This window comes from Medicago truncatula, chromosome 8 (genome assembly GCF_003473485.1).
Source record: "Medicago truncatula cultivar Jemalong A17 chromosome 8, MtrunA17r5.0-ANR, whole genome shotgun sequence".
Classification (NCBI taxonomy): domain Eukaryota; kingdom Viridiplantae; phylum Streptophyta; class Magnoliopsida; order Fabales; family Fabaceae; genus Medicago; species Medicago truncatula.
Window position 1 is genome coordinate 23473476 of NC_053049.1, and position 144179 is coordinate 23617654.

Sequence of the window (144179 nt, forward strand, 5' to 3'; positions counted from 1 at the left end):
ATGTTAAAGCGGTGAATTTAGATAAGGAATTAGGGTTACATAAGATTAAGGTTTAAAGCTTGGTTTGATTAGGATTATGTCATTAGACTTATCCAACAATCCCAAGACAAGAGAAGTCTACTCACTAACGTTCATTGTAGACAAGGAGAAGAAGAGAGAAAGCATAAAAGTAAATAACAAGAAAGTAAAATGAACTTTTACTAGAAAGACAATTGTCACATATTGCATTCCAAGAAAAGATAAATATTTGTGATGGCTAGCTACTCTATTTATAGCATACATTCGACTTAAAATCTAAGCAATTACATTACTAGAATGTTCCACAAGAAACTGCGGGCTAAAATAGAGTAGCTTAAAATCTAAGCAAAAGCAACTCTGGAGGGTGGCACGGCCGTGCCAATTCTAGCACGGGCCGTGCCAAGCTTCTGACTTTAGGGGAGACATATTTTGTCTTCCAATCTTTGTATTTTCGTACCGAATCAGCTCCAAGTCCCTTTCTTTTGCTCCAAGACTCAATCCATCCAATATTCATTCCTGAAATATAATAAAATGCAATTTGTAGTAAACTATCTTAAAAAGAAAATAATACTAATATAAAATAAACTAAAATCTAATTAAAATTAAACTAAATAATATCTAGAAATGGATAGTAAATGACTCATCACATATAAAGTTCCAAACAACATCCTACACATCTTTTGTTTGAGACGCTAGATCTAAACAACATATTTCTTATTTTTGTTTGAGACATTCGATCCAAACATTCACCTTACAAAGAGATAACTAGATCTCAAGTCTATTGGGCTTAATAGTTTGAGATAGGAAGAGTTCCAACCTTTCTTGTGCGAAAGCAAAGAATTGTAGAAGCCTGCTGAGGTTGATAATACAGGGGTTACGGACTGATCTGGTGTGATCAAGACCTTATAGTGTTGGTTAGAAGTTTCTACCAACTGTATACTATCGTGGATAATCTCACACGAAGTGTGGGGACTGGATGTAGCCGGGTTTGGTGAACCAGGATAACTCTCATGTGTTATTCTTCTTTCTCTCCCTCTCTCTCTATCTTTTATTTTTACACGATATTCACACACTATCACTGTAACGCCCTCTTTGAATTATTTGTTTTATTTAATTGTTTAATTGAGTCTAGAATTTATTAAGAAGAGTTTAGAATATATTATATGATTATATGATTTATTAGGTAGCTTATTATATTAGTTAATAGAATAAGATTTGAAAATAAAATAATATTGAGTTTAAGGGTTGTTATGAGATTTGCGAGAGTTTTGGGGAGAAAGAGAAATAAAATAAAATAGAATAAAGGGTTATAAATAGGAGAAACCTAGTTTAGAAAAAAACATAACGTACGATCAATTTTGGAGAAAAGGGAGAAAAAGCCAAGAGAAGGGAGAAAGACTTAGAAAGCGGCGATTTTGAATTATAAGGTAAGGGTGGGACTAACATTCAATAATCTTAAGTCATTGATTCTGAAAATTGGATTTAACATGTTGTAGGTTTTAGTTTTTGAAAATTTGGGAATTAGGGTTAAAAGTGATTATTTGATGATTTTCTAAAATAATATTTTGGGTCAAGTTTTATATGGTTTTGAGTCTCTTTTGATGTATATAAATGTTTAGACAAACTTTGGGATCAAATTTGGGCATAGGGAAGTTAAAATTGGGATTTTGGGGTGAAAAGTGTGTTTTTCCTGAGTTGCTCTCTGACAGCATGTCCTGTTTCATGTTCTTTCGTCTTTTTCACACGTTTATGTTTTGAATTAGCCTTTGGTCTAAACATGAAAGTTGTAGATAATTGTGTTAGCTTTCCAGTGGCGTCGGTTTGACTTGAAAATGATTTTTGGTTTATGAGTTATGGTCAAATTACTGCACGTAGGTCACAGTGAATTTTTATGAATTTCAGCACAACTTTGTCCGAATTTGAAATAAAAACTGGTATTGATTGGTACAGAATTGGTCTTAGGTGTAAACACGAAAGTTGTAGGTATAAATGTTAGATTTCTAATGCCGTTGGTTTCACTTCAAAAGGATTTATAGAACTTGAGTTATAGTCAAATTACTGCATGTAGGTCATAGTGAATAATTGAATATGATTGATGAATGAGTATATGAATGTATATGTTGTGAATACGATATTTTCCATGATTGATGAAGTGTTATATGTATATATGATGTTTTAAGATGTTGATTATTATTTGATGTTGTTATATTGTGATATAATTGTATATGCATTACTTGAATTATATGTAAATAATTGAGACGTTGTTGACTTGCATTTGATATTATTATGTCATGTTGTTTTTGTATACTGTTGTGTTGCTGTTGTTATTTAACTAAGCTGCATGAGTCGGTCTAAGTTGATTAAGATGATGAAGTTCCAAATTATTGGATTATATAAGAGGTTGTCGATTTAAGATATTAAGAGGTCGAGTCCATGCATTAGCATTTCATTGTTGGGGGCTTGATGCCCTGGAGCCTTTGCTCAATTAAGTTGAGGGCTTGATGCCCTGGGAGCCTATTTACGCTCAAAGATTGGTACCACATGCATGATTAGAAGATTAAGTTGCATAGTCAAGTTGTCAAGTTGTCGAGTTGTCAAGATTGTCAAGTTGTCGAGTTGATAAGTTGTAGAAATTGCGTTGTCGTTGTCGTTGAGTTGTCATTTGTCAATGAGTTGTCAATAAAGAACTAAGTGAAGTATTAATATTTATTAATCATTGTTGTTTATGTTGTTGTTATATCAATATAAGATGATGAATATGTTGTTTGTTTACATGATTATGATTAAGATGAATATGTTGTTTGTTTATATGATTATTATCATTAAGTGATGATTATGTCATGTTGTATATGATTATTATTATTAACTGATGATTAAGTTGTGTTGTTATGTTATTATGAAATGATGATTAGAAGTTGGTTGAACTATTAAGAATTATTACATGAAGAATTATTATTACTAATAGATGAAGTTATTTATGTTGTTAAATATAATTAATGAATTATATGCTTGATATTATTGTTTTGTGAAATCTCACCCCTTCTGCTTGGAAATGTTGCTCTTCGTATGAGTAACTTGCAGGTAACCAAGAATAGTTGATGTCGTGTGAGCTTTCTCTCTCGTGTGTCTTAGGTGCTCTGATACGTAACGGGATGGGATCTTTTGTTATTGCTTTTCTATTCCTTACGTATTGTTTTTGAAGATTTATGATTATGTTTTTAGATTAGATTTTTATGAGACATTTATGAAGAGGCCTTCGTGCCAAAGACTGTTTAGTTATTGAATAAATTCCGCTGCGAAGTATTAAAGATTTTGTTATTAAATTTTAAATGATAAATAGTTATTTATTCAGTTTATAATTTTAAGAAAAGAATGTGACATTCCGTTTTATGTGAATACTCTGATTATTTTTATGAAATTTTTATGTTGGAAAAACGGGGTGTTACAATCACAAGCATTAATATTTATTTATCTCCAGAATGTTATGTTCCTAATTAATCACAAACAAATTAATCCAGAGTTCTCTGGTCCTTAATTAACCATAATATTATTTTATCATTCAGTTTAAATAATTAATCTTATAACTGTTATCCAGAACATTCTGGTCCAAATATAACTTCTTAATATTCATATTCTTCTAGAGTTCTCTAGTCATTGGTAATCATTAATATTGTTTTATTATTTCAGTCTCCTTATTAATTATATAATTGTTATCCAGAACATTTTGGTCCTTGATAAAACAACTGTTTAAATATCCAAATATTTCATAATTTTCTTTTATCTAACATTTACCAAGAATTTTCTTGAGTATATAAAGTTGTTAAGTTTCAGGATTAAATTTAAAAAGGGTCACAATTCAAACCCTCATTTCTTGTGACTATTTCTTCCACTTCACTTGCTTGTTTTCCATGTGTTACGTATTTCTATGATTTTATGTTGATGAAGCACCTAGAATGGAGTTTAATAAGTTGTTTATGTTGAGGTCGTTGTGCCATTATGTTGTTTAATTAATGTTTTCCGCTACAATAAGATTTGAATTGATGACATGAGATGTTTTAAATAAATGGTAATTCTACTCTATTTATCTTTTAAAGTAGTGTGACATCATGTTAAGTTGATTACTCTGATTTTTATGCAAAAAAATTCAAGTTGGGAAAACGAGGTGTTACAATAAACATTAGAAATTACCTGAGTAGCACCATTCACTTGCATACGAACACAACCTTTTCCCATAACATCCATTCTATTGTCTTTTCCAAGTTTTACGGTATGTCTGAAGCCTTCATCTAAATTTGAGAACCACTCCTTGTTTCCACTCATATTATTGTAGCAATCGGAGTCAAGAAACCACACTTCTTCTTTCTCCCCATGTTTGTTTTCAACATAGGACAACAGTAATACCTTTTCTTCTTCTTTCACTTCAAATTCAGCATAGTTAGCCTTTTGCTCCCAATCAGGACACTCATATTGATATTGTCCTAATCAATGACACCGAAAATACTCCATAACAACTTTGTTGTAGGGTTGTCGCCTCCATTCTCTTCTTCTCCATTGCTTTTTATCCTTTGTTCATGAACAAGACTACTTTGCAACTCATCAATAGTCATAGTGTCCAAGTTGTTGGATTCTTCAATTGAGCATACCACATAATCAATTTTTGAGACCATTGATCTCAAAATCTTCTCAGTGATGATTGTTTGACTCATAATTTCACTATGAGCTTTCATTTTGTTAGCAATGGTTAGAGTGCGGGAGAAATAAGTATTAATTGTTTCTCCTTCTTTCATATGAAGAATCTCAAAATCCCTCCGTAAAGCTTGTAGTTGTGCCCTTATGACTCGGTTTGAACCCTAAAAAAATGTCTTCATTGAATCCCATATATTTTTGTATGTGTCCTTGTTGAGGATTGTTTCAAGCACATCATGAGAAATTGCTTGAAAAAGGTAATTTTTGGTCTTCAAGTTCATCAACTTCTGCTCTTTAATCAATTTACGTTGCGCCTCAGTTTGCTCTACTCCTGCTTCCACAACCAAAATCTCATTTTCAATGAGATCCCAATATTCTTTCGAACGAAGAAAATTTTCCATAAACATTGCCCAATGATCATAATGACCATCAAACTTGGGAATAATAGAATGTACAAAATTACTACTATCATTTTCCGCCATTCTTCCAAACTCCTTGTTACACACTTATTTCTCTCACCCCAATTGTTTCCCTCACACTCACTCATGGTGGATCAGGTCCCAATAATGGAGCTCTGATACCAATTGTTAATACCAATAACTTCATACTGGTTCTATGAGAGAATGTCTTATTTTATTGAGAACAAGAGTTTGGCTTTATATAGCCTTACACATGATTCAAAAATAGAAAGCGTGAAAATAGATGCAACCACATTACAAGCCTTATAATGTGCAGACTATGTCCCAAGAGAAAAACTAAGTCATACTTCCTAATAATAGAAATAAATTAAACATAACAATCATTTAACGGTTACTTCTTCAACAACGACTCTCTCTCATTCTCTCCTATATAATGATCTGACCGGTTGAAGAAAATTAACAAGACTTCTATCATTTTACAAGTGCCCTTACCCTATCAAGTTATATAGCGCACAAACACTTAGAGAAATTCTTACAAGCTTTCAATCATAGAATTTCTTAAGTATTATGAAGTCACTTGCACTTTAGCTTTCTTACACCTCTGATTGTATAAGTGTAAACATAATCTTATTTATTTGTTAAACTCTGATTGTAGAAGTCTCTTACTTGTGCGTTTGAACAATGTAAGTCTCTTACTTGTGTGTTTGAGCAAATTGTAATATTGTGAGATTATAGTGAAAAATTCCTTGGTAGTGCAAAGGGGATTAAAAATCCGAAAATAATTGCTTGTGTTGACTCTGTGTGTTTAATCTGATTTCGTTGTATAACTCTGTTTGAGACTCTGATAAGAACTTTGTTTCTAATCAGACTTTAAACTGTTTTTATACACTTAAAAAAATGCATAAAAGTGATTATAAGTCAAAAATGACTCAAAAATTGTTTTCACACAAATATTTTAAGTGTAATTATTAAAATTTTGATATGATAAAAACTAGGCTTTTATGTGTTTAGTCCCAGGAAATAGGGGTCATTTAAAAATTGGTCCATGTATTCCTTAATTCTGGCATTTTGCCCTGCCAAAATTTAATCACTTAAAATTTCGTCCCTCTCCCTCCACACTTAATCACAGCCACGTCATTAATTACAGGGGTATTTTTATAATTTCACATTTGTGATTACAGTGACGTGGCAATAATTAACTGTGCAAATTTTGGCAAGGACCAAATGCAAGGATTAAGGAATACATATATCATTTTTTAAATGACCCTTATTTGCGGAGATTAAAAATGTATAAAGGCCTAAAAATTATTATCAACGAGTATATACTACATGCGCGGATGCATACAGTAGCTCTTTGAAATACAGAGATCAACTTAAAGGTTTATATTTCATATTACCCTAGAATCCACCTGTTTCCATATCTCGTACAATTATTTTCCTTTCTTCATTAAAGTTTTTTTTTTTATAACTCAAACTCCCCTTTTTATTATATTATAAATAAATAAAAAGCTTCACTCTTTTTTCCTTTAATAAATTAACACAAATAATCCTAGTATCCAACCAATAACACAATTAATCCTAGTATCCTACTTTAGCACACATCAAATCTTGTTTTCTTTGTTTCGGTACTGTGTTGTTGTGTCTGAAAGGCAAATATATGGTATACGATGTCAGGTTCGAAATTGGTGAATTATATTATCTTGTGTTCATTTCTGGCTTTGAATTTCTTTCTTCAAGAGTTTGGATCCAAAGCTCAACTCATACCACAAGATGAAGGTACACTTAATTTCACGTTTTTTTTTCTTTTTTTGTTATGATGATGATCAATGCTTTGTTAACACTTTCAAAAGGAAACCGCCTTTGAGCCTTTAATTTAACCACCCTTCTAACCGTTCGTAATTCCCACTTCTACCCTATAAACCATAGAAATTAAGAAATCTAACATTGAAATAATATTGATAATCTTATATAATTGCTTTCTTTGGATTTACAGTAGTAGTTATGAAGTTTAGAAATTAAGAAACCATAGAAATTTAGTTTATGAAGTTTCAATATTTTTTATTTATTTTTTACGAGATTTTCAATACTTTTTGGCTAACTTGTTTTTTTTACTATTTTCTTTCTGTACATTTGAGTTTTGGCTTTAAGTTTCCATTTATGATACTCAACAGAACTTTGTTTTTAAAAAGAATTAAGAAAGGAAAACTTTTATCCACACTTGTATGATACACATGACAATCTCATTTTAAAATAAAATAGAAAAGCAAAAAAAAACATTGTGAAAGATAGAGAAAAGAAAATAAAAAAGTCACGTATTACATTCTGATTAGACAATGTTATATGATATTTCGGCTGCTGCAGTGTCATACAAGAGAAATACTCCCTCCGTTCTATAATGTAAGCAAAAAAAAAACACATTTTCTTTGTACCAAAATATAAGAAAAACGACAAATTTTTATCTTTTCCAAGATTTTTTATTTTCTGAAATCATTTTACTTTGGGACTTCTCATTATTGATTCAATTGTCAACTTTGGAGTATGCTTGTGATAAAAAAAATCAAGTTGGTAATCCAGTAAAATGAGTTATGATAAGCTTATTATTGTTTGTTGTCGTCATCCCATGTGAGATGGTCTCCTAGCATAACTTCTACACTTATTTATTTACTCATTCCACTTTGGGCCAGACCAATGTGTTTTTTTTTTTTATTTTATTTTATCAAGTAGTCAAATTATTAGAGTTTATACCATTTAATTGTGGAGAAGTGGAGTGTTCGGAGTTCAATTGATAGGGATATTGCGTTTTATATGCAAGTTCTGGGAACCAATGTGTTTATTATTTATTTATATATAGATATAAGGGTTAAACATGTTTTTGGTCCCTATAAATATGGCAACTTTTCATTTTAGTCCCTCTAAAAATTTTCTTCAACCTTTAGTCCCTATAAAATTTTCAATCTTCACTTTTGATTTCTCTTTTAAAGTAAACTCATATGTAGAATTCATATTTCTTAATATAATTTTCCATAAAAATTCAAAATATTATAAGTATTACTCTAAAAAAATTAGAATCTTTTAACAAAACATGAATTTAATATGAATTTTTATATTTTTTACGGTTAAAAATTCATATTTAATTTGTGTTTTGTTAAAAAATTCTAATTGTTTTTAGAAAATTCTTTTAGAATATTTTATACATTTTTGTACAATTTCATTAAAAAATATAAAAATTAAATTTAAAATAGAAACCAAAAGTAGTGATTGAAAATTTTATAGAAACTAAAAATTACATATTTAACCCTAGATATAATTAGTCAAATCGAGGCATGGGCATGTGATGTGATATTATGATAATTTTGTAGAAAATGCCAAATGGGACCATTTAGTTATAATCAAGATAAACTAGTGTATAATTATTGAAAGTTGAAAAAAATGTTTCATAAATGATGGCTAATTGGGAGAATTTTCTTTATTAATTAACGCTTACAAGTCAAATTTCCAGAGGTTGGAGAGTGCATGGCAATGTCAAATCTGCCGTGACCATTATCAATTTTTTTTATGGGGTTTGACCATTATTATCATCTCTCTTGAAAACTAAGATGATACGCTTAGGTGGCAAATTGAAAAAGTAGATTCATTTGTATTTATTATTATTGACAAAAACAACTTGGAAATGGACACTTCAACTAACCTGGTGGAAGCTACTTTGAGGTCTTCTCCACACGGTAGAAAAAACTATCAATCTTACGATAAATGATATTTGTACAACCATTTTATTATAATTTTTTGATAATTTCTTTTTAATATTTACATTATATTTTTATTCTCTCTTCTTTTTTCTCTCTCTATTATTTTGAATCAATGAAAAGAGAGAAAATGAAAGTTGTCATCAAATAATTGTACATATATCACTACTCTAGATTTAAATATCGATCCGATCTTAAATTTAGTTGAAGTTTGCATCCAATAAAAACAAGACAATATCATGATAAAACCGGATTAATCTCAAGATAAATCATCAATACATAACTTTTTCTTAAAAAAGAATTAATCAACAAACATTTCTAATCATATGACAATTTCAATATTAATTTCATAAGGAGATAACTAAACGAGTGCTAAGTATCAAGTGTGAAATGATATTTATGAAAAGTTTTTTTTTTTAATGAAAAGGTTTGTTAGCCTGTGCATTATTGTATTGGTTAAGCTATCTAAAAATGATTAAAAAAAATTAAGGAAAAAATGATAATTTTTATCGAAAACAACTATTATTTATTATAAAATTGTATATTTAATATAAAAGTGTACAAGTTTTAAGATAAAGTTACAAAAAAAATCTAAGATAAACTTACTATTTTTATTTTTCATAGTATTAAAAAAATTCCATAATAGAAAAGCCCTAATTTATTTTTTTATATTTACAATAATATTAAAATTAAATTTCAACGAAAAATATTATGGACCACACCTTTTTACTCTATCTATTTTCATCACCTTTTTTTTGGTACATTCATCACGTTTTTTTTATCTCCGTCTTCTTTTATCTTTGCCCACCACCAATGACTTTGACCAACCGAAAGTAAATAAAAGGATAGCAACATAAAGAAATGGACAGAATAGATTAGATTAGAGAGAATAGAAATGAAGTGTAAAGTTAAAATTAGAATTCAATAACCATGTATCGACTGTTACAAAAATAGTTGTTGCTAGAGTAAAAAAGTTATACTTGTACGATCAGTTATATTTTATGATTATATTGTGTCATATATATTTTTTTAATCGGCTAAATTTTATTGAAACATTTGGTCCATAACATAAATAGTGTCCATTACTACAGCAAACGTATGATATAGAATATGTGACATTATTGTATATTTATACATAAAGACTATAGTAATAGACATTGTTATTTATTTTTAAAAATGTAGAGACTTTAGAATGTGTCTCTTTTTAGATGGTATTTTGAGTAAGAATGTATAATATATACTAGGATCTGGTTTAAACTTTGGCCACCACCAAAAAGTTGGTGCTTGAGCCGGCTTAATTGTTTGCCTTGTGTTTTTGGAAATTGGAATGGGGTGTTATTCTACTTTTTTTTCTCTCTGTCTCGGGTTGGGGATACCAATATCCTCGTTAAACAATGTCTTTGGGGCACTTGTTAGCAAGATATATATATATATAGGGATAGGATCAAATGACACCATGGTGTCAAAATTAGTTTGACACCAACTTTTATCCATTTATTTCATTTAATCCAAAGGCTTAAAACTATCACCAAATTAATTAACATACATCAAATACTCTCTATCACCTAATTAAGAAACATATTTATCATCATTAATTCATAATCAAACAATATCTTCTTGTTTTTGGTAAATTCAAACCCTTTTTATTTTCCCCTAATTTTTTTCTTTTGGTCATAAGCACAAACTCAAAACTTTATAATTTTTATAAATCATGATAAATCTTAATTCAGTTAAACATGAGACGCAACGAGTCCTCTAAAAAAACATTAAACCTATGAGTGACAAAATAATCTAATTAGCATGAACAATTCAAGAATCATTTGTCGAGCTTGTTGGTTTTTTTTTTAATATAATTTAATTAATTATTAAAAAAATATGAGTATATGAGATAAAGACAAAGAAATATCATTGATGGTGATGATGACTCAAACAACCATAGGTATATGAGTTCAACCATTCATTTTATAAAAAAGTTTAGAAAAAAAGTTTGAGTATGATTATAGAAATCTGGGAAAATTTATAAATTTGGGAAAATAAAAAAGAGGAACAAATAAATTTGGGGAAATAAAAATTAGGTGATAGATAGTATTTGGTGTATGTTAATTAATTTGGTGATAGTTTTAAACTTTTGGATTAAATGAAATGAATGGATGAGATTCGCTGTAAAACTAATTTTGACACCATGGTGTCATTTGATCATATCCCATATATATATATATTTAAAAATTAAAATTTTGGTGCCCTTAAAAATAGAGTGTCTTGGGCTAGCGGCCCTTGGGCACATTCTTCAATCGATTTATTGTTTTACTTAATTATGTAGCAAAACTTTGAAGAATTCACAGATGAAATGCATGTAGTGGTGTAAGCGTAACTAGAGCAATTGATATTTGTGTATGTTGCAGTGAAATCTCTACAAGCAATATCGGATAAACTAAAGAACGTGAATTGGAAAGTCACAGAACGTTCCTGCATTGATGATGGAGGTTTTAATAATGATTATATTGCAGATGATGACATTGTGAGGAAAGTCACATGCGATTGCACTTTCCAAAATAACACCATTTGCCATATTACTAGCATGTACGTTACGTTCTTTCTTTCTATATTTTGAACTGTTTCAATTATGCAACTTGATCCGTCCGGTGAGAACAGTTGAGTCGCAACGGTGGCAGAGAATGCTCCGATGAATCAGTAACGGCTTCCGGTACGGCGGCGATGAATCTTCGCGGTGGAACGAAGGGTGTCTGCAGGCACGTTAGTACTCCGACGCCTGAAAGAGATAGTATGTGAGAAGTGTTGTGAAAAGTGATGTGTACCTTAGGGTGAAGCAAGTTCATCCTTATATAGGCGCGCCTTGAGCATAACCATCTCCGTGAGATGCGGGGTATGATTAGGGCGGTTATGGGACACGTGTAATGTGATCCCGGCAAGGAGATGTGCTACTTTGTGGCACGGTGCACGCAAGCTGGCGTGCTCCTTTGAGTGTGTAGCCTTAAGGCGGTGTACTTCAGGCCACGTGTGGCCGTGTGAGTGGTTTTGTGGCCGGCCCAGAACACAACTTTCACCAAATATATTTGTTAAAATCAAAAGGGTATTGTAAACTTTCTTTAGAAACAACCAATGAGTTGTGTTCGGGTAATGAGTTTAAGTTAAGCTAGGATCGTTCGAGATCTACGAGTACGTTAGTTTGATCCTTGATGAAAGCAATGTTTACTCGGACTTTACTTGTCTCTCGGGACTTGAAGAACTCTAGATTACCAAGACCCTTTTTGTCGGAAACCAGAGGGATACGATACTGACAGAAAAAAATTAATTAAAACCATTACTTATACTTATAGCTCAAAGTTTCTTAACATTTCACATTGTCTCTAGTTAACTGAATTCATCTAAAGCTTATATTTGTAATTTTATTGTTTAGTTTTTATGGGACATTAATACAAGTTTGGCTATGACAGCATGCTAAAAGGTCAAAATATAGCTGGAGTTATGCCTAGTGAATTTGGAAATCTTACTCAGTTGAAAGTACTGTAAGTGGTTGTATATTCTGTTTCCTCCGTCTTACTCGGTGAATATAAATGGCTTAATTGCACTTTTGGACCCTTATCTTTTTAATAGTTGCGGTTATGGACCCCTAACTAATTTAAATACAAAACAGTCCCTTATGTTTTGATTCTTTGGCAGTTTTGGCCTCCCAAGGTAAAATAAAGATAAAAAATTGGCTTAATTACACCACGGGTCCTTTATGTTTGACGTTTGTAACAGATAGGTCCTTTAAGTTTGTTTTGTAACAGATAGGTCCTTTAACTTTGTAACAGTATACAACTAAGTCCTTCCGTTAACTCACCGTCAAAAAAACGCTGACGTGGCTGTGAAGTCTGTGATGTGGCATGCAAAAGGCAAAAACATGTTATTAATTGGAAAATGTTATGATTATTTTTGAAGATTGCTAATGTAACTTGCATGTTGTTGGCTTTAACTTATGTTATTGCAACAATAAGCTTGATATTTAATCAAGTAAAGTGAATAATCCTTGTAACATGTTGTTTTTTTTAGTTTAATTTAAGCGTGCAATCATGTTAGACGATGAAACATTGTTGAGTGTAACATTAATGTAATGTGTTAAGTGTTTTGTTTTAAGAAAATAAATATTTTGTTAACGGAAGGACTTAGTTGCACAGTGTTACAAAGTTAAAGGACTTATCTGTTACAAAACAAACTTAAAGGACCTATCTGTTACAAACGTCAAACTTAAAGGACATGTGGTGTAATTAAGCCTAAAAAATTTGACACGTGGCACCTCACTTAGGGTGCCACGTCAGCGTTGACCGAGTCAACATTGGACTGGTGGTTCAAAACTGCCAAAGAATCAAAATATAGGGGGCTGTTTTGTATTTAAATTAGTTAGGGGTCCAAAATGCAATTAAACCGATATAAATGGTTCTCTTTAGTTTCTATTGCCAAATCAAGTGTGATTAACTTCATAAAACTGAAATAAAATCTGCAAAAGAGTGATTGAAGCTTATATTCTGTGTGCAGTGATCTCACTCGCAACTATCTCAATGGCACAATTCCAACGAGTTTTCCTAGCAATTCGCTAGTTGTTTTGTAAGTCATCATTACCTTTTTGCTCTGTGTATTGTGTAATTCTTTATGCATGAGTCATGCAATTTTTTTTTTGTTAATGGTAAACCAGTTGAATTGTTTTATAATAAAAATTTCTTAACTTGGTAACTTTCTTTGCCTAAGTGGCTTCCATTACTGACTTTGTTTTTTTGGTATTTCAAATTATCAATATGTACTACTTTTATCGTGATTCAGGTCGCTTTTGGGAAACCGATTAAGTGGTCCAATTCCCACAGAAATTGGTGATATTTCTAGCTTGGAGGAACTGTAAGTGTTGGAGAAGATTAATTTCGATGTTATGTTAAAAAATGTTATATATAGAAGGTTTAATACTTAACTGACAATTTTGTTTTGCATGTTCATAGGGTCTTAGAAAGTAATCAACTAGGCGGACCGCTTCCTCGTAGTCTCGGAAATTTGATCAAGTTGAAGAGACTGTAAGACTGTTTCTTTCTTCTACTCATTATCATTTTGTTATAAATGACCAATTTTAATATTTTAAATGAATTTGCAGGCTCCTTTCTTCGAATAACTTTACTGGGATAATACCAGATTCATTTAGCAAACTAAACAATCTCACTGATTTGTGAGTGATTTCAACTGATACAAATGCTTTTTATACATTTATATGTATGTCTCTATTGAATTCTGAAATCAGTGTTTGCATTTTCTGCAGTAGGATAGATGGAAGCAATTTATCTGGACAGATACCTAGTTTTATCGGGAACTGGACCAAACTTGAGAGATTGTTAGTATACACTTAAATCTATCAGTGACCTTTTTCTTGACATCTTTTCTAGTTTCTGACAGAAATTTTATGATTTTTATAGGAATATGCAGGGTACATCTATGGATGGTCCAATTCCTCCCACCATATCGGAGTTGGAACTTTTGACTGAGTTGTGAGTACTTGCACCATTTCAAAATATGATTTAATTCATGAATACCGTTAATGTAAAGACTTTTCACACTGTCAATCAATCGTAATCGTCAAATCGTTAAAACAAAAAAAAAATGGAAGCTCGGTATGCGGGTCAAGGAGTGACTAGTCATGGGGACCAATCCAACTACCGTCCACTAGAGGTGGACCCAATTGAAGTCAGAGTAAAATCTATGGACTGAACCAACACAGGAATTGTTGGCACTTGGAGGAATCGAACCTGATACCATGAGAGGAGCATGTTCTAAGGTCAAAAGCCTACACCACCAGGTCAACCCATGGTGGGGGTTAATCGTTAAAATATTTGATTTTAATCATAACAAATTTAAAGTCACACGTCGCGTTTTGTGCACAGCAAAAACTTCTTATACAGACAATGTATCGAAAGTAAACTCTTCTGAAGATTCCTAAATTTTTGTATTTAATATGCATATATTGTACAATTGTTGTGGAATAAAATCTTCAAAGGTGGAACATTTCCTTCTCACGGATGAAAATTTTCTCTGTATCAGGAGAATAAGTGATTTGAATGGACCAACCATGACATTTCCTAATCTGAAGGGTTTGAAAAACTTGCAACTACTGTGAGTTGAGTCATTTTCAGATATTTTGTGAAGAACTAAATGATTCATTTCGTTTCTTTATTGTAATGTTATATTTCTGTGATTCAGGGAGTTGAGAAATTGCTTAATCACAGGTCCTATTCCTGATTACATTGGTGAAATGACAGACTTAATTACTTTGTGAGTCAAATTGATATTCAGATCAAAATTATTTCTCTTCTTTTTGCCAAACATTTAACATTCCAAAAATTGAAGTACATGGTATGTGTAATGATTCATAAGACTATTAATTAACATTATAGTAAATCTACTTTCATGCAGAGATCTAAGCTTCAATATGTTGAATGGTTCAATCCCAAATTCAATTCAAGGATTGAAAAGGCTAGATTACATGTAAGTGAACATTCGACTTACTGACCAAAGGCTATCTTCAATGTATTTTAATTCTTCTAGTAATTTGATATCTGGAAAATATGCTGCTTTTTCTTTATTGATTTAACTTTTTTTGTATGGATGCAGGTTTCTGACTAATAATTCTTTGAATGGACCGATTCAAGACTGGATACTGAACTTCAAAATTAACATGTTAGCATATTTCACTTACCATGCTTTCTCCAATTGCATATTTAGCATTGCACAATTGAGTTATGAAGAAACTTAATTTTGTCTAACTATATGGTCTCTTTCAGAGATTTATCTGACAACAATTTTACAAAGTCTTCTGCAACTAGCTGCCAGCAGTTGAATCTGTAAGGTTCTCTTTGTTTAGCGATATATACACATTTCATTTGTGTCAAAGCTAGTTTTTGCTAATAACTTCTGTTTCTAAAAAGGAACATGGCTTCGAGCCATTCGTCTTCAGCGGTCACTTCACCTTCGTAAGTTCTATGCTTATTTTCCACGTGGCTTGTCAACGTTGAATTAGATGATCCATTGAAACTAACTACATTCATCTTGTAGAACGTTTTGTTTGAAGAGGAACCTTCCTTGTACAAGAAAACCCCAGTGTAAGTGTTGAGCATATTTAGTAAATCGGTTGTACATGATCCATAATCCATAAAACTGAACAAGTTAAAGTTAATCAAATGAAAACGTATGATGAGTTTTTTTTTTTTTTTTTTGTACTGAATTTTGATTAGATTTTTCCTGTCTTTTCAGATAATTCATTGTTCATAAATTGTGGAGGACCTCAAGGGGATTACGATGGAAATAACTATTTCGGCGATCTGCAGAGAGATGGAATTTCAAATTTTGTTCTTAGAAATGAAGGACATTGGGCTTATAGCAGTACAGGAGTGTATATGGGAAATGTCCATGCAGATTATACTGCATTAAATACATTACCTTTGAATATTACTGGCCCAGAATACTATGAAACCGCGCGGCTTGCTCCTCTGTCACTTAAATACTATGGCCTATGTATGCAGAAGGGAAATTATAAAGTGAAACTCCATTTTGCTGAGATAATGTTTTCTGCTGACCAGACTTTTCAAAGTCTTGGAAAGCGCATATTTGATGTTTCAATTCAAGTGCGTACTTAAACAAAATATCTCTTTACATTATTTTGATTGATTCTTATATTTTCATCATAGTCTGAAGTATAAGTAAAAATGTAATGTATCTGGTATTTGAAGAAAGTAGGTGCCCTAAATTGAAGTTATGAACTTAAAATGCTACATCTTCACAGGGTTTTAAATATTTGAAAGATTTTAACATCATGGAAGAAGCCGGTGGAGTTGGAAAGGGCATTACTAAGGAATTTGATGTCGAAGTGAATGACACGACCTTGGAAATTCACTTATACTGGGCAGGGAAAGGAACCACTGCCATTCCTGACAGAGGTGTTTATGGACCTCTTATATCTGCTATCACAATAACACCTAGTAAGGTTTTTTTTTATCATTTTTAATTCAACTACCATGCTATGTCATATTCTATAAGCATCACAACTTTGTTGTAGACTTTAAAAATCACTCAGAAGGGCTGTCTGCTGGAGTTATCGTTGGAATTGTGGCTGCAGCATGTGTGCTTCTCATGCTTATATTGGTTACCCTTTGGAAGATGGGTATCCTTGGTGAAAAAGATACAAGAGACCAAGGTAAGATTCTAGTTCAATAGAACATGAGTTTAATTTACAATATATATATATATATATATATATATATATATATATATATGGTACAAACATGTTTACTATGCATCCATATTCTTTGGAGGCATAAAATTACTGTATGGATACAGAATGAGGACAAATTTAAAAGAATATGCTGATTTGGAATCAATATTATGGCAACACAACTTTTTTCTCCTATAAAGTTGTAGGATTCGTTATATTTTCCTTTTTAAATTGCCTCTTCTTATTCTCTTACTTACCAATTTTAAAAAATATGATTGGCGACTTACTTGTAAATCTTCCATGTTGTAGAGCTTCTTGATCTGAAAACAGGTTATTTCAGCTTAAGACAAATTAAAGCAGCCACTAATGACTTTGATCCTGCAAATAAGATTGGTGAAGGGGGATTTGGGCCAGTATACAAGGTAACTACGGATAGACCGTGCCATTTATCCCGCAAAACTTCTATCTATTTTAAGAGAAGTCTCTGCTAATGACACATGCCAGCACTTTATACCTCTAGTATCCGCCCTTTTTTCCCACATCCATGCAAATTAATGCATGGATGTGTTGTCAAATGGTGATGTCATTGCTGTTAAGCAGCTCTCCGTACAAAATTTTGTTAATGGTCGAACCTTTGGTGACAAAAACCATAGCTAACTTGTTTAGCAAGTAATGTCTTACTATAGTTCATTTGATTAGTCTAACTGTGATAAAAAAAGCACTTCATGTAGTCCACTCCCTCCGGTGCTTATAAATGTGACCGAAGGGTTTTAACTATGATTTAAAGTTTTACTAACTTGTATATAAAAAGCATGATATTCAAGCCATGGTTTAATTAATGCAGGGTGTGTTATCAAATGGCGATGTCATTGCTATTAAGCAGCTCTCCTCAAAATCAAACCAAGGGAATCGCGAATTTGTTAACGAAATCGGAATGATATCTGCTTTGCAGCATCCAAATCTTGTTAAGCTCTATGGCTGTTGCATTGAAGGAAAGCAGTTGCTGCTGATATATGAATACATGGAGAACAATTGTCTTGGCCGTGCACTTTTTGGTGAATACCTCGTTAACAATATTACCTTGTTGATTTGTTGTTGTGTGTGTAACTGAAATATCTTTTTCGTTCCCCCGTATTTCAAATAGGTCATCGACAACAGAAGCTGCACTTGGACTGGCCTACAAGAATGAAGATCTGTCTTGGTATAGCAAAGGGGTTAGCTTATCTTCATGAGGAATCAACATTGAAAATAGTACACAGGGATATTAAGCCAACTAACGTATTACTTGACAAGGATCTTAATGCCAAGATCTCTGACTTTGGTTTAGCTAAGCTTAATGAAGACGGGAATACCCATATCAGTACACGAATAGCTGGAACAATGTTAGTACTTGCCACAACTATTTAGCTTGACCCAAAGTCTTTGTTCAAAATTAGTTGATATTTTGTTATTAGCATTAACAACCAAGACTTTGTTCATTATCGCTCTAAGTTATACAGCATCTTTCGTAACCACTCATGTTTCACTGCTTCTTAATAGTGGCTACATGGCTCCAGAATATGCCATGCGGGGGTACTTGACTGATAAAGCAGATGTATATAGCTTTGGAGTTGTAGCTTTAGAGATTGTTGCCGGAAAAAGCAACACAAATTTCCAACCAATGGAGGAGTTTGTATATCTTCTTGATTGGGTATGTATGAACTTCCTTTTTGATTTGTATGGACAGAGAGTATAGATTCCGTCTATTTTCAAATTGAATTGAGACCTTCATTACTATAATATTTTGTCACAAAGTCTAGAAATATGTGTCTTTATACGTACTATGGAGCTCTTCATTTCTTCTGAGAAGATTGCTACCCTGGTCTTATAATGCCAAACTTATCCTCTTTCTTGTTTTTGCTATATTTATGGTTTGGTACTTTGGTTAATTTTCTACTCTCTTAATTTGTGCACGTGTCGTTGAAGGCCTATGATCTCAAAGATCAAGGAAACCTCCTGGAGTTGGTGGATCCAAGTCTTGGTTCAAGGTACTCGAAAAAGGAAGCCATGAGAATGCTGAACTTAGCATTGTTATGCACCAACACATCTCCCGGTCCTAGACCATCCATGTCATTGGTAGTAAGCATGCTTGAAGGAAAAACTCCAATTCAAGCACCAGTAATCAACCGCGGTGAGAGCGGACAACACGTAAGATTCAAAGCCTCCGGATTGCAGTCACAAAACAGCCAACCTCTTGATTCTTCTACATTCTCACATGGAAGCAAAAGACAAGTATCAGTTCACTCCTCCACATCTCTTCAATGTGAAGATGATTTTTCATCAAGCAGTAAAAGTCCTTGAGTTTCACATCGTGTTTAGAGCATGCTAAATTACAAGTTTTTTTAAGGTGGTAGATATAGTGTATAAACTGCAGATTGACAGCATATCAAGAAGATAAGCAAGAATAGAAGTTTGGTTCCATCAGGCTTACAAATGCATAGCACATTTACATGTATTTGCTGCTAAATTGTGTGATTAAAAGGCATTTCTCGTGTGTTTTCTTATCAAGATTATATTGATTTTTCAGTTTTGAATCTCCAGCTGGCTTGCATTTAAGTATTGAATATGATCGAAAGATTGATAACGAAATACAAGTTTAGTATGAACAGCTTTCTCAATGATTTATATAGTTTGTCAACAAACCTTTATATTAATATAGAAGTTAATACTGAGTTAGTTATTTAGAGTTTGTTAGTAGGTTGTTAGTTAGTTCCTTACAAACTCTATATAGAGCAAACCTTGTACTCATTGCTCATCTTTTCATCAAATCATTCAATAAGAATAATAAAGATGTTTCCTTTGTATCAAGTTCTCAAGTCTACTTCCCCTATGAACTTCATTTTCAACTCTTTAATCACAAGGTTATCAAGACTTTTCAATTTCTTTTTTTTATGAAAATCGATATTTGGACCAAGGACGGGAGACCACACGCACCGTCCACTATCGTAGGGCCTAATTGAAGTCAAAACAAAGTTCTGTATGGACTAGACCAACAGAAGAATTGTTGGCATTTAGAACATGGGACCTAAACAAGAGCACACTCCCAAGTCTCAAGCCTTCACCACTCAGCTAACCTTTGGGGTTTCCTTTTGAATTTCTCTTAATAAAGCAAAAATATATGCTATAATATTACAGTATCGTAAAGGTTTCGGACATAATTTATCTAGTAAAAATTAAACTTGTGCTTACCTGCACATTTTTCAAAACCCACCTTTGTTTGTAAAATAAGTATTCGCCGCGTACAACGGTAAAGACTAATCTCTCATGTGAGTTAGGACCACAACGCGCAAAACAACATGCATAGCCATAAGTTGTAAAGAAGTATGGGAACTTAATGACCAAATTTCTCTATTTTATAGAGTTATGAAAACTTGATACTCTTCAAAAAAGGGTTATTCAATGCTCTGACTTGGGTCACCTAAGTTTCACATGGCGGAGTACATAAAGGTCTTAATCTTTGACCCAAGTTTCACAATAGACCTTTTTATTGTAGTCTTTTACAACTAGTCTTGCATTGTGTCCTTCAATTTTTCCTTTGACATTATTCTTTGTCTTGTACATTTATTTTTCCTTACGATCTTTTGGAATTAAGACGTGGTCTCACACATTATCCTTCTTAATAGTTTGAACTTCTTCGTCTGCTAGACCTTCCCGTCTTTTATCTTGCACAACTTCTTCAAAATTCACTAGTTTATAACTTGCAGAAGGACATAATAGTGTGAGACTATCCATTCCTTCAGTTTCCATTGAAGAAACCCTTCAAGGGTTGTTACTCGTCTCCAAGTGACATAAGTTATATACAGATAGAAAATCACATTCTTGTGAGTAAAAATTCTGTCGAAATCTAAATCGTTTCTTTTTTTATCTAGTGCATAAGTGTAGTTAAGAAAACTTTATTTTGTAAACTATCGTTGATCGATTTTCTGATGTGATTGTGCAACTCTTGTCAATAATTCCAAGGTATCATGAAGAGAATTGTAAGTATACTTATTTGCATCTGATTGAGATAAAATGGTCGAGACAAATCAAATCTAAAGCTTAGTATATACACACGGTTTGAAATTATTTATGCAATCATTGTCATTCATTTTCATCTTAACAATACTAATGACTAGGGGTGTTTAAAACCGAACCAACCCAAATCAAAATTCGCAAACAACCATGTTTGGTTTGGATTTACTTGGGGCACTCTTTGACACACGCTTGTGGTTTCTTTTTGCCACATGAAAAAACCAAACCAAACCTCAAACTTAGAGAAGCACTCACTACGCCGAAACACTTACTCAACCCAAAATAGCCCTTTTAATTATATTTTCTTTGGACCTTTTTTCTTCTTCTTATTCTTTAAATTAATAAAAAAAAAATATTGTGCAAATCATATAAAATAAACACCAACCTTATCTATAAAATATTTCACCAAAACCTCCAAAATAAAGAATAAACTTTAAAAATAATATCAACGAAGAGGTAATTGTAAATACCAATGATTTTGGGTATATTTTCATGATATTTATACAATAATTTTGTGATAATTTTTTGACAATTTTCTCTCTCATACTTACTTGATATTTTTATTCTTTCTCTTCCTTTTTATCTCTCTTTTGCTTCTAACCAATAAGAGAGAGAAAACATGGTTGTCGCCAAAGTAAATAAATGTACAAATATCATTGCTCTATTTTCACTCAACCTTTTTTTTCCTTCATTGTGTATATTGAATCGATTTTTTATTGTTGCACCTTTTGTTTATCTACCTTAATCATATTTGAAATTAATTATTAATTGCTATAAATTTGTTTAATTGTTACGGCTACAATAATTAAAATTATTGTCAAATTTTTTAAATCATTTCAAACCACGTTGATTCAATTTGATTTGTTTAAAAAATCAATCGAAACAAATCAAATTGTATATTTTTTTATCTTATATTTTAAATACTCCTTTCATTTTATTTTAAGGCTTAATTGAACTCCCGGTCCTTTAATTTAATTCTTTTTTTTAAATTGGTCCTATAACTTTTAAACGTTTCAATTTGGTCTTTTATATGTGTCTAAGTCTGTCAATTTGGTCCTATTTCCTTAATTTTAACTCCTTAAAAAAAGAGACCGTTGGATAAAAGAGATCCATCAGATTTAACAGTGTATCACCAACACCTAATTTATTCTACTTTTCTTCATCTTCTTCCCACATCTTCATCTTCATCTTCATACAACATTCATCAATCTTCATCATCTTCATAAAAAAGCCTAATTTTTTCTTTTAAAAATTATCATTTTTGAAATCACATAATAAAACTCTTAAATCTAGAATTAACACCACCATCTTCATCTAACTCACAATCAAAATTAACACTCATTTATCAAATCAATCGCCTTCAACTATAAATCCAATTTATCTTCAACCATAAACTCAATTCAAAACTAACACCCAATTTTTTTCACCTTCAACCTTCTCTCTCACAACCGGAAGAAGTTCTGTCATAAGCGTTCCTGGACTGAGCTCAATTAGATTTACACCTTTGAGGTGCTTGATGAGTTCAGAATTGGAAGTGGGTTGGCAAGAATGTTCTGCCAAAAGGAATACAAATGAGAGATTGAAGAAGAAAAGAAATGGAGAATGAAGAGAGTAGTGTTACGGTAATACTGTTACCATTACTAGGTGGGTTGCAAAGGGAAGATCGGTCGATGGAGATTGTAAAAGAAGACGAATGGCATTGTGCGACTGTGATCTATTTGTTATTTGTTTTCTTTGTTCATAAAAGAATTGACGCCATTGAAGGTAAAAAAAAAAAAAAAAAAAGGTGTTAGTTTTGAATTGAGTTTGTGGTTGAAGATGATGGATTTGATAAATAGGTGTTAATTTTGATTGTGAGTTAGTTGATGGTGGTTGTGTTAATTTTAGATTTAACTATTTAATTATGTCGTTTTTTTTTTTAGTTTTAATGATAATTTTTTAAAGAAAAAAATTGGGTTTTTTATGAAGATTGATGAATGTTGTATGAAAATGAAGATGTGGGAAGTAGATGAAGAAAAGTAGAATAAATTAGGTGTTGATGATACATCGTTAAATCTGATGGACTTCCTTTATTTAACGGTCTCCTTTTTTAGGGAGTTAAAATTAATGAAATAGGAATAAATTGACCGACTTAAACACATAATAAAGGATCAAATTGAAACTTTTAAAAGTTATATGACCAATTTAAAAAATTTAAAAATAAGTTAAAGGACCGGTAGTTCAATTAAACCTTATTTTAATTATCCAGTCTCAATATAATTATAATTTTAGAATTGTTTCAAAATCGAGTCAAAGTGGATCTAGAACACTCCAAGGAGTGAATAGAATCATTTTGGCGGGAGTTTTGTACAGTCTTTCTCCCTCTCATGACAAAAAAAAAACTTTCCATCGATAGAATGAACCAATAAACACGAAGAAGACGATTCAGTGAATAAAAACACCACCGTCTCATTCCCTCTTTCATCAACAATGAGTTCAAACTCAGATCCAATGATACGTTACTCCCACACAAACCGCATCGTTCTTCTCATAGATCTAGACCCACTCCTCCTCCTCCTTCACAACACCACCACCACCACCAACTACATCAAAAACATTCTCTCCACCTCTAAAACCCTATTTTCTTTCCCTCCACTTTCCACCTCTCTTTTCGCCTTCAAATTCTTCTTCTCTTCTCTCCCACCTCATCTCTCTTTCTCTAAACTCCATCCTTTTCTCCCTAAACACTCTTTCTCCTTCGATCACCCTTTCTCCACTTTCAATCTCCTCTCCAAAACCCTATCCACTTTCCCGAATTTCCCTCTAACTTATAACCCGAAAGCCGCAAATCTCATTGATTCCCTCACTCAGCTTCTTCATGATTACCCCTGGGAACCTAATTCCGACGCCGACACCGACACCACAACTCCTCTTGTTTCTCCTAATTTAATTCTATTGTTTACTCCTTTTTTCAATTCATTTAATTCACTTGCAGGATTTTTCGATTCTGATGAGGATTCGTTGCGAATTGAGAATTCTTTCTGTGATAGGTTTTTAGGGTTTTTTGGGAATGTCAGTCGTAGGTTTAGGTCTAAGGGTGTTCATTGTAGTTGGATTGGTGTTAATAGTGATGATAAGGAGGATGAGGTTGGTATGATTCGTGGTTTGTTTGAGATTGGGACTGGGAAATTGGGTTGGGGTTTTTGTTCTTTGGATTCAATTTTGCTTGGTTCTGCTCTTGTTCCTTTTGGTTTGATATATCCCAAAATTGGGGTTTCGTGGATTTCTGTTCGTTGTTGTTCTAGGGAAGTTAAGGTTCAATTGACTCTTGAGATTTTGGATGTGAATGGGAGTCCTATTGAGTACAATTGCTGTGATCTTGAAGTTTTGGATTTTAGGGTTTTCGGTAGAGGGGAGGATGTGAATTTACAAGGTGGTGGAAGGAAGGAGAGGCTGTGGAATGTGTGTTCGGATGGAATGGCGAAATTGAAAGTTACGGTTGTGCGCAAGTGTGATGCATTTGTGAAGTTTAGGTCATGTCTCTCTGATTCGGTTCTGGTGCGTGAAGTTTTAGGGGAATGTATGAAGGGAGATTCGGGTGGGTTTTTCGCTGATAGGGTTCTTGAGTTGCTAGCAACTGAATTTGGCTGTCAGGGGCGGCGAAAATCTGTTCCCGTTTGGGAGATGTTGTTGAGTTATCTTTATAAAGAAGATTGTTGGGCTTTGGTGTCGGTTGACAGTGGTAAAGGTGGTGGTTCTTGTGTTGGTATTCTTAGGCCTTTTACCGTTTCTTCGGCTCTTTTATCTGTTTTGGAGGATCCACAATCAGCTTCTGATTTTGGTGCAGCAAATATGAATTCTTTTATTAGGACAGGTATTTTAAAATCAGATCGCATATTTCACAAGAACAGGGATTTGGTGGATTCTCAGGTCAAAGATGTTGTGGGAATTAAGGGTGAGCAGAAAAAGAAAATGACAGATTTAAGTGCACTTCGAAACCTCACATGGAGCTCCTTTTATGATTTGGTATATGATCAATTTGAGATGGATCTGCATGAGGTTTACTATGCGATGGAATGTAACAAGTCAAAGAAGTTGAAATTTTTAAAATGCTGGATGAAGCAGGTGAAGAAATCTAGCTGCCATGATCTGAATTTGTCAGAATATCCCAAGCCAAATCAGATATTTGCAGAAGGGACTGACAGTAAATTGAACGAGTTACCTCAAAATGGTGAACAGCCAATCCCGCAGGTGGTTATGTCAGCTGGAATTAATGCTGAGGTTGATACGAAAAAGGATGATGCGGTGCTTGATTGTGGGTTAGAAACATCTGAAGCATTTTTTAGAAATCTTTCAAACAGGATTCAACAGGGAATTGAATCTGATGTCATAGACCTCGTAGCTTTGGCTGAGCGACTTGTTAATTCATCTATTTACTGGCTATGTCAGAAGGTTGATAGGGAAACAATTCCTCTGATCCAGGTCCATTCTCCTCTGAAAGATAATAATGCTTGTGGTAGCATGGTTGTATCTGAATTAGTAAAACAGTTGTTGAAGGATCCCAAGGACATAGCTGCAAAGCATAAAAGTAGAGATTCGTCCTCTCAGGCATTTGATGCAGCAGGACCAACTACTATAATCACAGAACATGTTGTTAGAGAGTATCCTTTTATCACATTTTCCGTAATTTATGTTTATGATTATGATGCATATTTTGTTTTCTAAATTTACGGTTATAAAATTTGTGAAATTTTGTTTCATGTTTTTCCTTAAGTAAGAATTAGATATGAACTGCAAATTTTATTTCGATTGGAAATTTTACAATCAGAGGTTGGACGCGGAATTGAAGATTCCAGTAAACAGAAGTTTGTCAAACAAATATGCCTACTCTTAGAGAACATTCAGTGCCACATGGAAGGGGGGTTCTTTGGTGATTGGAACCTTGAAAATTATGTAGCAAAGATCATAAAAAGCAGGTACATGCTTATATTAACTCGATTGAGATGTCCCATATGTTCGCTGTTAATTGTTCTGAAAAGTTATATTATGCTTTAGCATGAACTATGGAGATTTAAGGATTTCTTAGTTTCTGTTTGGAGATCAGTCAATAACTCAGTTTATTCTCATTTTGCTGCAATTATGCCAATATATATGACATTTTTTGGTGCTTGCTTCTTGTTTTGCTATGTACTAGAGTTTTTATGAGTTTCTTTTAGTTTGATTCTCTTTTTTCATGGAAACAATGAACTTTAGTTAATAACTGCCTAAAGTAAAGAAAGCACACACACTTATGATTGTGAAACCTGCGAAATTTCAGATATTCTCACACCCTTGAAGACATTGTTCATAAAATCTACAACAAAATGGATCTGCTTCTGTTTGTAAATGAGGATGAAGCCCCGGATTGTTCATTTAACAGTGAGGACAGCAGCAAATCATTGGATAGAAAATTTTACGGAGATGAGATGGGTGAAAATGATGTCGGTAATGGACCTTTTTCAGCAGAAAACAAGCCTTTTCATTTGCAGAAGAATGTAAGAGGAAAATTGCAAAGGAATATAGAAGGGGGTCATAATAAAACGCTAATTGAAGCTCTCAAAATTCGAATGCCTGCTTTGCGAGTTTGGGCCCCAAAACAAAAGGGTATGAAATCCAAGAAAGATCACCTTTCGAAGATTCCAAAAAGGAAAGACCGAACAAGTGCATGTTATGACACAGTATGTGAGACGCCAATGACAAGAAACACACGGTCAATGACAAGAAACACTGTATGTGAAACGCCAATGACAAGAAGCACACGGTCAAGCCCGCAGTCAATAGGTTCAGATGACCACAATTACATGGCTGATGGGAATCAAGTATGTGGTTCAGTTGCTAAGGCATTGTTTCAGGTATGATCTTTGATTTGATTAAACAATACCTCACTCAGACTGACAGAAAAATTGTATATGCCAACTACAAGAGCAAATTGAGGCAAATTCTGAATACTAGATATAATCTAACTTGACATAGCTCTTTCAGTTTAGATTGTCAGTATTCGACCACTAATGGTGGAATGTTATTGTTTGGACTCTGGATTCAGATTGGTTTCCCAGTATTTACATACATGTCAGCTGATTCATTACATTATAATAGTAAATAAATCATATGCTCAATTCGATGCATTTGTATAATCAGTTTCTATTTTAATAGCTACTAAACTCCCTTTTTCTATTAGATATTGCTTTCTGTTGTAGATACTAATATCTACTACCAAGTGTAATACTGGTGTGGTCCGAATATTCAGTGATGTCAGTTTGTTGGTTAAGTTTGTAAAACTTAAATAAGAATTTCCAAAGATAAGCTTAGGTATTGTCTCCGAAAACTTCTCTTCTTCTGTTTGATGTGTCAGACTCACATTATATATGCTTTGAGGACGAAATTCCTCCTTAAATCATCATATCCACACAAGACGGATGAATGTGTAAGATAGCCGTAATGATCAATGTCTTTGCACTCCAATTGTTTGATAACTTTTTTGGCTAAGTATCTGCTTGGTCTTTTCCTCTAATCATTATAAATAAATATTGTGATTCTCAGACGTAAGATCTTGCAACAAATTTATTTTTCAGTTTTTATGATTGTTGTTGATTCATAGTTTATACTTGTTTGAGTGTATCTATGGCTTGTACAGTTGTACTTGTGTGCTTGTTATTTATGGTTGGTTATTATGAGCAAGTGGGGATTCAAGAATAGTTTGTTAGATTTTCTTTATCTATTCGGTAGTTTATATCATTCTTGTTGGAGGACTGAATATCATAACTGTTGGCATACAATTGCGAAGTTTGATTGCAAAAAGATGCTCCAACCATATATCCAGTGATGACCGCCTTGGAATGGGTTTGAGGAAAGATTTGAACTTGTGATTTTTTATGTGATGTATATGTGTTCGAACCATAGTTAAAAAAAGTTCAAAAATATTTCCAGTCATCGAAGAGATTACTGGGATAAGTTGCAGATTAGGTCGCTCTCTTTAAGACATTTCGTGACATTTCCTAAAATTGTGCAAGTAGATTATCAACCACGACGTCTCCAGATAAAACAGCCCAACTATATTTGTATTTGGAGTCCTGCACTGAAGGGTCTGTTCTTGAAATACACCTTCATTATGGTATTAAGATCACTCGAATACAAAACACTCAAATGTGGTACAAAGACTACTCTGCTATGATAACCACTCAAATGTGGTACTAAGACTACTTTGATATGATAACCACTCAAATGTTATCACCATTCTAACCTCTAACTTCTCCAAGGGTAGAGAATATTGAAAGGGATTATAAGACCATTCTTAATTTTGTATGGACAATATATCTCAAAAGAAACTATGGTCTTAAGAATACTCTTAATTATGAAGGGGCATAAATTGTCAAAGGGACTATGCTCTTAAGACTATTTTTAATTTCGAAGAGACATTATATCTCGAAAGAAACTATGGTCTTAAGAACACACTTAATTTCGAAGGGACGGAAAAGAGAGGGGAGAAGTGACTTGGAAATGCATCAAGCAGAAAGAGGGAGTTGTCTATTACTCAATAGAACTCTTTGGTAATTGAAGTGAGGGAGAATTTGATAAGGTCTGATTAGGACCGTCTTGAAAACAGGTAAGGAACTTGACCCTAACCCCGATATGTCGGTAGAATCTACACTATAAAAGTTATTGACTCAAGAACAAAGGAAAAGTTCTCACAATATAGAAAAAATTAATTAATCTTCAAATTATGAGTTGAGAAGTACATGAGTTTCTTATTTACCTAAACTTGAAATACTAAAAATAATTTTAAGATTAATTATACTCGCAAAAATTGAAACAAATTTTAAAAATTGAGACGGAAAATATACTCGCAAAATTTTATTATATAGGATAACACGTTTTACTTTGGCATATGACAAAGAGAATGCTTATGCAACCATTACGAGCAGAAAGTCAGATGTATATAGTTATGGAACAGTTTTGCTAGAGCTAATAATTAGAAAAAAGGTGTTAGATGATTCTTCATTGATGGAAAAAAAAAAAAAGTCACATTGTGTAGTGGGTTAAATCTGTGTTGGAAGAAATAAGAGACAAAAATAGCATTGTTGATTCAAACCTTGTAAAGGAGCTTTGGGATGATAAACAAGAGACAAAAATAGCATTGATGATTCTTCATTGATGGAAGAAAATCATATTTTAAACTCCTTGCGATTCCAGTTATAAGCCCCTGTTTCTTCTGGGTGTTCAACCGTGGAGAATAATTTTTCTGGTTTAATTGTTTATGTTAATTAGGATGATATCACTACCATGGACAACTATGACTTCACATGAATAAACTTTTCAAGTTTGATCAGCAAAAATTAAAGAATTAAAAAATCAAATGTTTAATCGTTGATTTTCGATGTGAAATTATGTCATGCACCATTCTCAAATTTCAAACACAGCACCATTTTCCCAAAGCCCACATATGGGTTTCACAGATCGAAAGAGAGGGGAAGGCTGGGCAAAAGTACATGGCAGAGAGTGGCTGAGGAAAAAATACATAATGAGTGGCGATGCAGTGGGGTGCGGCGGTGGCACAGTGGGTCAGTCAGGACAGAAGCTGTGATGGAGAGAAGGGTTGAATGTGATTTGATACAGGCATGTGTAGTGTAAGCTCGGGAAAAACACTGTGAATGTACTCCCTCAAATGAAATATAAGCGAAAAAAATGTAGTTGAAAAGTTGTTTGTGGAGTATATTTTTAAGCAGATACATCAATTTTTTAACTATCATTTTTGCTTATATTTCATTACAGATTAATACCGTATGCGACATGTTAGACTCGCACACCCTAGTCTTGGCCCTTCAGGATATATAATTACATTTTCACAGAACAATCAAGTTTTGCAGCCCAAGTTCTAAAAATCAGTTTTGGAGACTGAAACTGGTATTCTGAACCAAATAACCAGTTCAGTTTGGGTTGTATGAAAACCTGTTCAGCTTGGTCTGGCTTACTGAACTGAACCAAACCTTTGATAATCAGAATAATTCCAAAATACTCTAATCTTTGGCATTCCACATACCTCCCTCTAGTTTAGAGCTCAACTGCTCAACTTTTAACTTCATTTCATTGAATATTGCTATCTAAATAATTGGCTCCGCATTGGACATATGATATCTAGTTTGCCTATTTTACATATTAGATGTAATGTAAAGGACAACAGGATACAAGTGAACATCAAAAAATGAAAAATCTGTTAATGAGGATTGAATCGAGAAGTATCCTCAGGCACATACTTAGGCCTCATCATATTATAATTGTATTGGTCATACTTTGTATTAGAATAACCAGCGGCCCTCATTTCAAGTGGCTTTTGCTCGGTTCCAACAGCGCCCGAAACTTCTTCACTCTTTTCCCGTCGCCGGTGTCTTGACCTTTGTTTCTGGATCTTGGATTTAGTGGGAGCTGGAATCTCACTTGATCCATAAAACTCAGCATATTCCTGTCTCTTTGATGAATGGTGCTTGCTCGGCAAAGAAGGATCCTTGGGAGTGCTTGATTTTACCTTAGCAATCTTTGTTTCTGAATATTTTTCGGCTGCACTTTTAAGATGGATCTTCCTGGTTTCAGTAAGAGGAGGAGCAAGAGCACTCTGCCTTTTGACCAACAGTGGCTCTAATTCATCTTCAGGCATCAGAAGACGATCTTTCAGTGGTGTGAGGCCTCTCCTAGTGCTATCAGGTCTGAAATGCGAGGGTATAAATTTAGGAAAATGTTACATAGACACATTTTATTCTCATACACCTCATGAACTAGGAAGAGAGAAGAGAAGAGGAAAGAGAAAGTGTGCTTGTGCAGGGTCCACGTGTCACATTTTTATGTGGGTGTCAAAGAGTGTATTGCCACCTAAGGATGTCTATGTATCATTACTCATAAATTTAAGGATCGAACTAGTAAATTCTTCCAGAGAGAGCTTCAAAAGATCAACAACTTGTCTAAAGGATGGCCATCCCGTCTCCTCTTTAGTTCTCTCTAGAGTAGACTTAGATTTATCACTGCTTGCTTCGCCTTTAAAATCTCTTTCTGATGGTTGCTGCAGCATGTATGCAATGTAAACACCAAGAATAAAATATAGCTCTTAAGTTATTTTATCATTACAAATTTTTTTGAGGAAAAATAGGCATACCATTTTTTAAAAGAAAGAGGATCCCAATCCCTGCTGAAGCATGGATGCAGCATATCCTACTATCACAGCACCAACAATTGTAAGGATATCTGCAGAAAACCAGCAAGAGTAATGCAATTTAATATAAAAATCTAAGTTAATTGGTAGTAGAGAGCCTATAGGGGACTAAATAGTAAGATGAAGCCACTAAAATAATAAAATTAAAAGTCACTTAACGGCGACTATATTCCCACAGATGATTATTAATGGTGCCTTCTCTTCCGGTTGATGATCATCTTGATGGTGACTTTTGTTTTGTTGTAACAAGCTGTGTGCATATGTCATGTATGCTCCAGCTTGAGGGGGGTATTAAAATTAAGATGGGTTTACAATAAATGCATTGGATGCTTAATGAGTAAGCAGTAGCCTAGGAAGTTGTATACTATATAGGATTAATAAGAATCAATCTAGGAAGTTGTATACACTAGGAGTAAGAAGAATCAATCTAAAGATTCTTAATTTTAACAGTCTCGATGAGTTAACTAGAAAGCTAAAACTTTGTTTTCAAGTTTGTTGAAGCACAATAACACAACAGAGATGGAAGCAGCATTGATAAGAGATCAACGACAGGAGGAACACAGTGGTCTTCAATTGCTTGCACCACAAGTTACAGAAGCCAAGCACTAGTGAAGAGTTAGTTAGAGATAATAACTAACTTCCTTGAATATAGGAAAGTTAGGCAGTGATGTAGTGTAGCTAGTACATGTTAGTCTTATAGTGCAGTAGCAATAACCAACTATAAAAGACAATTCTATAACTAACTTCATTTCAATGAGAATTCTACACTTTCTCTTTCACTTTTTCTCTGTTTTCTCTCCTTTTCATTTCAACATTCTTGAGATTTACATGCCTGTTCCCAATTGTGTATGTAGAGTACGTTGTTCATGTGAATTCATGTGTAATGCAAGACGCAATCATACTCTGCTTTATGCCATTAGGTTCTTAATTGGTTTGAATGAAAATTTTGCTATGGTTAAGTCTCAGATCTTGTTGATGGATCCTCTACCCCTGTACCCCCCTGTAAAATTTACAGGGGGGTAAATCAAAAAAATTATTTTACAGGGGGGAAAACCAAAAATGACCTATATTACAGGGGGATAAAGTACCATTAACCCTATTTTTTAACTGTTGTTGATGATTTTAGTAGATATACTTGGATAACTTTAATGAAATCAAAGAGTGAAACAAGGCAACATGTCATTGATTTTATCACATTAATTGAAAACCAACATGATTGTCATGTGAAAATTGTTAGAAGTGATAATGGCCCTTTGTTCATTATTCCTCAATTTTATGCTTCAAAAGGAATTTTGCATCAAACTAGTTGTGTTGAAACACCTCAACAAAATGCAAGGGTGAAAAGAAAACATCAACACATTTTAAACATCACCAGAGCTTTGCTTTTTCAATCACATTTACCCAAGAATTTTTGGTCATATGTTGCTATTCATGTTGTTTTCATCATGAACAGAGTTCCCAGTCCCATTTTGAACAATCAAACACCTTATTTCTTATTGCACAATCAAACTCCTGATTTGCATCATTAAAAAGTTTTTGGCTCTTTAGCTTATGCATCAACTCTTCAGGCAAATAGAATTAAACTTGATCCTAGAGCAAGAAAGTGTGTTTTTCTTGGTTACAAAGAGTGGAATGAAAAGGGTCATCCTTCTTGATATTCATTCTAAACAAATATTTGCCTCTATAAATGTCACTCATCATGAGTGCATTTTTCCTTATAAACAAAGTTCTTCAAATGTTTCTTGGGATTATCATACCCATATAGCACAAGACTATGAAGTCAGTTCTGTCACCAATATCTCTCCATCTACTGAAACTGTGTCTGACATTTCTCAACCCCCCATTTCAACTTCCACTAATAATCAAATCCCTTCCACCTCTGATACTGCTCCACCTCCTTCTTTACCTGTTGTGCACAAATCTACTAGAGTTAGATCTGCTCCAAGTTATTTGAAAGATTACATATGCAATAACTCTTCTACTACTTCATCATCAAAATCAGTCAACCCAGGTATTTCTTATCTCATCACTCATTTTCATTCTTTTGATCATCTTTCTCCATTACATAAAGTGTTTTCCATTTCTATCACACAAAGTACTGAGCCTAAAACCTACAAAGAAGCATGTCAGTCTGAACATTGGTTGAAAGCTATGAATGATGAATTAAAGGCTTTAACTGATAATGGTACCTAGTCCATTGTGAATTTACCACCCAATGTGAAGCCAATTGGAAGCAAATGGGTGTATAGAGTGAAACATAAGGCAGATGGCTCTATTGAAAGGTACAAAGCCAGACTGGTAGCAAAAGGTTACAATCAAATTGAGGGCTTGGATTTTTTTGACACCTTTTCTCCTGTTGCCAAACTCACAACAGTTAGAACTCTTCTAGCTATTGCTTCCCTCAAACACTGGCATTTACATCAGTTAGATGTAAACAATGCATTTCTTCATGAAGATTTGCAGGAAGATGTTTTCATGAATATACCAAAAGGATTTTTCAGTTTGCTTGGCAAAGTTTTCAAGTTACGGAAAAGTCTCTATGGCTTAAAACAAGCTAGTAGAAAATGGTATGAGAAGTTGACTGCATTGTTACTTCATGAAGGATATTGCCAGTCCTCCCCTGATTACTCCTTATTCACTCTTCAACATAATAATGATTTCACAGCAATCTTAGTTTATGTTGATGACATTATATTAGCTCGTACTTCTCTCACTGAATTTCAAAGAATCAAATCTATTCTAGATGCTCATTTCAAGATTAAAGATTTAGGCATTCTCAAATACTTCTTAGGATTGGAAGTTGCTCACTCTAAAGAAGGCATTTCAATTTCCCAAAGGAAGTATTGTTTGGATTTACTTGAATCTTTTGGTCTCTTGGGCTCTAAGCTTGCATCCACACCTTTAGATACTTCAATAAAATTGCATCAAGACACAAGTCAACCTTTTGAAGATGTGTCTTGCTACAGGAGGTTGATTGGAAGATTGTTGTATCTAAATACCACAAGACCAGATATTTCTTTGGCTACTCAACAGTTGAGTCAATTCTTAAATGCTCCAACTATTACACACTATAAAGCTGCCAGAAGAATATTGAGATATCTTAAAAATGATCCTGGTCTTGGTCTCTTCTTTTCTAGAGCTTCAGAAACCCAAATTCTTAGATATGTGGATGCAGATTGGGCAGGTTGTGTGGATTCCAGAAGATCCACAACTGGATTTTGTTTCTTTTTAGGTTCTTCACTCATGTCTTGGAGAGCTAAAAAGCAAGCAACTGTTTCTAAAAAGCAAGCAACTGCCACCTGTGAACTTCAGTGGTTATTATACCTACCGAAGGACTTCAGAATTCACTGCAGCAAGCAACCAGTTTTATATTATGATAGTCAGAGTGCAATACATATTGCTTCCAATCCAGTTTTTCATGAGAGAACAAAGCATTTGGAAATAGATTGTCATCTGGTCAGAGAGAAGATTCAAAAAGGAATACCCAGACTTCTTCCTATCTCAACACATGAACAATTAGCAGACTTTTTGACAAAGCCTTTAGCACCTCCAAAGTTCAATCAATTTATTTGCAAGCTTGGACTGATAAATATTTATCATGGTCAAGCTTGTGGGAGGATGTTGAAGCACAATAACACAATAGAGATGGAAGCAGCATTGATAAGAGATCAACAATAGGACGAACACAGTGGTCTTCAATTGCTTGCACCACAAGTTACAGAAGCCAAGCACTAGTGAAGAGTTAGTTAGAGATAATAAGTAACTTCCTTGAATATAGGAAAGTTAGGCAGTGATGCAGTGTAGCTAGTACATGTTAGTCTTATAGTGCAGTAGCAATAACCAACTATAAAAGACAATTCTGTAACTAACTTCATTTTAATGAGAATTCTACACTTTCTCTTTCACTTTTTCTCTCTTTTCTCTCCTTTTCATTTCAACATTCTTGTTACTCAATAAAGTTTTCATATGCCCCGTTTCTTAGTTCAATTCTCAAAAATTCAGTAAATTCACATCAGCAACATTTTTTTTTCATCAAAATATGTGTTAAAGAAGGGGACCATTGGTGCAATGTTGGTTTTATTGCTCTATAACTAAAAGGCCATGGGTTCAAGGCATAGATTTAGCCTCTTGTTGTAGAAATGCAAGGTATGGTATGGCTACCTGCAATATATTCATAATGGGTTTGACTCTCCGTAGATCTTGTCAAGGCAAAATGTTCATATAATCACTTTTTTCAAAGCATAAACAAACAGACCCTTTATGTATTTGCCAAACAAGTCTAGGTTACAACTGCTCCTTTAAATTTGACAATTTGACAACAGAATCGAATCAAGAAACCTACCATTGCATAAAAAATAAAAAAACAACTAATAAAATGTGTGTTTGGTATACCGGTGGCGAGAATTGATAAAACAATGTTTACACTCTTGTTTCTGTCGCTTTGCCTTTTTCTTTTCTCCATAACCTTCTTTCATCTATCAACACCGATTCTTTTTCCTACATCTCAATAATTTCATTCATCCTTTCAAACGGAGTGAAATTCAGAGGGAAATTAAAATCCCTTCTTTAATGGTTTCATGATTTATCTGTTTATGCCTTGCAGAGGGATAGTCAGATCTGTGTGTGGTTGTGAGTTTCAGAGGTAAAAAGTGCAAGATCTGGGTGGGGTGAAGAAGAAAGTTATGGGTAATTTGGTAAAATGTTTCAATCACCAAAATTTAAAATCCAAACTCGATTTTGCTTTGCTGTAGAAGCTAGGATTTTCAGCTTCATCTCTACTGGCGTTTTGGACCCAAAACCACGTGAATCACTTTTTCTTCATCCAAACAACACAAAAAATGGGGAAACTGCGTTTTGTAAAGTAAACGTGGGTTTGGCTTCTGAAAACGTGTTGCCAAACACACACACTGTTAGATGAAAAAAAATGCCATCAGAGATATGCAAGGAAACTATCGCAGAAGCATTTGTCCAACAACTGATGTTTGCATTAGTCTCTGTTCTTTCTTCACTGATGCCAAACAATCAACACACAAACTATTTTTCTCTGTTCTTTCTTCACAACTGATATTGATATGACCTTATTCTTCTTTCTTTTCTTTTAGTTTGTGTAAATTGTAATCGGTTGGTGATATCCAAAATTCAGAACCTGTTTTGTACTTACATGTTTGTAAGGTCAAATAAAAGCACCAGACTGTTATCATATAATATATCAAGAGAGATGATGATTAACCAAACATACCAAACAAAGATTTAGAATTTAAACCTGTCAAAGAAATTGAACTAGATTGATAATTACAATCCTCCTGGTTGAGAAAAATTTGCCGAAGAGCGGCATTTCCTCTATCAATAACCAACAAGGAACAAGTTGGCCGAATGTACACCACGTCAAAATCATTTGAGAGCTTAGCATCCTCACCAGGCCCGTCCCTGTAGCCTGCGACATTTGACTTTCCTCCAGCAATGGTTGTCACACCTAAAAAAAATAAAAAGATCAGCTACAATGAGTCATCATTTGTTTTCACAGTTCACATAGTAACAGAACACTTATCTATTGAATTTGAATAAGAAAATTTATTTTCAAACTCAACTTTGATGTTGTCAGATACTAGTAGACCATATTATTCCTCACTAGATCCTGAAAACATGTATTCTTTTAACTTGGTTAACACGTACCAGCATCTCCAATTTTTCTGATGGCCATATTCTGAGTATCAGCAACATAAACATTCCCTTTATCATCCAGGGCTATGCCTTTCGGATAATGAAAACGAGCATCACTTAGCTTTCCGTCCACATGACCTGTTCGGCCCAGAAATGACCCAGCCACTAATCTTTCTCTACTATCTGCAATAATATAACGAAATAAAAGTGGGAATTAATTGCTAAGTCCAAATATCTGTTTCGTTAACTGCAACTGATGCTGCTCGCATGCTGCTATTTGCATACATAAATAAATAAAGTACAATGAAGCTTATGAGTTCCTCCTCTTTTTTTTTTCTCTTCATTTTCTTCTTCCTTTTTCATCTTTGTGTTTGGAGAACTAAGAGCTCATTTACTTCTTGAGTTTTCTATTTCCATTTCTACTGATGCATTATGGAAGTTTTTAAAAATTCGTTGTTTTCGGAAATGCATTCTCTCTAGTTAGCTTCTATATTCTGTCTATCACAATTAGAAAGAAAAATTCATAAACAAATGGCATTCCAGCCACCTACATTCAAAGAAAAAATTGAAAATGTTGTTAGAAAGTTAACAGACCCTAAGCAACCAACCATACATACATTGGGACAACGGCGGGGTGATTCGAACAATGTTGCTATTAATTGCATCAACAGCAAAGAGTTCATTTCATCCTCGTCTCAACTACATAACCATTCTCAAATTGAACAACATTCCCATCTGATAACGTCACAATACAATTAACAAATTAGTCCTCAAACTCTATGAACATAGACACCGGACACTGATACGTCGACACCAATAATAATTTAAAAAACATAATCACATAGATGAAACCTGATTTTGAGGTCTTGGTGTTAGACAATTTCCGTATGAGAAGTGAAGATAGATGGTTGATCAATGTTCCTCCTGATAAATCTATCACACCCAATAAGGAATGAAGTTTGAAGAAAAGGGAAAATGAAAAGTTAGTTAGTTAGTTAACCTAAAGGAGTAGCGTGAGCTGAAAAATGAAGAGAGAGGAGAGCAAGAGCATAAAACAGTACGAAGTTTCTCATTTTAGTATGTTTGTGAGCCAAATTCAACATCAAGTACTTGTACTTTTACTTCATTGTTCCCTTCACCGACCCAATCTCTTTCACACATACAAACAAACACTAGCACATCAGGAAAATATGTTGATGTAAATGTTATAAGAAATACTTTTTTTAGGGAACTTTATAAGAAAATCTTGTGGGTTTAACTTTGCAAGAACAATAGATACTGCACCCTCCTGTCACTATTTATTTATTTTTTTTAAGAATTCTGTAGAGACATGAGTATTCCAAATATTTGAATATAGTCACATTTGTATTCATATGTTTACTCTATCATTTTATGCGATTAATATGGATGTTGTGTGTTTGTTCACAGCTTTATCTTTTTTTATTTTAGCAAATTTGTATTGTATCGACAAAATAATATATCAAATTGAATGAATGAATGAATATCGTTTATTTTTGTCAAAAAAAATATTTAACTTTTTTCCGTATGTATGTTAAAAACAATTGTTAAACCATCAATTGATTGATTCAAGTGGTAAATGATTTTCATCAATTAAATATGTGGTTGGAGGTTTGATTATTTGTCTCATGCGAAAGGAAAAAATGAGGGGACAAAAAACACAATAAATATTTCAATCCATTATCATTCATTTTCTCTCATCTCTTAAAAAAAAAATAAAGAATAAGATAAATCTATTTTTTGAAATCTTATTTTTTAACAGCTTCTCATTTGAATGTTTTTTTAATTCTTTTTATATTCTAACTTTTTTAAAAAGTCATAAGGAAAGGATGTAATGCTCTTATCAGTGATTTTTTTTTTTTTTTTAAAGTGTTTTTTTCTTAAAAAACCTAGAACAATCAACCTCTTAGTTTTTGGATCCAATCATATAAAAGGGGTTTTTGGTACAGAATATAGGTGAGGAAAACACAAAAAGGGGGGTTGAATTGTGTTGCCTTTTTCAAACTTACACAAACACTATAACGCCCTATTTTATTATTTATTTATTTTAATTGAGTTTAGATGTCTTTTTATAATTTAGTCGATTTATTTTGATGAGTGATATTTTGTTATGTTATATGTTGGTATATATTAGTAAAATATATTATGTTATTTGGTGTTGAAATATTATGTTATTTGGTGTAGAAATATATATGTTATGTGATGTAGAAAAATATTTGTTATTTGGTGTAGAAATATATTTGTTATTTGGTGTAGAAATATATATGTTATCTGGTGTAAAAATATATATTGTTATTTGGTGTAGAAATATATATTTTATCTGGTGTAGAAATATATATATGTTATAGAAATATATTTGTTATTTGTTATAAAAATATTATATATATATATATATATATATATATATATATATATATATATATTAATATTGAGACTTGGAGGGCAGATTTGGAAATAACAGAAAATAAGTAGGTTAAGGATTTATATAAAAGGGGAGAGTTAGAATTAGAAAATAAGGATTACGTAAAACCTGTTTTTGGAGAAAAATGGAGAAAATCAAGAGAAGAGAAGAGTCAGATGAGAGAAAGCGGTAGAGTCCTTCGTCGATCAGTGTAAGGTAAGGGTGAGACTAACTTTCTCTAATTCTAAGTTGTATAATTCTGAAATTGAGTTTAGCATGTTGTAGGTTGTAGTTATGAGAATTTGGGAATTAGGTTTTGAAGTTGTAATTGGTTGTTAATAGAGTAGAAAATTCGTTGAATTTGTGTAGAATTGATGTTCATATCATGGGTTATTCTTAGTGCAATGTTTTATATAGTTTTGAGTGCCTTAACATGTATAGAAATAGTTAGACAAGTTTTTGGATCAAATTTGGGCATAGGGAAGTTAAAATTGGGATTTTGGGGTGAAAAGTGAGTTTTTCCCGAGTTGCTCTCTGACAGCACGTCCTGTTTCATGTTCTTGCGTCTTTTTCACACGTTTCTGTATTGAATTGACCTTTGGTGTAAACATGAAAGTTTTAGATAATTATGTTAGCTTTCCAGTGGCTTTGGTTTGACTTGAAAATGATTTTTGGTTTTTGAGTTATAATGAAAATACTCCAAAGAGGTCTTAGTGAAATTTTATGAAAATTCAGCATAACCGTTTCTAAGTCAGTCCAAAACTTAGAGAATAATTCCAAACCTCAAACTAGAAGTACTAGGAGTTTAATTAAGGGGGCTTAAGATTATTTAACCTATGTTGTGATGGATCTAATTGGTTTGACGTGAATATCTTTGTTGAATAATTTGAAATACATATACTATATGAATGTTCTTGTTGAATAATTTGAGGTACATATATTATGTGAATATTGTATGATATAAAAATAATGTTGTTATACCATCAAGTGGTTATTATTAATGTTGTTATGATTCAAGTTGTTGTATGTTGTTGTCTCTGCTGTTATTGATTATTAAATTATTAAGTTGCATATGTTGGTCAAAGTTGTCAAGTTGTAAGTTGTTGTTCCAAGATATTGGAGTCATATGAGTTGTTGAAGTTGTCTAAGTTGTAAGTTGCTGAGTCCATGCATATTCATTTAAAGTTGAGGGCTTGATGCTCTGTGAGTGTATTTATGCTCTTTATGTTGAGGGCTTGATGCCCTGGTTGGTACCACATGCATGATTAAGTTGTTGTAGTTGCATTGTCGAGTTGACGTCGTTGTTGTCGCATTGTCGTTGTTGTTAAGTTGTCATTTATCAATGAGTTGTTAATGAAGAATTATGGGAGAGAGAGACTTTTAGTCCCCTTGCACATCTAAGAGAGTTTTACTATAATCTCAAATATTACAATTGTTCAATCACACAAGCAAGAGACTTTCAAATGCTCAAACACACAAGCAAGAGACTTCTTATTGTCTAACTTAATCAAATAAAAGGTTGTTTGATTTTTACACTTGATATACAACAAAGGTGTGAACAAAATACAAAACACAGTTAGACTCCTAAGACTTTATAATTTCTAAGATATAAACTTGGTAAGAAATTCTTAAATGTTTATGCTTTTTTGAATTTGACATATTAATGGCACTTGTAAAAACTACAGAGTCTTATTGATTTTTTCAAGTCTTCGACTCCTTGTATAGGGAAAAAAAATGAGAGACGTTACAGAGTTGTCAGAGCATTAAGAGTCCTTAAGAAGCTTCCAAATCAAGACATTGAGAAGAGCTTCATTGGTTGTCGGTTGATATTATGGCTTCGTCTAAATTATTCACAATTATGCAGTTGCAAAAATCTCAAATAAACTGGTTGGGGGGGGGGGGGTGATAACTCTAAATTTTTCCATGGGGTTATGTCCTCTATGAGACACTCGAATATTATTATTTCTTTTTTAGTGAATGGGGCGCAAATAGAGGGGGTCAAAGGTGTGAGAAGTGTTGTTTTCAATCATTTCAATAACCATTTCAAAAAGGTGGAGATAAATAGACTAGGTTTGGGGGATTTATTGTTTAAGACTACTGATGATGTTGAGGGGTTAATCTTATTAAACCTTTTTTGATGGGGGAAACAAACGAAGCGATGTGGAAGTGTGTTAACTCTAAATTTTTCCATGGGGTTATGTCCTCTATGAGACACTCGAATATTATTATTTCTTTTTTAGTGAATGGGGCGCCAATAGAGGGGGTCAAAGGTGTGAGAAGTGTTGTTTTCAATCATTTCAATAACCATTTCAAAAAGGTGGAGATAAATAGACTAGGTTTGGGGGATTTATTGTTTAAGACTACTGATGATGTTGAGGGGTTAATCTTATTAAACCTTTTTTGATGGGGGAAACAAACGAAGCGATGTGGAAGTGTGTTATTTTTAAGAGTTCATGGCATGATATAAACCTCGATTAAAGACTTTTGGGATATGTTGAAGGTGGATTTGATATTATTTTTTTTTGTGGAATTTTACTGTAATGGCAGGTTGACAAAAGGTTTGAATAATACTTTCATTGCTTTAAATTTAAAAGTGGAGAACCCGCAAAGACTGGCAAATTTTAAGCCCATCTCTTTGGTTAGTAACTTGTTTAAAACTGTGTATAAGTTATGAATTGTAAGCACATCTCTTTTGAAATTCATGTGGTGGGTTCTTGGCTGCATGAGGCAACATAAGTTATGAATTGTAAGCATGGTAGTATTCCTTTTGTGTATTTGAGGCTGCCTATCGGTGGTGATCCGAGAAAGCTTCAGTTTTGGTATCCTTTGGTTGATCATATTAGAGGTAGACTGTCTGGTTGGAAGAGTAAAAAAGTTTTCTTGCATGGTTGGCTGATTCTCCTGAAATTTGTATTGTCGTCCATTCTGATCTATTTTCTTTCCTTATTTAGTTGATAGTGGAAAACACAAACATAAAAGTTGGGAATGAAATGGTAAAGAACAATTACAGTTTATGGGTGTTTTAATTTTATTTACAGAGTGCATAATGTGAAGAAAGGAATTCAGCGGTAGTTAACTACCGCTGGAGGCATTTAAGTATTTTATTTGTGTCGTCAGGAAACTTTTGATGTCAAAAAAACTACTTTCTAACTTTTAACATAATTTGGATTTCAGTTCTTTTTATTATTTGAAAGGATCTCAATAAGAGACATTTTAATAATAAGACGGAACAATTTTCCTCTTTATTGAAAAATGTTAAACTTCAAGTTTATTGGTGGCTATTATGCCCTTTTCAATTTTTAGTACACGATTTAAAGATTGAGTAATTTGTTATGCTTTCAGGTTGTAAGATAATTCTTTATTTTCCTTCGACTACTGTGTAGTAACTTATCTGTGCTTTTGTATCATCTAAACATTTTAACTTTCTTTGATACACCTTGTACTAGAGGAACTTTAGTTGATTTTTAATTTATTTGTTTAACTTTTTCAAAAAATAAAATAAAGACAAATGTAATCAAAAATTTATTTTCATAAATTTTTATTTTATTTATTTATATATTTTGAATTTATCTAACGAAAGAATAAACATTGTTCGAGTCACGACAAATCATTTCTTACATAGAAAAAGAAAAAATCTCCTCTCCTCTACGAATAGGAATTTATATATATATATATATATATATATATATATATATATATATATATATATATATATATATATATATATATATATATATATATATATATATATATATATAATAATTAAAAATGAAAAAGCCATAAATATAGCGTCATAGGAGCGAAAATCCATCGCTGATTGGACATTTTGTGGCTTTTCCCACCTTTACCTACTCTCGTAGTATTTTTATTTAATTTTCAGAAAAATATTTCTAGTTATGAAAAAAAGTGACGCGTAAAAAACAAAAAAACAAGAAAGAGGTCAAAATTGAAAACTTTCGCCACATCAGAATAAAAAGGCACGTGTCTGAATATCATTGGCTAGCCCACGTAAACCTCTCCTCCACCCTTTCTTCTATTTGAATCGGAAGCTCTAATTCTCAGATCCACTTCTTACCCACCGGAACCAAATTTCTCAATCTCTCTCTCTCTCTCTCTCTCTCTCAATCGATCTTTCACAAATAGGTAAATCTCTTTCTCTCTCATTCTCAGATTTGTATCAATTCATCGGATTCGTTCGATCTTCGTTGTATGCATGTGCGTTAACGATGTATAATTTGTCTGGATCAACATTGTGTGAGAAAATTGTTGATCTGTTGCGTGTAATTAGGGTTTTGAATTCGTGTATGTTCGGATTTATGTTTTGTTTGTGCTTGTGTTTCGGATTTATGTTTTGTTTGTGCTTGTGTTTCGGATTTATGTTTTGAATGTATTCATACGGATCTAGCTGGATCGAGGTGGATTTTTGGTTTTACGATGATTTTGTCGTGTTAACCTAGTTTATTTGTTTGTATTATTATTTAATGCATGTACCAAAATATTGAATTATTTGATTAATATATGGATAATTGAATTCGTAAGTTCTTTGAATTCATGAATCTTAACTGAGTAATTTGCTTTGTAATGTAATGTAATGTCGTTGAATTGGATATTGTCTTTGTTTTTGTTTTCCTGTGTGTTTGTTTCAATGCTCAAAATCATTATATCTGCATGTTTCTTGGTTATTTCTCTTGCAACATGCAAAACATCATGTCTTATTTATATGTTGAAATTCAATTCAATTCAATTCATATCTATTTGATTTGATTTTGATGCCGAGGTGTTCTTAGTTATAATTGCGGTGTAAATTTTGTGGTGCAGGTTAAATAAGATGGGAGGTGGGTTTAGGGTACTTCACTTAGTAAGGCCATTTCTATCATTCCTTCCTGAAGTTCAGACCGCGGACAGGAAAGTGCCGTTTAGAGAGAAGGTCATCTATACGGTGATCTCCCTCTTCATTTTTCTTGTTTGTAGTCAGCTTCCTCTGTATGGAATACACTCGACAACAGGTGCAGATCCATTCTATTGGATGCGTGTTATCCTTGCTTCAAACCGTGGAACTGTTATGGAGCTTGGAATCACCCCCATTGTCACTTCTGGACTTGTAATGCAGCTTTTGGCTGGTTCTAAGATCATTGAAGTCGACAACAATGTCCGCGAGGATCGTGCTCTCTTGTAAGTAATTTATTTCTGCATATTTCTTGTTGAGTTTTGGGTGCAATATGGTGGAAAATTTTGTTTGATCTAATATGCAAAAGTAGATTGGCTAATGAGATAAATTACTCTTTGCTCGCAGAAACGGTGCACAGAAGCTACTTGGCATCTTGATAGCTGTTGGAGAGGCTGTTGCCTATGTTCTTTCTGGAATGTATGGTAGTGTAGGCCAGCTTGGAGTGGGAAATGCCATCCTTATCATCCTCCAGCTCTTTTTTGCCGGTATCATTGTCATATGTTTAGATGAGCTCCTTCAAAAAGGCTATGGTTTGGGATCTGGAATTTCTCTATTCATTGCCACTAATATCTGGTAAATTTTGCTTTGCCTTTTTTTTTTTCTCTTCCCTTTTCTACATTATCATTATTTATGGATTGCGCTATTGCAACTACTATACAAAAAAAAAAACTAAGGATGAATTCTCTCATTTGGATGCAGTGAAAATATTATATGGAAAGCATTTAGTCCCACAACCATTAACAGTGGTCGGGGAGCTGAGTTTGAGGGTGCTGTTATTGCTCTATTCCATTTGTTGATAACTAGAACAGACAAGGTTCGTGCCCTTCGGGAAGCATTTTACCGGCAGAATCTTCCCAATGTCACAAATCTGCTAGCTACTGTCTTGATCTTCCTAATTGTGATATACTTCCAAGGTTTCCGCGTGGTTTTGCCTGTAAGGTCAAAGAATGCCCGTGGACAGCAGGGTTCATATCCAATCAAACTGTTTTACACCTCCAACATGCCCATTATTCTTCAGTCTGCCCTTGTTTCCAATCTCTACTTCATTTCCCAGGTAGTAGAGTTGAATTATGGTATGTTGCTAATTCGAGTAAATATATTTCTATCCATTTTAACAATATGATTTTACTGGATTTTTACAGCTGCTACACAGAAAATACAGTGGAAACTTCATTGTGAATCTGTTGGGCAAATGGAAGGAATCTGAATATGGAGGTGGTCACTCTATTCCTGTTGGTGGCATTGCATACTATATAACTGCACCCTCTAGGTAATTATACCCATTAGATTCTTTGCCTAGTTTCATATAAAGCTTCAATCGATATTTAATGATATTTATTGTCTTAGCTCTAATTTGTCATTTTGAACTGTTATGTTTTACAGCTTAGCTGATATGGCAGCCAATCCTTTCCATGCATTGTTCTACCTTGTGTTTATGTTGTCAGCATGTGCCTTGTTCTCTAAAACTTGGATTGAAGTGTCTGGTTCGTCTGCTAGAGATGTTGCCAAGCAGTTGAAGGTACAGATTTGACAAGCATTTATGTAAAATTCTTTCTTGTTCTATACTTTTATCTAGTACTTAGGTTTATAACGAGCATTTTTTTCTCAGCACATGTTCATAACAAAAATATTCATTTGCTGAAAATAAGCAGCGTGACTTGTTTATTTACGAAGTGTCAATATGCTGAAAGTTTTTTTTTTTCCCCAATCGTTTTATTTACACTTGTCTTCACTTAAAACACTTTGCTGATTATTTTTTAGGCTTTAAATACTTGCTTCTGATTTAACAGACTGAATTTTTTATCATGATGGCATCTCTACTATATTGCTTTTCTGCAGTTGATAACTGTCTTAAGGCTATTCACTTTTTAAACACTGAAATTGGTCTTTGTAGTGAAGTCTTGGTTTTATTTCTTTCTAGTTCTAAACAATCATTTTTCAACGTGCAGGAACAACAAATGGTAATGCCTGGTCATCGGGAATCAAATTTGCAAAAAGAGCTGAACCGATATATTCCCACTGCTGCTGCATTTGGAGGAATGTGTATTGGTGCCCTAACAGTATTGGCAGATTTCATGGGTGCAATTGGTTCCGGGACCGGAATATTACTTGCAGTAACAATCATCTATCAGTACTTTGAGACATTTGAGAAGGAAAGAGCCAGCGAGCTTGGTTTCTTTGGTTTCTAAGCTCTGCTCAGTCATCACTGTTGGTGACGCAATCGGGGGTTATCCCGCACCCACAGTTTTGGGGTATTGAGGAATGGAAGTAGGTCCTTTAACACAGTAAGGAAGAACGTAGATTAGCTTGTTAATCACCTTTTTCTCAAGTGAGGAAGTACCAAAGTAGCATATCGTTGTAAACGTTTTTGCATTTTCTTTGAAAATATTTGTGTTAATTTGATATTTCAAAATTAGACACCATCGAGTAAAGCGTACTTTTAGAAGTCAATTAATTTTGATATTTATATTTACTTTTTGTGTTCCATGTCAATTGAAAAGGAGTGGGCTCGCAGAATTCAGGGCAAATGTTTCTTCAACAGAAATCTTGGATGACCTCCCCAAAGAAAAAGAAAGTCTTAATGGATGAGCCATTTTTGCTTATGCTTATCTTGGACTGAGGATATTCTGACTTGTCTTTTCTTATTGAACATATTAAATGAAATTCTAGCTTACCTTTAACGGACATATTCTCACACATTAGCCTCTCGTTTTAGCTGTTCCTTTCTTGCAATACTGCCTTTTAAAATTTCAGGAACCATAATACAATACAGACATCATATGTCACGGTAGCATTATACATCTTTTGTGAGCGACTACGTGTCTTGTTGATATCTAATAAGAGCTCACAAGTAGTGTATATATCCTCGGAGTTTATTGTTGCATCCTTTTCCAAATTCTATCTCTTAGGTAACCAAAAACAATGGAGTGGGAAACATCTCTCAAAAGCAGGTGAGAGGTTCTCATCAAGGGCCAGTTTGGGTTAGTTTCTTTATGAAAACACTGAAGATACAATTTTCGTTAATGAGATTTTATAAATTACTCCCTCCGTCCCAAATGATATGGGAAAGATAAATGAAAAAATTGAAAAAAGAAAGAGTAATAAATAGTTAAGGATATAATAGGAAAAATAACATTAATGTTTCATTGGTATTCTAAAGTGACATACAATTTAGGACAAATATTTTTTCTAAAGTGACATACAATTTGGGACGGAGGGAGTAAAATAAAGACTATTACTTTTCACACCCTGCTGCCTTCTCGCGCGCCCTGCAAAATTTCCAAAAATACCCCTGGTCTGGATTACGTAATCCGGACCAGATTGTTAGTGATTTCCGGAAAATTAAATCCGGACCAGATGTTATGGGTTTTTTTGTGTCTTTCTTTGATGTCAATGGTCTCTGTTGACTGTTATATGAACCCCACACAAGCTACAATGCTATTGCAGGGTTCATATGAACGGTCAACAATGACCATGACACCACCAACACTCCTAAAAGCTACCTAAAAAACTAATTATTTTTTTTTTTCCGTAGAAAATGGAAGAAAAGAGGTGAAGTGAGAAAAATGCTAGATATCAAGAATGATTTTATAAGAAAGATTCAAGAATGACATGGCACAATAATCACCCTTAGATTTCAGTCTCATTTATTAACCTTTCATAAAAAAAAAATACATAACACCCACCACCCCATGATTTCCGGCTAGGCTGAGATTTTATTGGCTAACATTAATTTCAGGACGATTTCTTGATAAAATCTAAGGGTGATTATTCTGCCATGTCATTCTTGAAATTTTCTTGATAAAATATTTCTTGATATATAGCATTGCTCGTGAAGTGAAGAATGAAGGTATTTGTTGAAGATGGAAGCCTATATATAGCCTAAAACAAGTCCTATGTCATTACTACGGTCAATGAAAACGTGTTAGTGGTTGTAACTGTCCAAACCGACATTAATGGCTCTCTTTCAAAAGAATCAAATGTTGAAGCTTTCCGGATTTTACATTCCAGAATGTCCTTAGCCCTACAGGAAGTGCCAACTTTTCCCTCGTTTACCATTATCGCATTAATCCGGAAAATATATTTCGGAAAACAGATGTGCGTTTCGGATTTTATATTCCGGAATGCATCAGTCATGGCCGGTGGTCTGCACCCCACGTTTTTGTCGGTGGTCAAGTCAAAAAAACACATTTTACCACGTTTTTTGACTGCATTTATGGCCTCCCAACCGTTTTTGACCAACCCCTCCCTATAAATAGCCTTCCAAACCCCACCATTTCTCACACAATCCTCTCCCACCCTCTCCTCTTCTTCCGTCTACAACCATGGTTTTCCATCGTTGGCCTTTCATAGATAAGGGCCTCGTTGAAAACTTTCAGGGTTTGTATGAACGGTCAATGAGGATGGAACCGCGCTGCAACGAAGTGCGGTTCATCTGAGGGTCATGTGGGTAAGTGTGGTTCTTAGCTTGTCATGTCCGGGCGTAAGTTTGAGCACCCCCCCGCCTCCCCCAGGGCATTGTTTTCTTCTTCCTGCCCTCCTCTTCCCTCCTCCTCCGGTTTTCCTCCAATAGGGAACCTACTGCTATGTCCTATCACATAGCAGTGGTTAGGATCTTAGGAGATTAGAATTAGGCTCTTAGTAGATTAGAAATAGATTTAAGATCTTATGCAATAAGCTTAAAAAGCTTGAAAATTATTGTATTGTATTGTTCATATATTAATAAAATGAGTTGTTTTTATATTTGTGTCTTTTTATTTCTGTATTTTATCTTATTCGCATTTTACTTTACGAATTGTATAGCTTAAAATTGCAAAAGTTTTGATAAAACATTATTCCGGATTTTCAAATCCAGAAACATCTGCAAAATTCTAACAATGCAATCCGGAAAACGAAATCTGAACTAGGGGTAAAATTGGGAAAAAAAAATAGGGCGCGCGAGGAAAGACATAGGGTGGAAAAAGTAATAATCTAAAATAAAAGCTTATTTATTTACATAGGTTATTTTTCATAAGCTCAAACCAAACGGGGCTCAAATTCGTTACACAATCAATTCGAACTTATTGTATATGACTTATGAGTACTTTCTTGCTACCAACCACCCTTGGAGAGGAAATTTAGCTGATGATCAATTCTTTTTAATGGGGAACAGATTGAAGGAAAGGTTGAGGAATCAATTGGTTAAGTTGGGATAAGCTTGTTAACAATATAGGGTTTAATTATAGAATAATAGAGAGACAATTAAGGTTCCAATAATAATATGATAATAACTTAACATTACAAGAGGTTACAAGAGAATATATAAAACCTAATAGACTGCTAATTTAGTAATATAAATATCCAATAACTTATGCCTAATACTTTATTATCGAACACTTAACCTCAAACTCATGAAGCATCAACAAAAACATTGTAAATTTGTCAAATAAAATACGAAAAAATATACTAAATAATATAAAGTTCTAAAACTCTCAAGCTTACTAAGTTTTAAGCTTGTTTAAAAAAAACACAAATTCTACCTCTGTACTAGAAATATCTTTTCTTGTGCCAAAATGACTTACGACATCACTTCATGAAGATGTTTGTTATATAAAACAACAACGATCACCGCATTATACAACAAACAAGTGTTATAAGTTTCCTACCTTGTGTGTTGTTGTCCACCATGGCCAGCCAAGTTATACCTGGAAAAGTTGAAGGAGACAAATACAGATCTTTCTTAGATGATGAGGCTCATACCACACAGTGGAGACATGGTGGACCACCCATATATGATGTTGTCAACAAGCTTTTTGAACAAGGACGAACCAAGGTGCATGCACCATTTATATATCTCTATAACCTATATTGTTTTTATATTGTATGATGAATTAGTATATATGTATAATCTTTAGGTGTGGCCAGAAGGATCATTGGAGGAAACAGTCCAAAACGCCATAAAATCATGGGAGATGGAGCTTTCACACAAAACCCGCGTGCAGGATTTTAAGACTATAAATCCTGAAAAGTTTAAGCTCTTTGTTAATGGTACAATTCAATCCTTCTTTATTTCTTCTCTATCTTATTCCTAGTTAGATTTTAATTTGGTTGAATATGATAATGCTATTTCAAAAAATGGAAAAAATTTATTAATCAAAGTGACATTAATGATTATTTTACGACCGTTCATGAGGATCAAAATTTTGTATCTTAAGATTATAATATCAAGTTCTTATCAACTCATATCTCAAATATTATGAGATATAAGAAGGATGAAATTACTTCTCTTAGAACTATTGGAGGACTAAAGGAGACCAAGGAGGAAGGACACCCAACAGAAGACTCTATGAACCTTCCAACACCAATGGCAACCTCTTAGGAGAGATGAACCAAACCTACTACCCCAAGAGTAGAGACAAAGGACCAGGACCGACCCCAAACCCCACTCAAAGTCACCTAAACCCCTCCCCACCATAGCAAACTACTGATCCCAATAGATAGTTGGTTCTACCACTCATTAAGAATGGGAACATGGATGACCAAATTGTCTCTTGTAAAACCAGCACCAAGAGATGAATTGAAGGTAAGGATTGTAAGGTAAGGATTGTCCCCACATATAAACACATTGTCAGGCCATCTTCTATTCGATGTGGGACTCTTAACACGCCCCCTCACGACCAGCACTATTGGGCTTGGTTCGTGGACATAAATGGTGGGTGGCCTGATAGCGAAAACCTGATAGGAGGTGGCCCAATGGATCTTGAAGAAACTCTGATACCAACTTATAAATCGTGGTTGGGCCTAAACAACCCCACAAAACCGGCTTGTAAGGTGAGGATTGCCCCCACATATAAACATATTGTAAGACCATCTTTTATCCGATGATGTGGGACTCTTAACAACCTAAAAATCATATACCACACCCTCGATGCTATCCCACACGTCACAAAAAGGTTATTTGCTGATTTCGGCTTCTCACCGCAAAAGCCAGAGAGTAGTCGCCTGATCTATCAACACTTTACGTCTTAGTGACCATTTTGAAATTTTGTTTCTTTATCAAATGATCTCACCTACAACTTCTTGACTTGATGATTTAATGTTGATAGTTTTCAAATATTATGCTCCATTCCCCCTATGATATAAGTTACTTTAACAAATTATTCGTGAGTTAAGAAATACAGTGTCATGCAATAACACTTCGTGGCAGCTACGTGAAAGGATTATGAATTCGAATTTGGGGTTTGTCACTTATGTCATTCATTATGTCCAACTCATTTATGCCTATATTATATGTTTAAGAAATGAAAAAATTATATTCGGACCAAAAACAAAACAAATTTTTTTATGAGTGTGAAAACATATTTTTATTTTTAGAGACTAAAAATTAAATTACGCTATATAATTAAAGATGAAAAACTTATCTCACCAATTTACGACATCAAAAAATTTGATAATATAGAACAGATGAGTATTTGTCTTGTTCCTAAACTGAGGTCCACAAAAGACAAGCTCCCCCATTTTTTTAATTTGTTTTATTAAGGAGTTGAAAGAGGCAAAATTTTGTTTTATTTTTGAGGTGAATTGGCTAACATAATGGCACCGAATATCTTGTTCCTTTCTATATGTAGTATTGAAGGTGTATTTTTTATACTATATGGATTATAAAAAAGTAGGCTTAATTGCACTTTTGGACCCCTATCTTTCCAAAAGTTGCGGTTATGGACCCCTAACTAATTTAAATACAAAACAGCCCCCTATGTTTTGATTCTTTGGCAGTTTTGGACCCCCAAGGCAAAAAAATAAAATAAAAATTGACACGTGGCACCTCACTTAGGGTGCCACGTCAGCGTTGACCGAGTCAACAATGGACTGGGGGTCCAAAACTGCCAAAGAATCAAAACATAGGGGGCTGTTTTGTATTTAAATTAGTTAGGGGCCCATAACCGCAACTTTTGGAAAGATAGGGGTCCAAAAGTGCAATTAAGCCAAAAAAGTAATAATATTAAGGTTTAAATAGGTCTTTCGTCCCTGCAAATATATGTCATTTGAATTTTTGTCCCTGAAGTTACTAATCCTTCCAATTTGCCTCTGCAAATATTAATCATTTGACTTTTGGTCCTAATTACATCTGATTAGTAACTTCAGGGAAGAAAATTCAAATGACCTATATTTGTAGGGATGAAAGACCTATTTAAGCAAACCACCTCTCCCAATCATCACTTGCCACATGGGCACCACGTCGCTAATGACAGCCCACCTCAGCAAAAAAAACCTAATTAGGACCAAAATTCAAATGATTAAATATATTTGCATGGGCAGATTGGAAGGATTAGTAACTTCAGGGACGAAAATTCAAATGGCCTATATTTGCAGGGACGAAAGACTAATATTAATTATTAACAATGTTTGATTTTGAAGGGACGGAGGGATTAACAGCAGAAGAAACACTAAGGTTGGGAAGTTATAATGCTTTGATGAAAAACTCATTGCCAGAAGAATACAAGTATTACAAAGCTGAAGAAGAGACATTTGAATCATCTCATGAAGCATTTAGATCAGCATTTCCAAGGGGATTTGCATGGGAAGTCATCAAAGTTTACGGTGGACCCCCTGAGATTGCTTACAAGTTTAGGCATTGGGGATTTTTTGAAGGTCCTTATAAGGGACATGCACCCACTGGAAACATGGTTGAATTCTATGGCTTTGGAACTCTTAAGGTATCTCTATTTAATATACCGACAATTTTTACTTTTTCAAATTCATTAAATAACTGATGTATCTGAACTAGTGAGAGTTACGTACTAGCATGAATTTCCAATTTCAGGTTGACAATTTAATGAAAGCAGAAGAGGTGGAGATTTACTATGACCCTGCAGAGCTGATGGGAGATCTTCTAGCTGGAAAGCAAACAGCTGAGGATAACACTAAAACTTCTCAAGGATGTCCTTTTCAAAAATAATAGTACTATCAATGATTGTCCTTAATAATATAATGCAAGGGTGGAACTGAAATAAAAGAAAATGTATATTACAATAAGTGCAATCTATGTAATCTTTAAATAAAGTATACTAATGTGGTACCAATCTCTTCTTACCTACACTATCATATCAAATTAATTTATTGAACCATTTTTTCATCGCTAGAAAAAGGTAAAACTGCTAAAGAATATGAATAAGTAATGGATTACTCTTGTGCTGCTCAAATCACAGCAGTAAAAACCAACCAATGTGTATTAAGAACTTAAAAGTGGTAATGTTTTTGAAGTTATTACGTGAATATTAAATTTGATCTGGTAGGATTGCATACAATTAATTTCTCACATTATAAATATTTTAGAATGCTGTCTAAAATTGCAAAATATTAATCAACTAAAATGTTTGTTTGTCTAGATCTATTATCAAATTTTAACCACTTAATTTTCCCTTAAAAAAAACCACCCAATTTTATAATTTTAATTTTCTATACACCATAATAATTTTTCACTTCCTAAAAATAATTATTAATTAAAATTAAATAACATGTGTTCAATATTGTAGTCGAAAACAAGTTTTAAAACGACGTCGGACAGCGCTACGACATGAAGATAGTGATTAGGACAAGCAAAGGGAGAGCAAACAGCACGGCAGAAGGATATGGTTAGGGTTACGGCAGGTTCACATGAGGACGACTAGGATCGCGGGTTTGAAGTGTGTTCCGCGTCGGCCAATAGAGGACGACAACGATCACCCTCTCGTCGCCGGTTTCACGAGGATTACAGGAGGGAGGCAACTTCCATAGAATGGACACGAGCGACTTCGCGGGGAAAGAGGGAGCAGTCTTCTGAACCTCACTTCAAAAGGTTTGTAACTTTCTATTTTACGTACTTTCCAGCTCAATTGTCGAATTTTTATTTGACGAAAGGATTTGAAGTGGGTGGTATGTTGGAGGATGTGGTGGTTCCGAGTAAACGAAATGTTTATGGGGAATTGTATGGCTTTGTCAGATACTCCAATGTTAAGGATGTCCATAAATTGCTGAATGTGGTGTGCTTTGGCCATTTTCGTGTTAGGGCAAAGGTAGCTAGGTTTGTTCGGTCTGGTGAGAAGGAGGGGAAGAAGGTGAGCGAGGGTGATGGTGGAGGTGGTGTGGGTAGGGTTGTTGAGGCAAAATCTCTAATTAATTTTAAGGATAATAAACCTTGATGGTTAAGGAATTAATGGACTTTGATTAATTTCTTAGTTTTTAACTTGTGCTCTTGAGTGTTTAACTAAAACAAGAACAAGGTTTAAATCATACCAAGATTCAAGAAATCAATGGACATTTGAATTCATGAACTAACTCTGAGTTCAGAAAGTTAGTTCAAAATGTTGCTCAGAGATCAGAATATTCAAGCAGAGTTAAGAAGGTTGTTCTTATACAAGCCCATAAAATCAAGAACATCATCAAGAGCATGCAAGGCACACATGACATGAATAAATGTCCAGGAAAGTACACTTGCATGGATCAATCAAGCAATAAAAGCATTTACAAGATTAATGTCAAAAAAGATATTCAATGTTCATTTAAGTAGAATTAATTTAGCATAATTGTAAATAATACCTTAATAAACCCACTTTTCTTGTTTAGTACACTTAACTTTGCTTCCTTTGCCAACTTCAATCATGTTTGTTCATTACATATTGGCCCTGTTTGTTTTAGATTTTTTTAGTAAAAAAAATCACTTCAGTCAAAAAAAAAAAAATCATTTTATCAAAAAAATTTATTTCGACGCTAAAATAAAAAGCTATTAGAATTAGCTTTTCTCAATTTTTTTTTTCAAACATAAGGAGGTAAGAAATGAAATAGTTAAAAATCATTGTTTTAAAAAAAGTCTAACATAAAATCTATTTTCTTTAAAGTTAAAACAAACACACGTTTCTAACAGATAACATGTCAGTTTATATAGACCTGGGTTTCTAACAGATAACATGTAAGTTTATATTGAAAAGGAAATTAGTGCAAATATTAGTTCCGAGTCAATTATTGATGATTTCAAATCACTCAAAAAGCGTAAAGTGTCACTTTAAATATTTAATGATTGACTTTATATATTATGTAGTTTAATTTTGAATGATCGATTTTTGATTCATTACAACTTAAATGTATTGTATGCAATATGAATTATATATTTTAGTTTATTTTGATGACGACCACCCCAAACTTTTTTAGCTGACTCCGCCACTGAGAAACAACACCCTTCTATTCATTCCACTTAATATTGTAGAAAATGTTCTTCGAATATTTGGATATGAACAGGCCTCACAATGATTTCTATGACCAACATTTTTGTGTTATTATCCCTTTAACATTATTCACAATACAACGTCTTTGAGATATTTGGCTTTTAATTTTACTTTGTTTGCTAATTTATTCTTCATATATGTATGCAGGAGCTAAAAATCATTTCGTGATTCTATTCTTATCATCTAGCTAGCTATGTGTAGTTTATGTGCAACAACTAATACCTTTGAACTATATTCATATATGTAAGAGCTGTTGAAGTGGTTTAATGCAAATGTATTAGCCAACGAATTTTGTACAAGGGTTTTAATGATACTTGAAGAAAACTTGAGTATGCACTGGGTTGTTACCATATGTAAGGAAAGGACACTTATTTTTGAACGATAAACGAAATGGCAAAGTCATTATAAACTCACACATAAGTAGAGGTATTGAGGTTCAAACCTCGGTCATGGCATCCGGCCTAACAATTTCAGTATTTTATGAGTAATTTAATTCTTGCTTTATAAGAGGCTTCTTTGCTTAAAAAGTTACAATGCATTTATTTTAATTTGTTTCAAACAACAAATACACACACCGCTCAATTCCAATGCATTGGGTGAGAATTGAAACGATGAGAGACCCATTGGCATCTTCCTTTCTCTGCTTGCCCTTGCCTCCTCCGTCGAGATCTGTCTTTTATATGCCGCCGGCTTTGAAGCTTTTGTCAATTGCATGCTGGATATAATGGGCTAACATAATGGCACCAAATATCTAGTTCCTTTTTATATTTAGTATTGAAAGTGTTTTTGTACTATAAGGATTATAAAAAAAATGTTAATTATTAATTTGAAGGGAGGGAGGGATTAACAGCAGAAGAAACACTAAGGTTGGGAAGTTATAATGCTTTGATGAAAAACTCATTGCCAGAAGAATACAAGTATTACAAAGCAGAAGAAGAGACATTTGAATCATCTCATGAAGCATTTATTTAGATCAGCCATGGGAAGTCATCAAAGTTTACGGTGGACATGCACCGGAAACTTGCAAGCTGAGATTGCTTACAAGTTTTAAGGGACATGCACCCACCGGAAACATGGTTGAATTCTATGGCTTTAGAACTCTCAAGATATCTCTATTTAATAAATTTACAATTGTTACTTTTCCAAATTCATTAAATAACTGAAATAAAAGAAAATGTATATTACAATAAATGCAATTGTGTGTGATCAATGTAATATTTAACACACGACTTCTGTAGAAATACAATGTCTCACTATGTTACCGTTAAAGCACAAAAATCACAGGATAAACGACAAATACCTTTCGCAAGCCTGTATACTGCATAATCTTTCATCATGCATGTGACAAGTTTGATATAGGAATGGAAGTGTGAAGGAAGGAATCATGAACAAATTAAATCACAGTGTGAAGACGTGAATCATAAAATGTGAAGAACGGAATCTTGAAAGAACTCAAGCTTTCTATTAATGAACTCACTAACAAAGTGTGAAGCGTAAATAATACTAAAGAGTTGTTGCAAATGAAGAATGAGAATCATGAGCGAAAAGGGAGAATCAAATCAATTTGAGATTAGGGATTTGAGATTATTGTCATCCATCCATAATAGAAAATGAACCGGTTTGAAATAACAAAATAAAATTATTTGGTTTTTTTTTATAACTAGATCTGAATATGATTTTGGATAAACCACTTAGTATGTGTTTGGTATAGCTTTTTGCTGCCACTGCCTCACGTTTAGATGCCTTTTTGATGTGATTTGGAGAAGCTGCTATTTGTAGCTTCACTAGAAACGTGAATTTATGCCGTGGTTTTGGGCAGATGTGAAAAAGGTACCGCTGAGCCAAACATAGGCTTAGCTGGTTAAAATGAACAACCCTAATTTAGATGTTGTATTTTCTATCCAATTTATCCTCAGATTTTGTTAAAAATCATTGTGTTCGATATCGTAGCCAAAAACAAGTTTTAATACAAATTTGTTTTAATACTATGACTATGTGAAAAACCAGCTTAATTAATTTTTTTAAGCAGTTTTAATTCCCAAACTTTTTTTATCATGTTCTATGTTGTTGTGGTTGTTCTGGCTCTTTAGTTTTATTGTCAAAAATGATCAAAATAGCTTTTCTCCAAAAAGTTATACCACATTAGCCAACTTAAATAATAATAAACAAAGAAAAATGAAGCTACCCAAATAAAATGACTGCAGTTTTGGCAATTAAATCAACACCTCATTAGTTACAGCACGTAAAAATTACATTCCTCAATAAGAAAAGGATAAACAAAAAATCTAATAATGCTAAATAGTTTAATAATCATAATTGCAGTACATTACATTGGCGTTACTGCAATGTTTACATACATATACAACAGGCAAATGAAGTTGCACCAATAAATACATTAGAGTTCAAGGTGGGGATTACCGCTGCTTCTACTTTCATCTATTAAAGCCCAGCTTAACATTTCAGTGCAGAACTGATCATCCGGCTTCAGCCACAACGCCTGATTTTCAATGAACAATATGATTAGTAAACTCGTAAGCGATGAATTCTAAGAATATTCATGCATAAACATGATATAATCTCAAAGGTAACACCAATTTTTAGCTATCCAGCGTAGACACTTCAAAAACTGGCATAAAAATGAATATTCTACAGGGATAAGAACATCTCTAACATGGCCGAAATAACCTTACACATCTCAAATGTTTAACACAGTAACCAATGTTTGAGAGTTTTCTTCTAATTGAATTGAAAGAAGAAAAAAACTCTTATAAAGTGAGTTTGTCATAGAAGTGAGCAAAGAGTGTGTACCCTTTAGTGGATCAAAAGGTCATGATGCACTCTAGTAGATTTAATTCAAAAAGAATCATATCTTTATCAACTATACACTGCTTCAGACATCAACTCACTTTATATGAGTCTTGTCCTGTCCACTCTCCAATGTAATTCAATATACTTATGATACTATATTGCAAATAATGGGCACATTAAACAAGCCATACTTGGGCGAAAAATAGACAGTTAAACCGGAGAAAGTTATACCCCAAAATAGTAAATCAAGGTAGAGAATAAGCTTAATTGTTCTGTCAAGAAAAGAATAAGCTTAATTGTATAAAAGAAGAAGCATGTTTTAAATAGATTTATTGTCATGGGTACAGGCAATGTCGGATAGCTATCACTCACTTTGTGATAATATGTAATTGCTGTACTGAAATCATCCTGCATGAATTACATACAACAACAAAACATCAGCCTCAGTCCAAAATTAATCATTATAACTAGAGACTTAATAGTTTAATAATTGTGTTCTGATATTGTAACATGTTTTAAACATACATCATATTATATTTCAAATAATTTCCACATCATAACATCAATTCATAGAATATATTTACACTGATAAAACCGTGAAATATGAATAAACATCTGTTAAATTAATTTACACTGTCAACAAATATAAATTAAAATCCAATTTCAAATTGCTAGGTATTATTATAATGTTGAATAAATTTACCCACAAATGAAGATACTACAACAATTGTGAAGTTGCCCAAAAAAATTTCAAGCAAGAATAGATATGCAGAATGTATATGATGTGTATCTAAAAGCTGGTGTTTGCCAAGAAAGGACATGTGGTTACTTTAGACATAGGTCGTTTAATATTGAGTAGCATAATGTATTCCTTTTCGCACGTGCTATTCTCTATCTGTGTCTAACTTATTTTCATGATTATGTCAAGAATAGTGCATGGTGTTAGTTACTAGAATTATTAATGCTTGGAAAATCCATTAAAAAAATGACTTCTATTGGTCAATGCATTAATAATTCTAGTAATTAAAACCACACACTATGAAATATTTGAAACAAAACACCGCCACATAATGTGAGCTTCATTTGGAAAAACAAAAAATATCAGATTTTATAGTCAAATATAGGAAATGGTTATCCCATTCGCTCAGAAATTACAAAAATCAGTAAAAGTCAAGAGTAGTCATTCCCATGCCAATAGTCGTCTATTTACCCAAATGCCAACAGCCTTTTAGATAAAAGGAAACAGTCGGTACATTTCCAAACATACATAAAAATCCACATTTAGCTTTAAAATAACATACAGAATACAACAAGCTGGAAGATCATTTCAGATACCTGTAAGTGGTAAGTATATGCAAGACCAGCATAAGTGCTCAAACTTGTTGATAATGCAAGTGCCTTCTCATAATATGAAATTGCTTCTCGGTACATCCTGAGATGGTTTAGTGAGAAAATCAGGGTCGAGAAGTCATGAATTGCATATTGACGCTACCATTATTTAGATATAACTTTTTTGCCAAAACTATAAATTATATCAACATCATGAAAAAAAATGTTTCCAACTTCCATTCAAACTATAATAAAAAGCAGTTGAGGATACCCAGAAACATAAAATTTTAGCAAGAAATATTTATATAATCAAAGCACCTACAAAATGCAACAACCAAGTCTTTTCCCACTACGAGGTCAGCTACATAAACCAAACAAAATGCTCTAGAAAATATCATAATTTTATTCAAATGATCAAGGTAATAAAAATCAGACCGGCTGATTGACCTATAGGACTTTCTTTTACTTTCTTCTAAGGGTTTCTTTGGTTTTCCTGTACTCTAGTAATAGGGTACTCAAAGAAGACCATGCGTACCCTTGATAGCCAAAATATAGGCAAACCAAACCCCTTTCTTTCTAGGGCCTCTCACGACACAACATCGCTTGGCACTTTATCATGTCTTTTTCAAATCAAAGAAGACCGTGCACAAGTCTATTTAATCCCTCCAATATTGCTCCATCACTCGTCTTTGCAAGTAAATTGCTTTCATGGTCGACCTCTTGGGCATAAAATCAATTTGATTATTTTTAATTTTTTGGTTTGCTTTCTTAGTCTGTTCAATCACCATTTCCAACAACTTCACTCTATGGCTCATAAATCTCATCCCTTTCTGATTTGCACAATTTTTCATATCCTAGGTTTTTGATAAATCGAAATTAAAATACCTAGAAATGAATATATATATATATATATATATATATATATATATATATATATATATATATATATGAGGACATATCAAATGAGAGGACTCCTTATTATGAGAGGATGAGAGCAATAAATATCAGTTGTTAGATCAAATTGTACGGTGCAGATTAAAAGTACCACACAAAATAAATTGCACAGGATTTGTTTCCAACGCTTCTTCTTCCTCTTCTGTATCGCACCTCTGCTTCCTCATTCTCTCCAAAACGCTGCTTATTCTCCCAGAAATTGTTAGGTTAATTTGGAACAATAAATTTGGCCATTATCGAAATCTATTTGGCCTCCATATCCCCATGTTATTTTAAGAAGAATCATGGAGGATGCTGCTCCTCGTCTCTTTCTTATCACAATGACATCTCTCATATTCTCTTAATATTTTGTATCTTAACTTCAATTAGGTGTCCAATATGAGCGTTGTTGTTGAATTGGCATTTTACAGAAGGTGAAGTCCTATGGGCTTCATATTTTTCAGATTTAAAAAATTGAGAATTTGATTGAAAAATAGTGAATGAATTGAAAGGTTAAATATTTATGGTGGCTACAACAAATTGGTTTTGGGTAATGAAGCGTGAAAATTTGACAGAGAAGACCACAAAAATTAGAGGAAAAAATGTAGAAGCAACGGAGATGAGGGTAGACAGAGTGGAGAAGATGAAAGATAGAGGTTGTAGTGCATGACCCTTTTTAAAGACCAATTAAATCTGAAGCGTTGATTTTGATCCAATGATTCAGATTAATTCCTCTCATCCTCTCATTATAACTAGTCCTCTCACTTGATATGCCCTCTATATATATATATATAAATTATTATGCTTTTAAATAAAGTCAGCTAGAAAATCATGTTTCAACTTTTCAAAGGATATCTCTTTGTATTCAAAATATTCTATTAGCTGATAACGAGAAAAATTCAAGTCAGATGAGCACGAAGACATTTATCAACTTACTCCAACTTTCTGCATGCATGAGCAATATTGACTAAAGTTGGTTCCCATGTTTCACTTAAAGCGGTAGGGATGAGGGCTAATGTTTTCTCGAACCACCACACTGCTTTCTTATACCTGAATCAGAAATCACAATTATGCAAGTTGTAATCACTCAAATATTCTAAGTAGCATGCAAAGTTGGCTGGCAAAATTAAGAAAACAGAACTTTAACTGTTCGGAGATAAAGAGAGTGCAATATATGTTCTTGTAAATGAACACTAAATATGTTCCTAGTATAGTTAAAGCAACTCCTATTATGAATAAAACTGGGCCAGGGCATATCTATCGGTCTCTTCGGATACAAGCATTTGTTTTTATTTTTTAGGATCATTTGAATAGCATTCGAAGGAGAATTCTGTGACATGAACTTTACATTAAGTAACTTATAGAATAGTAGTTTGACTTGATTGTAATCTCAGTCACTTTGCATAGTGTGTCATTTTGCTACCAGAATAATACCTTAGCGAGTTTAGTCCTTTACCTTTCAGTTATTACAATCCAGTCCCTTTACACTTTCTAATTTCATAAAACTCTCATAAATTCATAATCTATTCAAAATATTCACAAATTGAATCAATTACATTTTTAAAAATTTCTGCTTTTCAAAAGTCATTAATCAAAATATTAAACTTCATTAAAAAATCCCAAATTTCACCAATTCAAAACCCTAATTTCACATCTTAAAAATTTCTCTAAATTATATCAAAATTTCTCAGAATTTCTAACTTCTAAAATCGTTAACCCCCAAATATTGCAATAGAAAAATGAGTATTTGAGACGGTAAAGAAAATTGAAAATGGAATTATATTTTGCTTAAGGGACTTGAATGACTAAAAAAAAACTTGAGGGATCGTACAAAGTTCTAACTTCAAACTAGAGACTAAAAAAGTAATCAAGCCTAGTAATTTAGATCAGGAAGATATCCTTACTCTTTCATATAATAGGCAACAACACCTAGTTCGTTATACACAAGTGGATCTGATGAGCAAATTGACTTCGCCTGCATGAAAAACTGAGGAAGAATATAGGAAAATCAGTATTGTGGTATGGGCCTGAATAATACATTAGTTTTCACAGATTCATAGGAGAGGACTCATTGATCTGGTAATAAGTCATTGCTAGACTTTATCAGGTGAAGAAAGATCAAAACATCCAAATCATTTAAAGACGCTTCACTTAACACAGACTAAACTGTTAAAAGGACTTAATGATAGCATGTATAATTATATGTAGTAGAAATAGGATTTTCCAGTTCTAATGTATATACCTGTTCAGCAAGCTTATAGCTGTGGGTTCGCATGCATTCCATTCCAATATAAAGAGCTGGTAAGTGGCACCTGGAATAAGAGAACATCAAGATTCAACCTGTAAAAGAACAATGTATAGATAACAAGAAGATTTCATACAGTTTTTATATTTGTTTATTAACCACAAATGTAGTAAAACTTCTGAAAAATAATACAAAGAAATTCAAAAATGGAGAAAAATGTTAATGGTCGTAAGAAAAATGAAGGAACTAAAAGAAGTTGGCCACAGTGCTTCACTGCTAGGGATTTCAATAAATAAATTCATGTTGTTTGGGGTCATTGGACAAAAATCTGAAAGGAATGGCAGAGAGTTATACTTTTGATCTTTCATTAAGCATACTTTTTGCTCGAAAACGATTCACAAAAACCATGTTAATTGTGTTTTTTAATTTATGTGGTATGTTTCCTTTTGCAAGACAAAAAATCTGACAAAAACGTGTATTAAATATCTCAGAAACAGTTGTTTAAGTTTTAACATTATTACTGAAGAAATGTGCAGAAGAAAGTTGCTTAATTTAATTATATTTGGGGTAGGAGGGGATAAAGTGAGAAAAATCAATACCCAGGAAATAATCGAGCTGCAGTGCGGTAAGCTGACATAGCCTGATCACCCTCTTCTTTAGCTGCAAATGCATTCCCATAGCCTATCCATGCAGGGGGGAATGTTCTATCCAGACTTGTTGCCTTGCTGTAAGGTAGAAAATGAAATTGAACAATAAGTTTTGAAAATGATGCTATAAAAGCAATCAGGTACACAGAAAAAAAAAAAAAAAAAAAAAACCCTTTGATAATCCAAACTCATGCACAATATTTCTAAGGAAGGTTACGAAGAAATTGAGTCTTCGACAAATACTCTGATTTCCTAAAACAGAAAGGTCAGGAGTTAAATTTACTTGAAATAACGGCGGGATTGGTCATATTTCTTGATACAATAGTAATAGCAACCAACAGCAAACCATGATGAAGCCCTAAACAACATGAATAAGATTTTGTTGTTATATGAAGCAAAGGCGTTAGAAGATAACCATAAATGTGAAGCAAAAGTCTAAAAACGAGTTCTTTAGAAGCCAATCAAGCAAAATCTTTAGAAGCCAATCAATATTGTGGATAAGAGTTTTACTTTTGAGGATAATCCTTCACTAAATTGCATGCCATCAGATAAAGTTCATTTGATTGCCCAAGCTCCATAGCAGCTGCCAGATGTACTAATGTGCTCTTGATATGGAAAGGATCCTTCTCAAGCAAACTGTATTATCAGTAGAAAGCTCAGTTATTGAAAATACAGAAATAAAGAGAGAAATGAATGGACAGAATGAATGATGTAAAAGCTATAGCTTTATCTGACTCTGACTTCAGTCTCCAGATCAGATCCTCAACTTACACAGATGTTAACTCAAAACATTTCTGATATTCACCACACTGATGATAGTATTCCGCTTTGCAGGCCAATAAATCATTATTGGTTTTCAGTGTGCGGAAGAAAGAAGGATTAGACTGGTCAGTTTTACAGCTTTCGTTCTCAAGATCTCTAAACTTGGCTTCTACCACAATTTCTTTGTCATACTGGGAAAGAAAAAGAAATAATATTTCATTTCATAAGTAAAAAGCATTTGGATATAGACAATTCCCATTTGGCATCTGCTATTACCTTCTTAATCAAACAAGAATAAAATGATGAGAGCCATCCATCCTCACTTCCAAATTGCAATGACGAAATCAAATTTGCTTCTGGTATTCAACATAAAGTGCAGAGAGAGAGATATGTACTATGATCAATTTAGAAGTAGACAATATACTGCTTAAACTATTTTCAAAAACATATAAACTGAAATCAAAGTCTCCAGGGGATAAGTGAATGTGATTACCTTCATCGCATGTAAGCATGTGATTTTCAATAAGGCATTCCAAAGCCTACATAATTAGCAGACATCAAAGAAGAGTTAAATAACTAGGGTTAGTTGAGAAAAATATAAGCATGTACCTATGCTGCAAAAGACACATTCCAGAATCTAAAACTCAATAAAGGCTATTGTAACAGCGGTCGCAATAAACATCTCAGCAACCGCTGTGACTGCAACCTTCCTACAACTGCAATCCCAATTTAAACTTTGGTGTATCTATTTTGGACATGAACTCTAACACGAATCTCGAATTCTCAATTCATTTTGATGAATTGCAACTTACTTCTAAACTCTATGTACCAAACTACTTTTTCGTTAACTTTGTATAACCAAGAGTGTTGTCAAATATCGGTTATGGTGGCAACAGATTTTTTTACAACTGCCATGGTCAATTCATGAAGAATGTCGGCACCATGGCATTTTATATTGATGATGGTAGATTTTTTGGCGAGCAGTTTAAAATTGTGGATTTTGGCTTTTCTCCAAGGTCCACTATCTGCAATCAATATAACTAACTAATAACCAACCACTTCTCTTTTGTTATTTTGATAATCTCATCTTGAATTATTTTGAAGTTAATGTATAATATCTAGACTTATGCGTTTGTGTTTGTCATTTGTTTTTACTTTAGCATATCAAATTTTTATTGATCACAAGGAATTGAACCCTTGGGAGTTTTATTCATAACCAAGGACGGGAGGAAAAACAGTTGTTACTTTAGATGGTGTTGAACCACACACAATAACTTGCAAGCAAAAGTCCAAATAATGTGGGTGACTCACACAAGATCAATAACTTAGATAGTATTAATGCACCTATAAAAGGTAATAAGGAGAATATTGATGTGTACCTCATAGCATAAGGGATCCGCTTTTATAGCCGCTTTGTACCTTGAACAAAAGTAGATAAAATGGCGACGAGCCTTTATCAGATCAACGTGGTACACATCATACCTATTTAACTCTTTGCACAAGTAGCAAGCAATTTTACTTGCACCTCATATTAAAGGCAGAATGTCAACAAAGAAAAATATAATGTTTTCGACTTGGTGTTATTTGTAAACTAGACCATAACAAGGAAGAAATGCCCCAAATACACTCACCACGATCGAGCCTGAGAACGGTTTTCTAGAGCTTCGTATGCTTTGCCTCTCAAGAAACATATTGCAGCAGTTATCTGTTATAACATTCCAATTACAAAATTCCAAGCTATTGAAAAAGTGTAACGTTAACCATATTTTCTCATTCCAAAACAGCAATTATATCAAATTACAGCACCAGAGATACGTTCATTGAGGCAGTAGATTAGTTTATCTATAAGATATTATCATTTTCTTTTGTCTCTTCCAAACCACCATAACATATGTTGCTAAATTTTTTAATCATCAGTAGTGTATAAAGAAGCAAGGGGGAAAAACATTCCATATACTTGTTTTAGCTATTAAAGCTGAGATGGTTCACCAAAGCTTGGTCATGGTTCCAGGTCATGTGCAAGTTAGAGCCACAGCTGAAACATATAAGGTTAAGCCCCATTTTGGATTGGTTTATTATGTCTACAGGCCCATGATCACTTTTATTTTATTTTTTTGAAACAACCAAAATTTATTAAACATTGTATCTTGCACAAGTACACAGACACAAACAAAAAGTGATATACAACAGCAAAACAGCCAATGCTAGGGGACAACCGGACACCACAGCGCCTAAAAATACAGATTGCTTGACTGTTAACAACAACACAACAACCCCTAAAAACAATACACAGACAGCTCAAAAACGCCCAAACAGGACGAAAAAAATCAGCTATCCTGAAACCGAAAATGCAGACACCCAAAAACCAAAACACTTCCAGAAACATGACCCCCAACTCAAACTACTCCTGATCGGCAGCAGACTCAACCCACTCCATGATGACTTGTTATGTTTTTTTCTTTCTTTTGTTTCTTCTCTGCTTATTTTTTAGGTGGGTTCGTTAGGAGTATATCTTTGCTCATGTTTTTCACTACCTCTCTTCCCTAATGAAAGTGACTGCTTCATTAAAAACAGATTATTTGTAGGTTCTTGTGAAAACCACCATTTTGGTCCATAAATATGCCAGCATTATCACTATAGTCTCTAAATGTATCAAAATTACAAACAGGTCTCCAGTGCCTCTTTTGTTAGACTAAATAGACCAACGAAAAACGCAATCCACAACCAAAATTGACTACTTAAAACCAGATTCGAGAAACTTAAATGAATAATAAAAAAGACAATTGCAGATACTTTGCAATTTTGATTCATCTAGAGACCAATGTGACGGCAAATTACACTTCCAAGACCAAAATGGTCCTGCTTTTTCATGAGATATATAAAATTGTAACTTACACTAAAAAATATATACTAAATTTGAAATTAGTTGCTTAAATTATAAATTAAAAAAAATGAAAAAGAAGACTGACATTGATTTCACCACGATCTTTATCCAAGTAGATATTGGCAGCATTAGAAAGATTTCCATGTTCATCGACCTTAACCTCCTCACCAAGCATAGAAAGACATTGATTCCACTCGTTCAATTCCTGGAGGCACTGTGCGGCGAGGTAGCGGAAGCGAAGGTCACGGAGGACGATTTTGGAGGCGTTGAGGAGGTGGAAGGCGCGGCGGTAATGGTGGCCGAGGAATAGAGACTGTGCGTGCATATAGATGTCTGCAGGGTCGTTGGTGAAAGTGGCAACTTTATCGGCGAAGAAGATCGCGGAAGAGTAGAGATGTTTACTCATGCAGTCACGAACTACTTCTCGAAGCTTCTCTATCTCTTGTTCCCTCATTTCTACTTCTAGGGTTTTTTCTTCTCTTCTTCTTCTTCTTCCTCTTGCTCTTTCGATCAATTCAATTCAATTTCAATTGAAAGTGAAGTGAAGCGGGAGGGAGTGAAGGAAGGTTGATTTATTTTATCTGCAAAAACAATACTCTTTTAATGAGTAAATAGGCAAAAACTCCCCTTGTAATTGTAGCTTTCGTCAAAACCCCCTAATTTTTAGGAAATTTCAAAAATCCTCCTAAAATTGTCAAACATTAGTCAATTACCCCCCTCCGTTTGTTTTAGCTGTTAAATGATTTTTTTTTTTTTAATTTTTTTGCTTTCTTCATCTTCTTCCTTCCACTTTTTTCATCATCTTCATGAATATTTATAAAAAATCCAAAAAAAATTAAGAAACAACAACGATTAACAACATCATCATCTCATTACTAGCTTCTCTTGTTTGTTGCTCATTGTTGTTATCCAAAAGGGTCGTGGCAGAAAGATCAAGAGACAATTGATGATGATCATTGTTGTTGGTAATCTCATCGCTGCTCCAAAAAGAAAATCCATTTGAATGAGGGTTAAAAAGTGATTGATTTTGAAGATGAGACATGAGTGATGATGGAACAGTAACATCATGAGAATGAGAAGAACCGTTGTTGTTGATGTTGTTGTTCATGCTATTCATCATAAAACCTTGTTCTTTTTCCAACAAGTTCATGATCTTTTCTATTATTCATTTTGTTGTTGATGAATTCCAAAGGGTTGCTGTTGATTAATTCAAGAAGGTAACAAACAAGAGAGAGAATCATTATAAAGTGTGTGATGTTGATGATGATGTTGTTAATGGTTGTTGTTTCTTAAATTTTTTCTGCATTTTTTTTATGAATATTGATGAAGATGATGAAAAAAGTGGAAGGAAGAAGATGAAGAAAGCAAAAAGAAATTAAAAAAATAGTCATTTAACAGCCAAAACAAACGGAGGGGGTAATTGACTAACGTTTGATAATTTCAGTGGGGTTTTTGAAGTTTCTTAAAAATCAGGGGTTTTTTTTACGAAAGTTACAATTTCAGAGGGGTTTTTGCCTATTCACTCCTCTTTTAATACGGCTTAAATATGGAAATGGTCCCTGCAAATATACATTTTAGTTTTAGTCCTGTAAAAATATTTTTTAATCTTAATCCCTGCAAATATAGAATATTGATTTTATTACTTATTGTTTTAATCCTTGTAAAATCATTTCATATTGAAATTGGTTACTATAAATATTCATTTTAGTCCTCATTTTGAAGGACTAAAATTAAATATTCTACGTATTACAAGGACAAAATCCTATATGAATTAATTTTAGAAGGACTAAAACAAAATATCAAGGATTAAAATCAAATTTTTTATATTTAGAGGAACTAAAACCAAAAATATATTTTCACAAGGATTAAAATCGAAATTTCAATATTTGCAGGACTATTTTCACATTTAAGCATTTTATTACTTCAATGAGCGTTGCTTCCGTTGTAGTCTAGTTGGTCAGGATATTCGGCTCTCACCCGAAAGACCCGGGTTCAAGTCCCGGCAACGGAATTTATTTTTATAGAATTTTGGTCCATTAGAATAAATTTTTTTGGGGATTTAAAAAACTTTTTTAAAGTCCCTTATGAAAAACCTATTTAACTCAAAACCAGAGGTCTCTGTCCATCGTGCCGGAGCGTTGTTCTTCTCGCCGGCGAACCTGCAGAGTCTGTTTCCCTCTCACACCCTTCGTCGTATCCAATCCAATGGGAAGTTCAAAACCCATATCTCCGTTCAGACTCTCCTCCCTCCTCCGATCCCAAAAGGATCCATCTCTCGCTTTTCAAATCTTCCTCAACCCTCAAAATCATTATCGTTATTCCATTCTCTCCTACGACCTCATCATCACCAAACTCGGCCGCGCCAAAATGATCCCTCAAATGGAACTTATCCTTCAACAACTCCACAACGACACTCGCCACCGCGTCCCTGAACCCCTCCTCTGCCACGTCATCTCCTTCTATGCACGTGCCCGTCTTCCTTCACGTGCCGTTCAAACCTTCCTCTCTATCCCTTCCTTTCGCTGCACCCCTACTCTCAAATCATTCAACTCCCTCCTCAATGCTCTCCTCACTTGCCGCCGATTTCAAACCATCACTCACTTCGCATCCCGTTTAAGTGAATTCGGTCCCCCGAATACGTGCACTTACAACATTCTCATCCGCTCATGCTTCTTTCAAGGTCGAACGGATCGCGCCTTGGAACTGTTCGATGAAATGCGCAGAACCAATGTCTGTCCTGACCAGGTCACATTTGGGACGTTAATCCACGGTTTGTGTAAGGATTCGCGGATGCATCAGGCGTTCGGAATGAAAAAATTGATGATCCAGGAATTCAAGCTGAAGCCATGTGTTTCTGTTTACACTAACTTGATGAAAGGGGTTTGTGAGATTGGGGAACTTCATCGGGCATTTGAGATCAAGGATGAGATGGAGAGGAATGGATTGAGATTGGATGTAGTTGTTTATAACACTCTGGTCAATGCGCTTTTTAAGGCGGGGAGAAAGGAAGAGGCTTTAAGGGTTTTGGAGGAAATGAAAGAGAGTGGTTACCATTGGAATTCAGTTACTTGTAATGTAATGATTGGGGAGTTTTGTAGACAAAAGAATTTCCAAGAAGCTTATAGGATTTTGGATGGGGTGGAAGGTGTCAAGCCTGATGTTTTTGGTTACAATGTGGTGATTGGTTGGTTGTGTAAAGTAGGGAAATGGAGTGAAGCAAATGATCTTGTTCAGGATATGCCGCGGAGAAAGTGTGTTCCCGATGTTGTAACATACCGTACGCTGTTTGATGGGCTTTGTCGGTGGACGCAGTTCCGGGAAGCTGCTATTGTCTTGGATGAGATGTTGTTTAAAGGATATGTTCCCCATACCAAGAGTTTGAATGAATTTGTCTGTGGGTTGTGTAGGGAAGGTAATTTTGAGTTGCTGTCAACGGTTTTGAGTGGTTTGGCCAGTAGAGGAGAATTCTGTAACGAGGGTATATGGAATGTTTTGGTTTCCGTGGTTTGCAAACAGGAAAAGCTGGCAGCAGAACCTTTTAAAATTTTCAAAGCCTTGGCGGTATCATGAACTGTATTGTCGATCTAATTCTCTCCGAAAGAGTATGTACTTTCTCTCCTTGCTATTCAATATGTAACTGAGTTACATTTGCAGTTAAGAAAAAAAATATATCTAGACTTGGTTTTGAGCTGCAACATTATATCTCCTAACATCACAAACATTTAACCACAGTTGCTGCATGAAATGAAATTATCACAGTGGCTGCAGGTTAAGATTCACAGCATTTTCGAGGCAACATCTTGCACCTAGAGCTTCGGCCTACTTCAATATATGCTCCAGCTTACAAGAAGAGAATTTGGCAGTACCAGTTCTGTCATAAATGACCATTCCCCGCCCTTTCGACCCTCTGTAAAGTTGCCAGCATCAACAAAAATATTTGAAATTGATGCACTTTCTTGCTCAATGTTGGGAGTTGCTTAAGCATTTGGTGAGAATGTCTCTTGATGTTTTGCTTAATTTAGTCTTCAGAAATTTAGTTATACAAAGACGAATAAATTTGGAGGAATTTTCGATAAAGATTTTGTTTAAGCATTGGCTTATAGAAATTCTACATGCTTCATATAATGCATGACCTATGTTGTTCAATTCTACATGCTTTAAAGTAGAATGGCTTATATAGTTCTATTCATATTTGACCCTGCATAGTCCATTTGTTGTAATGATTGCAATGATCATGTATTTTGCATTGTCCATGTTCTAGCATTGTCTTTTTAAGTTACTGTGGACTCCTACAAATTGTGTTCTGCTCTCTGAAATATATGATGCTGTCAAAATATGCAAGAGAAATAAGATTTTATGCTACTGTTTTTTTATATTAAGATTTTATGCTACTATGATTTGGTTCTAAAAATATGTTGTTTAAATTATAAACTGAAAAAATTGTCAAAATATACAAGAGAAATAATATTTTATGCTACTGTTTTTTATATTGTATGCTATTATGATTTGGTGGTAAAAATTTGTTGTTTAAATCATAAACAGAAAAAAGCAAAGTTACAGGCATGCTCTACAAGAGAGTTTGGGTTGAAAATTGTTGATGCTACATATGTAACATTGCACGATCCAAATGAAATTGAAACTGAGGTAATGGTTGAAAAGAATAATGGTAAGTTATACTTCAAGGATGATTGGCATGGCTTGGGAGATTACTATAAGATCGCTCACAAAGTTACCGGCAACTAGTTCACTACATCTGATGTAACTAGTAGAATGCTGGTATGTACTAAGTTTCAAGGTTTTTTTTTTAATTTTTTATTCGTAAGTCGTCATATGTTCTAACACTTGCTTTTAGTTCACATGCAAATAGACCTTGACTTGGCTGAGATTCTGTCGAACTGCTCTTCTGAATAATGAGACATAACTGATTTTGGTGGATTACTTTGGCTATAACTGGAAATGTGTATTTAAGTTTCGCCATGATTCAGAGATGATCTGCACAATTTCTGGAGTGGGCTAATCTTTGCAAAGTACGAAGACTCTTTGAAGGATTGCCTATCAAGCTTGGAGTATCTGAAGAATCTGATAAAGCAATATTTAGTCACACCTATAGGAAATGGAGTATTCAAACCATTTTTTAGACAGCAATTTTTTAGGACAGGCTGCTGCGTTTTTTATGGCATTTTGAGACGGGGATGTGGTAATGTCATAATTTGGAATACTATCTTTGTTCTCTTTATGCCGTACTCTAGATTTTTTTTCTTCTTCTTAGTTGCGACATATTGGTTGCTGCAAAGTATTCTCTGTTATTGGAATGATGTACTTTTTTTATATCTTTGTTGCAACATGGTTCATTCTGAGATCAGTCAAGTCCATATGACTGAGCAGTTATGAGAACCCTGATCTTAGAGCATCCTTATTTGCTCGCACTTTCTCTCTTCTAGATTCCTTCAGCTTAACCAGGAACTCGTGCACTTGACTTCTTAGCTCATCCCATTCATGGTCATTCTCTTCAAAGCTATCAATTTGAGACCTCTCATCCAGCAGAGTCTTCACCTTACCATATATATATATATTATTTTTTTGAAACATCCTTACCATATATTCTTGCGGTAGTGGTTTCTTACTTAAGATGAGGTTTGGCTTGATATAGTTTGTGGATTTGTAGATTATTGAGTGTAATAATAATATTTGATTACTTTAACACAATTCAAGTGAATTTCTCGTTCGATTTGAATTGCTTGTACACATTGTTTAGCTAGTTATCATTGTCATTCGTCGCACAAAATTTCATAGTCAATAACTTTCAAAAGAATTTTAAAACCAAGCTTTTGTAAAAACTTCTTAGGGGAAAAGCTGTTAAACCCATCTAGATTATCGTTGTATCCGTCATTTGACCAACAAGGTGGAGGTTTGGATAGAGTGAGATTGAAGATTGAGAAGTTTATAGGTGTTAGGCTATCAGGAGGGGCAAGGTTGTTGGTAATGGAAGAGGAAGGGATGTCAGAGTGTGAATTAACTTGTTCGGTGACCGAAGTTGGTTCAGGTAGGGTGACCTCTGATGCAATTTCAGAATTAATAATTGTAGGTTGTGCAGCACAATGTAGTCAGGAAACGAGTTCCTACGTAGGATCGGTCGGCCGGTGAAAGAACGTAAACACGAGGAACGTAACACGGTTCGTAAGTGGGATCAATAGGTTGTCGATAGAATTGAGAGAAATATACAGGGAAAATAGAGGGAAAACAGGGGAACCAAACATAAAAACAGAGATATTAGAGGAAAAACAGAGGAACCAAGCAATAAAACAGAGAAAAACAGAGGAAAAATGGCAAAAAACAGAGTAAACAAAGCAAATCAGAGAAAACACGGTTTGTAAGTAGGATCGAAGCACAGTCGAGGTGCTGTGGCACGTAAGATCGTGCGATCCTACGTGCTGGGACTTGTTCCTGACTACCTTGGTGCAGCACATGTTGGTTCAAGGTTATGTACTTCATAGAACAGTTCCATGTTGGTGCAGCACATGAGATAAAATATTATTTAAAAGGTTGTATAAATATCATTTCTCTTCAAAAAGACATGACTGGCCGTATCCGGGATAATCCACACACCTACCTACTTCACAATTTACATAATTGAATATTTCTGACTATTTGAATGTAAATCTACATCACAACCTTCATTACGAGATATGAAAGGTTATCAGATATTGTCTTTACACGTTCCTTTCACCACCGGCCTCATTGTATAAAATTGGTATCGTGGGGATGAATTTAGCTTTCAATACATTCAAAATACCAATTAACAATTTTTTGGCGTGAAGAGCCATTTTGTATCAAACAAAAAATAGCTGTGTTACTTAGAGACACCTATGGTCTCAACGTGGTAGACGAGGAAGTGTGAACATATGAGCCGAAAAGAGAGAAATGGGAAAATAATATAAAAGTAATGAGCCAATTAACATAGTGGCGAGTAGATTAACATATTGAATTAGTGCAATTTTGAACATAATTTTCATTTTTCTATACTTAAGTTGTGTGATTCTCGTCACTAAGGTGATGGGTCTGGATAACCCGTTCAACTCGTTGACTTAATCCACAGTTTATCTAAACATGTTTAAGTTCGTGTTCAATCTGATATATTATATTGCAAAGTTCGTGTTAAAAATTTGTCGGACAAGATGAAATTTCAAAGATTAGAATAATAATCCAATCAAAAAAATTTGGTCTTCCTTTCCATTTTCATTTTTTTACTTGCAAGTTCATTTAAACTCATCAAAGGACAAATTGTTTAGAAGTATTTCAGTTTAATTTTTCAGGACAACAATTCTCAACCAAACTTTACTTACCTCGCGATCGAACTCCAGATTACTAGAGTCTCGTTCCCCAACCAGAGGGTTAACACAAAATAGATGTCCAGAAGACATCAATTAAAAAATAAATAAAGAGAAACTTATCTTAGAAGTACAAATTAAATTCTTATGAATGGAACAAATTCATTATTTTTCTATACAATTTCACCTATTTTGATTATTTAATCAAGTCAGCATTCTCCTTAAAAAAAATCGTAAGGAGTGAAGAGGGAATGAACAGAACAAAGAAATAAAAAATGAAACAAGAGCTAACAATTACCACCTACTACTTTTAACATATGCAAGATCATGTAAACGATACCATAACAGCTAAACAATCCCTGTTATTGGCCTAATATCAACAAAACTTTGGGTCATGTCCTTTGATTAAACTGCATAATAATAAATAAAAAACATTCTGAAGAAAAGGACGGTTCCTATTGCAAATGGCCAAAATACAAATGGACAACCATATCAAAGCTGACTCAGTCCCCACAGCACAGACCATGTCCTATGGAATATAATTGTGGGGTCACAGTTGCTGCTGCTGCTGCTACCTTTGTTTCATGGAAGTTACATTTTTCTTTTCACTTGAGCTTGTGGATGTAATAACTGTGAGAGGTAAACTTGACACTGTAAAACAGTTTTACCAATCTTAAAACCTGGAACTACAGTGAAAGCAACTTGTTGCTCAAGTTCATCTGCTTGTGCTACTTCATCATCATTTACAACACTCTCCATGTATACATCAGAGAATCTACAACCTTTCCCTATTTGAAAGATTTCAGCTTGAGGCTCAAAAGAAAATGCTAAGCAATGCAGAAGCCATACCCTCTTGGCCATTTCAGCAAATGACGTGAACAAGTTGTTGTCATCGGGAAAATCTCCAACATTCCTTTGTTTCATGTCACCAAAGAATGATGCCTCCATTTTGGAGTGAACTAGTCTCAAGTATTTCACCCAACAAAAGATGGCAAAAGGTGATTTTGGTTTCAAAGCAAGAAACTCCTTTGCATTCACTGATTTTAACTCATTGAACCTCCCAAAGAAAAATTGTGTTTTGTTTTTATCAGGAAGAAAATCATTGCGATTATCGAAATAAGGGAGGTTGAAAGAGTCAAACATTTCCCTACAAACAAAAGACTCGATTGCAAAACACTTGTGATCTTCTTTCCTATAAACAACATTTTCTTTAATAATAGCATTCACAGATGCATCAATATCCCAACCAGCAGATCTCATTTCATAAACCAACAACTTCACAAAGCTTCGAATTGATTTAACCGTGTGGTGAAGTGCAGATATAAAATGTGTAGGACTTAGTCCTGAGATGTGTAGATTATCAAGAGATGATAATGAACCACTTTGATTTAACCTCCTTTCAATTAACTTGTTCTGTTTATTTGCCTCCTCTAACTTCTCTTTAAGAAACATTATCTCAGAATCCTTAAGAAGCGACTTCGATTCTAACTTCTTCCCCACGATTTTATGGGTTATTATATTACTCTTCAGCTCCTTTAATTCGGCTGCAACAATTGCTACCTCCGGTGAAGGATCAAAATTGAATTGTTTTTTGAACCAACATTGCTTTAACTCAGCTAAGGTCTTCAATTCCGAGATTATTAATTTATCAGCATCCTGAATTCCATCACGGTCATAAGGGGATTCAGCATGTTGTAGCTGAGCATATGAAGCTTTTATAGTTGAAATGCTAGCAAAAACTTTTGAAAGCAAAGCTTCTGTGACCACTTTTTTCTTAAGCTCTTCATCTTCTTCTTCATGGTTGAGATTAATATCAACTTTAAAATTCTTCAGTCCATCAACTTCTGCAACTCCAGTCATTGATTTTACACGAAGAATCTTCGATAAAGTGCGAACCAGTTTACTCTTGTGTGGTGTCACTGCTGAATGCTTCACAGAATCCATCTATAGAAGAATTATAACGAAGAGTGAAAATGGTTTAAAATATAATTCAATAGTGTTTTAAAAGAATAAGTAGGGCAATTAAGTCATCAAAAGATGGTGATCATGATGAGTTTTCTCAGCAAAAGGTAAAAGAAATAAAATAAAAAAAGTAATATGCTTTAACGCTTACATCAAGGCCTTTAATAGAGGTTGGAGTTTCTTTTTGTTCTTTCATCTAACAAAAGTTTTTTGCTTTACTAATATCAAAGACCTCAAAAGACATTTCTAAACAAGCATGTTTAGAAAGCTATAAAGGACATGATCAAAACATGTATTAAAAAGTGTACAATATACATACAAAAATAAAGTTGTATACAGTGAAAAGCAAAGCTTCAAGGTCAAATTGAACATCAATTTCAATCCAAAAAAACAAGGTCCTTATTTCTACATATTTTATTTTATTGTGGATAGGCTTTTCAGGCTTTGTTTAGCATAAAAAAGAGAATTGGCCCACCATTCAAAGTAACCAGAATTTATTTGTAAAGTGGTCAGCTTAATTAGTTAGTGTTTTGGCAAAACAAGAATGATTACAGTCATGATCAGCATTAATATCACTTAATAGTTACTACCCATTTCCTTTGAAAGAGGAATCCTAACATAAAAGGAATAGTTAAATCCAAAACTAAATTCAATAAAACTACCTTTTGTGAAATTGGATTAAGCAGTCATGAAAAACTGCTGCATTCAGGACATCAGTGACTGTCCAAACTGAGATCTTAAATCTTATTTTATAATTTTAAATATCGAACTTGAATTTGAACTGACTGATCTTGATCTAACGACCATTGATATCTCAAATGTGTGAATATGGCAAAATCTCTGTAGGAGAGCGTCTTTAGTTGGGTTATCATTACATGTCAGCAGTATTTTAATCTTGATTGTTTAATTTCAGATATCTGACAAGGGATCATTGTTATATATATATAATAATAATATAAATAAATATAGTTGGATACACATACACACTCATTCACCATATGTATGCACATTTCTGTGATTCATAATCCTTAGGATTCCCTGAGCCCTTCCCTTATATGTAAATAATCTGATCTAGAAGGAGCCTATATGTGTCTGCAACAAAGACTCGTATCAAAGTGGGATCATTACACTTACACAGGACCCACATTGACCTTTTGATTTCACTATCATAACATAACAATGAGAGAAACTACAACACTCCTGAGGCATCAAATCACAAGAGATACCTATTTCAATCCACTACTAAAACTATAAAGAAGACACATTTATCTTTCAACAAGAGTTTCAATTTTTTCATACCACTTTTCTCAACATCAACACCTTTAAACCAGTGTGTGATCATAAAGGGAAAAGGAAGTGGGGTTGGTGCTTCACAACAAAAGTGTGTGTGTGTTGTACTAGTAAAAGATTTGAATCCGTTCAAAATATTTTGATCTTTCCCATGACTTATTTGAAATGGTAAAGACTCTCTACAAGCAAATTTTGCAGTGCTATTTACTGTTTTCCCCATTAAACCAGTCATTTCAAAATCCACTAACTAAGACAAACATTTACAGCCTTTTATTTTATATATAAATAAACAAGTCAAAATCACACTAAGATGAGAATCTACTAGACACAACACAGGACGGGTAGCACCTGAGTGACATAGCTATTGGGGACAATGTTCCTCTATTTCTCTTAATCAATCATTCTCTCTCATCTAAATAATTTATTTTAATCATTCATATATCATTATCTCTCATCTAAAATGCACTAACGTCATCAATGCCACAAAAAAGAAACACTATGTCACTATACCACCCAAGTGCTTTCTGACACTGGACATGCTACCTTAAGAAAGCACAACACAAAAAAAAAAAAAAAAAAAAAAGGAGAAATATATTTGTACAACCATTTTGTGACAATTTTGGTACAACTTTCTCTCTCATACTCACATGATGGTCTTATCCTCTCTTTTCCTTTTTGTCTCTCCATTGTTTTTGACTGATAAGAAGAGAGAAAAATAAGGTTGTCATGAAATGGATGTACAAATATCATTGCTCAAAACAAAAAAAAAAAGACAATAGGCGGGCCCTCAAAAACCATTAACACAAGATTTTTTTTGTAGAATATAAAAAATTTGCAAAGATTTTTTTTTTTTTTTTTTTTTTGTGTATGATGATTTAACAGTTACTAAAACCCAAGAAATCCATACATGAATCCAATCCAACCAAAGGAGATTGATTAACTTGTAAAATAGCAATCAAGCAAGGAAGGAGATTAAATTAAACATATATACCTCCAAGAATTCAGGAATAGACGAAGACGTTGTTATTATTATGTTGTTGTTCTCATAGAGAAATAACCTGCAAAACAAAAATCAAAAATCAAAAATCAGAAAGAAAAAAAAAAAAATAGAGAGAAATTAAGACAAACAAACAGCTAGCGAGTGCTTACTTCGTAGCAGTAAGTTACAGTTACAGAAGAGAAGAGAAGAGAAAACAAAAGGTTGAGAAGAATATAAAGAAAAATACTAATTGGTGAAATGAAAACGCGTTCAAAATAAAATAATTCCTTTCTGAAAAAACACCGACTTTAAGATTATGATTCTGGCTCCGATAGATAGGCTGAAAAGAGGGGAAGAAAATAAATGGAAATTAAAACCGATTGAATGAATATTAATTGAAAATAATTTAATCTAATGGAGTTTCTTACGAAATTTCCTGAGCTAATTGGAAAAGGAAATATTGAGTGAGCCACTTGTATTGTATTGTATTAAGTGCCGTTTGCTTGCTGTGAAGCTTTCTTTCGTTGAATAATAACAAAAGAGAAAGAAACTCTTGGGTTTAAGGGTGAGTTATATTATTGACTGGGTTTTTTATACTTTTTTTTTTTTTTTTGTGAGGAGGAGAGAGAAAAAAATCTTGAGTGCGATGACGAATAAGGTTTTGGTTTGTTTGGGAGTTTAAAAACGCTACGTTACATTTCACGATCACGATCAATTTCATACTAGGACTGGGACGGAATATAATTAGGTTGCGTTCCAACCGGTTTATTTATATCCAAGCATATACTCCTATCTTTTTAAAATAAATATATTATAAATTAAAATTAACAAATAAGAAGTAAATGTTAAATTTCCTTCAAATAAAAAAAAAAGTAAATCTTAAATTAAAATATTTTTTCCCGTGTGCATAACTCAGTTGGCAGGGACATTGCATAATTTATGCAAGGGCCGGGGTTCGAACTCAGACATCTCACTTCTCCACAATTAATTGTGTGAGCTCTAACCACTATGCTTCTAGACAAAAAAAAATAAAATTCATTTCACTATTCATCATGTATTAACTTCGACTTCCATTAACAAAATAATTATGATGATTTTATTTTAAAAATAAATAATAGAAAATATTGAATATTGAATATCAATTTATTACACTAATTATTTAAAATAAAAATAAGTTTGGGTATATCGAATCCATGAAAAACTCTAAGATAAATTACTTTGTTTAATAGTCAATTATAAACAATTCTTGCAAAAAAAAAAAGTCAATTATAAACAATGATTTTCACTATAAATATAAAAAAAAAAAAAAAAAAACAAGGAAATCACATATACATAGATAAAATGCACAACAAATATTTACTAGTGATGAGTATAAAAAAATACCGAAAAAGTTTTTGTCATTGATATACCTATATACACAAACACACATGAGTTAAATATTTGTTACTAATAAATATAAAAATATCCATTGGATAAATATATGTCATTGATAAAGTAAAAAAGATGAGATAAATATTTAGCTCTAATCATTATAAAAATAATCACAAGACAAATGGAAAGTGATAGGGTTTTTTTTTTATTGTACGGGGGATGATGATATATGGAAAGTGTTTAATGACGCTCTCCATTTTTTTGGTATGTTATTCTCGGATTTACATAAATGGTCGTCTGATGATGATATATATGAAAGGGGCGCATGGATTAGAGTTTATGGCACTCCCGTGCATGCGTGGAATGAATTATTTTTTAAAGTTTGTGTTTCGGGCTACAGAAGATTTATTAGATCGGATGAATGTACGGTGGATAGGGTGAGATTGGATTATGCACGTGTTCTTATTTCGACAACTTTTTTGGAGGTTGTAAACTCTTCCTCTGAGGTTGTTATAGATGGTTTCAAATATGTGATCAAATTGGTAGAGAAGTGGGGGTGCAACTTAGGGGAGGATGCATTCTTATCGGAAGTAAAAGCGGATTCTAGGACGGAAGCGTTAACTAACATTAACGATGCTTTCGGCTTGGAGGATATTCATGGTGAGATGAATGGCTTGGTGGAGGACCTTAATGAAGAATGGATGAAAGATGTTGAATTAAATGAAGATATTTTACAACGTGAAGCATGTTGTCCTTTAAATAAAAATGTGAATGTCATGTTTAAACCATCTGGTGTTACTAGCGAACAGGAGCAGCAAGGGACGAAGCATGTTGGGTGTAAGTCCAAGGAGAAGCCTGCTAGTTTTATTGCTGGTACTTGTTCGATGGAAGCAAAGAGGAATTCTAAGTTAAGTTCAAAATCTCAAGCTACTTCAAAGTCGCATCCCAAGAAGAAAAAGAAAGTAGGTGTTACCCTCAATCATTCTTTTGGTTTAATAAAAAGAATTGCAAGACTTCCTTCCAAAGATAGAAAGGAAATTTTGAAGGTTCTAAAGAAACAAGAATGCAAGAAGAGTATTTCTAAGGCTTCTAAAGCAATGGCTACGTCTTTATCTAATTCATCTAATACTTCTAATGCTTCAGTAAATAAGGATTGGGAGAATTGGGTTGTTGTTCATGGTAAGAAGGAGGAGGTGGTAGAGGATGTTCGGGAGATAGGTAAGTCTTTGGGAGTGAATTTTAAGGGTGATAAAAGCAACAGGTTCAATTTATTATCCAAGGAGGGAAGGAGAGAGTGGAGGGCGGAGAGAGAGGGTTTTTCGGTGACGGGGGAAGAAGTGGATGGAGGTTTGGGTAGGGATGGGAGTTAGGGGTCGGTGGTGTGGGTGTGGGTGGGGGTGGAGTCTGGTAGAGATGAAGATAATTTCTTATAATGTAAGGGGTTTGGGTGGTTTTGATAAAAGAGCATAAGTTAATAGGTTCATTCGCGATAAGCATCCGTTTGTGGTTTGTCTGCAATAATCAAAGTTGAGTGTGGTTGATGACTTTATTATAACTTCGCTTTGGGGTAGTGTTAGTTGTGGATTTTCTTATCAGGCTTCTGTAGGGGCATCTGACGGTTTAATAACTATTTGGGATTCTTCTTTGGTGGAGGTGTGGTGTACTTTTAATTTCAGACATATCCTGATTATCAAAGGGAAGGTGCTCCTTACTGGCCAAGTATTTATAATTGCTAATGTTTATGCACCTTGTGATACGACGGCTAAACAAGATCTTTGGGTGCGTTTGTCTCATTTTATTATTAACATTGGTGATGCAAATGTCTATGTCTGTGGGAATTTTAATTATGTTAGATCGACATACAAGAGAAGAGGTAGAAATGTGGTATTTCAGCAGGTGGATGCAGACAACTTTAATTACTTCATTGATGTTAGATTTACCAATTTGTGGCAGATTATTTACATGGTATCGCGGTGATGGTATTTAAATGAGCAGATTAGATAGATTTTTGGTGTCTACAAAGTGGACTAACTCTTGACCAAATAGTACTCAAGTGGCTCACCAACGGGGACTCTCTGACCACGTTCCGTTGGTGTTAAGCGTTGATGATTTGAATTGGGGACCTCGACCATTGCGGATGCTGAAATGTTTGGCAGATTACCATGGGTATGCTGAATTTGTTCGTGGTAAATTGAAATCATTTTTTTTGGATGGTTGGGTGGCTATGTGTTGAAAATGAAACTTAAAATGATAAAAAAAAAAAATTATCTTAAGGATTGGCATCGGCAACACTCCAAAAATATTGAAGACAAGATATTGGATGTTAAAAATCGGATTTCTTTCCTTGATTCTAAAGGGGAGGAGTTTGATTTGCTTGAAGATGAAACAAAGGAAATTTGTGATCTATCAGTTGAGTTGCATTCTTTGTTTCGTGTGCATACCAGTATGTGTTGGCAGAAAGCGAAAATGAATTGGGTTAAGGAAGGAGATGCAAATTCTAAATTCTTTCATCATGTGATGTCAAACAGACAACATTGAAATTCTCTTCATATGATTCATGTTGATGGTGTCTTGGTTGAAGGAGTTCAGAATATTCGTTCGGCTGTTCTTTCTCATTTTACCAATCAGTTCCGAGCTACACAGGGTACACGGCCTGGGGTCCAGGATTTGAATTTCCGAAAGCTGTCTTATGCTCAGTGAGGTAATTTAATTCGTCCGTTTTCTTTGGAAGAGGTTAAATAGGCTGTTTGGGGTTGTGATAGTTTCAAAAATCCCGGGCCGGATGGTATTCATTTTGGGTTTATAAAAGATTTTTGGAACGATTTGAAACATGATTTTAAGAAATTTATGATGGATTTCCATAGAAATGGGAAATTGACGAAGGGTGTCAACTCAACTTTTATTGCTTTAATTCCGAAGGTGGCTAGTCCTCAAAAGCTTGCTGATTTTCGCCCAATATCTTTAGTTGGTAGCTTGTACAAGGTGTTGGCTAAGGTTCTTGCAAACAGGTTACGATCTATATTGAGTTTTGTGGTGTCAGATACTCAGTCAGCCTTTGTGCGTGGTAAACAGATTCTTGATGGCATACTTATAGCAAATGAGGTTGTCGATGAAGCTAAACGTCAAATAATTGTTAATGTTTCAAGTTGATTTCGAGAAGGCCTATTATTTGGTGGATCTCAATTATTTAAATTCCGTGATGCTGAACATGAATTTCCCTGCTCTTTGGCGGAAGTGGATAATGGAGTGTGTAGGTACGGCTACTGCTTCAGTCCATGTGAATGGGTTTGGTGTTTTGATGAAGGCTTCAATGTCAACAAATTTATTTCAACCATATGGTGTAGGAACTCAACAACAGGTTAACATTTCCCATCTTCAGTTTGCTGACGATACACTTGTAACACCCCGTTACCCAAAAGTAATTAAATAACAAATACTAATCAGAGTTAAGCACCAACGGGCATGCTACATTGCAAATTTAAAATTTCTTAAATAGAAAATAAAACTATTTAATTCAACATGTTTAATAACTTCAAAATCTTGCAGCGGAAAGTTTGCATTTCAATAACAACAACAACGGTTTAAGTCTCCAACAACATCTTGGCATTAAGCCTAAACAACAATAAGTCGACCAACAAAGGGCCACATCAACAAATTCCAAAATTTGATACATGGAAAGGAAAACAACAATAATATAATATAATAATTCCCATCCCACGTATCAGAGCCCTAGACACGACTCTTGAGCCACCACCGACTACTCAGGATCACCTGCAAGTTACCCATAGGAAGGGCAACATTTTCAAGCAGAAGGGGTGAGATTCACAACAATAAATATAGATATTAAATCTTCAATTGAATCTAACACCCTATAACATCAAATACATCATCTTGCCATTATACATAATTAATTCACAAGCAACAACAACATCATCAAATCAAGTCTTCATCAATCAAATCATCATTATATGTGTATAAATATATACTCCATCAAACAACATCATCATCATCAATATGACATTTACAACCAACAACACCGACTCATGCAAATGACATGACAACACCGACTCATGCAAATGACATGACAACACCGCTAAGACAACACCTTAGACTTCTCAAATATGCAAATATGCATGTGGTACCAAACAAGACCGAAGCCCTCACCGCTGTTGAGCAACTAGTACTCCAGGACATGAGTCCTCACCGCTGTTTTATGCATATGCCATGGACCTACTTGTGTATATCTACATACAACTGACCATGCAATGCAAACTCCATGTGACTCCACTTAAACAACATGTATGATTAATAGTTAAAACATACATTTCATTCCTCAACATAAATCAACAATCAACAGAGATTCAACTATCCAGAAAAATGCACAATTTATCTTAATCATGTTCATACATCAAGCTCCATTCAAAACGTTCAAACAGAATTCAACAACTCAAAGATATTAGTAATCAACAACATCAATTAGATTAGCTTAGATACATTGAGAGGCTATACCCTTATAGACAACTTCCATCCCTACCCCAAGGACCACTCATGAACTCATTAGACCCTTATACAACGTTATATCTTTCCTAAAAACATCTCTATACGTTTAGGATAAAGTCCCTACACTTAGGAAGAAGTTTGGAAGCATTTGGAGTGAAGAAAATTGCATTTTAGGGTTTATGGTAAGACAACATCAGTCATACTAAAATTACACATTTTCTGTCAAAATCGCCTCATGATTTCGACAGTATCAGACATACTAAAATTACACAATTTCTGTCAAAATCGCCTCATGATCACTAGAATCGCCTCATGATTTCGACAGTATCAAACATACTAAAATTACACATTTTCTGCGATTTTCTACCATGGGAACCTCCTTGGCTCCATCTCTTAACCCTAAACTCTCCAAAATCATCCATAAACATCACCATATGATTACCCTATCATTAAAACGTTAACCCATCACTAACCTACCTGATTAACCACTCTTTTCACCATTCAATTCTATGGTTTCTACACTTTTTCATTCAAAAATCAATAATCAAAACCTAATCCCAAATTCCCCAATTTCTACCAGAAACATGTTAAATCAAAATCAGAATTACAATCTATACTATTGAAAGTAAACCTCACCCTTACCTTAAATTTACAGAAGAAATGCACAGCAAAAATTCAACTCTTGGTTCTCTCTTGCTTGCTCCCAAAACTGGTTCTAAGTGAAACTGATTTTAACTTCTCTGTATAACTTCCCACTCAAAAGTAACTCCCTTCTAATTACACTTAACTCCTTATAATTTCTAATAACTCCTATTAATTCCCCAAACACCAAAATAATCATTATTTCATACTTATTCTAATTATTATTAAATAAACTATATAATAAAATGATACACCACATAAATCACCCAAAAATCACACATATATATAAATATATATATATATATATATATATACTCCACATAAATCACCAAACATCATATATATATATATATATATATATATACACTCTACATACATCAAAATAATTAAATATAACAACTAGGGCGTTACAACACTCATTATTGGCAATAAATGTTGGTTGAATGTGCGTACTATTCAGGCTGTGCTGTTATTGTTAGAGGAAATATCTGGGTTGAAGGTAAATTTTAACAAGAGCAGGCTGACAGGTGCTAAATTTTAACAATTCCTTCTTTGTATTTGGGTTTACCTATTTGTGGAGATAGTCAGAAACTTAGATTTTGGAAACCTTTGGTCGATCCAATTAGTGCAAGATTGTCGTTGTGGAATAATAAGTTTTTAATCTTTTGGAGGCCGTTTGGTTCTTTTGAAGTCTGTCCTGTCCTGTCTTCCGGTGTACTTTCTTTCCTTCTTCAAGGTGCCTACAAGTATAATCTCCTCTATCGAATCTATTTTATTTTTTTTTAAATGGGGGGGGGGGGGGGGGGGGGGGGGGGGGTATCTAAAAAAAAATTGGTTGGATAAAATAGGATTTTGTATGTTTACTAGTGAATCAAGGTGGTTTGGGGGTTAGGAGAATTTAATTTGTCGTTATTAGGGAAGTGGTGTTGGAGGTTGATGGTAGATAAGGAAGGTTTGTGGTACCGTGTAATAAAGGCTCGGTATGGAGAAGTTGGAGGCTGAATCCAAGAAGGAGGGAGAAATGTGTCTGGTTGGTGGAGGATGATGGGACACGTAAGGGAGGGAGTCGGGATGGGTGTAGGCAGTTGGTTTGATGATAATATTAGGCAGGTGGTAGATAATGGTCGTAGCACTTTGTTTTGGACTGATAATTGGCTGGGTGGAGTTCCCATAAAAATCCAGTTCAGCCGCCTGTATGATTTATCGGTCCATAAGGAGTGCTGATAGATTTTTTTAGCAAGTATACTAAATACTATCGAAGTAATAAAAAATATCGTTCCCACAAGGACTGTGTTAATCTCAATTTAGAAATAAAGGAAATATTTAGGATGTATAAATTATTTTGTTTAGATTTTGTTTGATTGCATAAAATTAAATAACATAAAATAAAGATTGAGTAAGAAAATATAGATTTGGTTAGAAAATATGAAGAGAGATGAGATCAGGTCTTTCGAATCATCTATGTTCCCCTAATTGGTATACTGCACCTATTCTTATGAATGATTTTCTAGTTCCACGATAGTTAACAAAATAGTCCTAATCAATCCCTTGAGTTAGGACCCTCTTCTCAAACTACAGCCCCTAATTCCTTAGGTGGTCTAATAATCTTTGAAGGTTTTAAGAACGTTAACCTAATATCACTAACAAACGATTATCCATTCCTAGACTAACCCTGTTTATTAGAACAACTCAATTCTGTCTAAGTAGAAAGCTATGGTCAGTAGTCATTCATTCTCACTAAAACATGTTTATATTTGATCAGGATATAAAAAGCATTAAGAACAATTGAATTGAATAAAAACTAGATTGTCATTCACAATAAATAGAGTTTCACAGCAACATGGTTCAATTAGGGTTACAAAGAATCATCTCAGACCTAATCTCTAAGAGATTTAGCTACTCATAATTGAGTTTACAAATAGCATAATCAATAGCGGAATTAAAACATACACAAACTGATAGAAGGTTGAAGAAATCGCCCTCCTAGCCGTCTTGAGGTCTCAAAATCGCACTTGGCTCTCTCCAAATCATAACCCCTGGTTTTCAGAAAAGACTTCAGCTTAAATAGGCACATAATTTCGCCTAAAATCGTGGCACGATTCTCCTTGAATCGCAAATCGCTGAATTAGGGTTTCGTCAGATCGTGTCACGATTATGCCATCGTGACACGATTTCTTCAATGTCGAAGCTTGATTTTTGTCTTCTAAAATCGTGGCACGTTTTTACAAAATCGTGGCACGATTCTCTTCTTTGTATTTTCTTCAGTTTTCTTCAGTTTTCTACTCTTTTGCTGCATAAGTTGCCTTGTGAACTCCAATTTGTGATCAAAATACATATAAAAAAGACTCTAGAAATAGCGAATGACGGACTGTCATCACAACCCCAAACTTGAACTATTCCTTGTCCTCAAGGAATTTACTTGTAATATTGACAATCGACAGTAAAATAACAATTACCTGATCAAGGGATAGTAACCAAAAGTTCAACACCTTACTAGCTAAAGATGAGCTAGTTTGACTTGTTAGCAACCACCAATTCACAACTCCACGCAAAAATATGAAAGGGTTCACACACAGTCGACATGCAATCTACATATTACCATAAGCTTGAAAAGTTTCTAAACGTCAATCAAAATCAATGTCAATGCACACTTTGAGGTCTTTAAAGGTTATAACGGGGCTTAGGTGAAGGTAGGATAATATTTGGATAAGTAGGTTACACAAAATTTGAGTTAGGCATTCCTACGGAAGTTAAGCACAAAATTCAATCCATCATTCATTCACCTTTTGGAACAACAATTCTTGCAAAGATACTAGATATTTTATCTAACAATTGGGACAATCGAGTATGAAGTTCCTCGGTTTTTTTTTTTTAATGTCTTGTCCCTTTTTCATTCTATTCTCCTTTTTTTTTTTTTTTTTTTTTTCTTTTCTTTCTAATACACCATTTTGGCATATTGTTTTCATGAGAATGTTCTTTTTTTTTTTTTCTTTCTTTTGTTCTCTAGTATCCCCACCCCAAACTTAATTGGTTGCAAATTCCAATAGCAACCCCAAACTTAATATTAAGCAACATCCTACAATGCCTAACTCAGAAAAACAATAAGGGATAAATCCTAAAGTCTCTAAGCTTGTAATGTAGTTTGTCACCGAACAAAAAGATCTAAACCTACCGGCTCAAATTGGCTAAACAAAAAGATAATATTTCAATAAAATCAGGGTAGGCTTCAAAAGGCTCACAGGACCAAGCACTTTTGCCTCAGTGTGTATATGACAAGATCAATCGACAGCAGAGAAAAATTGCAAGTTCTAGAAATGTAAATGCATGGAACACTCTTTAAAAGTAAATTGGAAAATAAAAATTTGGCCATGAACCTTACAGTTTAGATTTCTGGGAGTTGAGACTACCTATCTTTCACTGCCGTACACTTCGCCTTTGAAACACAAGTCACTCCTCCTTTTGAACTTTTGGAATACCACTTGAACACATATTTGTTACTAAACTGGAAAAAGTCAACAAACAAGCAAATTCATCAATAATAAACAAGTTCAGATTCAATCACATAACAGGGGGATACAACTGAGTTATTCAAACACACTGACAATTGTCTGACTCAACAATAGGAATAAAATTACTGAAAATAAAGACATAATAAAAAGGATGGGTTGCCTCCCACCAAGCGCTTTCTTTTACATCACTGAGCTTGACGCTTCAACCACTGTTAGGGTGGCAAATATGATAGAAAGAATATATCATCCTTCTTCTTCCTCTTGTTTGGTAGGAATTCCATGAATTTTGCATAAAGAATTAGATACTCCCATGCACTCACTGTTTTTCTTTTGGAATTTAAGCTCTCCCACCTTAGAGAAGGACGTGCATCCATTTTCACACGAGTTATTTCTTCAACCTCCGTTGGTTCAGATTTCGGACCGATATCAACACTCCTCACTTTGGGATTTTCTTCTAGCACAACCTTGTGACATTCTGTCTCCATCTTAACCAACTTCCTTTGAGACTCATGTGCCTTCTCAACAAGATCACCACACTGAACATCAAACTTCTCAAATGAAACTTGATTTGACACCAAGAATTCATCTAAAATATTTTGAAGTTGAGTATTGTAATCTATGTTGATCATCTCTTTCTTCTCTTCATAATTACTACCTGGTTGATCTACCTCATAACGACCACATCTCTCATTTAATCTCGAGATTTTATTGTCCAAATATCCTATCTTCAAAGATAGCATATATTTTTCATACTTCAACATATCAATCTCTTTTGTGTCATGGAGGTATAACCTGTCTATCATAGCTGCAAAACTTGGATAAACTTTTTAGTAGCACAGTACAATAGGAAGAAAAAGAAGAGTATCAATCATATTTTTTTAATTTTTTTTTTTTATATAAACAAAAATATAAATGACAGAAATCCTAAATAAAAACAAAATTACCAAATTGAAATGACTTAACAGTCCCCGGCAGCGGCGCCAAAAACTTGATAGATTTTTTTAGCAAGTATACTAAATACTATCGAAGTAATAAAAAATATCGTTCCCACAAGGACTGTGTTAATCTCAATTTAGAAATAAAGGAAATATTTAGGATGTATAAATTATTTTGTTTAGATTTTGTTTGATTGCATAAAATTAAATAACATAAAATAAAGATTGAGTAAGAAAATATAGATTTGGTTAGAAAATATGAAGAGAGATGAGATCAGGTCTTTCGAATCATCTATGTTCCCCTAATTGGTATACTGCACCTATTCTTATGAATGATTTTCTAGTTCCACGATAGTTAACAAAATAGTCCTAATCAATCCCTTGAGTTAGGACCCTCTTCTCAAACTACAGCCCCTAATTCCTTAGGTGGTCTAATAATCTTTGAAGGTTTTAAGAACGTTAACCTAATATCACTAACAAACGATTATCCATTCCTAGACTAACCCTGTTTATTAGAACAACTCAATTCTGTCTAAGTAGAAAGCTATGGTCAGTAGTCATTCATTCTCACTAAAACATGTTTATATTTGATCAGGATATAAAAAGCATTAAGAACAATTGAATTGAATAAAAACTAGATTGTCATTCACAATAAATAGAGTTTCACAGCAACATGGTTCAATTAGGGTTACAAAGAATCATCTCAGACCTAATCTCTAAGAGATTTAGCTACTCATAATTGAGTTTACAAATAGCATAATCAATAGCGGAATTAAAACATACACAAACTGATAGAAGGTTGAAGAAATCGCCCTCCTAGCCGTCTTGAGGTCTCAAAATCGCACTTGGCTCTCTCCAAATCGTAACCCCTGGTTTTCAGAAAAGACTTCAGCTTAAATAGGCACATAATTTCGCCTAAAATCGTGGCACGATTCTCCTTGAATCGCAAATCGCTGAATTAGGGTTTCGTCAGATCGTGTCACGATTATGCCATCGTGACACGATTTCTTCAATGTCGAAGCTTGATTTTTGTCTTCTAAAATCGTGGCACGTTTTTACAAAATCGTGGCACGATTCTCTTCTTTGTATTTTCTTCAGTTTTCTTCAGTTTTCTACTCTTTTGCTGCATAAGTTGCCTTGTGAACTCCAATTTGTGATCAAAATACATATAAAAAAGACTCTAGAAATAGCGAATGACGGACTGTCATCAAGTGCACAGTGGAGGATATGGTTCGATGGGGTTGGGAGGAAGGAGGTAATGGGCAGGGTTGGAGACAACGGTTGTTGGCGTGGGAGGAGGATAGTGTGAGGTGTAACGCCCACTTTCGTTTAATCGTTATTTAATTGAGTTTAGGCAATTATATTATAATTATATAGTATATGCATGATTTTGTTATGTTTTGGTGATTCACGATGAATTTAGTGATTTGATTGATGACGTGATAAGTTATGAGTTTTGGAGGATTTGATTATGATATGAGATTTATTTTATTGTTAAATAGAATAAAGATTTGAAAATAATATAAAATATTTAGTTGAGGGCTGTTTTGATATTTTAGATAGTTTTGGGGGAGAAAGTGAGATAAGATAAGTTATTAGAAAGAGGTATAAATAGGAGAAGACCTAATATTTTAGAAACTCATTGTACGTGAAAACTTTTGAAAAAGGGAGAAAAGCTTAGAAGGGAGAAGAGCATAGAGAGGGCTACGATTTCTTCATAACCAGGTAAGGGTGAGACTAATAACTCAGTATTGTTAATTGAATGTGATTCTGATGATTAGTTAACAAGAATTAGGAGTGAATTGGAGAAAACGAAAACTAGGTCAAAACCTTAGAATTGATGATCAAACGGTGAGAATTGGTTTAATTGATGTAGAAAGTGTTCCTAGACCTTAGATAATGTTTAGGACGAACTTTGGAATCAAAAACAAGCTTAGAACCATGTGAAACGTCGAGTTTTTGTGAATTTAGAAAGTCTGGCCGTAGCGACATTCATCGCTCGCCACGGCGAGCTATGAATCTCGCCTCGCGAGTGATGAACATTCATCGCTCGCCTCGCGAACCCTGTTTCCTCGCCTCGCGAGTTGTGCAATGCAGCTCGCCATAGCGAGCGACCTTACTCGCCATAGCGAGCTAAGGCAGAGTGCATGTTAGATTTTGTGTTTCGACCTTTTTAGTTGGACCTTGAATGCCTTAGTGTGCCTGAACATACCTAGTAATGATTAGGAATGAATGTAGGGCAAGATTAGACCCAGAACAACTTTAGTTTGGGAATTGTTTAGTACTCGCCATGGCAAGCAAGAACCCTCGCCTCGCGAGCACCTCCAGCCTTGAGTGTTGTGAGTGTTTGTGCGATTGGTGTCGCACGTTTTGATCAAGAGTGAACCCCCTTATGATAATAAGACCTAATGATGACGTTAAATGCAGTCTGTAGGCTGTTTAAGATATGTTGATATTGATTGAGTATGATTAAGGTATTGTATATTTATGTAAGATATGGAAGTTTAATTATGAAATAATTGATGTGCTATTGATATAATGATATCATCCTGTTATGTGACTTGATTATGCTGCTGCTGTTATTTAACTAAGTGCATTGTATGTATTTATATATGATGAAATGATGACGTTTAGCTCCAAATTGTTGGATGCATGTTGATATGTTGATTACGATGTTTTGTTCATAAGAGTCCATGCATAGCATCTCATTGAGCTTAGTCCTCACCACGTTTATTAGGAGCTTTGTCCTCCGCACGATTATTAGGAGCTTTGTCCTCCGCACGATTAAAGTATATTAATACTTATGATGACGATTGGTACCACATGCATATAAGGAGTCTAAGAGCATTGTCACATTGTCATGTCCATAATGCTATGTTGTTGATGACGGTTGAATAAGTGAATACGTGATATTGTTGAATATATGAATACGTGATACTTGTTATTTGAATATGCAAAGTTATCCAAGAATGATTATGATGTTAATGTTAATTATGATTCGAATTACTTTGATTAGCATTATTTTGTTATGAAATCTCACCCCTTCTGCTTGAAAATGTTGCCCTTCGTATGGGTAACTTGCAGGTGATCGTGCTTAGTGTGCAGTTGCTTCTGTGAGTGGCCTTGCCTCACTGTGTCGTCTAGGTCGCTCTGATACGTAACGGGATGGGGTTTATGTTTATGCATGTTTCATTCTCTTACGTGACTAATATGTTATTTTTATAATGTTATGGATTATGATTATGAACTTTTGATGGGGCCTGCGTGCCAAAACGTTTTATGATTTTCCGCTGCAATGTTTAAGATATTGGTTAAATTATTATTTAACTGTTTTGGATTATGTTTTATGTGATATCCCGTTGTTTATGATGCTTACTCTGATAAATGTTTTTAAGAATTTTTATGTTGGGAAAACGGGGTGTTACATGAGGGATTGTGTTACTTTGTTGGAAAACGCTGTTTTGCAGGTTAACACTCAAGACCATTGGCGTTGGTTGTAACACCCTATTTTATTTATTTTATTAAGTTTAGAATCTATTTGATAATTTAATTGATTAATTGCGAAGTGTAATACAGTTGTGTTATTTGTTGGTAATTATTAGTACATTATTATATTAATTAGTGGAGGAATTATTGATTAAAATAGAATATTGAGGCTGAGGGGCAGAATAGGAATAAGGGAGAAAAACTAAGTTAAGAATAGGAAATTAGAAAGTCAGAATACAGAATACGTAGAAACTACTTTTGGGAGAAAAAGGGAGAAAGTGAGAAGTCAGAGAAGAGAAGAGGAGCAAACTTGTAGAGTCCGAATTCAACCAATCTAAGGTAAGGGTGGGACTAACCTTCTTTAATCATAAGTATATGGTTCTAAAAAAGGGTTTAAGCTTGTAGTTATTAATGGTTTTGATGTTATAAAAGTTAGTGTTAAATTGCAAATTGATTGTTAAAAGTGTAGGTAATCCAATGAATTAACATAAGAATTGATGTTCAGGTTGTAGAATAACAATAGGTAATGTTTCCTGTCAAATTTGGGATGTTGGTGGTTGAAATTGGGGTTTTATATGGTTTTGAGTGTCTTTTCATGTTTAGACAAGTTTTGGATCAAATTTGGGCATAGGGAAGTTAAAAATGGGATTTTTGGATGAAAAATGTCAAGTTCCCGAGAGCTATCAGTTTTAGCTCGCCATGGCGAGGACTTTGGTCACCATGGCGAGTGGTTCATAGGTTGAGCTCACCATAGCGAGTAGATTGGCTCGCCTCGTGAGCTGTTTAGTGGCAGTCTACCCTGTTTTCGGGTTCTTGCGTCTGTTTCACACGTTTCTGTTTTGAGCTGGCCTTTAGTATAAACATAAAAGTTATTGATAATTATGTTATCTCTTCCAGTAGCCTTGGTTTGACGTGAAAATCTTTTGTGGATAATTTAATATGTTTTTACGAAGATGTATGATAAATTGTGGTTGTTTAATATGATGCCTATATGATGCTATTCCTGTTAATGAATTGTGAGATTATGAAGTCATAATGCGAAGTCGTTGTCATTGTCGTCGTCGTCGTTGTTGTTGTTGTTATTGTTGTTGCATTGGTAGTGTCAATGCATAATCATTTTAAGCGAAGGGGGGTGTAACCTGACATGTCGAATTATGACATTAGCGAAGGGAGCTGTAGCTCTGTTAATTTTAAGCGAAGGGGGCTGTATCCTGTCAAGTCGAATTACGATATTAGCGAAGAGAGCTTTAAGCTCTGATGGTACCACATGCATATTGCATTTGTCGAGTCGTTGTTGTTGCATTGTCGAGACGTTGATATTGCATTGTCAAGTCATTGTTGTCGCATTGTTGAGCGAAGTTTTGTCGATGAATTGTTGTTGAAGTTATGTGAAGTAATGTTGCTGATGTATTGTTGTTGATTTATGTTGTTAAATTCTTTTAATGAATTATATGCTTATTGTTATTGAATGTGAAATCTCACCCTTTCTGTTTGAATGTTACCTCTACGTGGGTAACGTGCAGATAACCAGGAGTAACTGCTGGTGTGAGTTGATTCCTCGTGTTGTCTTAGGAGTCGCTCTGATACGTAACAGGATGTGGATTAATTGTATTTTATTTTCCATTGTTACGTATTATTTTATGAATTTATTGTTGAGCCATTTTTAGATGGAATTAATTATGTTGATGACGTTGAGGCCTTTAGTGTCAAGTATTGTTTAAACGTTGAATATTTTCCGTTGCGACATTGTTTTAATTATTGGAAGCAGTTGCTTTAAATAAAGGGCTGATTTTAACTCTATTTACATTTAATGATATTTTGAAGAACTAAATGTGACATCCTGTTGTGATGAACTCTGATTTATTTTATATTATTTACATGTTGGGAAATCGGGGTGTTACATTGGTTACTTGATCCTATTCATGGCTGCTTGGTTAGTGGGACGTATCCTTTCCTAACAACATTAAACAACAGGTAGCTGTTGGTTCAATCAAAGATGTGTGGCACAAACCGGTTCCGACTAAAGTTTCTCTTTTCGCTTGACTTCTCCTTCAAGATAGAATTCCAACTACATCCAACCTGGTTCGTCGACATGTTCTTCAACCAAACGACAACTTGTGTGTTGGATGATGTGGTTTCAGTGAGACAAAGGACCATCTTTTCATTCGATGTGATTTATTTGGAAGAGTTTGGAATCTAGTTTGTCTTTGGCTTGGTTTTTCTTTTGTTGGTCCATGCACCATTGCAGATCACTACTGTTAGTTTATTCATATGGCGGGATTACCGAGATCAACTCAATTTTATTTTAAGGTAATTTGGCTTGCTTGTGTTTGGGCAATTTGGAAGGAGAGAAACAACCGAGTCTTCACAGAAATGGTTATTGATCCTCACAATATTGTAGAAAAAGTGAAGCTTAATTCCTTCTTTTGGTTGTCCTCTCATTCGGTGCCTATTGATTTTGGTTTCTACGATTGGTGAAGACACCCACTTTTGTGTATGGGTGTTATGTAACTTGGTATTGCTCTTTTGTTTTTTTGTTTCTGGTGGTGGCTCACTTTTAGCACACCTTGTGCGGGGTGAAACACATCGCTTTTGAGCTATATAATTCATTTAGATTTGTTAAAAAAAAAGACAAGTATTTGTTACTACTACTACTACTTAAAAAAAAAAAAAGACAAATATTTGTCTGTTATGTATTTTTTTTTGAAGGAATTTGTCCGTTATGTATAAAAAAAAGGGTTAATACCTCTTTTGGTCCCTGTAATATGAGCGAATTCCGGTTTTAGTCCCTATAAAAAAAAGTTTTGATTCTATCCCTATCATTTCAGATTCTTCCCCTTTTAGTCCCTCACTTAAACTTGTCAGCAGAATCTTCTGACGTGGCTGGGTGACTTGTCCGTTTTCATCTTATGTGTGATTAAATATATTCCACATGGAATTTTTATTATCAATAATAATTTAAATATAAGAAAAACATTATTTAAAATAATAAAACTTAAATAAAAAAACTGAAAAACAAATTGAAAAACAACATAAAAGAAGGAAGAAAAAAAACAATTCCAGAAATCAATTCAGCTTTATCTTCAAAAACAGATCCCAGAAAACCAACATCATTCTCTTCCCATTATCTCACTCCCTTGTTCTTGTAGTCCAACACCAGCAACAAATTCCACACATCCACCAACATGAACAAAATTCAACAATAGCAAAACCAATTATTACGCAAAACCCCTTGTCTCTTCTCTCCTCCATCTTCGGCCACAACACAAAAATCAAATTCAATTCAATATCAACATATATAGGGGAAAGAAAGAGATCTGGAAATTTCAAAAGAAAAATCGTAGTTTCTCTCCTCCATCTTCTTCCTCAGTTCTTCCCTTTCTTACCCAATCTAATACTTCTTCTTACTCTTCTGTCTTCAGATCTAAGATTCACCTTTGGACCCAAACCTTGAAATTTGAACTCTGAAAATGTTAAATTTTAACAAAACCCATTTTAACAAAACTCATACAGGTTGTTGTTGATAGATTTAAGAGGGGGTTGGATCGTGGAAAACATACAGAGTTTAACTACGGTGATTGGGTATGATTTATGGGGGTGAAGGAGTTTATGATGGGTTGGGTGGGAAAGGGTTGAATGGAATTTTGTGGGCGATGGGGGTGCAAGGTAATGAAAGGAATGAGTGGGTCTTATTAGAGTGAGAGAGATGCTGATTATTTATATTGGTATGAATGAAACGAAATCAATGAAGAAAACAAATTCGATTCAAATCGAGTATAAGAAGAAAAATTGCAGTTGGCCTTGAATGGAAGAAGAACCTGGAGGAATACAAAGAAGAAGAAGCACGGTGGGAGGAAGGTGATGGAAAATCTTGAATATAATTTTAATTGGATGATTTAATTTTAAAGATTTTAGTTTTTATTTAATTATTAATTCAAAATTCAATTTAATCCAAATTGCATCTTATTCCAATTAAAAAAATGAAAAAAAATAAAATAATTACACAGTCAGTTGGCCACGTCAGCAGATTTTGTTGACAAGTTTAAGTGAGGGACTAAAAGTGGAAGAATCTGAAATAATAGGGACATAATCCAAACTTTTTTTTACAAGGACTAAAACCGAAATTTGCTCATATTACAGGGACCAAAAGAGGTATTAACCCTAAAAAAACATGAGACATATGTTTCTCACAGATAAAGAAAAAACACTGGTTTAATATTTGTTCCTAATACATAAAAAAAATAGGAAACAAATTTTTTTCGGACAAAACTTACATTGCATACCGGTTCGACATGCTTCGTAGTTCCATTGTTTGAATGTCCAGTTTGTTGTTTGACAAAACAAAACATACATTGCATGGGTAGTCTGATGTCGGGTTCTGATTCTACGCCATAATTTGGACAAATTGAGACTAAGAATTGAGTGAAGCATTTCTTGTAAAACCTTTTTTATAGTTACTTTGGTATATATATTTTTTATTCAAATTAATTAATTCTAACGTATAAATATCTTATTATATAGTGCAACACAAATAATCAATGACGATAATATGTAAAACATTTATTCACATTTGAAACATTAACAACACTTAATCAAGTGTGTGAATATTCACGTGTCTAATTATGTGACATAGTTAAACATTGTCAAACGGAGGCACATCATCTTAAAAAGGTTTAATGAAAGTGGTTTTATGGAGGGAGGTTTATATTCCTTTCTTTCATCAAAAGAGAGAAAGTAAATTAAAAAGAAAAAATGAATAGGAAAAAGAAATTTGAACATGAGAGAAACAAAAAGGAAAAAAAAAATGTAGTGTGTGTTTTTGTCGGTGAGAGTATAAGGAATATGTGAGTTGTCGTTAGTAATGTGAGTTTGTTGAAAGAGTTGGAGATTTTTAGGTAGTTATTTTACTAAAAAACTAAACTTGATTAAAAAAATGTCACATGGTTTTAAAATATCTAATAACATGCATTTTTCCATTGTCACTTTCCACCGAAGACTAAATGTGAAGGAATTTGAAATAATGGACATTCAATAAGAAAATAGCTTGAAAGCGAATGATATTCAAAAACTAAAATTTAAAATAAAAAAGTCAAACAAACACTATCCAAACAATAACAAAATAGTTCATCATTATGTTTAAATGGATCCTACATTGAGTTAGATCATCATATTAGACTGGGAGCAATCATGAAAGTGAGATTGACGCCACATTTTCATCCAAAACCTTAAAACATTAGATATATATGTCATCTCAGAGAGAGAGAGAGTAGTTCCCTTTCGTTTCCAAGAGATGTTCACTATAGTACTAAGATTACAAATGCTCAAACACACCGGCTCATGTTGAATCCATTCCCGCAGAACTGTGAAAGTCTCCTCATCACTGATTTGTCAATGCAACTCTCGAATGTCATGGATGAAGTGGTGAGGTCTGACCTTTGTTGTGCGGATCAGCAATCGATTATTTCTCCAGTCAAAGAAAGTGTCCCAAATGTTAGTGGTATTATGGCTGCTTCTGATGCACCGCTGGATCCTACCCTACAAAAAGAAATGAACTTTATGAAGACTTGGTTATTACAGAGTGCAGCTATCGAAGTGCCTTTTTTTCAGGTTATATTGAAATCTCACAGGAAGAAAATTAACAAGGTTGCTTATCAAACCCGATCCTAGGGTCCTCATCCACCATCTCAATGAATATTATTTTTTGGAATATTCGGGTGATGGGTAATAATGATTTTAGAGTTGCTTTTCGTGATTTGTATCATTCGAATAAGCTTTCCTTTGTTTTTATTGTCGAACCTATGGTTGCTCATAATTCTATTGTTGGCGGATTTTTCTAGGGATATGAATGGATTTTTCTATTGTGTTTTGTTTTGCTTGCGATTCATGCTAGTCCAGTTTTAAAATAAAAGCATAACTTTAGCACTTTCATTTTCATTGATTTTGAGCTTCCTTTGTTTTAGTTGTGTGGTACTTTGGACATATTTCTACTTTCTGGAGTCTACTTTTAAAACATTTTTTTAGATTTAGATTGAAAAACGCTTCTTCATAAGTGGTAGATGAATTTTTTGTGCAAATATAGATGCTGGTACTTAGTATTTGGTTGTTTGTGTTATGGTAAATTGATTCTTAACCTTTTATCTTTGGAGAAAAAATTGGAGTTTCACCTTCTAATACAAAGCAATACAACTCATTCCATCGTGTTTACGTATTTTCACATCAAATATCGATCATGTGCTCATTAAAATTAAGAATAAAATTTTCTTTAACAATAAAATAAAAAAATTAATTGGATATTACATCAATGGCATTTTATTTAATAATTAATACCATCGATTCACATTTATTAGCATACTTTTTCTCCAAGCTTTGGAGTAAGTTAATGATTTTATACCAAAAAATCAGCGTTGAGAGAGTAAATTACGCCTTTTACTGTGTTTCTTTGTACTTATATATAGATTTTGATTTTACCCTATAACAACATTCTAGTCTTCTTCTTCATTGGCTATATGGCTAAAATTGTATATCTCAGAGATGCCATTACTTTCATCCTTGCCATGGCTATTGTGATCCAATTTGTCTCTGTGAGTTTTCTCTTCTTTTGCTTCATACTCGTTAAACCTTGTAAAGCCTTTTGGTTTTCTTGTAGGTTTTTTATTTTTATTTTATTTTATTTTATTTTTTATGAAAAAAACAGTGGTGTAAGTGTCTCGGTATCGGACACGTATCGTGTCCGACACCGACACTTGTAATTACACTAAATTATGTGATTTTTTCAAATTATTATCTATGTCGGCGTGTCAGTGTCCGTGTCGTGTCCGTATTCGTGCTTCATAATAGACCATGGCAATCGTAGTTTTTATTTTATTAAAGAGGACTCTGACAATTTTAATTATGGATAAAGTAATTGGATCTCTAACAATAATTAAAAAGACTCAATTTAATCTTAAAAATAATTTCTTCTTGAATCAATTATTTGGTTTTGTTATTTTTCTTTCATCGTCAATGATGAGATTCTATCTTTTAAATTATTGTCAAGACCTAAGTGTTCCTTTAATACAATAGCATTGTAAAACCAAAACTAAATATTACACATAATTTTTGAGTTGATTATTGTTTTATCATTAATTTTAAACTGATTAAGATCCATTTTGTTGATCTAATCGAACTCTCATCCATTGGATATATCATATATCTAAGAGTACATGGTTATTGTTTTTCTTTTGAATATCAAAATTAAAATAAGAGAAGTAGAAAGAGTATTTAACTCACGATTTAGAAAGGATCGAGGGGTGTTGTTACTTTATTCCATTATATATTTATGGTTCATAGTTCCTGTGAGCTTAGCTCAGTTGATAGGGACATTGCATAATTTATGCAGGGGTCGGAGTTCGAATCCCGAACACCCCACTTCCCACATTTAATTGTGTGAGTTCTAGTCATTAGTCTACTAAAAAAAATTATGGTTCATATTGTCATTTATATATTTTACTAATACATTGTTGAAATGGAATTCCATAGGCTGGTTATGAGGGATCACTTCTTCAAGAAGGTAATAGATCCAAACTTAATTCTATAAATTTCAAACTCTTTTACAGCTTGTAATTAAAGCAAAACTAGAAAATAGTAAACATTAATAACATCCTTTTAATTACACATTTTGCAGAATGTGGTGCTGCATGTGATTATCGATGTTCAGAGACTCATCATAGAAAACCATGCTTGTTCTTTTGCAACAAATGCTGCCAAACATGTTTGTGTGTCCCATCCGGAACTTATGGTAACAAGGAAGAGTGTCCATGCTATAACAACTGGAAAACTCAAGAAGGAAATCCAAAATGCCCCTAGTTGATGATGATGTTACTTTAATATTAGCTTACTCTTATTGATAATGTAATTAATTCAATTGCATTGTGACAATTAGGGTATTCATCACAAGTTATTTATGTGACTTCTGATGAATAAGTTAAGTCTACTTGGAATGGAGTAGTTCTTGCAACTTATCCACCATTTTCCTTTAAAAAAATGTATTCATTTTCAGAGCACATGATCGTTGATGTATAGGCTATTTAGTATTTGTTTGATTGTGCGTTTTGATTCTAATCCGTGTCAACAACCGATAAACGTGTGTTAAATGAATTTTAATTGATCAATCAAAGTTTATATATTTGGTTCAAAATTCGATCTTTTTTATAAGAGACAATTAATCAATCAAAATTGATGTATTTAGTTTCAAAATGTAGACCAAATTAAAATAGTAAAACAAATAATTTCGCACATGTAATAGTGGTAAATTTAGTAGTATAAATACCACACTTTGATTCATGTAAAAACAGACCATTTTAAAAAATCAAAACATATCATCCTACTTCCTTCTCTCCGTTCCTTAGTTTGATAAATCATAATATTATTTATTATTTGAAGTATTATAAATTAAAATAGTATTTTATATCATCTTATTAGTCGACTAATATCATAAAAGTATTTAAATTTTCTAACCTTTTAAACCGATGGCAAGCATGTATGTGATTCCAAGTTGAAGCACAGTGTACACGTGTCCCTTTTTACACTACCAACTTCCACATTCACACAAAGAACAGAACAGATTAGGCGCGCACCAAACAAACTCCAATGGCGTATCCTCTCTCTTCTTCCTTTAACATTCCCATCACTCGCCACCCCTTCTTCCACCACACAAAGTCACCTTCTCGAATCTTCTGCTTCACAAAGAACCAATTAGGCCAATGTGATGATGACACGTCACTTGGTATAACTCAGAGGATAATGAAGACTGTGATTCCAATCTTAATTGCTTCCACCATTCAGTTGAGTTCCATGGTTCCTTACGTGTCTTCTCCCGCTGCGAATGCGATTCTTTATTCGCCAGACACAAAGGTTCCTAGAACTGGTGAAGTTGCTCTTAGGAGAGCTATCCCTGCAAGCCCTAACATGAAGGCTATACAGGTTGCAACTTTTTCTATAATGCATATCTTCATTTGAATAAACTTGTATGTTCTCTTTCAATTTTTAATAATCCATGTTGTTTTTTCCTCGATGATACTTGATGGAGGGTTGGCCTGGTAGTGAAGGCTTGAGACCTAGGATTGTGCTCCTCACTAGTTGTTGGTTTGCAAGTGTGAGTTATATATGTTCCACATCAGATAAAATAGTAAAGGTTGAACATCTTATAAGTAAGAGGACCCATAAACCCACTGCCTTAAGATTTTGGATAAGAGTGTGGTGTCTCTCTTGCTTGTGTGGTTGTTCTAACCTTGATATGGACGGTCCTCCTGGCTCCCCTCATGACCCAACAAGTCTCAAGTTCGAATCTTCTAGGTTTCAACAATTCCTGTGGAGTCGGACCGTTAGAACATTGGTGTGAAGTCAAATGGAAATTGGAAGGTTGGAAGATTAAAAACACCGAGATTTATGACTTTAATTAGACCTCTTGGTAGTAGATGGTGGGATTTGGTCCCTCCGGTTTAGTCGGTCTTGCCAAAATGAAATGTAATCTATTTAGTTACTCCCTCTAATCTAAAAATTTTCAAGATCAAAGAAATGCATTGAAATGGTTAATTGTAATTGATGGTACAATTTTGAATTTATTCTAAACTTAGCCTTTGGTGTCTTTTCATATCTTTCTTGGATAAGACATGAATATTATTAATAATGTTGAAAATGACCAAATGGAGTAGTTTGTTATATATATAAGAACCAAAATTTGCAATATTTTGATTCGCATAAAGAAGACTGATGGGAGTAGCTAGTTTCTAACTGGTCTATACATAAAAAAAAAAAAAAAAAGGGCAACCCGGTGCACTAAAGCTCCCGCATATGCGGGGTCCTGGAAGGGGTCCCACCATTATTGGTGTATTGTACGCAGCCTTACCCTGTTTTTTACACAAGAGACTGTTTCCAGGAACTGGTCTATACATAACTAACTATTTTTTTTTTTATAGAAACTAATAATTTGTGTTACAACTGATACTAATTCAGGAGACTCTTGAAGATATTTCGTATCTGTTGAGGATTCCACAGAGGAAACCTTATGGAACAATGGAGGGGAATGTAAAGAAAGTTTTGAAGGTATTCTTAATTTTTTTCTTCTCCTATATTTATAATAGTTTAATATCTGAAATCCCATGGTTAAGTATTTTAGATGCATTATATGAAATACCGGAGGGGAGGGATAACCTTGGCGCAACTGGTAAAGTTGTTGTCATGTGACTGAAAGGTCACGGGTTCAAGTCCTGGAAACAGCCTCTTGTGTAAAACAGGGTAAGGCTGTGTACAATACACCAAGGTGAGACCCCTTCCCGGACCCTGCATATGCGGGAGCACTGTTGTAAGACCTCCTATATGATAAAGTGGTAAAAAGAAAGTAAGATCCATGTTAGGGATCCAAACTTTATGATGGGTCATGGAATCCACTAGACAAAATGGGAATGAGAATGAAAGTAATAGAAAGAAAGTTGGGATAACACTTATTGTATAGTAGATCACTGATTATTAGATGTTATTTCCTTTCTAAGGTTTCACAGACCCTCTGTTCAATTGAATGAATCAAAAACAGTTTCAATTATTTAAATTTTGTACATATGCAAACTTCGTGATTTTTTGAGCTTCCATGACTTCTTTTAAGCCTTGGTGTGTCTTTTCGTTGATAGAAAGATATATGATTGCAACTAAAGTACTTTAAAACTTCACAATTTACATGTAAAACTTAAATCTTGGTGCGTCGTATTCATACAAGGACTTCAATATTTTGATCAGTTTCTTCCTTATTTTAGATAGCAGTAGATGAAAAGGATTCTATATTGGCAAGTATACCAGCGGAACTGAAGGAAAAGGCCTCTTTGGTGCATTCAACTTTAATAGATGGGAAGGTATTTTAGAAAAGATGCACCTCAGTTATTTGATTAATTGTATATGAAGTGCTGACACCTTCTTTCTAACAGAAAAAAATATTCACATCTCAACATAACTGGATATGTTTATGATGATTTCAGTCAATTTAACTTGGGGCTATACATGCGTTGATAGTTCTCGTAGTGCAATATAGCGATATTTTTCTGTTGTTTACTTTTCCTATATATAGCCGATATACCTTGTGCTTGTATCACACAGCTTGCTGATTCTAGAAAAAGGATTCAGATGAAGAAACTTGAGTGTGAAACTTAGTTATTTTCACTTTATTTCAGATCATTGTGCTCCTTTTTTCGTTGTAGGATGAAATCTTTGACAATGTTATATAATTCTCACATGGTAGTTATGGTCCATTATAGAAGCTACCAGAATGATATCAGCGTTTTGCAGGGGGGTTTGCAAGTTCTCCTTCAATCCATAAAGGAACAGGATGCAGATAAAGTATCCGTGAACCTTCAATCTACACTGGATATTGTGGCAGAACTAGAGACATTACAGGTGATGGAAATCAATTAATATGACGCTATCTTGAAATCAAGAGTCAATTTTGTTTTCCAATTAAAACGACTGAATCAATGTAACAATTATATTATGAACATGTCCTTAATCTGATCTTGATATTGCGGCAACAGGCACCGGGACTATCTTTTCTATTGCCGGGGCAATACATGCAATATCCAAGGTCAGTGACTTCTATCAAAATGTAATGTCAGTTTACTACATTGGTGTAGTTTACACATCCCTCTAATGTATATTTTGACATATTTCACATGCATCCATCATTTGACATGAGACTAGCATAAAAAATCATTGCATCGTTAATCATTCTTAGTGCAATTTCTTGGACAAATTCGATAATCAGAAGGAGGAAAATCAACATCTTCCTAATTTTTATGTAGGCTTTCAGGGAGAGGAACTGTTGAGTTTGTCATTGAGAAAGGAGACGGTTCAACATTTTCTCCAGTTGGTGGAGAAGAGAGAAAAACTGCCACCATTCAGGTAATATTCAATTCATAACTTGTCCTTTATGATTATCCATTGGTTGTTGATTTGATCGACCTGGTCTTAAACAGTCCATAAACATTAAGAAAAGGTCCGTTTTAAGGAACCCTCAAAATAAGTGTCTTTAAAGTTTTTCCAGATAGATTAAGAAAAACAGTAAGTGTAACAAATTTATAAAACTGTCCTCATTAACTATTAACAATTGTCATAAATGCATTGACGGTTGTAATGACTTGAAAATGATGAACACAATATTTATTTGGAGATAAACCTGGAATAAATTAATTAACGTTACATTGAAATAGTAAAACGCATTTTGAACAAAATTTCTTTGCTAAAACTTATTTTGGAATGGATGGAGTATAACATAAGTACATAACTGCAAATATGCAGTTGGCTGAATGGTGCATTAAAAATTTACCGTTAGTAGACGGTATATTGAAACAAACTGACAGTTAATTTCTTGTCAGGTTGTTTTAGATGGATATTCAGCTCCTTTAACTACAGGGAATTTTGCAAAACTGGTAAGGTAGTGCAACAGTACTCCAGCCTTGTGAATTCAGTTTTTCTATTATTTGCCAATATCCAATGTATATCGCTCTTCATTTTCATCGCTTATCTTGGTTTATCCATATTCTGTCAGATTTCACAGTTCTCTGAGTGAACTAAATCAGTGATGTTCATTTTTTAAACTTGAATGGTTTATTACCTATTTCTAATGTCTGAATCCATTACTGACTTCATATTAATCATGAACTTTTCATGTATCACCATAAACATTTCAGTCAACTAGGTTTATTTTTTTCAATTAAAAATTACTTGTTTTGCTTTTGGGATGATACTTTGAATAGAGAATAAAGAATGGCTTCCACATTCTTAAACTTATGTTCAGGATCTAGTGTATGCAGCATGATACAATTTCTGTGTAAGGAGAATATAGTGACTGGAATACCTAGATTTTCTATTTGAAATTTAATGTAAAGATGATTTTAATGATTAATGAGGAAGAGTCAACTTTTAAACGAAACCTTGGAAACAACTATGGCGATATACAACTTTGAGGAATGGCTTAATGTGAAACTAATATAACTAATGAGAGCAATAAGGAAGTATGGTTTTCAGCAGTGGAAGATTGGAAATTATGCGGTGCAAATTGGAATATTTTGTTTCTGTCAGAATATCTATTTTCGAATGTGCATATAAAGCTGTATAATGTGGTATTTTTCATGTTTCTAGATTTTGTTTTAAGCATATAGATAGTGTGATTTTACCATCATCTACTGAAACAACGCTGTTAAATTTGGGTTAGGCTGAACCCTAAAAGATCGGTTTGTAAGGCGAGAGATGCTTTTCACTTATAAATACATTTTTAAGGCATATCTATCTAATGTGGTCTCTCAACACACTCAGTCACATATCCTTTAGGTTATGGATGGAGCATATAATGGCATAAAACTCAACTGTTCCAATCAAGCTATTCTCTCGGAAACCGGACTAGATAAAACCAATGGTTACAGTGTTCCCTTGGAAATAATGCCCACTGGACAATTTGAGCCCCTTTATAAAACAACATTAAGTGTACAGGTATGTTTTCGTTTCAGTTTATCACATTTTTTGCAGCACACTTGATAGAGTAATAATCATGTTCTCATTTGTTTTCTTATCTGTCTTTTGGAAGGATGGAGAACTGCCAGTTCTGCCTCTATCTGTTTATGGAGCAGTTGCTATGGCTCATAACGAAGCTTCAGAGGAGTATTCATCACCTTATCAATTTTTCTTCTATCTCTATGATAAAAGAAATGTATGGGCAAGCCACCTATTTCCCCGCTAAATGTCTTATATTTATTTACTTAAAATTTTGTTATGCAAAATAAGAGTGAAAGGTGGACGCAGAATTTGAATGAGTGATGTTTCGTGTTTTTAAAAACTAGAATAGGTCCTTTGTTTTTTCTTTTCAATTGTTGAAGCCTAATTAGTAATCTTTTTTATTCTTTTCCTCTGTTGTAGGCGGGCTTGGGAGGGATATCATTTGAGGAAGGGCAATTTTCAGTTTTTGGGTAAGTCGTGTTACTATTCATATAATCTTCTGAATCGTTTTGGAGTTTAACTTTTTTCTCTTTTCTTTTTTATGTTCTTGTTTTTATTTTGGGGTGCTATGTGCAGATATACCACCATAGGGAGAGATATTCTCCCCGAGATAAAAACCGGGGATATCATTCGTTCCGCAAAGCTTATTGAAGGCCAAGACCGCCTTGTGTTGCCAAAGGAAAGCTGAGTAAGTCTTTCCATCTTACAGTGCTCCCTGAGCAGGTAAAAAGGTTTCATTCTTTGTAAAATGTAATATTTTTTTGCAAAGTGTATGCTGTTTGGCATCAGCCTGATTTTCCAGATGCAGGTTGTGTTGTAAATTATAATTCTTATAATATTATGATTCAAGATTCAAATTATACGTTCTCACTATGGGAAATTAATTTCTTGTTATAATTATCTGTCAGAAAACACTTCTGCATTTCCTTCCAAATTACACTGTTTCACCACGGAAAATTAAATTCATGTTAGAATTATGATTATTTCTTGTGCTTTATCATACTGATTTATGCATGTACTGCATGATTCCTGTTAGTCAATAAGGCAATGATTCATGTCAATTTTAGTTAAAGTTTTTGCCAGAAAGACCAGAAATATTGATTTTTTACAAGCATAAATTTATTTTAGTGATTTGTCTTTAAAAAAGGATTTGTGGCACATGATATTTTTAAACGGTTTTATAGCACTTTTCATCATTTCACATTTATTGTATTATGACGTTTTGTGCAACATTTTTTTTGTTGGTTAATACTCTGGTTGAACATAGAGAAAAAAACACAAATATAAAATAGAGAGAGAAAAAAAAAACTAAAGGTAGAAGAACTGAATTCCCATTGCATTAGTTTAAACATAGCTCAAGAGAGGAGATTGATAAGTTATGATGATCTTGAACTCATGAGAGAGTGATACACCTAATTTCGCAAGTCAATATGCATGAGAGTTTCCTTCACGTAAAGTATGAATGAATAAACATAACATTCCAATCCCTCAACATAAATGAATGATGATATCTATAAGAGGAGCATAAGGATGAATAGGTGATAATCCGTCCTTGATAAAACTCAGTTTTTTGAGAATTTGACTCGCAAATGATGTATCTGGATCCATGATCCTAAATAAGTTCCAACCTATACGAAATAGTACAAAGTTCATTATTAATATTAGTACCATGACCAAAACTTTCCACAAAACCAATGATTCATCCACCAACTGAATTCGTGATAAGACCCCCCCAAAACTCGGCCTTCAAGGGTTTACCTTTTGAACTACCATAAACATTAACTTTAATCATATTATCCGGAGGGAATGCAAATAAACCAACCTAGGAGCGGGGATAAGAAAAGGACCATCAAAAACCATCTTGGTGGAATTAAAGAGAGAGTAGATTTGGCTAAGAGTATACCAGAGAAAGTGACTGATATTGAAAATAAGCTTCACCATTTCTAGACTTCAAAATAAACCAACATCCGATGAGAAATAGAGCGATATGTTGGGCGGTTGTATACATCTTGAACCATAAACAAAGATTATCTCCATAAGAATCATTATGAAAATCAAGTCGTATGAGATAATGAAATATTGATGAAGTGAATCATAGATTTGTAGGATGAACAGACGTTGTAAAAGAAGACGTCGGCATGTTATATCACTACTCAACACCATCTCATGCATTTTTTTATTAAACATTCGAGACAAAAACAAAGTGGTTTTGGAATAACTATTTTAGTTTAGGAATAATTTCTGAAGATGAGTTCAATTCCATCATCATGAACTGATTACATATTAGTGTCAATAGCATTATCACTTGAATAGGAGAACATCAATGAATTTATACAGTACTGCTTTTCAGAAATGAAGTCACTTAAGTTTGATTTTGTTTAAGCAACACCTCCTTAATCACTTTGTCCAAGTTCATATATGAACCACCTTCCGGTCTTGTGTCCTCCTCTGCCTTCTTCTTCAACTCATTTGTCTTTTGCCTCATCCTCCTTCCTTTCTCTCCCACCATCAATTCATTTACCAGCATCTCCACCTCCTCTCTCTTGACATTGGTGTCAATTTCGATCCCAATCTCCCATTTGTTGCAAATGTATCTGCAGTTTGTCGGCTGATCAGCAAAAAATGGCCAGCACAACATTGGCACTCCAGCACATATGCTCTCAATGGTTGAGTTCCATCCACAATGAGTTAGAAATCCACCAATTGAAGGATGGTTCAACACCTTCTCTTGTGGACACCAACTCGCGATTAGGCCTCTATCTGAAATTTCATTCACAAACGCAGATGAAAAAATCACCGAGCCACCAATGACAAGATCAGGCCTAATGATCCACAAAAAGGGTTTCTTGCTGTTGGCCAAACCCCATGCAAACTCTAACAATTTTTCTACAGACATGACTGTGGTACTGCCAAAATTTACATATACAATAGATCCCGGTTCTTTCGATTCAAGCCATGCAAGACATTCAGTGTCTTCTTTCCAAAGACTTGAATCTAAAGACGCCAAGTGATTCTGTGGACTTTGATTTAAAAAAGAAACAAAAGGGCCAATGGTGTATAGAGAAGGGAACATAGAATAGAGAACATTCATAACATCACTCTCAAGCTCATTGAAAGTATTGAAAACAATAGCAGAGGCTCTGTGAAATCTATCTACTACTTCAATGAGAAATTCTATCAACGAATCATTAGGATTTGTTGTCCTTATGCAAGTAAGAAAGTCCTTCAGTCTGAAATTTCGCAAACCTGGAATCCGATCAACTTTAGTCTCCAAATATCCATTTGTTAGATAACTCTCATCTGTATATCATAACTCCAAAAGTCAGTAGCTTGACACTATATATAACAAGGTTTTAAATCATGGCTGTAACATCAATTGCAATCGTGTCCCGATTTTGATATTATACATAAAATCGAAACCAAATATGGGTGATACAAACTCAATAAAGAAGAGGAGTATAGATTGTTACCTTTGAGGGGTATGACACCTTTCTCAATCAATGTACGTAAATGTAAAGCAGACAAGAAAGAACAAGCACTAGATGGGATAAGGAGAACAATTGGGAGTGCAAGTTCTTCAGCAACTTGTATGGTAACTGACATGAAACTATCAGAAACTAAGCAAGTAACAGGAGGTATAAGACCAGATTTGGAAGAGTCATGAAGTTTGGCAAGAAGTTCACGAAAACTGTCGATGAAGTTCGTTCTGATTAATTCACGAAGAGATTGGAAGTCTTGACTAACATCATCACCATGTGAAGTTGAACCATCTGGAACGGTCTCAAAGCGAAAGTCAGTGAAACCATCAAAGGGTATTGGACCCATTGACTTAAGCAAGCGTTTGTGATTGTATTCAGTATTGACAAATGTTATGTAAAAGCCTCTAAGGTGAAGTAGTTTTGCTAGTTTTAACATTGGATTGATATGACCTTGAAGTGGATATGGAGTTAACACTGCATGTGGTTTTTTCTCAGCAAAATTACTCATCTCTGGTTTTTTTTCTTATGAAATGTTAAAGTGAGTATAGATCTTTCTTTAGTAAAAAGAAAAGGCCAGTATCAAACTATGGAATATATGTAAGAAAATGGTATAAGGAAAAGAACAAAGAAAACAAACCAAAGTTAAAGAATCTATGAGTACTCCTTACATACTAAATATGATTTGTCGTGTAAAAATGTACTAGGTATAGCTTTATAATAAAATAATGGACCGGCCATAGTATATACCCTGCTATACGGATAGAGTTATGATTTTGTGTGGTTATGCCATTAATTGGTGACAACTTTATTAAATAAGAAGTTATTTATCGACTTTTAACTGCAACACATAGTTGTGTAGAGAGTTGTTGTTTACACATTTGGTTTGGTTTGGCTGAGAAACACGAGTAATTTACCCAAATATCAACTTTTAACTGTCGAGGAAAACTTCAGCAGTTAACTGCCAAGAAATTTCAAGCCTGAAATTAAATAAGGAAATACATCTAAGTTTTTCCTTAATTAAATTTAATTCTTTAATAAGGAAATATTTGTATTTATTTGTAATTAATTTCATTGATGTCTATCATTATTTAAGGTAATAAAAAATATTCTTTTTTATTTGAAAGGTAATAAAAAAATATTCTTAATCTCGAACAATATATCTCTATTATAAACAAGGCTTAATTGCATTTTTTCCCCCTATAGTCTGCCAATTGTGCGATTTTGCACCCCATAGTTTTAAACGAGCGATTTTGCCTCCTATAATTTTCCCCCTTTCTGATTTTATGGTCCCCATGACATTTAGTGCTAGTTTTTTTTATCAATTATTGTGTACCACGTGTGTAATTCCATTTTTTAAAAAATAAAAAAAATGGTATTTTTTAAATTTTGAGAGAAAGGGGCACATGATTTTTCAGATTTTAAGAAGAAATATATCTAATAAATAAATCGATAGCTTTCCAAACTCTTAAAATCTTATTTTGTATTTACTTAAGAGTTTGGAAAGCTAAAATATGATAAAAATACATCTAATAAATAAATCGATATCTTTTGACACTCCTATTTCAATTAGCTTTTGACAAATTTGCTCTTTTACTGTAACTAAATATATATTATTTGAATAGTTAATTACAAAATATACTAACTTATTTAAATAAAAAATTAGGGTAGCCAAACCTACCCCACTCATACTCATATAGTCCCAACCTGCACACTGTTCCGTCCTTTATAAAAAAATCTACTACATTATTGATAATGTTTAGAATCCAACTTTAGATCCTTTTTAAGTTTCTTTGTGAGATGTGTTTTGGATGAAGGTGTTTGCGAGAGCTAATGATAGTGTTTGTGGTTTTATTCTCGACTGTTTTTCAAAGGTTGTTGGTTGTTGTATAGGTTTTTAAGTTGGTGTTCAGGGGTTGTGTGAGAGCAGCGAAATGTGGTTGGTGGAAGTTTTTTTTTTTTTGTGTGGCAGTTGTGACCTTGTTTGAGGACTTTGGTACAACTTTTGTTTATGTTGTTTCGTTGATTGCGGTGTTAGCTTTGTTTTGGTGTTTCTATTTATTGGTTTCGGAGATAGCCCTTTTTTAGGAGGCGTTTCCTATAGTGTTTTGGATTTTTCTTTGATTCACTTGTGTATGAGTTTTCCATTGGGAGCTCCCCATCTATCCTTTGTATGTTGCTACTTTAAGACTCCTCGCCTAACACTCCTTGTGCTGGTTAAGATTCATTGCGATTTTAATAAATTCCATTTTAACTTTTTTTTTATTTTTTAAAAGGTCTATATTAGCAGCACTAATATATAATACCTTGAATATTTTCTCATTTCTTTTCGCGTATCCTGCTATCTCTTATTAAGATCTTGTTATTATTGGTGTAAGTGGTTCGAACAAAACCGATGAAACCGAAAATTCAAACTGAAAAATTATCTGACCTTGTTTGGTTCGATTCAAAATCAAACCGATGCTAATCTCACTCCTCATTTTAGTAATATTATCACTCCTCACACACACTTAAGATTAAAATAAAAAACACACACTTAAGATTAAAATCAAAATTAAAGTCGAACATAAAATACTCCTTAATCTATTCACTTTCTCTCATCATCGTCTCATCTAATCACCCACACTCTATTTCTTTTATACTAAAAAAGAACACTAGCCGTCAGTTTAACCTAACCCATCGTTCCTCATCTCCGCTGGGATCGTCCATCTCGTGTTAGTTTTTTCATGTTAGTTATACAAAGTAGTTTGAAAAACAAAGAACATGGAAAACAAAGTTCTATGAAATATTTGAGTATGATGTAAGCATGAAATACAAATTTGTGAAAATATGGATTTTTTTAATTGTATTTTCAAACGAACTGATCCAAACCAAATCAAACAGACTAGTTTGGTTTGGTTTCTTTTTTTAGAAACAGTAAAAACTGAACCAAACCGAATCGATGAAGATTTCATTGGTTTGGAATTTTTTTTTTTTTTTTTTTTATCAAAAACCGATCCAAATCAAACTGTTACACCCCTACCTGTTATTTTGTAGTTTCTTTGACGAATAAATTTATGTGGATTTAGTTGGTAATACTAAATCCATAGTGTTTATTTTTTAAGAAAAATCCATAGTGTTTGTTTGGGAGAATTGTTGTTGACACATTTGGTTTGGCTGAGACACACGAGGAATTTACCTAAATGTCCCTCGACAGTTAACTGCCGAAGTTTGTGGAAACCGGCTGCATTTAACTCCCGAGGATTTCCTCGGCAGTTAACTATCAAGGAATTCCTCGGCAGTTAACTGCCGAAGCGTCCTGAAGCCAAGACAAAGAGGCAGTAGCTTCATTTCCTGAACCTGCAATGTGTTTCAAACACAAAACACAACATATGTATTTGTTTTTTTTTTACGCATAACGGTTCAAACGGCAAAACAAATATTGGGGCAAATGCACAACTTAATTAAACCAACATTTTTATACCATTAAACAAAGTAAAATATCCCATGAAATTAAAAGTAATGTCATCAAAATACGAATATACAAATCAATGTCATCAAAATACCAAAACTAAAAAACAAGTCCTAAAAAACAAACTACTACTACTGGTCCTGTTCCCGGTCTTGCTGATGCTGCTGGTGCCTCCTCCTCGGCCTCTGGCCTCGCCTCTTGGTCAAGATCGGCGCGATTTGCTCCCTAAGATGGCTCATGGCCTGAAACCACTGCTGAGGGCTCATGACCTCCTCCTGGCCCATCTGTGCATCAGTGTAGGCAACAACGGCACTAACCATGTCATAGGTGTCAGTCGAGCTTCTCGCCTCATACCGCTCCCACTGCTGTGCAATGATCTACTCTTCATTTGCTTGCCTCGAAAGATCTCCTGGAAGAGGTGGAAAAATCTGAGGGTGAGACACCCTAGTGTACCATAACACATAGCCATCCGCCATCATCCATGTATGCTCTCCTGCCTGCTCACTCCAATAGGCCGCCTTAAGGGTGTGAGTGTGGAAGTTGACGAATGCCTGCACAATCTAAGGCGGTGACAACTCTACAACATCCGTCGGATGTTTGGGGACGGTCTGGACGTATCCGTACTGCCTCAAAACCCTCTCGGGCAAGTGACGGTACACCCTACGAACACCGCACATAATCCAGCCTGAATACCAGAAAACCTCCTCAAAATTCTGGATCTCCCTATGCTCTTCGTACAGCCTCCAGCATACGTCATCAAACTGTATACGATCAAGCAGTGACCGATACGTGACCCCCTCTCCATGACCCTTCTAAAGCTTCCACCTCGTCGCAACTGGATAGTTTTCCATGTAGTTGGTGTTGGGATCAACACTGTATAAGCCAGGAAAATGCGCTAAAAACCATGCTTGCACAAACCAAACAAATCACATTTATAAATTATTACGCACGAAAAAATATAAAAGTTAAGGTTCACATTTATAAGTTTCTTACAGTGAGCAGTGTCACGCTTCCCCCAAGAGCTTTGTCTTCAGACCTACACGTCTCAGCTAACTCGCTGTATAGGTACGCGAGTGTCATCCACCTGCTGGCTCTTCAGGCTGTGTAGCTCGCCGTATAGGCTCAGATCAACCACCTGCGACTCTTCAGGCTGTGTAGCTTGAGAAGCCTCCTGTGAACTCCCTGAACCATCCACTCTCCGACCTCTTCCCCTCTTTGGGATGTGACCGCTTTGCCTCTCCCTCCGGTGGCTCTGAGTCATCGCACGCCTACCACCAATCATCTTAGATGGATCAATGGGGTTCTGATCGGCCATATCTACACAAAAATTTATAAAATTAACATCATTCAACTTATACATTCAACCACTTTATCAAACACACTAAACCTAAATATAACATAAACTTTCACATTCAACCACTTTATCAAATAAACACATTAAACCTAAACATTATCATACACACTATCATTCACATTCAAACGTAAATAATCAAATGCATTATCATACACATTCAACCTAAACATAACCTAAACTAAACATAAACATTCATCTTCGTTGAAAAATCAAAACCACATTCAACCTAATTCAATATACACTTTTTCGAATTATAATCAACATCATATCCATAACCTAAACTAACTAAATAATCAATAAAATTGTCATTGAGGCATTTTATCAAACAATTTGTGTGCAAAGTATCAAACATACTCAAAATGTGTTCTTTTGCAACCATTCAAAACCACATTATACTCTAACATCATTCAATCATCAATTAAAGCAACTACATTCAATTATAAACTACATGCAATCATCAAAAATTCAATTCCTACATCAACCTTAACCACATGAAAACTACCATTTTTTTATAAAAAAAAAAAAAAACCTACACAAACTAACATTATGATTAAAAATGAGTCAAGATACTTACTTGTGATTAAATAGAGATGATGCACTTGTTTTTGCTCAAAAATCGAAATTGGAGAATTTGGTTGGTTTTGGAAAGCTTTTGAACAATTGAAGCAATACTCAGAAAACTGAGTTTCTGCTTCTATTTATGTTCAGTTTGTAACACCTCGTTTTTCCAATATAAAAATTTCTAAACAACTATCAGAGTAAACATCATAAATGGGATATCACATTCAAACATAATCGCAAAACAGTTAAATAACAATTTAACTTTCAAGAAAATATCTTAAACATTGCAGCGGAGTTAATTCGAAAATCCATAAATCGTTTTGGCACGTAGTCCCCATCAAAATATCTCAAATAAGTTGATCAACATCATAAAATATCATAAATGATCACGTAAAGGAAATGAAGCATGCATGTCAAAAACCCCTTCCCGTTACGTATCAGAGCGACCTAGACGACTCAGTGAGGCAAGGCCACTCACGACAGCAAACTGCACACTAAGCTCGATCACCTGCAAGTTACTCATACGAAGAGCAACATTTCCAAGCAGAAGGGGTGAGATTTCACAAAACATTAATATTAATCAATATAATTCAACAATCATAATTAACTACATAAACATCTTAACATCATTGCATCTTTGATAAACAATTATCAAGTAATCACATCATTCAATCATCATCAATAACATAACATTTTTTTTTAACTCGACAATGAGACAATGCAACCTAAACCTCTTATATGCATGTGGTACCAATACAAGGCATGAGCCCCCAACAGTTTAAGTATTAATATACTTTCAGGGCATAAGCCCCCAACAATTATTTTGAGCTAAAGCTCCATCGTTGTGAGGACAAGACTCCAGGGCATGAGCCCCCAACAAATGTATGCTAATGCATGGACTCAATCAATCTAAAACAATCTTAATCAACATCTCAATATGCATCCAATAATTTGGAGCTCAACAACATCTTATTCATCTTATAATGACTCATGCAACTTAGTTAAATAACAAAGCAGCATAATCAGATCACAACAATATTATAACTTCATAACAACAATTCATTTTCAACAACATCTAGGTTATTCAAGAATAATTCAAGTAATGCATTTAATCATTAAATCACATTACAAACAGCTTAGCAATTCATAACAGGTTCACAGATCTCAGCTAACATCTTTAATAGGTCACATTACTACCTGAATTTCCATTCCTAATCAATTCAATCAACTCAGGTCACGGCAATCTCAAAAGCACTCAGTTCTGGAAGTGCTCGCGAGGCGAGAGCATCTGCTCGCCATGGCGAGTACAAGCCAGAATTGCAACTAAGGTTGTTCTAAGCTAAACCAGGTTCAATCTTGTTTTAAATCATCATCTAATCTTTAATGGACATCTAAAGGCACTCAAAAGCATCTAAGGTTCAACTCAAAATTCAAAATCACGAAATTCAACATGCTCTCTGGTCATGCTCGCTATGGCGAGTAAGGTTGCTCGCTGTGGCGAGCTACGACTTGTAACTCGCGGGGCAGCTTTTCTCTCTCCCTCGTTTTTGGTAGATATTTTTATTGATCAGTAATAGTAATGACACTAATTTTTAATTTTGTATATAAAATTATCTTAATTTTTTTTTTTTCAAATCAATTATATTATTAAGGAATGTAATTCAAATAGATAAAATCAAATAGATAAAAAAATAAATACTATATTTATTAATTTAATTGAATAAATTCTATTGTCTTGTCTATTTCAAATAAAAATAAGACCATCGCATTTCTTTTTTTTTTTATTTAAATTTATTTATATAAAAATATAAATAAATATATATAAATAAATAATTTTTTTTATTTATTTATATATATTTATTCACATATCAGATATGTTACAAAAAATATTATGATAATTATAGAAGATAAATGTAGATTCTAAATTAATCTTTCAATCGAGGATACATATGTATCCTTAATATACTGAAATGGCTTCCATTATGGGTATTAAACCAATAGCGGTTTATACAAGCTAAATCTTCTAATCGATAATTTGGCCAAAGAAATAATTTAAAATTTGGGGAAAAGGCTCGCGTGGCGAGCGATGAACTTCATCACTCGCGAGGCGAGGATCATCGTTCGCCAGGGCGAGCGATGAACATAGGCTCGGGCAGAATTGCAGTTTTCACGAAAATCCATCTAATCTCATGGTTTAAAGCCTAATTTTGATTCCTGAATTCATCCTGTTCATAATCTAGGGTCAAGGGACGGTTTTTGCACCAATTTAACAACCTAACATCATTGGATCATCAAATTCTCCTATTAACCCTAATTTCAAAACTTTTCTAATTCAATCCTAACTTTGTTAATTGATCATCATAATTATAAGAATTAACATCACTGAATTGTTAGTCTCACCCTTACCTTTTATGAAAAAATCGCAGCTCTTAAGGTGATTCTCCCTTCTCTTGGCTTTTTCTTCCTTTTCTCCAAAAACAGTCGTACGTACTAATGTTTTCTAAAGCTAGGTTTTCCTTTTTATATCTCTTCCCAAAATCTTATCTTATCTCACTTTCTCCCCCAAAACTCTCTAAAATCTCAAAACAGCCATCAACTAAATATTTTATTTTATTTTCAAATCTTATTTTATTTAACAATAAAATAAGTCTCATATCTCATAAAATCATTAAAACTCATAGCTCATCTAAAATCATCCAAATCATCTAAATCATCATAAATCAACAAAATTCACACATATATTATATAAATATAATATAATCGTGTAAACTCGATTAAATAATAAATTAATTAAAAGTGGGCGTTACAAGCATCGGCAGTTAACTGCGGAGGAAATCCTCAATAGTTAACTGCCGCCGGTTTTCTAAAACTTCGGCAGTTAACTGCCGAGGGACATGTAGATAAATTACTCGTGTTTCTCAGCCTTATCAAATGTGTGAACAACAATTCTCTTTGTTTGGTTCCATTAGATGAGTCAAAATTGATTATGAAATATTTTTGTTGTTTTCGAGTAGAATTGATATGTTTTTAGAATTGATTATTCTTAAAGTTGTGATTAACTTTTAATTATAAAATTAATTTTCAAACATAAATTTAAAGTTCAACTCACATTTACATAAATATATTATAATATAAATTCATTTCTAGTCAATATAAATCTTACAAAATCAGTTAATTCAAAATTAATTCTCATCACATAACCAAACATAATGCAGCGAGTTCCGCTACTTAAAGACCTGACCGGACAGCATATCAACAACATATGTAAAACAACGAGCCGGAGCAGAAAGTGTATATAAAATCCGCATCTTGCCGTCATTCCGGCTTAATGTTCAAAGCACCCACATTGTCCCAAATCCAAACTAAACTATCCTTCTTTCTATATAAATATTATCACATAGCTAGCAGAAAATTGAAATGGCTATTTGTTCTACTCGTTGTTTGTTCACTTTCCTTGTGTTCTTCTGCCTCGTCTTTCACCTTATTTCAGCTGGTTAGTCTCTCCAATCTTTCCGGCTTGTTCACACAAAAATGCATGTTTAAAAATTAGTATATCGAATTTATATGCATATAAGAATCCGATATACTAAATGAAAAAACTTATACATTTTTTTAAATACTTTTTGTATGGTTCTTAATCTATGAAATACAAGCATTCTTTAGATTAGATGTGAACGACACCAACACTTATATTGAATTATGATATTTTTTCAAATTATTAATGGTGTCGACGTATCATGTCTGTGTCGTATCTGATATTTGTGTCTGTATCTATATTTAGTTAAGAATCATATGAAAAAACATATTAAAAAATGCATTTAAATTTTTTCCTATTAAAAATGGCTTAATAGTAGTTTTCGTCCCCTAAGGAAAAAAATACAAAACCGTCCCTTAAGTTTTGTAACTGTAGCAATTTTGGCCCCCAAAACCAATTTTTGGTAAAAAAAAAAAAAAAACACGTGGCACCTCATTTTGGGTGCCACGTCAACGTAGATCTATTCAAAATTGATCTTGGGGGCCAAAACTGCCACATATGCAAAACTTAGGGGGTGGTTTTGTAGTTTTTTTTTAGGGGGTCAAAATCGCAACTTCAAGAAAGTTAGGGGGCTAAAACTGCTATTAAGCCTAAAAATTACTATTTTTTTTTAGGGAAAAAATTACTATCTATCATGGTACGTCTTGAGGATTTGCTAATTGAGTGTTTTTTTTTCTTTTCTTTCTTATATTCAGAGGTTCGAATTGCTGCAGCAATTTGTCAACAGCCAAGTGGAACATGGTCTGGACCTTGTGTCGGCTCTAGCATATGCAATGACCAATGCAGAGAAAGAGAGGGTGCTGTCGGGGGAGGCTGCCACATTTTGGCTTGTTACTGTCATTTTTTCTGTAATGGAGACTAAAATATGAGAAATGATATTTGAACAATCATTTGGTACAATCTTTTTTTGACAATCTTCTTTTTCTCTTTCTTATTGGTTAAAACAATGGAGAGAGAAAAAGGAAGAGAGAGAATAAGAATATAACGTGAGTATGAGAAAGAAAGTTGTCTAAAAATTATCATAAAATGGTTGTACAAATATCATTTCTCCTAAAATATGTTAGATGACCGTGGTAAAGTACATAATTAAGGACGGTGTTAAGAAATAAAAAATTGTTAAGATAAATTTGATGCAATGTATGTGTAAATCTTTATATATTGTCAATCAATTATAAATCATCCTGTTGGGATCATTCCTTGGGGGTTGGAGGTGCAATTAATCTTTTTGAATTATATGAACAACAATTAATCATTCCTTGTGATCTGATAAACTATTCATTTCATTGGCCAGCAAAAGTTTGACCCTTTTTGTAAATTAAATGATCTACAACTTGTTTGTGTGGGACAAGGTTTTTAATGGTTGATTTGTTGGATGTCATGGATTTGTTTCTAGTTTTAGTGAATGTAGACTCCTGCTGGTTCGATAAGGCCTCTCTTGATGGAATGTTTTCGGTTCAATCCTTGTATGACCATCTCTTGGAGAGGTCTTTGGGGGTTGGAGGTAGGGTATTTGACTTGTCCCTTGCTATACCTCTGGTCTGGATGAGTTGGCGTCCCTTAGAAAAGTCTTGGTGATGTCTTTGACAACTTCTTCTTGATAGGATCTCGACTAGAGTTAATTTTCTTAGGCATGAGGTTATTAGCAATGTGGCGGGTTCCCTTTGTGTTATCTACGGGGTGTGTATAAAGTATTTTGATCATCTATTTGTTACATGTTGTTCACCTGAAAAATTACAACACCTATATTCTCCAAGCCTCAGCAGGCTTACACTTTTCTTGCTAAGTTACCCACTTAGACTTTGACACCTTTTGCTCAAACTAGCACTTAAGTGTCCCTAAAGCTAGATGAGACTTTACCATTTGTTTATGAGTTTGAATGATTGAAATCAGAAAAGATAAGAAGGAAGAGAGAAGTTTATCTTTTAGAAAAATAAGAGAGAATTGATTTACACTTTTAAAGACTTCTTGGAATCTTTGTGATGATCAATTTTTGCTAAAGCTTCAAAACACTCTTATGTTGTTTTTCTTGTATGCTTTGCAACGGTGCAAGTAATGTTGAGGCTTTGATCTCTATTTATAGAGTTATTGAGCTCTTGTAGCCGTTAGAGGGTGACCAATGGTCTTTTACCATGTATCCTGGGCCCCACTAGCTTTTACTAGAAAATCAGGGTGAACTCTAACCATCAGAATGTTGTTGTCTTCTTCAGGATGAACATCAGAATGTTGTTGTGTTCTTCATCAGAATGTTCATTTTATTTTAATGAGTTTAGAATATACTTATATGATTTGTGTGATTTATATGATTTATTTTGATGAGTGATATTTTGTTATGTTATGTTGGTATTTATTAGTATAATATATATGTTATTTGATTTAGAAATATGTATGTTATTTGATTTAGAAATATATATGTTATTTGTAACGCCCACTTTCGTTTAATCGTTATTTAATCGAGTTTAGGCAATTATATTATAAGTATATAATATATGCATGATTTTTGATATGTTTTGATGATTTGTGGTGATTTTGATGATTTGATTGATGACGTGATAAGATTAGAGAATTTATTTTATTGATAAATAAAATAAAGATTTGAAAAATATTTAGTTGAGGGCTGTTTTGATATTTTAGATAGTTTGGGGGGAGAAAGTGAAATAAGATAAGTTATTAAGGAGAAGTATAAAAAGGCTAAACCTAGTTTTAGAAAAACACTTTGTACGTGAAAACTTTTGGAAAAGGGAGAAAAAGCTTAGAGAGGAGCAAGAGACCAAGATGGCTGCGTTTTTCTTCATAACCAGGTAAGGGTGGGACTAATAACTTAATAGCATTAACCTCTGTAATTCTGATGATTAATTGACAAAGTTAGGATTGATTTAGAGAAGTTTTCGAATTAGGTCAAAACCCTAAAAATTGAGAATAAACGGTAAAACTTGTTTAGATTGATGTAAGAATTGTCCTGTAACCTTAGAATATGTTTAGGATGAATTCTGGAATCAAAACCAAGCTTAGAACCATGTGAAACGTCGGATTTTTGTGATTTTAGGAAGCCTGGCCGTAGCGACATTCATCGCTCGCCACGGCGAGCTATGATCCTCGCCTCGCGAGTGATGAAGATTCATCGCTCGCCACGCGAGCCTTTCCCCTCGCCTCGCGAGTTGTCTGGTGCAACTCGCCATGGCGAGCAACCCTTCCTCGCCTCGCGAGCTCAGGCAGAGAGCATGTCATATTGTGTATTTTTGACTTTTTAGTTGGACCTTGAATGCCTTTAAGTGCCTAGACATACCTAGAGATGATTAGGAATGATTTTAGGACAGGATTCAACCCAGAACAACATTAGTTGGGAGTTTGAGTGGTACTCGCCATGGCGAGCAAGAACCCTCGCCTCGCGAGAAAGTCCAGAATGTAGTGTTTTGTGTGTTTGTGCGATCTGTGTCGCACCTTTTGATCAAGAGTGAACCCCTAATTGGTAATGAAACCTAAAGATAACGTTTAATGCAGTTGTAAAGCTATTAAGATATAATGATATTAATTTAGCATGATTAAGGTATTATGCAACATGTAAGATGTAATGAAACGATTATGATCCTATCGAAATAATGTTGATATGTTAATATCCCCTGCTGTTATGTGTCTTGTTTATGCTGCTGCTGTTATTTAACTGAGTATGCAATGTTTATTTTTGAATATAAGAAAATGATGACGTTTCGCTTCAAGTTATTGAATGCATATGATTACGATGAATACGATGTTTTGTTGTTAAGAGTCCATGCATAGCATATCATTGAGCTTAGTCCTCACCACGAATATTAGGAGCTTTGTCCTCCGCACGTTTTATAGGAGCTTTGTCCTCCGCACGATTAAAGTATATTAATACTTATGATGACGATTGGTACCACATGCATATACGGAGTCTAGGAGCATTGTCACATTGTCATGATTAAGATGCCTTGTTGATAATGATTGAATATGTGATTACGTGATAGGTGTTTATTGATTATGTTATGCTATCCCTAATTAATGGATATACAATTACGTGGTAACTGTTTAGCAATTATGCAAAGTTAATAATGGAATGATTATGATGTTAATTTATGATTCTCAATTACATTGTTTAATGTTATTCTGTTATGAAATCTCACCCCTTCTGTTTGAATGTTACCTCGACCGTGGGTAACGTGCAGGTGACCGAGCTTAGTGTGCTGTTTCCGTCGTGAGTGGCCTTGCCTTCACTGTGTCTTCTAGGTCGCTCTGATACGTAACGGGATGGGGCTTTATGATTATGCATGCTTCATTCTATTACGTGACTTTTATGCTATTTATGTTTATGAACTATTTTGTTGGGGCCTACGTGCCAAACTGATTTATGATTTTTGAACTAAATATTCCGCTGCTATGTCAAAGATATTGTGAAGGTTAAATTATTATTTAACTGTTTTTGGATTACGTTTCTATGTGATATCCCGTTTATGGTTGATACTCTGATAATTGTTTATGAAATTTGTATATTGGGAAAACGGGGTGTTACAATTGGTATCAGAGCAGGTCGGCCCGTCCGGTCAATTAGAGAGTTGTGTCGAGTCTTAGTAATATTTTATTACTGTCTTATACTGTTGTTGCTACTTTTGTAGAATATCAGAATGGCTGGATGGAACGATGCTGCGTTAGCTGCTGCTCTACAAGCTGTTGCCCAAGCTGTGGGACAACAACCTAACGTGAATGCTGGTGCAAATGCTGAGGCTAGGATGTTGGAGACGTTCATGAAGAAGAACCCTCCAGCTTTCAAAGGACGTTATGACCCTGATGGAGCCCAGACGTGGCTCAAGGAGATTGAGAGGATTTTCCGGGTTATGCAGTGCACGGAGGATCAGAAAGTGCGGTTTGGTACTCATCAGCTGGCAGAGGAAGCTGATGACTGGTGGGTTGCTCTTCTGCCTACCCTTGGGCAGGAGGGAGCTGTTGTGACTTGGTCTGTTTTCAGGAGGGAGTTCCTGAGAAGATACTTTCCGGAAGATGTTCGCGGGAAGAAGGAGATCGAATTCCTTGAGTTGAAGCAAGGAAATATGTCCGTGACAGAGTATGCTGCCAAGTTCGTGGAGCTGTCGAAGTTCTACCCGCACTATACTGCTGAGAATTCTGAGTTCTCAAGATGTATCAAGTTCGAGAACGGTTTGAGGCCCGACATCAAGAGGGCGCTTGGGTACCAACAGCTGAGAGTTTTTCAGGACTTGGTTAATAGCTGCAGGATCTATGAAGAGGATACGAAGGCTCACTACAAGGTAGTGAATGAGAGGAAGGGTAAGGGACAACAGAGTCGTCCTAAGCCGTACAGTGCTCCCGCCGATAAAGGGAAACAGAAGATGGTCGATGTTAGGCGGCCTAAGAAGAAGGATGCTGCGGAGATTGTGTGTTTCAATTGTGGTGAGAAAGGCCACAAGAGCAACGCCTGCCCTGAGGAAATCAAGAAGTGTGTCCGGTGTGGTAAGAAAGGTCATGTTGTAGCTGATTGCAATCGTTCGGACATTGTGTGCTTCAATTGCAATGGAGAGGGTCATATTAGTTCTCAGTGTACTCAGCCTAAGAGGGCGCCGACTACTGGTAGAGTCTTTGCTTTGACTGGGACTCAGACAGAGAATGAGGATCGTTTGATCAGAGGTACTTGCTATATTAATAATACTCCTTTAGTTGCTATTATTGATACTGGTGCTACGCATTGCTTTATTGCTTTCGATTGTGTTTCTGCTTTGGGTCTTGAGTTGTCAGATATGAATGGGGAGATGGTTGTCGAAACTCCAGCTAAGGGTTCGGTGACTACTTCTCTCGTATGTTTGAAATGTCCTTTGTCTATGTTTAGTCGTGATTTTGAAATGGATTTAGTTTGTCTACCTTTGAGTGGTATGGATGTGATTCTGGGTATGAACTGGTTAGAGTACAATCACGTTCTTATTAATTGTTTTAGCAAGTCAGTACATTTCTCTTCTGTCGAAGAGGAAAGTGGTGCAGAGTTTTTGTCTACTAAGCAGCTGAAGCAACTGGAACGCGATGGTATCTTGATGTTTTCATTAATGGCTTCTTTATCTGTTGAGAATCAAGCAGTGATTGATAGGCTACCGGTGGTGTGTGAATTTCCTGAAGTTTTTCCAGATGAGATTCCTGATGTACCCCCAGAAAGAGAAGTCGAGTTTTCTATTGATCTTGTCCCTGGAACGAAACCGGTCTCGATGGCACCTTATCGTATGTCTGCTTCAGAATTATCTGAGTTGAAGAAACAGTTGGAGGACTTGCTTGAAAAGAAGTTTGTTAGACCAAGTGTTTCACCTTGGGGAGCGCCGGTTTTGCTAGTAAAGAAGAAAGATGGTAGTATGCGGTTGTGTATTGATTATCGGCAGTTGAACAAGGTAACTATCAAGAATAGGTATCCACTTCCGAGAATTGATGATTTGATGGATCAGTTAGTGGGTGCACAAGTTTTCAGCAAGATTGATTTGAGATCGGGTTATCACCAGATTAAGGTAAAAGATGAGGATATGCAGAAGACAGCTTTCAGAACGCGTTATGGTCACTACGAATACAAAGTTATGCCTTTCGGTGTGACCAATGCACCTGGAGTGTTTATGGAGTATATGAATCGCATCTTCCATGCATTTTTAGATCGGTTCGTGGTTGTGTTCATCGACGATATCTTGATTTACTCCAAGACTGAAGAAGAACATGCGGAACATCTGAAGATTGTCTTACAAGTGTTGAAAGAGAAGAAACTTTATGCTAAATTGTCCAAGTGTGAATTCTGGTTGAAAGAAGTGAGTTTCCTTGGCCATGTTATTTCCGGAGATGGTATTGCTGTGGATCCGTCTAAAGTCGAAGCTGTATCGCAATGGGATACACCTAAGTCCGTTACTGAGATTAGAAGCTTTTTGGGTCTGGCCGGTTACTACAGAAGATTTATTGAAGGGTTTTCTAAATTAGCTCTTCCGCTTACACAGTTGACTTGTAAAGGTAAGACTTTTGTGTGGGACGTTCATTATGAGAGGAGTTTCGGTGAATTGAAGAAACGTTTGACGACTGCTCCAGTTTTGATTTTGCCGAAGCCCGAAGAACCTTTTGTGGTGTATTGTGATGCGTCCAAGTTGGGTTTAGGAGGTGTGCTTATGCAAGAAGGTAAAGTGGTGGCTTATGCTTCAAGACAGTTGAGAGTTCATGAGAAGAATTATCCTACGCATGATCTCGAGTTGGCGGCTGTAGTCTTTGTGTTGAAGATATGGAGACATTATTTGTATGGTTCGAGGTTTGAGGTGTTTAGTGATCACAAGAGCTTGAAGTATTTGTTCGATCAGAAGGAATTGAATATGAGGCAGCGAAGATGGCTAGAGTTGCTAAAGGATTATGACTTTGGTTTGAATTATCATCCGGGTAAAGCTAATGTTGTTGCAGATGCCTTGAGTAGGAAGACATTGCATATGTCCGCCATGATGGTCAGAGAGTTTGAGCTACTTGAACAGTTCCGAGATATGAGTTTGGTTTGTGAATGGTCACCTCAGAGTGTGAAATTGGGTATGCTGAGGATTGATAGTGAATTTCTGAAAAGCATCAAAGAAGCACAAAGAGTTGATGTAAAGTTTGTGGATTTGTTGGTTGCTAGAGATCAGGCTGAAGACAGCGATTTTAGAATCGATGATGAAGGCGTGTTGAGATTCCGAGGAAGAATTTGCATTCCAGACAATGAAGAGATTAAGAAGATGATTCTTGAAGAGAGTCATAGAAGTAGCTTGAGTATTCACCCGGGAGCTACGAAAATGTATCATGATTTGAAGAAGATTTTCTGGTGGTCTGGTTTGAAACGAGATGTGGCTCAGTTTGTGTATTCCTGTTTAGTTTGTCAGAAGTCGAAAGTTGAGCATCAGAAACCCGCTGGGATGATGGTACCTTTAGACGTGCCAGAATGGAAATGGGATAGTATATCGATGGATTTTGTTACGAGTTTGCCGAATACACCTAGAGGGAACGACGCAATTTGGGTTATTGTTGATAGATTGACGAAATCAGCTCATTTTCTACCTATTAATATTAGTTTCCCTGTTGCCCAGTTGGCAGAGATTTACATCAAGGAGATTGTGAAGCTGCATGGTGTTCCTTCGAGCATTGTATCAGATAGAGATCCAAGATTTACTTCTAGATTTTGGAAAAGTTTGCAAGAGGCTTTGGGTTCGAAGTTGAGATTGAGTTCGGCGTATCATCCACAGACAGATGGTCAGTCGGAGAGGACAATTCAGTCGCTAGAGGATTTCTTGAGAATTTGTGTTCTTGAGCAAGGAGGAACTTGGGATAGTCATCTTCCGTTGATCGAGTTCACTTATAATAATAGCTATCATTCTAGTATTGGAATGGCACCGTTCGAGGCTCTGTATGGTCGGAGATGCAGGACTCCGTTGTGTTGGTTTGAGTCAGGTGAAAGAGTGGTCTTAGGACCAGAGATTGTTCAACAAACTACTGAGAAAGTTCAGATGATCCGAGAGAAAATGAAGGCGTCGCAGAGTCGACAAAAGAGTTATCATGATAAGCGAAGGAAAGATCTTGAATTTAAGGAAGGAGACCACGTGTTTTTGAGAGTCACTCCTATGACTGGTGTAGGACGTGCTTTGAAGTCGAAGAAGTTGACCCCGAAATTCATTGGTCCATATCAGATTTTGGAAAGAGTTGGAACGGTGGCTTACCGAGTGGGTTTACCGCCGCATCTTTCGAATTTGCACAATGTTTTCCATGTGTCGCAACTTCGGAAGTATGTTCCGGATCCATCTCATGTAATTCAGAGTGATGATGTGCAAGTTAGAGACAACCTTACGGTAGAAACTTTACCGTTAAGGATTGATGATCGTAAAGTGAAGACGTTGAGAGGCAAAGATATACCTCTCGTGAGAGTCGTTTGGTCGGGAGCGACTGGCGAAAGCTTGACGTGGGAGCTTGAGAGTAAGATGCTGGAGTCGTATCCAGAGTTGTTTACTTAAGGTAAATTTTCGAGGACGAAAATCTTTTAAGTGGGGGAGAGTTGTAACGCCCACTTTCGTTTAATCGTTATTTAATCGAGTTTAGGCAATTATATTATAAGTATATAATATATGCATGATTTTTGATATGTTTTGATGATTTGTGGTGATTTTGATGATTTGATTGATGACGTGATAAGATTAGAGAATTTATTTTATTGATAAATAAAATAAAGATTTGAAAAATATTTAGTTGAGGGCTGTTTTGATATTTTAGATAGTTTGGGGGGAGAAAGTGAAATAAGATAAGTTATTAAGGAGAAGTATAAAAAGGCTAAACCTAGTTTTAGAAAAACACTTTGTACGTGAAAACTTTTGGAAAAGGGAGAAAAAGCTTAGAGAGGAGCAAGAGACCAAGAGGGCTGCGTTTTTCTTCATAACCAGGTAAGGGTGGGACTAATAACTTAATAGCATTAACCTCTGTAATTCTGATGATTAATTGACAAAGTTAGGATTGATTTAGAGAAGTTTTCGAATTAGGTCAAAACCCTAAAAATTGAGAATAAACGGTAAAACTTGTTTAGATTGATGTAAGAATTGTCCTGTAACCTTAGAATATGTTTAGGATGAATTCTGGAATCAAAACCAAGCTTAGAACCATGTGAAACGTCGGATTTTTGTGATTTTAGGAAGCCTGGCCGTAGCGACATTCATTGCTCGCCACGGCGAGCTATGATCCTCGCCTCGCGAGTGATGAAGATTCATCGCTCGCCACGCGAGCCTTTCCCCTCGCCTCGCGAGTTGTCTGGTGCAACTCGCCATGGCGAGCAACCCTTCCTCGCCTCGCGAGCTCAGGCAGAGAGCATGTCATATTGTGTATTTTTGACTTTTTAGTTGGACCTTGAATGCCTTTAAGTGCCTAGACATACCTAGAGATGATTAGGAATGATTTTAGGACAGGATTCAACCCAGAACAACATTAGTTGGGAGTTTGAGTGGTACTCGCCATGGCGAGCAAGAACCCTCGCCTCGCGAGAAAGTCCAGAATGTAGTGTTTTGTGTGTTTGTGCGATCTGTGTCGCACCTTTTGATCAAGAGTGAACCCCTAATTGGTAATGAAACCTAAAGATAACGTTTAATGCAGTTGTAAAGCTATTAAGATATAATGATATTAATTTAGCATGATTAAGGTATTATGCAACATGTAAGATGTAATGAAACGATTATGATCCTATCGAAATAATGTTGATATGTTAATATCCCCTGCTGTTATGTGTCTTGTTTATGCTGCTGCTGTTATTTAACTGAGTATGCAATGTTTATTTTTGAATATAAGAAAATGATGACGTTTCGCTTCAAGTTATTGAATGCATATGATTACGATGAATACGATGTTTTGTTGTTAAGAGTCCATGCATAGCATATCATTGAGCTTAGTCCTCACCACGAATATTAGGAGCTTTGTCCTCCGCACGTTTTATAGGAGCTTTGTCCTCCGCACGATTAAAGTATATTAATACTTATGATGACGATTGGTACCACATGCATATACGGAGTCTAGGAGCATTGTCACATTGTCATGATTAAGATGCCTTGTTGATAATGATTGAATATGTGATTACGTGATAGGTGTTTATTGATTATGTTATGCTATCCCTAATTAATGGATATACAATTACGTGGTAACTGTTTAGCAATTATGCAAAGTTAATAATGGAATGATTATGATGTTAATTTATGATTCTCAATTACATTGTTTAATGTTATTCTGTTATGAAATCTCACCCCTTCTGTTTGAATGTTACCTCGACCGTGGGTAACGTGCAGGTGACCGAGCTTAGTGTGCTGTTTCCGTCGTGAGTGGCCTTGCCTTCACTGTGTCTTCTAGGTCGCTCTGATACGTAACGGGATGGGGCTTTATGATTATGCATGCTTCATTCTATTACGTGACTTTTATGCTATTTATGTTTATGAACTATTTTGTTAGGGCCTACGTGCCAAACTGATTTATGATTTTTGAACTAAATATTCCGCTGCTATGTCAAAGATATTGTGAAGGTTAAATTATTATTTAACTGTTTTTGGATTACGTTTCTATGTGATATCCCGTTTATGGTTGATACTCTGATAATTGTTTATGAAATTTGTATATTGGGAAAACGGGGTGTTACATTATTTGTCTTAGAAATATATATAATTTGTTATAGAAATATACATGATATGTTATTGAAATATATATGATTTGTTGTAGAAATATATGTTATTTAGTGTGGAAATATATATATGTTATAGAAATATTTTATGTGTGTGTATATATATATATTAGAATAGAATATTAAGATTTGGATTCAAGAGAAAAATAAGTAGGTTAAGGATTTTTATAAAAGGGGAGAGCTAGAATATTTTGCAACACAATCTGAAATATTTTGTTAGACAATCTAATATATTTTAGTGCATGCTTTGAAATATATTTTGATACTCAATAATATATTTTTGTCCTGAATAATATATTTTTGTACTTAATATAATATATTTTAGTACTCAATTGAGATATTTAAGTACTAGATCTACTTGTTTCCAAAGTTTCTCACTTATTAGTTGTAAACTATCTCTATAAATAGAGAACTCACACAGTGCATTCTACACACCGAAATTCACAGTTGATGTTTCATGTGCTTTTCTTCTCTTCTCCCTCTTTTGACTTGTGTTGACGAGTCTTTCTTCTTTTTCTACTCCCTTCTGTCCCTTCGGAATTTAAAAGTGTTCTTAAGACCATAATCCCTCTTCGGTTTAATATACTTTTAGAGAAGAGAAAGAGGTAGAGTCATTCGTCGATCAATCCAAGGTAAGGGTGGGACTAACATTCAATAATCTTAAGTCATTGATTCTGAAAATTGGATTTAACATGTTGTAGGTTTTAGTTTTTGAGAATTTGAGAATTAGGGTTAAAAGTGATTATTTGATGATTTTCTAAAATAATATTTTGGGTCAAGTTTTATATGGTTTTGAGTCTCTTTTGATGTATATAAATGTTTAGACAAACTTTGGGATCAAATTTGGGCATAGGGAAGTTAAAATTGGGATTTTTGGGTGAAAAGTGTGTTTTTCCCGAGTTGCTCTCTGACACCATGTTCTGTTTCATGTTCTTGCATCTTTTTCACACGTTTCTGTTTTGAATTAGCCTTTGGTGTAAACATGAAAGTTGTAGATAGTTGTGTTAGCTTTCCAGTGGCGTCGGGTTGACTTGAAAATGATTTTCGGTTTATGAGTTATGGGTAAATTACTACACGTAGGTCACAGTGAATTTTTATGAATTTCAGCACAACTTTGTCCGAATTTGAAATGAAAACTGGTATTGATTGGTACAGAATTGGTCTTAGGTGTAAACACTAAAGTTATAGGTATAAATGTTAGCTTTCTAATGTCGTTGGTTTCACTTCAAAAGGATTTATAGAACTTGAGTTATAGTCAAATTACTGCACGTAGGTCACATTGAATAATTGAATATGATTGATGAATGAGTATATGAATGTATATGTTGTGAATACGATATTTTTCATGATTGATGAAGTGTTATATGTATATATGATGTTTTAAGATGTTGATTATTATTTGATGTTGTTATATTGTGATATAATTGTATATGCATTACTTGAATTATATGTAAATAATTGAGACGTTGTTGACTTGCATTTGATATTATTATGTCATGTTGTTTTTGTATACTGTTCATATTTAACTAAGCTGCATGAGTCGGTCTAAGTTGATTAAGATGATGAAGTTCCAAATTATTGGATTATATAAGAGGTTTCGATTTAAGATATTAAGAGGTCGAGTCCATGCATTAGCATTTCATTGTTGGGGGCTTGATGCCCTGGAGCCTTTGCTCAATTAAGTTGAGGGCTTGATGCCCTGGGAGCCTTTTTACGCTCAAATAAAGTTGAGAGCTTGATGCCCTGGGAGCCTATTTACGCTCAAAGATTGGTACCACATGCATGATTAGAAGATTAAGTTGCATAGTCAAGTTGTCGAGTTGATAAGTTGCAGAAATTGCGTTGTCGTTGTCGTTGAGTTGTCATTTGTCAATGAGTTGTTAATAAAGAACGTGAAGTATTAATATTTATTAATCATTGTTGTTTATGTTGTTGTTATATCAATATAAGATGATGAATATGTTGTTTGTTTACATGATTATGATTAAGATGAATATGTTGTTTGTTTATATGATTATTATCATTAAGTGATGATTATGTCATGTTGTATATGATTATTATTATTAACTGATGATTAAGTTGTGTTGTTATGTTATTATGAAATGATGATTAGAAGTTGGTTGAACTATTAAGAATTATTACATGAAGAATTATTATTACTAATAGATGAAGTTATTTATGTTGTTAAATATAATTAATGAATTATATGCTTGATATTATTGTTTTGTGAAATCTCACCCCTTCTGCTTGGAAATGTTGCTCTTCGTATGAGTAACTTGCAGATAACCAAGAATAGTTGATGTCGTGTGAGCTTTCTCTCTCGTGTGTCTTAGGTGCTCTGATACGTAACTGGATGAGATCTTTTGTTATTGCTTTTCTATTCCTTACGTATTGTTTTTGAAGATTTATGATTATGTTTTTAGATTAGATTTTTATGAGACATTTATGAAGAGGCCTTCGTGCCAAAGACTGTTTAGTTATTGAATAAATTCCGCTGCGAAGTATTAAAGATTTTGTTATTAAATTTTAAAGGATAAATAGTTATTTATTCAGTTTATGATTTTTAAGAAAAGAATGTGACATTCCGTTTTATGTGAATACTCTGATTATTTTTTGAAATTTTTATGTTGGGAAAACGGGATGTTACAATTGGTATCAGAGCAGGTCGGTCCGTCCAGCTAAGTAGTTGAGTCGAGTTGTGTCGAGTAACAGTTGTATTACCATCTTTATGCTGTTTGATTGATTTTTGTTGTGTTTCTGATTAATAGATATGTTTATTATGTGATCATGTTTGATTGACTAACTTTGACGTGGTTTACATGTTTTGTTGAAGTTTCAATTTGACTATATATGAATTAAGTGAAGTAGCAATAAACGTCACAAGAAAGGGGGGGTTTGAATTGTGACCCTTTTAAAATTATTCCTGAAACTTTAAATTAGATTTTATGTACTCAAGAAAGATCTTGGTAAATATTAGTTAAAACAAATAAATATTTACTTGATGTAAAAAGGACCAGAACGTTCTGGAAAGATATAATGTAAGTGTAGAATGTTAAAACAATAATAAACTGAATTTTAAACCTTTAGTCAAGTATTTAAGCAGTTGTTTTATCTTGGACCAGAATGTTCTGGAGGTGAATATTAAAGCTTTATGATAATGTGTGTGTTTAGTGTATATAAGTAAAAGAGAGAGAGAGAGAGAGGGAGAGAGAGAAAAAGAGAATAACACAGGAGAGTTATCCTGGTTCACCAAACCCGGCTACTTCCAGTCCCCACACTTCGTGTGAGATTATCCACTATAGTATGCAGTTGGTAGAAACTTCTAACCAACACTATAAGGTCTTGATCACACCAGATCAGTCCGTAACCACTGTATTATCAACCTCAGCAGGCTTATACAATTCTTTGCTTTCGCACAAGAAAGGTTGGAACTCTTCCTATCTCAAACTATTAAGCCCAATAGACTTGAGATCTAGTTATCTCTTTGTAAGGTGATTTGTTTGGATCGAATGTCTCAAACAAAAGTAATAAAAATGTTGTTTGGATCTGACGTCTCAAACAAAAGATGAGTAGGATGTTGTTTGGAACTTTATATGTCAAACAAACTATCCTTGTACAAACTTAGAAATATGTTCTCAATGAGAAGAGATGATTGTCGAGAGATGTTGAAGAGATTTGATAGCTTTTGCTTTGAGAGAGATAAATGCTTTGTATTTCAAACTCTTGCTTTTCTCCTTCAATGTCCTCTTCTATTTATAGAGTTGAATTCCTTGGAGAGCAAGCTAATAAAGAGCTGTTGTGCTTCCAATTTGAATTTGAATTTTGGCTCCTAAAGAGACTTGGGGAGAAAGCATGTAGAGAATGTTCCTTCAGTATCGCCCAGATCATTCTCTCAGTTCCAACCAAACTTGAACGAAAATTGTAGAGCACGTGCTTGCTTAGTTGGTGATGAGCTGTGATCAAGCCTTGGTAACTTGCTGCCCACTTGATGATGTTTGCTTAGATCATCTTGGTGATGTCATGTAGCTTGGAGATAAATACTTGATCCTTTGAATATTCCTTTTCCTCAAAATTCCTTAATGGATCGAAAAAGCCATATGAGGGCCCAAAGATGATTTTATTCTTTTTGCTTTCAACACATGTGCAATAATATAATTTATTTCCTTTGTTTCTTTGTCCTTTAATGCATTTCCAAGAACCTTGATTTCTTTCCTCTTTAAGTGAGACAAAAGAGAATATTTGCTTTGGTCTTGATCTTAATTATGCATATCTTGACAATTGCCCAAAAAGCTCATATTTGTTCATATCCATATTCAATAAAGATTTTGTTATCCCTTGTGAGTGCCAGAACGTTCTCTTGCTTTTACTAAACATTCTCATGAAACATTTATCACAAAAATTCATTAGTAGATAACAATATAGATTAAAGTAAATATGTTTGTTATCTTTAAAACATCAATAAAAGATTTTGCTTTCAACATTAAGATGGTTAGGCAATAATTGAATTCATTTTCTTGCGTGCTTTGAATTTCGAGGACGAAATTCTTTTAAGGGGGGTAGAGTTGTAACGCCCTCTTTGAATTATTTGTTTTATTTAATTGTTTAATTGAGTCTAGAATTTATTAAGAAGAGTTTAGAATATATTATATGATTATATGATTTATTAGGTAGCTTATTATATTATTTAATACAATAAGATTTGAAAATAAAAAAATATTGAGTTTAAGGGTTGTTATGAGATTTGAGAGAGTTTTGGGGAGAAAGAGAAATAAGATAAAATAGAATAAAGAGTTATAAATAGGAGAAACCTAGTTTAGAAAAAAAAAAAAAAAAACATAACGTACGATCAATTTTGGAGAAAAGGGAGAAAAAGCCAAGAGAAGGGAGAAAGACCTAGAAAGCGGCGATTTTGAGTTATAAGGTAAGGGTGAGACTAACATTCAATAATCTTAAGTCATTGATTCTGAAAATTGGATTTAACATGTTGTAGGTTTTAGTTTGTGAGAATTTGAGAATTAGGGTTAAAAGTGATTATTTGATGATTTTCTAAAATAATGTTTTGGGTCAAGTTTTATATGGTTTTGAGTCTCTTTTGATGTATAAATGTTTAGACAAACTTTGGGATCAAATTTGAGCATAGGGAAGTTAAAATTTGGATTTTTGGGTGAAAAGTGTGTTTTTCCCGAGTTGCTCTCTGACAGCATGTCCTGTTTCATGTTCTTGCGTCTTTTTCACACGTTTCTGTTTTGAATTAGCGTTTGGTGTAAACATGAAAGTTGTAGATAATTGTGTTAGCTTTCCAGTTGCGTCGGTTTGATTTTAAAATGATTTTTTGGTTTAGGAGTTATGATGAAAATACTCCAAGTAGGTCTTAGTGAAATTTTATGAAAATTCAGCATAACTGTTTCTAAGTTAATCCAAAACTTATGGAATAATTCCAAACCTCAAAACTAGAAGTACTAGGAGTTTAATTAGGGGGTTTAGCAGTATTTAACATGTGTTGTGATGGATCTAATTTGGTCGGACATGAATATATTTGTTGAATAATTTGAGATACATATATTATGTGAATATTGTATGATATAGAAATAATATTGTTCATGATTGATGATTTATTATATGAATGTATATGTTGATGAATATGATTTGATGTTGATGGTAATGTAATATATTTGTATATGCATTATGTGAATTATATAAGATGTTTAAGTTGTTGTTGATTATCATTTGATATTGTTATATCTTGAGATGTTTATGTGCTACCTATGTTGCTGTTGATGGTTATGTGAAATATTTATATGTCTTATGTGGAAAATGTACGATGTTTAAGTTGTTGTTGATTACGATTTGAGCTTTGTCCTCACCACGATGCCTTAAAAGTATATTAATACTATGATGTTGAGGGCTCATGCCCTGTATTGGTACCACATGCATATAAGAGGTCTAAGTTGCATAGTCGAGTTGGAGTCGCATTTGTCGAGTCAAAGTCGTTGTTGATGAATTATCATGCATGAGTTGTTAAGTTGTTGATGAATTATCATCTATGAGTTGTTGAGTTGTCTTCTATCCATGTATTGTTAAAGAAGTACCTACGAAGATTACATGATGTTTATGATGTGAATTATATGAGGTTGTCTATGATATTGATTATGATATTGTTATGTTGTTATGATGTTGTTTATGATACTGATTATTATGTTATGTTATTATTAAGATAATGTTTATGTTGTATTATATATAATTATTATTATTAAGTGATGATTATGTTGTATTAGATATGATTATTATTATTAAGTGAATATTATGTTATGTTGTTGTTATATTTTTATAAGATGATGAATAGTTGTTGATATATTATTATAAGATGATGATTATATTGTGTGGTCTAAGTTATAATGAGATGATGATTATATTGTGTTGTTTAAGTTATTAGTGATGATGATTACATGATGTTATCTATGAGTTGTTAAATGTACTTGATGATAGTTATATTAAGTTGATAAGTTGTTTTTTATTCATGAATTGATAATGAGATGCTTGGTGGAGAAATGTTATTCCGAATTAGTGATGTTGTTATGTTGTATATGAATTATGATTATGATGTGATGATCTATGTTGGTTATGATTTAGTTATTATGTGTTATATGATGATGTTTATAATGTGATGAATATGAAGTAAATGATAATTAGAAGTTGGTTGAGTTATTAAGAATTATTACATGAAGGATTATTATTATTATTAATAGATGAAGTTATTTATGTTGTTAAATATAATTAATGAATTATATGTTTGATATTATTGTTTTGTGAAATCTCACCCCTTCTGCTTGGAAATGTTGCTCTTCGTATGAGTAATTTGCAGGTAACCAAGAATAGTTGATGTCGTGTGAAGTTTCTCTCTCGTGTGTCTTAGGTACTCTGATACGTAACGGGATGGGAACCTTGTTATTGCTTTTCTATTCCTTACGTATTGTTTTGAAGATTTATGACTATGTTTTTAGATTGGATTTTTATGGGACATTTATGAAGAGGCCTTTGTGCCAAAGACTGTCTTAGTTATTGAATAAATTCCGCTGCGAAGTATTAAAGATTTTTGAATTTTAAAGATAAATAGTTATTCATTCAGTTTATGATTTTAAGAAAAGAATGTGACATTCCGTTTACGTGGAAAACTCTGATTATTTTTATGAAATTTTTATGTTGGGAAAACGGGGTGTTACACCCACTAGCTTTTACTAGAAAATCTGGGTGAACATTCTAACCATCAGAATGTTGTTGTCTTCTTCAGGATGAACATCAGAATGTTGTTGTGTTCTTCATCAGAATGTTCATTTTCATCATGTTCTTCATCTGGGTTCATCATTTATGAGTGTATGATGAATTTCTGGGTTTGTTCAATGTGTGCCTTATTGTTTTCTGGACAATATTCATGTGTTGTGTCTTTTGCACAAACATCAGAATGTTGAGTGATAAAGTTGAAAAGTTATCCAAATCTGCATTGAACAATGTGCAGGAGAGAGAGTAGCGGATCTGCAACTTCAGGCCCATGCTTCTAGGAAATTTTGCTTGATACTGAACAGTACCAGCAGAAAACAAGTCCATCTCTAATTGATTAGGACAAAATCTCCTTTTTTTCTTTGCTTTTTAACTTTCCACCAACTACACTGTTTATAGTATGAAGCATGTGCAAAGATGAACATTCTGACCATCAGAATGTTCCATTTGTTCTTACTTAGAATGATTTGTAAGACTTGTTTTTGATGTAATCAATCCTAATAGTAAAAACATAACTGAAGTGTAGTGAATGTAACATATATGATAATATTCTCTTTGGAATATTCCTAGTACTTCAAGTGTTCATAGTCTTGAATGAACCTTGAAGATCTTTTTGACATTAGTCTTGTAAATGTCTTTATTTCTTGATTGATCCATGCAGATGTACTTTATTGGACATTTACTCATGTCACGTATGTCTTGCATCTTTTGGTAATGTTTTTGAGTTTTATGGGTTTGTTTATGAACAACCTTCTGAACTTTGCTGGAACATTCTGATCAACTCACTGATCAACATTCTGAATTAACTTTCTGTGTAACAGTCTGATTTTCGCTAGAATTTTTTTTAATTGTTTTAATATGTGTTTATATGTGCTTGTGTGTGAATATTTATCATTTGGTGCATTTTTATGGTTTTCGTGTTGGAAGGGTAATTTAGTAAATTTTCATGGTGAGGATTATTTTTAATGTTTCAAGTGAGAACCATTATTTTACTAAGTTACTAGTGTGGTAATTAGTTGTGAGCCGGTAGGTGATCGTTGTATTTATTTTACCGTTAAGTGAGTAAAACATTTTCGAATTGTGAATGAGTGGGTTAAGCCCACTAAGACATTAGGGTTAAGCCCAATTTGAGTAGAACCTATATAAGTTTTAGACTTGAGAGAAAAAATAGGTTTACATTTCATTTCACTAGAATTTTGAGAGAGGTAGAGAGAGAAAGTTCATGAGAAGAGAAAAGAGTTAGAAGGGAGAAAAGCTTGAAGGCTCAAGAGTTGATAGAGATTCTAGGAGCTAAATTGAAGCTTTGGCTAGGATTATTTGCTAATTGAGGTAAGGGGGTTAGAGTTCAATCATAATCAATTAGTTATAATTCTTCATTAATTGCATGCTTAAGTGCTTAATTGAGTAAGTGATTATTTTGCTCTAGTTGTTAAAATTCGTGCTCTTGTTATGATGTTATGTTTGAGTACATGAAATTGGTGATAATTGAATTATTGCTGGTGAAATTGCATGTTCATAGTATGTGAAAATGGTATATTGTGAATTGTGCTCTAAATGTTGAATTATACTACGTTATTGTTGAATTGTGATGAGAATCATGTTTAATTGATGTTGTTGTTGTATATTACAGTAATATAATGTTTTTATTCTTATTTTTTACAAAAAAAAAAAACAGAAATCAAAATAATATAATAAAGACAAGTATACGTGCGTATCGGAAAGTATCTGATAATTATTTAAAAAAAAAAATTTAATATTTGGATACTCTCCGGATACGTATCGGGTAGGTAACAGTGCAGGATACGCAGATGATACAGTACGTCATCCATTTTGAAGTATCGGGACTTCACAGTCTAGTCCAAATCCATTGGACTCAGAGTTTATTGCTTTTGAACTGTCTGTCTTTCAGATTTGAGTCTTGAATTAATCTTTTCGTATTTATGTTATTTTCCCATTCCAATGGCAATGGCAATAAAGAGAAGAAAAAAACCAAAAACTAAAAAAATAGTGATGGAAAGATATCTCATATATTTTCTGCATTTTTAATTTGTACACCGAAGAAATTGGCTTTGTACTTTGTACTCACTTTGTTGATTTCATAGTTTGGAGTGGTTAGAGGTATGCATTAATAAATTTGTTCCCCTTCACTAATACAGAGTAAAATTTTGTAATGTGATTGAAGTTTTTTTTTATTATTTTTTTTATCATTTTGTCGTTGTTGTTCTTTGCAGATCATTTAGTTTCTTCTTTTTAAAGACATTTTGCATCAGTCTTGTAGATCGCACCATCAATAGCACAACTTGTTTCCGTTGTTGATTCATAATCTAGGTAAGAGGTTCATGCTCTTCAAACATGATCAAAAGGCTTAATGATCTTTCTTTTTTGTAATTTAATCTATTTGTTCAAACATTATAACATAATAATAACCAAATATTCTCTACGCGTAAATGTGGAGACTAATCCTTTGAGTTTTAAAGGATTAGACAGGACAACTCTAGTTGTACTTAGGTTGATTTTAAAACTGTTCATGGGACCGGACAAATTAGGGGGCAAGAGACTGGACAAGAACTATAATTTTTATCCCTCATTAAACTACATCATTACTTTTTGTATCAAGTATAAGTTATCTAAAATACCAAAAATAACTTTTTATCCACGAAATATCGTACAAGACAAAAAGTTGTCCAATACCTTAAAAGTGTATGTTATGTTGTTATGTTTTGTATTGTTTTGTCAAATATTTACTCTTTAGCACAAATTTAAAGTTGCATGTCCAAGTCCGAGTTCGGACGCAACACAATTTTTTTCCTATAATCCACCCAAGGACGAAGGGCTTCAAAGGGATGGGGTAGCATTGGCTATCCCAAGAGAAAAAAAAATCTTGAATAACTAGCATAAGTTTAATATATAGCTACCCCATGAATATATTATTTTGCTACTCCAAACAATTTTGTTGGTTCAAAGAGATATTATATTAATAAAAATTGATATTCTATTTAGTTTAGTGTCAAGTATGGATAAATTTGTCTTCTTAAAACTCCATAGAGCTCATTTTTTACAAATAACTACCGTTAACTTTTCTTTTCTTAGTTGTTGTTTCATTAAATATAAGTAAAAAAATATTGTGAATTTATTTTACTTATCGATTAAGTTTAGTATATTAGATTTCCTAAAAAAAATGTTTAATATATAAGTTTGTAAAATATTTTTTATTTCTTTTTTATATTGGCCCCCTTGTAAAATATTTACTAGCTTCGCCGCTGATTATCCTATAAGTAAAGCGACTGAATTTTGCTTTTGTTCACTCTAAATTATTTTGATTTGTTTTCATCCGTTTGTAACTAATTTTTTATACCGATCTGCAACATTCGTTAACTTCTTATGGAAAGTCATATAGATTGTGTGGTTGTCCAAGAACCCAATTATTTTTTAGCACATTCTACATTTGATAGAAACAATACTTTTAAAACTTGAAGGGATGAAAATAATTTTTTTAATTGAGCTTAAAACTAAATTCGGTCGATTTATAGAGATAAAAAGTATATTTAATCTTTTGATAAGAAATACAAGTCTTAAATTTTTTATTGGTTTCACATGATTATAATGAAATTCAATTTGCACTGTCTACCTTTATTATTGGATTTTATTTTCTACATTTTTCTAATTCTAACCAAACCATATGTTCTATTTAATAATTGCTGTTTTCCATCGAAATTAAGAGTAATGTGTCAATGTCCTCACATTCCAAATGTTGTCTTTGTTTCTTTTGCCCTCATCCATAAATAGTATCTTTTACTTTCACTTTCAGATTTTGACTCAAGTCACAAGGAAAAGGAGAAGAAAAGAAAATCAATGGAAATTTTAACTTCTATTGTTGAAAAAATAACAGAATACACGGTTGTGCCAATTGGACGCCAAGCAAGTTACTTGATATTCTACAAAGGTAACTTCAAGACGTTAAAGGATCATGTTGAAGACCTTGAAGCTGCAAGAGATAGAATAAACCATGACCTTGAAAGTGAAATGCAAAATGGTAAATTAATTGAAAAAGATGTTATGAATTGGTTGGATAAAGTGAACGAGGTCATTGAAAAGGGGAATGGGCTTCAAAACGATCCTCGCCGTGCCAATGTTAGGTGCTCAGCATGGTCGTTCCCCAACTTGATTTTACGTCATCAACTTAGTAGGAAAGCCACAAAAATTGCAGCAGATGTTGTTCAAGTTCAAAGAAAGGAGAATTTTAAGCGATTTAGCTACCATCCCCCTCTAGATTTAGTAGCCTCCTCCTCCTCAACAAGAGATGGTGAAAAGTATGACACAAGGGAGTCGCTTAAGGAGGACATTCTGAAGGCTTTAGCAGATCTTACTTCACGCAACATTGGGGTCTGTGGGTTGGGTGGAGCGGGGAAGACCACTCTGGTGGAGAAAGTTGCTCAAATAGCCAAGGAACATAAGTTGTTCGATAGAGTTGTTAAGGCTGAAGTATCAAAAAATCCAGACATTAAAATAATTCAAGGGGAGATTGCAGATTTCTTGGGTCTGTGATTCGAAGGGGAGACTATTCTTGGCAGAGCAGAACGCCTAAGACAAAGAATCAAGATGGAGAAAAGTATCATTATCATTCTAGATAACTTATGGAGCATACTTGATTTGGAAATAGTAGGGATTCCATTTGGCAATGAACATAATGGTTGCAAATTGTTGATGACAAGTAGAGATCAGGAAGTGTTGCTTCAAATGGATGTTCCAAAGGATTTCACTTTCAAAGTTCAACTTATGAGTGAAAACGAGACATGGAGAATGTTTCAATTTATGGCAGGGGATGTGGTTAAAGATAGCAATTTCAAAGATCTACCATTTAAAGTGGCCAGAAAATGTGCAGGTTTGCCTCTTAGGGTAGTGGCAGTAGCGCGTGCAATGAAAAATAAGAGAGATGTTTAGTCTTGGAAAGATGCATTAACGAAATTACAAAGTAATGATGATACAGAGATGGACCGGGCAACTAATTTTGCTTTGGAATTGAGTTACTACTTCTTAGAGAGTGATGAAATGAGGGATCTCTTCTTTCTTTTTGCATTACTGTTAGGTCAAAATATAGAGTACTTTCTCAAAGTTGCAATGGGGTTGGACATATTGAAGCATATTAATGCAATGGACGATGCAAGAAACAGACTTTACACAATAATCAAATCTTTGGAGGCGAAATGTCTTTTGCTTGAAGTTAAAACAGACGGAAATATCCAAATGCATGACATTGTTCGTGATTTTGCTATCTTAGTAGCACGTAGGGACAAACATGTACTTCTAAGAGAACAATCTGATAAGGAATGGTCAGACAAGGATTTTTTTGACAGGTGCACGCAGATCTTTCTATATAGGTGTGATATGCACAAGCTTCCTCAAACAAATGACAGTCCAAATATTAAGCTTTTCTCTTTGTTAAATAGAAATTCTTCATTGGAAATCCCTGATACTTTTTTTGTGGGAATGAAAAGCCTTAGAGTGCTAGACTTAACGCACTTGAACTTGTTATCATTACCCACATCGTTTCGGTTCCTAACAGAACTTCAAACATTGTGTTTGGATGTTTGCATTTTGGAAAATACGGATGCAATAGAAGATTTGCAAAATTTAAAAATTCTTAGACTCTATAAATCCTCAATGATCAAGTTGCCAAGAGAAGTAGGGAGATTGACTCAATTAAGAATGCTTGATTTGAGTCATTCAGGAATAGAAGTGGTCCCACCAAACATCATATCAAGTTTGACTAAATTGGAGGAGTTGTACATAGGAAATACCTCTATAAATTGGCAAGATGTGAATTTAACAGTTCAAAATGAAAATGCTAGCATTGCCGAGCTTCAAAAACTACCCAAATTGACAGCTCTAGAATTACAAATTCGTGAGGCTTGGATGTTGCCAAGGGACTTGCAATTGATGTTTGAGAAGCTGGAAAGATATAAAATAGCTATTGGGGATGTATGGTACTGGTCTGACATTAAGAATGGAGCCTTAAAAACATTGATGCTCAAACTTGGTATAAACATACATTTGGAGCATGGAATTAAAGCATTGATTAAGGGTGTTGAGAATTTGTACTTGGATGATGTAGATGGAATTCAAAATGTGCTTCCTCGCCTAAATAGAGAAGGATTTACATTGCTGAAACATCTCCATGTCCAAAATAATACTTACTTGAATCACATTGTTGACAATAAAGAGAGAAATCAAATCCATGCGTCCTTTCCCATCTTGGAAACACTAGTACTTCTTAATCTTAGAAACTTGGAGCATATATGTCATGGTCAACCTTCAGTTGCTTCTTTTGGAAGTCTCAGTGTTATCAAAGTAAAAAATTGCGTCCAGTTAAAGTATCTTTTCTCCTTTACAATGGTTAAAGGACTTTCTCACCTTTGTAAGATTGAAGTTTGTGAGTGCAATTCTTTGAAGGAGATAGTGTTCAGAGAAAACAATTCAAGTGCTAATAATGATATCACTGATGAAAAAATCGAGTTTCTTCAATTGCGTTCTTTGACTTTAGAACATTTGGAGACACTTGATAATTTCGCCTC

The 144179-nt window shown here is 34.0% G+C and overlaps 10 protein-coding genes, 1 non-coding gene and 1 pseudogene across 25 annotated transcripts in view; 8 read left to right on the forward strand and 4 right to left on the reverse strand.

The window, feature by feature from the left end:
* Positions 1 to 6625: 6625 nt before the first annotated feature.
* On the forward strand, positions 6626 to 19772 carry LOC11410850 (probable LRR receptor-like serine/threonine-protein kinase At1g53430). 2 transcript variants are annotated; one of them, XM_003628391.4, is made up of 24 exons: positions 6626 to 6899; positions 11269 to 11446; positions 12322 to 12393; positions 13403 to 13471; positions 13685 to 13756; positions 13855 to 13926; positions 14004 to 14075; positions 14166 to 14237; positions 14320 to 14391; positions 14942 to 15013; positions 15101 to 15172; positions 15314 to 15385; positions 15512 to 15577; positions 15682 to 15741; positions 15826 to 15870; positions 15953 to 15999; positions 16151 to 16521; positions 16680 to 16875; positions 16953 to 17090; positions 17418 to 17530; positions 17953 to 18163; positions 18253 to 18490; positions 18648 to 18798; positions 19074 to 19772. In XM_003628391.4, exons 1-24 carry the CDS (start codon positions 6791 to 6793, stop codon positions 19446 to 19448), a joined length of 3015 nt encoding a protein of 1004 aa, XP_003628439.2. In that variant the 5' UTR covers positions 6626 to 6790; the 3' UTR covers positions 19449 to 19772. The 2 variants fall into 2 exon arrangements, with proteins under 2 accessions (XP_003628439.2, XP_013445368.1); XM_013589914.3 differs by lacking the exon at positions 11269 to 11446 and having other exon boundaries at positions 6804 to 6899.
* Positions 19773 to 23493: 3721 nt separating this feature from the next.
* On the forward strand, positions 23494 to 27353 carry LOC11416493 (uncharacterized). The gene is made up of 3 exons (XM_003628393.4): positions 23494 to 25798; positions 25922 to 26113; positions 26455 to 27353. The coding sequence occupies exons 1-3, from the start codon at positions 23628 to 23630 to the stop codon at positions 27032 to 27034; spliced, it is 2943 nt and encodes a 980-aa protein (XP_003628441.2). The 5' UTR covers positions 23494 to 23627; the 3' UTR covers positions 27035 to 27353.
* A 2683-nt stretch (positions 27354 to 30036) lies between these two features.
* Positions 30037 to 38275, reverse strand: LOC11415480 (uncharacterized; annotated as a pseudogene).
* A 5171-nt stretch (positions 38276 to 43446) lies between these two features.
* On the forward strand, positions 43447 to 46876 carry LOC11408450 (protein transport protein Sec61 subunit alpha). The gene is made up of 7 exons (XM_003628398.4): positions 43447 to 43597; positions 44273 to 44626; positions 44748 to 44975; positions 45102 to 45456; positions 45545 to 45672; positions 45786 to 45921; positions 46352 to 46876. The coding sequence occupies exons 2-7, from the start codon at positions 44283 to 44285 to the stop codon at positions 46589 to 46591; spliced, it is 1431 nt and encodes a 476-aa protein (XP_003628446.1). The 5' UTR covers positions 43447 to 43597; positions 44273 to 44282; the 3' UTR covers positions 46592 to 46876.
* Positions 46877 to 49911: 3035 nt separating this feature from the next.
* On the forward strand, positions 49912 to 53480 carry LOC11408451 (pathogen-related protein). Of its 2 annotated transcripts, none has more exons than XM_039828411.1 (4): positions 49912 to 50214; positions 50297 to 50429; positions 52800 to 53098; positions 53187 to 53270. In XM_039828411.1, the coding sequence occupies exons 1-4, from the start codon at positions 50068 to 50070 to the stop codon at positions 53208 to 53210; spliced, it is 603 nt and encodes a 200-aa protein (XP_039684345.1). In that variant the 5' UTR covers positions 49912 to 50067; the 3' UTR covers positions 53211 to 53270. The 2 variants fall into 2 exon arrangements, with proteins under 2 accessions (XP_039684345.1, XP_003628448.1); XM_003628400.4 differs by having other exon boundaries at positions 49914 to 50214; positions 53206 to 53480.
* A 4344-nt stretch (positions 53481 to 57824) lies between these two features.
* LOC11405324 (anaphase-promoting complex subunit 6) lies at positions 57825 to 67836 on the reverse strand. The gene is made up of 15 exons (XM_003628404.4): positions 67336 to 67836; positions 65998 to 66071; positions 65746 to 65785; positions 64860 to 64905; positions 64643 to 64722; positions 64376 to 64557; positions 64115 to 64240; positions 63888 to 63962; positions 63557 to 63682; positions 62955 to 63024; positions 62617 to 62699; positions 61649 to 61762; positions 59786 to 59882; positions 58823 to 58858; positions 57825 to 58139 (listed from the first exon to the last, which is right to left on the reverse strand). Exons 1-15 carry the CDS (start codon positions 67702 to 67704, stop codon positions 58038 to 58040), a joined length of 1620 nt encoding a protein of 539 aa, XP_003628452.2. The 5' UTR covers positions 67705 to 67836; the 3' UTR covers positions 57825 to 58037.
* A 1352-nt stretch (positions 67837 to 69188) lies between these two features.
* Positions 69189 to 69261, forward strand: TRNAE-CUC (transfer RNA glutamic acid (anticodon CUC)). Its single transcript has one exon. It is a non-coding gene; the product is annotated as a tRNA-Glu (tRNA).
* Positions 69262 to 69327: 66 nt separating this feature from the next.
* On the forward strand, positions 69328 to 72738 carry LOC25501261 (putative pentatricopeptide repeat-containing protein At1g53330). 4 transcript variants are annotated; one of them, XM_039829271.1, is made up of 4 exons: positions 69328 to 70852; positions 70983 to 71238; positions 71793 to 72026; positions 72103 to 72738. In XM_039829271.1, exon 1 carries the CDS (start codon positions 69456 to 69458, stop codon positions 70818 to 70820), a length of 1365 nt encoding a protein of 454 aa, XP_039685205.1. In that variant the 5' UTR covers positions 69328 to 69455; the 3' UTR covers positions 70821 to 70852; positions 70983 to 71238; positions 71793 to 72026; positions 72103 to 72738. The 4 variants fall into 4 exon arrangements, with proteins under 4 accessions (XP_039685205.1, XP_039685207.1, XP_039685204.1 ...); XM_039829273.1 differs by having other exon boundaries at positions 71019 to 71238; XM_039829270.1 differs by having other exon boundaries at positions 69329 to 70852; positions 71010 to 71238.
* Positions 72739 to 74847: 2109 nt separating this feature from the next.
* On the reverse strand, positions 74848 to 79425 carry LOC25501259 (protein GRAVITROPIC IN THE LIGHT 1). Of its 8 annotated transcripts, none has more exons than XM_024772581.2 (5): positions 79238 to 79425; positions 78980 to 79149; positions 78822 to 78888; positions 77524 to 77632; positions 74848 to 76522 (listed from the first exon to the last, which is right to left on the reverse strand). In XM_024772581.2, the coding sequence occupies exons 4-5, from the start codon at positions 77548 to 77550 to the stop codon at positions 75170 to 75172; spliced, it is 1380 nt and encodes a 459-aa protein (XP_024628349.1). In that variant the 5' UTR covers positions 77551 to 77632; positions 78822 to 78888; positions 78980 to 79149; positions 79238 to 79425; the 3' UTR covers positions 74848 to 75169. The 8 variants fall into 8 exon arrangements, with proteins under 8 accessions (XP_024628349.1, XP_024628353.1, XP_024628350.1 ...); XM_024772585.2 differs by lacking the exon at positions 77524 to 77632 and adding an exon at positions 78478 to 78526 and having other exon boundaries at positions 79238 to 79423; XM_024772582.2 differs by lacking the exon at positions 78980 to 79149.
* Positions 79426 to 101780: 22355 nt separating this feature from the next.
* Positions 101781 to 107661, forward strand: LOC25501258 (peptidyl-prolyl cis-trans isomerase CYP37, chloroplastic). Of its 2 annotated transcripts, XM_013589975.3 has the most exons (11): positions 101782 to 102213; positions 103246 to 103335; positions 104040 to 104135; positions 104566 to 104673; positions 104808 to 104857; positions 105075 to 105174; positions 105648 to 105701; positions 106603 to 106761; positions 106856 to 106978; positions 107185 to 107234; positions 107341 to 107661. In XM_013589975.3, the coding sequence occupies exons 1-11, from the start codon at positions 101881 to 101883 to the stop codon at positions 107450 to 107452; spliced, it is 1275 nt and encodes a 424-aa protein (XP_013445429.1). In that variant the 5' UTR covers positions 101782 to 101880; the 3' UTR covers positions 107453 to 107661. The 2 variants fall into 2 exon arrangements, with proteins under 2 accessions (XP_024628107.1, XP_013445429.1); XM_024772339.2 differs by lacking the exon at positions 103246 to 103335 and having other exon boundaries at positions 101781 to 102213.
* Positions 107662 to 108950: 1289 nt separating this feature from the next.
* Positions 108951 to 110902, reverse strand: LOC25501257 (7-deoxyloganetin glucosyltransferase). 2 transcript variants are annotated; one of them, XM_039829007.1, is made up of 3 exons: positions 110235 to 110902; positions 109090 to 110064; positions 108972 to 109052 (listed from the first exon to the last, which is right to left on the reverse strand). In XM_039829007.1, the coding sequence occupies exons 1-2, from the start codon at positions 110749 to 110751 to the stop codon at positions 109127 to 109129; spliced, it is 1455 nt and encodes a 484-aa protein (XP_039684941.1). In that variant the 5' UTR covers positions 110752 to 110902; the 3' UTR covers positions 108972 to 109052; positions 109090 to 109126. The 2 variants fall into 2 exon arrangements, with proteins under 2 accessions (XP_013445428.1, XP_039684941.1); XM_013589974.3 differs by having other exon boundaries at positions 108951 to 110064.
* A 31304-nt stretch (positions 110903 to 142206) lies between these two features.
* The window catches only part of LOC120575822 (disease resistance protein At4g27190), a 2142-nt gene continuing 169 nt past the window's right edge, over positions 142207 to 144179 (forward strand). Inside the window, exons 1-2 of the mRNA XM_039829058.1 lie at positions 142207 to 142489; positions 142595 to 144179. The exon at positions 142595 to 144179 is cut by the window's right edge and continues 88 nt beyond it. Of these exons, the coding sequence (XP_039684992.1) occupies positions 142207 to 142489; positions 142595 to 144179 (1868 nt within the window). The remainder of the gene's footprint in view (positions 142490 to 142594) is intronic.

Excerpts from the sequence above, each read along its gene's own strand:
- LOC11410850 (XM_003628391.4), top strand. The coding sequence starts at position 6,791 with ATGTCAGGTTCGAAATTGGTGAATTATATTATCTTGTGTTCATTTCTG. Across the intron at positions 6,900-11,268 it reads ACTCATACCACAAGATGAAG|TGAAATCTCTACAAGCAATA; the intron begins GTACACTTAATT and ends TGTATGTTGCAG. Across the intron at positions 16,000-16,150 it reads TTGTACAAGAAAACCCCAGT|ATAATTCATTGTTCATAAAT; the intron begins GTAAGTGTTGAG and ends CTGTCTTTTCAG.
- LOC11416493 (XM_003628393.4), top strand. The coding sequence starts at position 23,628 with ATGAGTTCAAACTCAGATCCAATGATACGTTACTCCCACACAAACCGC. Across the intron at positions 25,799-25,921 it reads ACAGAACATGTTGTTAGAGA|ATATGAACTGCAAATTTTAT; the intron begins GTATCCTTTTAT and ends AGTAAGAATTAG. Across the intron at positions 26,114-26,454 it reads GCAAAGATCATAAAAAGCAG|ATATTCTCACACCCTTGAAG; the intron begins GTACATGCTTAT and ends GCGAAATTTCAG.
- LOC11408450 (XM_003628398.4), top strand. The coding sequence starts at position 44,283 with ATGGGAGGTGGGTTTAGGGTACTTCACTTAGTAAGGCCATTTCTATCA. Across the intron at positions 45,673-45,785 it reads TATATAACTGCACCCTCTAG|CTTAGCTGATATGGCAGCCA; the intron begins GTAATTATACCC and ends TATGTTTTACAG. Across the intron at positions 45,922-46,351 it reads ATGTTGCCAAGCAGTTGAAG|GAACAACAAATGGTAATGCC; the intron begins GTACAGATTTGA and ends TTCAACGTGCAG.
- LOC11408451 (XM_003628400.4), top strand. The coding sequence starts at position 50,068 with ATGGCCAGCCAAGTTATACCTGGAAAAGTTGAAGGAGACAAATACAGA. Across the intron at positions 50,430-52,799 it reads GTTTAAGCTCTTTGTTAATG|GGACGGAGGGATTAACAGCA; the intron begins GTACAATTCAAT and ends TTGATTTTGAAG. Across the intron at positions 53,099-53,205 it reads ATGGCTTTGGAACTCTTAAG|GTTGACAATTTAATGAAAGC; the intron begins GTATCTCTATTT and ends TTCCAATTTCAG.
- LOC11405324 (XM_003628404.4), bottom strand. The coding sequence starts at position 67,704 with ATGAGGGAACAAGAGATAGAGAAGCTTCGAGAAGTAGTTCGTGACTGC. Across the intron at positions 65,786-65,997 it reads CGTTCTCAGGCTCGATCGTG|GTACAAAGCGGCTATAAAAG; the intron begins GTGAGTGTATTT and ends CTTTTGTTCAAG. Across the intron at positions 64,723-64,859 it reads CATGCTTACATGCGATGAAG|AAGCAAATTTGATTTCGTCA; the intron begins GTAATCACATTC and ends GTTGAATACCAG.
- LOC25501261 (XM_039829271.1), top strand. The coding sequence starts at position 69,456 with ATGGGAAGTTCAAAACCCATATCTCCGTTCAGACTCTCCTCCCTCCTC.
- LOC25501259 (XM_039828808.1), bottom strand. The coding sequence starts at position 76,736 with ATGAAAGAACAAAAAGAAACTCCAACCTCTATTAAAGGCCTTGAT. Across the intron at positions 76,523-76,691 it reads CCTCTATTAAAGGCCTTGAT|ATGGATTCTGTGAAGCATTC; the intron begins GTAAGCGTTAAA and ends ATTCTTCTATAG.
- LOC25501258 (XM_013589975.3), top strand. The coding sequence starts at position 101,881 with ATGGCGTATCCTCTCTCTTCTTCCTTTAACATTCCCATCACTCGCCAC. Across the intron at positions 102,214-103,245 it reads CTAACATGAAGGCTATACAG|GAGACTCTTGAAGATATTTC; the intron begins GTTGCAACTTTT and ends ATACTAATTCAG. Across the intron at positions 103,336-104,039 it reads ATGTAAAGAAAGTTTTGAAG|ATAGCAGTAGATGAAAAGGA; the intron begins GTATTCTTAATT and ends TCCTTATTTTAG.
- LOC25501257 (XM_013589974.3), bottom strand. The coding sequence starts at position 110,751 with ATGAGTAATTTTGCTGAGAAAAAACCACATGCAGTGTTAACTCCATAT. Across the intron at positions 110,065-110,234 it reads AGGTGTCATACCCCTCAAAG|ATGAGAGTTATCTAACAAAT; the intron begins GTAACAATCTAT and ends TATGATATACAG.